The sequence below is a fragment of the Ruditapes philippinarum genome, unplaced genomic scaffold (assembly GCF_026571515.1).
Source record: "Ruditapes philippinarum isolate M1 unplaced genomic scaffold, ASM2657151v2 ctg2753_1_1_1_1, whole genome shotgun sequence".
Taxonomy (NCBI): Eukaryota; Metazoa; Mollusca; class Bivalvia; order Venerida; family Veneridae; genus Ruditapes; species Ruditapes philippinarum.
In genome coordinates this window covers 33833-178011 of record NW_026852516.1, presented here as the reverse complement: position 1 = coordinate 178011, position 144179 = coordinate 33833, and the positions used below count along the sequence as shown (strand labels likewise).

The window sequence follows — 144179 nt, the reverse complement described above, 5'->3', positions numbered from 1 at the left end:
AAGACATATACACTTATAGATAATTAACACATTAAAGGAATTCCATTTGGGTATAATTGTCTAAAATTATGAAATGAAACCCTTCATAATCATAAATCAACATGTGCACTTAATAAAAACTATACAATAGGTAATGTATAAATATACTCATTAATAAAATGATAATAATAGATTTTTATGCAGTTTTTTGGGTCGTTTTGAGTTTGACTTTTGGCTCAATTTGCATGAAATTGATTATTTCTGGGAACAGAGTGAGTGAATGATCTGAAATTTTGTACACAAGTTATTGGTTCAGACCTACACCAAGTTATACAAAAATATTTTGAAAAAAATATTTCTGTTCCCTTCATGTTAAAAAAGCCCCCAGTGAAGTCCCTTTAAAGTAGATAGTAATTGGACGAAGAGCTGCAATAGCTCATTGTGGTTCTCTCTTTTATGAACAAGTTGTAAACAAAAAATTGTGATTTCGTGATTAACTTACCAATGTTTGTATTTTTTAGGAGATGAGCCCCAGGCTAAAAAGGTGAAGGTAGACGGCGATTGAACAGAAAGTTGAAACAAAAGACTATTGCCTGATTTAAAGATAACAGATGGGTCATTCTAGAAAATCGGAAATTTTGAATGACAGTGTCGCACAGTGAAAACAACTCGCCATTCTGATGATGTTTATTTGAAAAAAAATGCTTTTGACTCATCACTGTATAGATTGGAGAAGGAGAATCCAACATTAAAATTAATCTCAACAATTGTTTTTCAATTGTATCATTACATGTATAGTTTCATTCTACTTGAAGTTACTTTCTGTAAATAATGCAATAGTTCTGATGTAAAATTATGAAATTTCACCAGCAAATTACGCCACAGACTTAAACTAACAGAATCAAATCTTTTATCAGATTGTGAAAAATAACAAATGTCTTTCAAGATCATCATATATTGACAGCTTAGTGTGAAAGGGTCGTAACTCCTTCCTAATTTGATATGAGTTACAACCCTTTTGCACCTAGCCCTCAGTTTATCACTTCTAACGTCAAAGTTAGCTTCAAATTGGACCATCTTTACACAAGTTTTTATCACATTACTCACAGCATTAATGAATTGTATGTTGATTTATGTGAGCAAATTAATATCGGTCTTAAATGTTTTTTTGACTTTCATTTTAATCATCCTTATCCCCTATGGGTAGGTGTTGACGTCATCGTAACACATTTGTTAAAAGTTTTGCTGGCAACTTATTGCACAACATCAGATTTCATCAACCACTAAAGATATTTGTTTGTAACTGCATACATGTCTTTGAAATCATATTTGTAGATCTATGTCTAAGGCTCATGACTAGCAAGGATTTTAAACTGAATTGTGGCCCTTTGTTAACTTTTAAAGTTTGGCATGTCGAAGCTATCTTTTAAAACTGAGTTTTTTAAGCTAAGAAAATGTAAATTTGAACCATTAATTTGTATGCTTTAATGAACACAGTAATGACCAACAGTATTTTGTGATAAAGCTTCAATTTTTACACTTAAATGAATAAAATCCAAGTTTGACCTTTGATAACTTTTAGTGTGACCAAGTGATCTATTTATGCATAAAAAAGGTAAAGATATATTTAAGTGATAAATCTAGGGTGAGAGATTAAGGGGTCCTTATGGTGGTTTTGTTTTGAGTTAAATTTTTTAAGTGTCAGACATGCAGATTTGTAGATTATACAGTGCCCTCCAAAAGTTCTTGGACAAACTATTTTTGGTAGTGTTTACACAATTAAAATGATGTAAAACATAAATCAAAAGTAAAATGATTATCAATTTAGTAGAAGTATTTATTTAGTTTTGTTAAATCCCCAAAAAATTTAACATCTCAGTAAAACACACAAACAGCAAGAAAATTTGAAAACTGTGGACATCAACATGATGTTAATTATGAAAGTAGTGATCTACTTCAGTACTTTGTGTGACCTCCTCTGGCCCTTATAACAGCTTGAATCCTTCGTGGCATGTTTCTAATAAGTCTTTCACATGATTCAGGACGTACTGAATCCCCAACAGTTTTCACAATTTGTTCCAGCTCACGGAGATTATGGCTGTGTTTATTTCTTAGTTCAATTTTCACAATCTGCCACAAGTTTTCAATGTGGTTAAGATCAAGTGGCTGAGGAGGCCATTTTAAACACTTAAATTCATTCTCCTCTTTCCATTGTTCAACAATTCTAGCTCTATGGCAGGTAGCGCCATCATCCTGGAATATGAAGTTGTTACCATACCCCAACAAATGCGCCGACGGTATAGTACAGTCTTCAAGAATCTTGATGTATCCTTGTGAATTAAGTTTGCAATCAACACGAGACAGAAACCCAGTGCCCATATAACTCATTGCTCCCCACACCATCACACTACCACCCCCAAATTTGACAGTTGGGGTAACACAGTCATCTCTTAATTGTTCACCTGAACGTCTGTGATCATAAACAAGCCTAGCACTTTGGAATAAATTAAATTTAGACTCATCTGAGAACATCACAGTTGACCAATCAACCCAAGACCAATAAGCATGCTCTCTGGCAAAGTTCAAACTGAGTTGCCTGTGTCTTGGTGAAAGCAAAGGCTTCTTTACAGCCAAATGACCAAAAAGTCCTGCCTCATGTAGACGACGTCTCACTGCTGTTGCAGAAGCAATCACATTTCAGGTTTGCCAATCTCTTCGCAGCTCTTTCACTGTTTCTTTCCTGTTTTGCAGTGAAGCTCGCAGTAATAGCCGGTCATCTCTTTTGTCTGATTCTTTTGGCCTCCCTGTCCTTTCGCGATCTTTGTTGGTACTAGTGGCCTCATACCGTTTCAAAAGGTGGTAGACTGTTGACCTGAAGTAAACAAAGACTGATTAGAAAAATAAATTAAAACAGAAAGATTAGTAACATATAGCAGTAAAAGAAAAACAAAATTTGGCTTAAAATTTTGAACAAGAAAACATTTTAAGAAAGCTAATCTCTTACCTTGGTCGGTCTTTCCGAATGGCGATATCGGCTACTGAGAATCCCTGCTCCCTCATAATCTGACATCGTAATCTTTCTTCTAATCTTAGCATTTTGAACTGGAGTTGACTTACAATTATCATATTTTCAATATAAAGCATATTTTTGATGCAAAACATGGTGGCAACCTTTCTTAGGAGAATCTTAATTTTATTATTTGAAACTTAATATCTTTACTAGAGAAAGTTAAATGTCAAATATCTAACTTATTAAAGCACTGTTATAGCTGAATTTTATGAAATGCTTTTTTTAATTACCCCCCTTAATTCTCCCAATAACAGAACCAAATTCTTTTATAAACTATTGACAAATGAAACAAAGTTAACCAGTAAATGATAAAGTTTAAATATGTCCAAGGACTTTTGGAGGGCACTGTATATGTATATATAATACAGCCATTTTATTATTTTGTTTAAAACCTTTATTTGCTTTATTTTATGAACATACAGGTGCAAGATTTTATAGGATGTATAGCAGTGTTGTTAGTGGATGGTTTACACTACATGTATAATGTTTGTACAATAATACATTTTCATTATAATATGTACACAAACAAAATGTTTCATCATCAAATAAATAGATGTCATTCTCTAAGTTGTTTCCCTTTTTTGCTCGACTGTACAAAGTATAGATGGAGCTTTCCTACTTGCTGAAAGAATTTGTACAGTAAAATACTTTACTATAACTTCTTTATTAGCTCACCTGTCACAAAGTGACAGGGTGAGCTTTTGTGTTCGCTTTTCGTCCGGCGTCAGTCCGTCCGTCGTCCGTCCGTCGTCCGTCCGTCCGTAAACTTTTGCTTTAAATGACATCTCCTCATAAACCACTGAGCCAATTTCATCCAAACTTCACAGGAATGTTCCTTTGGTGGTCACCTTTAAAAATTGTTCAAAGAATTTAATTCCATGCAGAACTCTGGTTGCCATGGCAACCAAAAGAAAAAACTTTAAATATCTTCTTTTAAAAAACCATAAGAGCTAGAGCTTAGATATTTGGCATGAAACATCTTCTAGTGAGTGTCTACCAAGTTTGTTCAAATAAAAGCCCTGGGGTCAAAATTGGCCCCGCCCCTGGGGGTCATTGATTTTCCCTATATGCATATAGTAAAAACTTAAAAAATCTTCTTTTAAAGAACCGTAAGAGCTAGAGCTTAGATATTTGGCATGAAACATCCTCTAGTGAATGTCTACCAAGTTTGTTCAAATAAAAGCCCTGGGGTCAAAATTGGCCCCGACCCAGGGGGTCATTGATTTTCCCAATATGCATATAGTAAAAACTTAAAAAATCTTCTTTTAAAGAACCCAAAGAGCTAGAGCTAAGATATTAAGCATGAAACATCTTCTAGTGAGTGTCTACCAAGTTTGTTCAAATTAAAGCCCTGGGGTCAAAATTGGCCCCGCCCCGGGGGTCATTGATTTTCCCTATATGCATATGGTAAAAACTTAAAAAATCTTCTTTTAAAGAACCATAAGAGCTAGAGCTTAGATATTTGGCATGAAACATCTTCTAGTGAATGTCTACCAAGTTTGTTCAAATAAAAGCCCTGGGGTCAAAATTGACCCTGCCCCAGGGGGTCATAGATTTTCCCTATATGCATATAGTAAAAACTTAAAAAATCTTCTTTTAAAGAACCCAAAGAGCTAGAGCTAAGATATTTAGCATGAAACATCTTCTAATGAGTGTCTACCAAGTTTGTTCAAATAAAAGCTCTGGGGTCAAAATTGGCCCCGCCCCAGGGGGTCATTGATTTTCCCTATATGCATATGGTAAAAACTTAAAAAATCTTCTTTTAAAGAACCATAAGAGCTAGAGCTTAGATATTTGGCATGAAACATCTTCTAGTGAATGTCTACCAAGTTTGTTCAAATAAAAGCCCTGGGGTCAAAATTGACCCTGCCCCAGGGGGTCATAGATTTTCCCTATATGCATATAGTAAAAACTTAAAAAATCTTCTTTTAAAGAACCCAAAGAGCTAGAGCTAAGATATTTAGCATGAAACATCTTCTAATGAGTGTCTACCAAGTTTGTTCAAATAAAAGCTCTGGGGTCAAAATTGGCCCCGCCCCAGGGGGTCATTGATTTTCCCTATATGCATATAGTAAAAACTTAAAAAATCTTTTTAAAGAACTCAAAGAGCTAGAGCTTAGATATTTAGCATGAAACATGTTCTAATGGGTGTCTACCAAGTATGTTCAAATAAAAGCCCTGGGGTCAAAACTGGCCCCGCCCGGGGGGGGGGGGGTCATTGATTTTCCTTATATGTGTATAGCAAAAACTTAAAAATCTTCTTTGGAAAAAACCCAAATAGCTAGAGTTTAGATATTAAGCATGAAACATCTTTTAGTAAATATCTACAAAGTTTGTTCAAATAAACACCCGGGGGTCAAAACTGGCCCTGCCCCAGGGGTGACATTGTTTTTAACTATATGTGTATAGTAAAAACTTTAAAAATCTTCTTTTAAAAAAGCCAATGAGCTAGAACTTAGATGTTTAGCATGAAACATCTTCTTATGGGTGTCTACCAAGTCTGTTCAAATAAACAAATAAAAGCCCTTGGGTAAAAATTGGCCCGGGGGTGGGGGGCCTATATACAGGTGAGCGACCTCAGGGCCATCATGGCCCTCTTGTTTGCTGGGGGATTTTATTCAAACTTCAAAAACTAAACATCTTATTATAATGTACTAGTAAACAAGCTTCTTAACTCTAGCACCCAGATGAGAATAAATTATCTGCCCTTTTAATTTTAATTTTTCATTGAAAATTGATTTAATTATTATTATATGGTTTTTGGTTATCATTTTACATAAAAGCAAAATTGGTTGTCTGAATAAAGTATCATTACGCTTCTTTAGCAGGCACACTTGATGTTGTTGGACAGTTCATTGACTATTTTTGTGCACCTTGCTCAGATGTAGCATTTAATCCTATTTTACGATTATTATGAATAAGTATTTCTAATTTGGTCAGTTATCAAGACAAATAAAAAATTCCAGTATTCTCTGTTAATCACAGAAGAATAAAGCTGTTCCTTTGCTTTTAATCACCAACGACAAATACATGGATAAATGTTGTAAGCATGGACAGACAGTCGTCTAATTAGATAATGCCCGGTTAAGTACTGCTCGTACGAAATCTCTTCCTTGACGTAAATGGCATTCTCGAGGGTAAGCTAAGCAATCTTTGTTAATGGATCATAGAGTAAGATATCATTATCCATTTGTGTATATTGACTAAACGTCAAGAACTACTAGCACTTCGACAAGTCTGTAAATCTGTCTGACATTTGTTCTCTATTACCATGAAAGAGCACTTGACAAAGTAAAGATTTAGTGCCAGATGTTCTCAGAAAATATTAAGACAGCTGTATTTTAAGAGACGCCTTTGTATATTTTGTATGATTTAAACAGAATGGCTTAAGTTTGTATTTTTCAGGTGGTAGACATGTAACATGCTCATTACCGAAATATTGCATTTTTACGTTTGTCCTTTTTTAAGAAGGACAATTTCTATTTCTTTCGGAGGAATGATATGCCTTTTAATTTTTTTATTCATCATTTACAAGTTCATTCGTTCAATCAATACCCCACACATATAGGCACGTTTGAGAAACTAAAATAATGTTATTCATGTGTAACAACATTAGTTCTGTCAATTCTTAAAATGTCATGCAATTATAATTAGTAAAGAATTTGAACAACAACAACAAAAAATATGGAAACATTCTAGGTTTGCTGTTGAATGAAAACCTTGGGCACAGACGGGGACATGAGTTGAACCACCGACGTTGAAGAGCTTCCTAGCAAGAAAGAATCCAAATTCCTGTAAAACACTTTTTTATGAAATCAGATAAGTGTGTTTATCTGTGTATCTTTTTCAATCAATACAAACTTGTCTTTATTGTTTTCATATGAATTATTGTGTCGCTAGCTAACATCAATTCATTATTAAAACTTCTCATTACAGTACTTGATGAAAACTCACGACATTTTTATCAGAAAACAGGAAAAAAGAACGAACTTTTAGAAAAGTACTTTATCAAACTAATTGCCATGAACACTAATATAGCTAACTTGGCACGATCACATCAATTGTAAATTAGATAAAGTTATCCTAATTGTGTTTTCAGAGGAAGCTAGTTCCTTTTCTAATATAATTTTGTGTCAATGGCCGCCAGATTGATAGATTGCTAACTATACTAGTGCCAATATTCTAGATTCGTGGTACATCTATATGTGATAACGAAATAACGCCAATGTCATGAATGTAAAAAAGTTGTTTAATTGCTTTTTGTTTAGGTTCTATAATATTTCAAATAAACACGAAACCCTTAAGGTTCTCTGATTACGGAAGCAAATGTCTATCAAGCATTAATTTGAATGTGTTGCAGCAACTAACAATGTCGAAGACCATGTTGAAATGACATTGCACTAACATAAAAAGTCAAATTATAATTTTCTATGCTACTTAGATTACTGATTTCGTTTTTGTAATTTATGCTTTTACACTATCTTATATAACTTGTAATTATATTAAGGCGCTGAAAGAATATTCAAACCAAACAATAAGATAATTACATGATTCACTTGCTAGTCAAAACAAAAATGTAGGTTACAAGGTTTTGCTCGCAATGTTTTAGCAAAAACGTCTTAGCATGGAATCTATTAAAGACATACCTGAAGAAAAACATCTTGATAAACAAGCATGCATGCTTATGACGTATATCAGTATAGAATGAGAGCTCAACACAAAGATGGTCTACTTGAGCTACTGCAAAATATGATAAGAGTTTTCCATCCAGATAATTATTGAACAGCTGTTTAGACATATTTCCGCTAGGTTACTTACAAAAATTATTACGTAATGTGACAATATATAAAAACAAAATAGATAAAACAAAAATGTATAAAGACTTTAGCACAGCACAATAACAAAATAGAAAAAAAAAACAGAATCCACAAAGAACGTCCAAACCGGCAAAATTGAAAATATCGCAGGCTTTGTTTGGTTTAGCATGTTCATGGATGGGTAGTGGTATTTGCAAACTACCGTCAACACCGTCAAGCAGCTGCTTGTAACAATGAACATGGTGGAACTTATTTAGAATTTAGAAACATTTTCATAAGACGGTTATCATGTGGACTGGGGTTGAAAAATGATAATTTATCAAAACTTTATACACAATGATAAAATTTCAACAGTCATTCAAAATTGTAACAATTTATATCAATTGTTATAATTCGGGAATTATCCCCATATCATTGCTATCTAATACAGACGACAGCCATATCAAATGTTCAAATAACAAAGTTAATGTTCCTGGTCGAAATTCAATAAAGTTTTCTTACCAACCTTAAGTTGAATTACACTGTTGATGAAAAAAATCTCTTGAAAATTTCGATTGTTTTATAAAGGATTCTGAAACTCCCTGTCTGAACTTGGAGCACAAAAAAGAGATCAGTTTAGTCTTTGATTAATTAGATTTCTAAAAATACCATCTTTGTGAATTTCCAGTACTAAATTATTTCGTTCAGGGAATTAGCAAAAATGCCATATACTTACTTCATCATATGTAAAAGCAGGAATAACTTTATTGAATTACATTTCTTTTAATACATGTTTACTTCATATGCTAAAGTTTTATTTATTAGGCTTGTCGAGCAATTTTTAAGGTTCTCACACATTATTTCAAGTTTCCTAAACATTTTTTAAAAATTAAATAATGTTAACGAAGTTGCACATTTTACCTGAATTATTATCTCAGTTATCTTAAATAATCTTTTTTAGCATTTTGATCACAATGATTCAATTTCAGCTTTTGATTTTCTTCCTAAAAAATGAGAATATGTATAACAAAGGGATTGTTTTGTTTGTTTCAAATTAAATATTCAGATACATATGCTCCTTGTTTCCAATATCCTTATACATCATTCACTAAAGACAAAAAAAGTAGACCTGTTTTTATATGTTTTGACAAACAGACATATAAAGTGTAAATAAATATAACGATATGTCAAAAGTGGTGACATTGTTTTTATAATCAAGTTTATTTCTATATGCATTTTTATTAGATAATAATATATGAAATATTGAGAACAATAGATGAAATAAGATGCATATTTTCATTTTTCGTTTTCGTATTTTTACTGTAAAAATATTTACTTACAGTGAAACATATATTTTGTATTTTCACTGGTGTCTTGTCGGACTATTTTTTTCTTAAGTCAATCAATGCACAAACTCAAAGAGAAGTCTTACGAATTTGAAGGTAAAGAAAATAATACAAAAAGTATATAATAAACAAAAAATATCTTTTTCTATAAATACGGAAATATTTTCATTTTGTGATATGAAAATTGTTATATTTTACTCGTGGCTTCCGCCACTTCATACTTCTCGATGAAAATAGATCCTGTATTTATTGACCAGACTTAAATATCCTCTATGCATTCACATAACTTTTAATCTATAAATTGCACAATAAGCGATAGCTGTAGAATAAAGTTATTTGATAACTATATACTCGTATCTCTAAAGAGATTATCTGTTTTAATTGACGTTTTATACTGTCAAATTGACGATTAATTCGTAGACTCAAACGTTAAATCAGAAGCAAATTTGTAGCTCCATTAGTTTGACAATATCCAGGGAAGAAATAACTTTAACGGTCATATCAAATTTGCCAGTTTCCTCATAAATGTCTATTACACGAGATCTGCTTTATTTTAAAGCAAATAAATATTCAATTACAAATGCTCTTTGTTAGCATTAACTACTTAGACATTATTTTTTATTAACGATCGTTTGATTCTAAATTTGACATACACAATTACATGTACTTAAAAGAAGAATTGTTCAAAGAAAATCAAACGTGGATTTATGGCAACAATCACGTATATATTTATCAACATCTATATAGGCAATACGGTTATGACTATTGAATACAAAGTGCAGTCATGTAATCTCTTTCCGGTTTGTTGAATTGTCTCTAAAATATTTTTTAAATTCTCAAGTTTTACCATTGTCCTGTTTAAATATGAATACTGCTGAAGCCAACGCTATGCGTTGTTGCGGGGAGCTCTTACTTACCACTTCCGTCCATGGACGTGCTCAATCAAACCGAGCCTCAAGATCGTTTAATTTCGCCATTTTGTGCGTTCTTAAAGGAATCCATTTTCTCTCTTTTATAATTTTGTTTTTATCAGAGTCCAGGCAGTTTCAGATTTTTTTTACTGTAATTTAGTTAATTCTACGGTATTTGATCTTTTTTTTCTTGTTGGGTGATTCGCCTAAGGATGTTTTTCCTTTTTGACGTAAGTAACTTAATTCTTGTCATTAACATATAAGAACAAAGATCCCATGAACCTTCATAAAAGTAAATAGCTTATTAAGCTTTAATTTGATACTACTTTGGTTTTTCCAACGTCGAGGACCATGCAGAAAATGAAAATATAAAAAGATAATTCTAAATGTTATTTGTCTGTGTCATTTGCCTTTTATATTTTCATATTTGCAACTATCGACAGAACAATCTTCAAAGTAAAGTGATATGTTATAATTCAGTATCATCTGAAAAATGAAATTCAACAAGTGTAAATAACCTGTAATCCTAGCAAGTTATGTTAGAGATAAACCTGTTAAAGTTAAAATCTAACTAAAACGTTCATATAACCAAGTAGGCAAGATTATGACGTTTATTACTATCGATAGAGATCTCAACAATAAGCTGATCTATCAAATACTAATGGAAAACACGATAAGATTGTGTCATCCATTCAGATAAACATTTAACGACTGTCAAGACATACTTCCGTTAGAACTTATCTGAAAATGATATCGTGATGTTATGAAAGCAAAATATTAAAAAAAAAAAATATCCAAAAAAATTCGTTTGGTGCCATGCTGTCCATTATAAAACAAATCTTATTCATGGTTAATTTCAAGATTATGCTGAGCTATAGTATATGTCTTTATTAGACTCATATAATATTTATACTTATATGTGTATACTTTTGCTATATATTTGATATCTCGCGTCGAACATGCAATCTGAACTAGTAATCTAAACATTTCTGAGCCCGTGGGTTCAAAATCCGTCAGGAACAAGCCGTTGTTGTCTTGAAGAAGAAACTTTACACTCATTGTAAGTATTGGTTGGTTCCAGAAACGGATTTGCGAATGCCCAAATAAGCTATCAGCTTCCAGTACAAGCGAAATAAAAAGCACATTGGTAGTTTTGTGTTTGCAATAAAAAAAGACAATATTTTGTCTTATTTTCTGATTTTCAAGAACTTTATTTGAAACCATTTCAATAACACGACGTCTTATTATTACGAAATTATTATTGTGTGATAAAAATGATGGATTATGAAAAAATGAAAACGTTCTTGAGAGTAAATAATATATAATTATCTAGTAACAAGTATCAGTCAATTGATAAAAATATATAAGCAACATTGGCTAGTTGATTGTCAAATCAAATTTCTTTTTTGACATATAGTTATTATTTAATGTAACAATTTAGGACAATTGAATCATAGACCGGATATCGTTTGGAAATTATTCAAATTTCATGAGATAATTTCAGTAGAATATGATGCCTGAGAGGGTAATTGTAAGATTATCTATGGAGCTCATTTTGTCCTATTTACGAAAATATTGATTTTTTTTTATTCTTGGCTCATTAATGTGCCTGTTTTACCAATTACTTGAATAACAGTAAACACAGAACTTGCGTAAGGTAATAATTAAATGTTTGCAAATCCTTAAAAACTGATGACATTTTAAAACTGAGGTCTACATTTGATTTCACAAGCTATAATATTATAATTTATAATGTATATTTATATAATTTTATAATTTATATATTTTTGAGTTATTATGTTGCAGTTATTTAAGTTTCACTTAATATCTAATTATATATCACTAGCATTTATGTGGAATATACCTTTCAATATTTAATAAATTAGTATACTATGATTATGAGAAGAGTAATTTAAAAAAAATCTTTTCTCACATTTTCTCCCTTCATATTTGTCTTTGTAGAGTAATTCAAATACTATTCACTATTACATTGAACAATTTATTGAACACATATAATGGATTGTTTGGTATTCACGTCAAAAGGTCTCAAACAGTTGAAGGTTTCTAAAATTGCAGTGACGTTATGGAAACAATTCTCAACTACAAAAAGAAGGGAAATAGTTTACCTCATATTTATTCTTGCATCACGAGTGAAGTTAATTGTACAAAGTCTAGACATCTTTAACAAAACATTTTGTCAGATCAAATGCTTCGCGGTTAGTTACATACATTTGTAGTTGCCAAGCATTTGGTTATGCTGAATCAAGATGTTTTCAATATGTAGCTAATGTTATCTTAAGTAGTTGAATTAGAACATTAAGAAACAGCCGCTTTCATCAAATCAGCTCCGACTGACAAAATATTTTACTATGAAGAAACTACCAGAGGATCTGACAATGTTCAGGCAATTGCACTACTACGTGCAGTATGTAGAATTCACTACATTCTATTTTTATACTTATACAAAGTGAATATGTCATTTGAAATTTTATCTACCGAGGGATCTCGCCAAACCGATAGGAAAGCGAAATGTTGAATTAAAAGTATTATTTCTACCCAATACATATATTGGGGAACAAAACAGTTTGGCAAACCTATCAGATTGTGTGTGGAATTTTTGGATGCAATTTTATTACTATTTGTTCTTTAATTCTTATGATTTTGCTTTTTGTAATGATAAAACCCGGAATAAATCAATTGAAATAAGAGAGCATGAACTTCATTATTCCAAAAAGGAGGTTATTTAAAATACAAAGTGAAAAATCGAAGAATTGATTTTATTTATATTACAGATAATGAAATTTGCAAACATTATAACATAAAAGATATATAACATTTACTTTGAATATAATTGTATTTATATGCCAAACATATTTTTAATTAATTGGGAACTAATTTTTTTAGTATATCCGAATTGATATAGTATATTAAAATCTGTATAGTATATCCGAAGATAATGATTCATCAGTTTCTATAAAACATCATTGTGAGTGACAGAGATTGTACAATGTCCAGACATGTCGATAAATCTTTGAGTCTAATCAATTACTTTATAATGTTTTGCCATTGTTTGTTGCCAAACTGCCAAAACGTACTCTTATTTGATTTTTGTCTGCAGAGAATTGTATTTAAATAATTAGATAAGCATAAATGCAATATTTCTGTTGTGCTAGTAGTTCTAAACCAAGGGATCACGGGTGCCAGCCATTTAACTTTTATTTCTCAATATTTATAACATTTGTCATACTTGTGCTAAATTCTCTAAGAAAATATGGGTTCGTATATGTTACACAAACACAAGACTTGGTAGAGAATGTTCGAATTCAGAATTAATTAGTCTTTATCATATTTGTAGATAAGAAACAAAAGGTCAAGGTATTTTCAGGTCAAACTATTTTATTCGTTGTAATGAAAACAAGTCTTAGGAGCAAAGCATTTATTTAATGTTATTAAAACTTGTCAAGTATGGGAATATCTTTATGAAATTAGCATTATTTCTTGTTTTCTTTCTTTTCTTGATTAACATTGATATGGACTAATGAATCTATCAATGTTGTAAACTAATGAAGTACTAATTTCAATTAGCATGAAATGAGCTCTAACAGTCTGCCTTATACATTGATGCCGATTTTTGTCCTTTTATTGTGTGCGAGCTAACCGAATAGGTCAATAGGAGGCACTCGATGATGTATATCTTTTTACTCCGATATTCTTAGTTTCAAATATAATGCTTATTTATGATGTGGAAATGGATAAAAAATATTGAAAACCCTTTAAAGATTTGTACATTGAAAATTGCAAATAATTAAATAATCAGAAATTTGCATTGTGTTTAACAAAACACATACAGTTACAAACTACTATTTTCTATGTCAATTGAAATACATACATGTAGTGAAAGAAATGAATACATCTTTGAAATTTTAACAAGACCACATAAGTGTTGTAAAATATTTGTAATGATGTAATGTTTAGAGAATGCTAGATCTTTATCACTGGAAGAAAGTTGTTATGCATCTAAAATAAAACTTGTCATAATCTAGCATTATAAGTGATTTTGTCTCTAAGAAGATTTCCTTTTTATAACATTTTTTTTCATTAAATTTACACACAAAATTGCAGTGAGCGGATTATGATTATGCGCCTCTGTAAATCCTTATTAAAATAATTCAGTAATATTGTGAATTCCAAAATTTAAAAGAGACAAAACATTCAGGTTTAAATTGATGGTCAACACTGACATGTTTAACAAAATTGTAAAATACAATAAAAATTAAAACTAAATTGTTTTTGAGAAATGTAGATAATATCATTTTAGGGCATTTGATATTTAATAAATTTCCCAATTCATCATCTCTAGGATGCTGCGGGATCACCTCTTTCAGACTTTTTGCATCCTATCATTTTTGTATTACAATGAACTCGTATATTCTAATTTTAGTATTCTTATCTGTAATTTGTCGTGTATAAAGCTATGAAATTCGGCATTCATCAGTTTATCTGCTATGCATCATATGTCTGTTTTACGAATCGTGTTCTGGAAACATATTTTCTTCTGCATTATACGAGTATTTGTCATACACAGACTGTTATTGAATTGGTAAAATTTCAAAAAGAAAGATCAATGTCTCAGGTTAAAACTTTTTATATTGATATCGCCGATCTTGTGCGCAATATTGCCGAACTGTGGTATGACTGTGTTAAAAAATGTCGTATCTTAACAGTTGTGTCTGCTATCTTCGATTATCAAACCCATCTTGTTGCATCAATGTTAATGTTATAAGAAAACTGATTAATAGCTCTAATTTCATTTTCTTTACTCAGAGAAAAAATAACTGAGGTCGACAAGCCGTCAAATAAATCAAACAGATTCTATGCTTGTGTTATTTAGGGATAACCATGTTTTATGTTAAATTTTCAAAGCAAAGATTACAAAAGATTTTTTTCTTTACATTTCATAATTACGCATATATTACCGTCGATAGATTATGATTTTGTATCTCTGTAAAACCTTAGCAAGTTGATTTAGGAATTTATAACTCAAAATAAATGCGCATTGTTATGAATGTGCACTAAGTGTGTTTTACACCAAAAAGAAGGATGTGAACATTTCTTTCATACTTCAAACCAGTCCTCCCTCACCGCTGTGGGTTATTGGACCTTGGATACTTTCATATTAGGATGCTACCCAGTTGGTTTATGGAACGTAGGCGGTTCTACTCAGGTGGTTCTACTCAGGGTTCTTATCGCAATTTCAACCCACGTTGATAACCTCAGGAAAAACAGTCAAGCTCACAAAACCCATGGTTTTATGTCATTATATACAATCCACGGTGATACGCGCACGGAACACAGTGAAGCTCAAACGACCCACGGTGATAGGCCTTTTAGGGGGGTTCATTTTATTGCAATTTCAACCCGCGTTGAAAGCCTCAGGAAATAAATCAAGCTCAGATAACCCACGGTGATATGCCTTTAATGAAGTCGTCATCGCAATACAAACCACGCAGATAGCCGTACGGAACACAATAAAGCTCACAGGACCCACGGTTATAGGCCTTTTTTGGGATCCTCATCGCGATACAATACACGGTAATAGGTTCAAGGAACACAACAAAGCTCAAACGACACACGGTGATAGGCCCTTGGAACACAGTAAGGGTCACACGACCCACGGTGATCGATAGGCCTTTTTGTTGGGTTTGTATCGCAGTTTCAACCCCTTTTGAAAGCCTCAGGAAATAAAGTCAAGCAACACCACACTTCCTATTTACAGCATAACCGATTGGAAAATGCATCGAACTTGTAATCTAAACTAAAATTTAAACATGTCTGAGCGTGTGGGTTCAAATCCTGTCAGGGACAAGCGTTTTTTTCTCGAACAAGAAACTTTACACTCATTGCAAGTACTGTTTGGTTCTAGAAATGGATTTGCAATTGAGCAAATAAGCGTTCATCGTCCCACACAAGCAGACTAAAAGGCATTTATAGTTTTGTGATTGCAATTAAAAGACAATTTGTTTTTATTATCTTATTTTCACGTTCTTAATTTGAAACCATTTCAATAACACGAAGTCGTATCATGCTTGCAAATGAGGCAATATCTGATGCATAAACAGCTTTTACTGATTGATATATCAATAGGGTAATGGGGATATTTAAGTGATTCTGTATATCAATGACAATATAAAGATATAAAGGAGGAGATACAAACCATATTTCCCTAATAAAACAGGTATGATGACCTTTTGCTGAGCAAACAACGTAATAGCAGCTTTATTAAAGTCACAGAGGCTTCAAATTATCGTATTGCGGAATTATTTCTTTCTGTTCATATGAAGGATAAACTATAAATGATAAAAACATTCTAAAGTGTAAATATATAATTCGCTATCAAAATATCATGTACATTGTAGAACAAACAAAGTCCTTGACAGCAGCTGGTATATGGAATTCATATTTATCAACTTCCATCCGGGCAACATCAGAAATTCTCAATATCAGTCAAATGATGAAAATTTATGTTTGAAAGATATCGTGTAGGAGAAGGAATTTAAATATCGTTGTTTATATATCGTTAATATCCGGTTAAAATCAGAAATACTGAATATTAATCAAGTGATGAAAATTTGAAAGCAGCATCGACTAGTGCCAGTTGATTGCCACAGCATTCATACAATACAAGTATTATGTTTGACATACAGTATGGTTATTATTTAATCTAACAATTTAGGACATTTAATCATAGACAGGATGTCGTTTGGAAGTAATTCAAATTTTATGCCTGTCGTTATGATCATTTCGACAGAAGAATCGATTCTACACTGTCCAAATAAGACAGCATTTCAAACGAGATATTTTTCTATAATCCATTTTACGTTTTAACAGACATTCATTGTTTATTAGATAATAGGAACAATCTGCTTTATTTTGATTAATTATTTCTTTTTGGGATATTGCAACTAGGCAAATTTCATAAAGTGAGAAAATAAAGTAAAACGTTCGTTGCAATATTTTTTTTTGCCGAAAAATTTCAATAATTTGCAAGAAAAGATTAAAGAGGTACACCCAAAACAACAAACGTATAAGAAGATTAATAAGATACTCATAGAGTAAGATATCATTATCCATTTATGTCTAAACGTCAAGAACTACTAGCACTTCGACAAGTCTGTAAATCTGTCTGACATTTGTTCTCTATTACCATGAAAGAACACTGGACAAAGTTAAGATTTAATGCCAGAGGTTCTCACAAATATTGAGATAGAGTGTTGTTGTAAGAGATGCCTCGGGATTTTTTATATATATGGTTTAAAAAGACTGTCATGAGTATATTTTTCAGGTGGTAAGCATGTAACATGCTGATTATCGAAATTCCATCATTAAATTTGTTCTTTCTAAAAAAGGTAACGTATGATTCGTTCTGAGGAATAATGTGCCTTATAAATCAATTACAAGTTTATTCATTCAATCAATATTCCACATAAATAGGCACGTTTGAGAAAAGTTTGACCTTGCAAAAATGTTAAAAAATTAATTAGTGTTACAACATTAGCTCTGTCAATTCTTAAAATGTGCAATTATAAATAGTAAAGTTTTGCACAAAAAAATCCATATTTTGATTTTTTGGTCGGGTTTACGTCGCATCAACTCAGAATTTGAGACTTTCTAGCTTTGTAGGAAGACCATAGGAACGGGCTGCGAACCTAAGTTAATCCGCCGTCGTTCTTCAAGATAGCCTGATAGCTTCGTCACATGAAAGAATCCAAAGCCATGTAGAACTTTTTTATGAAATCAGTTAGGTTTGTTTATCTGCATATCTTTTTCAATCAATACAAACATGTTATTATGCTTTTCATAAGAATTGTTTATCACTAGTTAACATCAATCATTAAGCCTCTCATTGCAGTACCTGATGAAAACTCATGACATTTTTATCAGAAAGCAGGGAAACGAACGAACTTAAAGAATAGTACTTTAACAAACTAATTGTCATGAACACCAATATGAACTTGAATTTGGCACGATGACATCATGTGTAAATTAGATAAATTGATCCTTGTGTTTTCAGAGGAAAGAGGAAGTTACTTCCTTTTCTAATATAATTTTGTGCCAATGGCCGCCAGATTGATAGATTGTTTACAATATTAGTGCCACTATTTCCGGGTCGGAATATCTGTGACGACAACGAAATAATGCCGATGTCATAAAATTTAAAAAAAAGTTGTTTAATTGCCTTTTGTTTGGTTTCTATATTATTGTCAAATAAACACGAAAGGTATCCTGATTACAAAGGCAAAGAATGTCTACTAACCACTTTTTAGAAAAATCACTGCATTTATTTAGAATGTCGAAGACAATATTGCAATGATATTGTACAAACATAAAAACGTTTCATCATTCTATTCCGTGCTACTTATATAATATCCTCTATGTCTTCACATTACTGTTAAACTATAAATTGCACAATACGCGATAGCAGCACAGTGTTACTTTAAAACTATATATATCTTATCTAAAACAATTAACTTTTTTTATTGACATTTCATACCGTTTCATTGACGTTGTATTCATGGATACAAACGTTAAATCAGAACCAAATTTGTAGCTTCATTACTTGTATAATATCCAGGGAAGAAATAACTTTAACGGGCATATCAAATTTGTCATTTTCCTCATAAATGTCTATTACAAGAGATCTGCTTTATTTTAAAACAAATAAATATTCAGTCACAAATGCTCTTTGTTTGCATTTACCCAAGACATCATTTTTCATTAACGATCGTTTAAAGATCTGTTTGATTCTTAAATTTGACATACACAATCACATAAAAAACGAATTGTTCAATGAAAATCAAATGTGAAAATACGGCTGCAACGATCGTGTTAAGATTTGCTTTTTCTTTTGACATAAACAATTACTGGGAAAAAAAAGAATTGTTCAATATAACTCAAATATGAAATTTTGGCGACATTCAAGTATATATTATCAACATCTATATAAACAATAAGGTTATGGCTATTGCATACACAGTTGTCGCTAAAATCTTTTCGACCGCATGTGTAGAAGTAGCGGAGTTTGCGAAAATTCCGGATTTGGAAACTAAATTTGAGAGCAGTTTACATGTATTTCAATTGGTCATTTTGATTTTTTTCTGAGAACTATTTACTTTCTTTTCTCGCTACTTTGTATTGAAAAGCTAAAGTTATCTGTACACTATTCATAAAAGGCTCTTTTCTATAAAAATAAAGGCGAAAAAATTCCCACTTCTTATGACAACTATTTATTTAATTTTCAGCCAATACAGACAAATAATTTCTTTAACCTTTTATCCAGAGAACAAATTTTATACGATATTCCATAAAACATCGCATTAATTTGATTTAAATGTAAAACAGTTGTAAACCAATCTCTAGTTTATATTGTAAACGAATAAGAGATTTTGACATTAATTCATATAAATGTTTATTCTCTAAAATACAGTCAAATTCTATTTTGTTTGGTTCCGCCAATTGTTTTCTAGTTTTGATCACAAACATATGTCGCTTTTCATGGAATGGCACGAATATGTTACATTAAAGGTTCCATGATCATCGCCGTGTGAACAAATAAGTTTGAGAATGCTTTCAAATTCTTAATTTCACTATTTTTCTGTTTAAGTAGTGGGTGCTTAAGGCGACATTAGGGATTGTTGACGGTAGCTCAACCTATCTTTTTTTTTTCATTATGTGGTTTTGGAATCTAATTTTTTCTCTTTTTTTTCTTGTGTTTTTATTTTGGGTGATTCACTCTAAGGATGTTTTGCCTGTTTTGTTTTTAAGTAGTAAGGAAAATGCTTCTGTCATTAACATGAAAGAATAAAGATCCCCTAAACCTTGTTAAAAGCAAACTAGTTTATCAAGCCCGAAGATCATATAATGTCAAAATAAGAACAAGTTAATACTAAATGAGCCGCGTCATGACAAAACCAACATAGTGCGTTTGCGACCAGCATGGATCCAGGCCAGCCTCCGCATCCGCGCAGTCTGATCAGGATCCATGCTGTTCGCTTACAAACAAGTAGAGAAACTGATAGCAAATGCGCAGGCTGGTCTGGATCCATGCTGGTCGCAAACGCACTATGTTGGTTTTGTCATGACGCTGCACATATGTTTTTTTCTCTGTGCCATTCGCCTTTTATATTTTCATATTAGCATTCCCGACAGAACAAATCAAAGTAAATTTTCTTTATCATCTGCAAAATGAAAACCTACCACTGGAAATATCATCTATCAATAATCCTAGAAAGTAATGTTAGAGATAAACCTATTAAAGTGAATATCTAACTAAATTGTTTATATAACCAAATAGGCAAGATTATTTGGCAAGTGTCGATTATTATAATCGATTGAGATCTCAACAATAAGCTGATCTATCAAATACTAATGGAAAACGTGATATGATTTTGTCATCCATTCAGATAAACATTTAACGACTGTCAAGTCATACTTCCGTTTGAAGTTATCTTTAAATAATATCGTGATGTTATGAAAGTAAAATATTGAAAAAAAGATAATGCCAACAAAATATTCGTTTGGTGGCATGCTGTCCATTACAACAGTTGCTGTTAAACAAATCTTATTCATGATAAATTCCTATATTATGCAGATTTATAGTATATGTCTTTATTAGACTCATGTAATTTTTACACTTCTATGTGTATAACTTTGCTATATATTGATATCTCGCGTCGAATATGCAATCTGAACTAATAAACAACATAGACTTGCCGTAGAGAAATGAAACTTTGTTTTTACAAGTAAAGTAGACACTTTAGAGAAAAATCCTGAAAAATCTCGAGGGTGACTTTTTTAGTTCACAAAATAGTTTAATTTTTATTCAACGTCGTTTTGATAATTCATACCAGGCAAATATTCATTTCCATTTTTAATGGGACAGGCTATAGTAATCTAAACATTTCTGAGCCCGTGGGTTTAAATCCCGTCAGGAACAAGCCGTTGTTGTCTTGAACAAGAAACTTTACACTCATTGTAAGTTTTGGTTGGTTTCAGATTTGAGAATCCGCAAATAAGCTTTCAGCTTCCAACACAAGCGAAATAAAAAAACACATTGGCAGTATTGTGTTTGCAATAAAAAAGGCAATATTTGTGTTATTTTCTCATTTTCAAGAACTTTATTTGAAACCATTTCAATATCACGACGTCTTATTTTGCCAGCAAATGAGGCAATATCTAATGCGAAAACAGCTTTTACTATGTTATATATCAATAGCGTAATGGGGATGTGTATATCAATGTCAACATAAAGATACAAAGGGGGTGATTAAAACATATTGCCCTAATAGAACAGGTATTATTATGACATTTCGTTGAGCACATAATATATCTTTATTAAAATCAAAGAGGCTTCAATTTTCCGTATTTCGAAATTATTATTGTGTGATAAAAATGATGGACTATGAACTAATGAAAACGTTCTTGAGATTAAATATATAATTATCTAGTAACAAGTATCAGTCAATTGATAAAAATCTATAAGCAACATTGTATAGTTGATTGTCACATCATTCATACAACTAAAATTTCTTGTTTGACATATAGTTATTATTTAATGAAACAATTTAGGACAATTTAATCATAGACAGGATATCGTTTGGAAATGATCCAAAATTCATGCCTGGTGAGAAAGGAGATAATTTCAGTAGAATATGATGCATGAGAAGGTAATTGTTAACTATGGAGCACATTTTCTTCTAGGAAAATATTTTATTGTTTATTCTTGACTCATTAATGTGCCTGTTTTACAAACTCCTTGAAAAACGGTAAACAAGGTAATAATAAAATGTTTGCAAATCCTTTAAAACTGATGACATTTTAAAACAGAGGTCTAAATTTGATTTCACAAGTTATAATATTATAATTTATAATGTATAATTTATATAATTTTATAATTTATATATTTTTGAGTTATTATGTTGCAGTTATTCAAGTTTCACTATATATCACTAGCATTTATGTGGAATATACTTTTCAATATTTGATAAATTAGTATAATATGATTATGAGAAGCGTACTTTAAAGAATCCTTATAGACATGTTTTCACTTCACATTTGCCTTTGTAGAGTATTTCAAACACTATTTTCACTGTTACATTGAACAATTTATTGGACACATATAATTGAGTGTTTAGTATTTACGTCAAAAGGTCTAAAAGAGTTGAAGGTTTCTAAAATTGCACTGACATTATGGAAACAATTCTCAACTACAAAAAGAAGGAAAATCTTTTTCCTCGTATCTCTTCTTGCATCATGAGTGAAGTTAATTGTAGAAAGTCTACACATCTTTAACAAAACATTTTGTCAGATCAAATGATGCGCGGTTAGCTACATACATATGTTACCAAACATTTGGTTATGCTGAAACAAGATGTTTTCAATCTGTAGCAGCTAATGTTATCTTTAGTAGTTAAATTAGAACATTAAGCAACAGTCGCTATCATTAAATCAGCTCTGATTGACAATTGTTTTACTTTTAAGAAACTACCAGAGGAACTGACAATGTTCAAGCTCTTGCACTACTACAAATATCATGTTAATTCATTGTATTGTTTAGTTATACCAACGCAAAACTAATATGTATTTTTAAATTTTGTCTTCGTTTTCATGACTGCCCAGATATCTCTTTGACCGAACCGATGGAAGTCGAAATGTTGTAGTGTAAGTATAACTTCTACGCAACTAACCCATCAGTAGACTGTATGTGGAATTTTTGCATGCATTTTCGTTTGTTGCTCTCTTTTCACAATGATTTTGTCATTAACTATTATCAACATTTTATTTATAAACATTTCATGTACATGAAAATTAACAATTGATGAATTGTACGTATTGAGTAGAAAGCTTGAAAAGTTTTTTTAGAAACTCCTTCTTGTATTTTGCTATTTGTTGTCATTTGTTATGATAATACCGAAATAAATCAATTAAAATACGAAAGCATAAATTTCATAATTCAAAACGAGATAATTAAAATAAACAGTAAAAAAATCGAAGAATTTATCTTAATATTAATATTACAGATAACCAAATTTGCAAACATTATAACATAAAAGATTATTTATATAAAATTTAATTTCATTATATTTGTATATATATAACTTATATTTCAAATCATATGGGAACTGAATCTGTACATTATATCAAAATCTGTTTAGCATATCTGAATCTGTAAAGGATATCAAAATCTGTATGGTATTTCGAAATCTATATAGTATATCAAAAATCTGTATAGTTTATTCGCAGTTCTATGAGATATTATCGTGAGTGACAGAGATAGTACAATGTCCAGACATTTCGATAAATCTTCGAGTCTAATCAATTACTTTATAATGTTCTGCATCGTATGTTGCCAAACTGCCAAACGTACTCTTATTTCATTTTTGTCTGCAGAAATCGTATTAAAATAACCAGATAAGCATAACTGCAATATTTCTGTTGTTAGTGATTTTAAACACCAGGATCACGGGTGCCAGCCATTTAACTTTTATTTCTTAAGTATTTATAACATTTGTCAAAACAACAACATCATCAACAACAAAATCCTTTTACTTAGTCAATCGTCACAATTACATGACAACAGACATTGCAAAAGAACTGTACTAGTTTAACACTGGTGGGTTAAACCAAAATAATAAGTACTATAAAAAAAATAAAGAATCCTCTTCATACTTGCTTAATTCTCTAAGAAAATACAAATTCGTATATATTACTTAAACTTAGCGCATGTCCCATTCTTATCACTGAAAAAGTAGCTAGCTATGAATGTGAAATAAGTTTCTATAAAATTAACAAAGTGTAAATCAAAGTGGGAAGTGATTTTGTTTCTAAGAATATTGCTTTTTTGAAAACATGTTTTTTATTAAATTTACACACACAAGTGCAGTAAGCGAATTATGATTATGCGCCACTGTAAATCGTTATTCTAGCAATTTAGTGAATTCCAAAATTCAAAAAAGCTAGACATTCAGATTCATTTTTATGGTCAATGAGTTACTTTTTGTACGGGGTTGTAAAATACACCAACATTTAAAACTTTGCAAAATACAGATAATATCATTTTTGAGCATTTAATATTTTCAGGAAACAATATACCAAGGTACATGTATTAACTAAGAATGCTGAGGGCTCACAACTTTTCCAGATTTTTTTCCAGCTTCGTATCAATTTTGTATTAAGTTTTATCTTACAATAAACTCGTATATTCTAATTAAGTATTCCAATCTGTAATCCGTCGTGTATAAAGCAATACAATACGACACCCATCGGTTTATCTTGCTATGCAGCGTCTGTCTGTGTTATGAATCGTGTTCTGAAAACATATTTTCTATAGCAATATATTTACCATGCACTGAGTGTTACTGGATTTGTAAAAAAGCCGAAATAAAAAATCAAATGTCAAAAGTTAGAACTTTTTATACTGATATCGCCGAAACTTCAGTATGTATGCAATTATTGCCGAACTTTGGTACTGTGGTGCAATAATGTCGTATTTCAAACAGTTGTGTCTGGTATTTTCGATTATCAAATAAATCTTCGTTGCAATCAATGTGCTGTTTGTAAGAAAGCTGATTCTACTTCATTTTCTTTACTCAGATAAAAAAATAACTGAGGGTTACAAGCCAAATGTCAAATTAAATCAACCAGATTACAGTAAGCTCTGGTGATTATTAAAAACTCAAATAATGGTTTTTATGTATAACCTTTTTGCCCCCAAGTTTTTTGATTACCCGAGTTTCCTTTGGGAAGCAACCTACGAAGATAGCGTGTTTGATTACGCTAGAGATTTTTCTTCAGTTTAAAAACTTAAAAAAATAAAATCAAAATAAATCCGTCACAAAAAATTATGATAAAAAAAATCACCCAAAAAATTTTTAAATTTTTTGATAGGGGAAAAGGTTTTTGAAGGTCCATTAAGAAAAGATATCATTTCTCTAATAAAATCAATTTCAATGTACTCCCAAATTTTTAAAAATTATACGTTTTACCAATACTCAAAAAAAATTTCATTTATCAACTGGGTCTAAAAAAACAAAAATCAAATTATTTTGCTATGGCTTGACAGTCCAAATATTGGCACCCTAGATTTATAACAACCAAAAAAGTAACATGGATATTTTTTGATTTTAATGAAAAAATTTTAAACTAGAAAAAGATTTTTTTTAAAAAGAGTTTGGTGCCTAGGAAAAAAGGTTTTTGTCTCTGGTTCGTTCCTTGTTCGGGTCACCGTCTTCATATACCTGTACCCTCGTAACCTCATAAAACACAAGTACATGTTACTTCAAAGAAGAGTGGGTTAACTAAGCTCACAATCGAGCTTAAACTATATGTTTGAAATAAATAATTTGACATTTGTGTAATACTTTTGATTTTATGAAATGTGGTTTTGCATTTTATTTTCTCGTCACGCCTGAACATTTTTGCTTTGATATTGTACATGCCTGTAATTTTGGGTTTAATAAATGCTCGAAATTTCAGCTTTGATTTAAAACGTTATGTTAATACTTTTGTATACAAAAATATTGTATAGTAAATATCTTTTTGAAAGTATGACTAAAATTTTTTTTTTAAATTTTAAAAACCTTTGAAAAAAGCAAAAAAATTTCCCCAAACAAAATTTTTAATTTTTTCAGAGACAAAATCTTTTAAATATGAAAACCCTCCAATAAGCCTTTACCTTTTTTCCAATTAAAATTTTTTAAAAGTTTTGGGGGTTTTTTTTTTAAAAACAAAATTCTCTTTTAAACCCCAATATCGAATCTTTTATTTTTTTAAGCTTTTTTATAAGGGGATAAAATTTTTTTTTTTTCTTAAAAATTTAAATCAAAACCAAAACTTGTTTTAAATTTTTTATGTTTTTTTTTCCCCCAAAAACAAAAAATTTTGGTTTTTTAGGATTAAATATGAAAGGTTTTGCTTTTATTTTCCAAAAAACAAAATTTGTTTTTAAAAAATAGGGAAAGATATTTTATTTTTTTAAATAAAAAATTAAAAGAATTAAAATTTTAAATATAACTCAAAAAAAAATTTTTTTTTTATGATTAAATTTCTTTTTCACTTTAATTTTTGGGGTTTGACAATTATAAAACGATTTATAAAAAAAAATTTTTAAACCCTTAGAAAGCTAAAGGCCCTTTTTAAAGGTTTGCCTTTTAGATAATAAAAGTTGATTTTTCTCTTAAGAAAAAATTAAAAGCAATCCCATCTTTTTAGTTTATTACGTTTGGTTTCATTTTGCCCTTGTTTTTGTCTTGCTTAAAACATTGTCTTTCAATAAAAACATAAAAAACTGCTTTAAATAAAAATGATCTTTTTCGCCAATTGTTTTTAATAAAAGAAATTTTTTTTCGGGCCCTTTTTTTGGCATTTTAAAATAACATTCCCGGGAAAACTTAAGACACTGGAAAAATTACTTAAATCTTATTTTGATTTGTTAAATTGGAGACGGGTTTTTTTCTTTAAAAATAAAAAATCTTTTTGAAATCATTTGGCTTTTTTTTTGGGCACGATTTGGTTTTTTTTCGAACATTTTTAAAACCGTGTATCCTAAGCAATCAGATAAAATGAACGAAAATGTTTCAAAAAAAAAATTTAAAACCCTTGATATCGGATGTTCAAGGGTTTCATCTTTTTTCTACACAATTAATTAATTTGGATAAATTTTTAAAGTCCGTATCCTGTAATTAAGTAACATCAAAATAAACTTATCCGGAAAAAAACTGTTTAAGAAAGGGGATATGTTAAGAACGTGAATTAAAATGATGTAAATTTTTCAAACCAGATCTTTTTTGCCTAGAATATTCTACATATTTAAACCGTTGTAGTCTGTTATTTTCAAAGGGTTGTCCCTGGTATAAACAAACAAAATACTGAAAGCAGTACAAAGCAATTAGTCTTTAAACACGGGATAAAATATGAAGTCAAAATTTTGGTCCAAGTTTGAAAATGACACGAAGATCGTTGTGTAGATTAGTTTGAAAATGACACGAAGATCGTTGTGTAGATTGAAAACAGTTCAGTATTTTGTCATTAATTAATCCATTTTCTATGATGCGTTGATGTATTTTCAAGGCCTGCTTCATCATTGTTTACACGTTTAGTGTTGAAGAGTTAAAAGTAGACTCTCCCTGTGCCGGCATTGTTTGCACATTAAAACTGTTGTAGTTCTCGAACGTAAAACATACGGACTGTAATATAAATTAAGAATAAATTAATAACCATGTCTTCTTTATTTATTATTACATTTTTAAAAAAAAAAGAAATCAGTTCATTTTTTTTCTTTACTTGTTTTTGATCATTTGGATGCATGGTGCTCTTTATAATCATTTTATTTGTCATTAATTGCTTACTTAACTAATGGAACCAAGGGGTTTCAAAATTATAAATTTTTATGTTTTTTACTTTTAAAAAAGTAAATTCAAAGTTTCAAACTTTTTTTTTTTTGGTGGTTAATTTTAATCAAATTTATTTATGATTTTTTTCCTGATTGAAAAAAAGTCGGTTTAAAGACTTCCCTACTAATTTATTTTTAAAAAAAGGAGATAATTATACCGCCCCCTGTACCCGTTCATTTTGTCATTGTTTTATCTTAGTCGATGTTAATCTCAATTACTCTTTAAACTTTCATTTGTAATCTTTCTTTAAAACTCTTACCTTTATGTAAAAGGATATGGCAAAATTTTGGGGAAAAAAATTCATTCATTTTTTTACAAAGACACAAAAAATTTTAAAACAAAATCTGTTTTTTTCGGTATTTAAAATAACCGACATCTTAAAGTCTAAGGCGACTTTCCAGCTTTACTGGTGAAGGAAAACTTTTGTGTGCCTTCTTATTATTTTTGCCGAGCGGGGGACCTTAGAAGAACCCCCGACTTTCCAAAAAAGCTGGAACTCCCCCCCTTGGGAAATTTTTCCGAATCCCTGACTGATTTGGGCCCATGCGGCTTGGTCGGGGTTGGGGCCCCATTTAAAACAAAACGTCTTTTAAAAAAGTTTTGGGTTTAAATTAAGTATGTAATATGTTTCATGTATAAAAAATACACAAAATTTTCAATTTTTCGAATTGCCAAAAAACCCGATTTTGAGTTGTCAATTTGACAAACTTGGCGTCTTTTTTAAAGCAAAGTATAATATTCTCTTCAATTTTTATTTTTCATCCCCGGTGACCTTTCTTTTGTTAACCCGTATCATTTTTAGTTATTTTTTTCGACATCTTGTTGAAAAAAAAAGTACTTCCAGATAAAATTTTGCATTAGAAAAATGTTACCAAAAAGGGAAAAGATGTTTGTATTTGTTTTCAAGCTGTCAAATTCTCTTTCACCACAATGAATGGGTTCTCAATTGCAGCAATTCAGCAAAATCAAAATTTGAAAAAGTTCAACATAGGGAGACAAACCTTGGTTTTTTCCTTTTTTTTTTATAAAATTTTTAAATAAAACATCAAAGTTTTAAAAAGTATTGAAATATTTTTATATTTCAGTGTCTTTTATTTTTTAAAGCCCTCTTAAAAATCATACCCTTTGGTTTTTGGTTTTTTACCCCCTTTATTGTAATGGCCCTTTTACCCTTAAAGCCCCAAAAATTTTCCCTTAAACTTCAGACCCCAAATTTTTAATGGTTTTTTTATAACCTTTCCCTTGGTTTTTCCCCACTTGCAAAAAGGGTAAAGTTGGGGAATTTAAAGGGGCCCCCCTTTGGGGTTTTAAAAAATAAGTGATAAAAATCAACCTTTGGGTTTCCTTTGTTCCCCGGGGGACCCAAACAGGGAAAAATTTTTTTTTTTTAATTTCATGTATAAATTTTTTAAAATTAAAAACACCGGAAAAGAAATTTTTTTTTTTCCCCCCTTTAGAAAAATAAATGGGGATTAAAAAACCAAAATTTTAAAATGAATGTAACCCGAAAAACCCCTTAAAGGGGTTTTTAACGTCCCAAAACTACAAGAAAAAGTTTTTTTTTTAATTAGAAAAATTTTTCTTTCCATTCGACGTGAATGAAGGGTAAAATGCCCCCCTGTAAAATTAGAAAATAACAAAACCCCCCAAAAAAATGAAAAATTTATTGTTTTTTGACCCCCAAGTGATTTTTGAAATTTTTTTGAACCTTCCATGTGAGCAGATATTGGGTTCCCCTAAAAAAAAAAGTTTTTTGGGAAATTTTTAGAAAATTTTTTTGAAAATAAAAAATAAATAAAAATTAAAAAAAATAAAAATATAAAATACAAAGAACGAAAAATTGTTTATTTTTATATTGAGAAAAAAATTTTTTTTATTTTGTTCGATTAAAATTTTTTTGCCAAAGTTCTGCAACCCCTGACCCTTACAGTCTATCAGATTGTTTTCTCTTATAATAAAAAAAAATTTTTATATCAGCAGGGAAATTTTACAAAAAAATTGTTTTGAATTGGTCTGATATTTGTAAAAAAATTTTTTTTCTTTTTGATTTTTTTCCCAAACATCGAAAACTCATGCTTGCATTGCTAAATAAATTAAAAAAACCCGTTTTTTTTAAAAAAAAAAATTAAATTTAAAATTTTATATTTAAAAAATCTTCTTACTGCCTTTAAACAAATTTTTAAGACTGTTTAAAATATCGGTTTCATTAAAAGTTGCCAACAAAATGTATGTCGATTCAGAAAAAATTATAACTTAATATCTTGACTTATTCATGAGACCAAACAATTCTTTTTTTTTTCCCCCGTTTTTGTATAAAATTTTTTAGTACTCATTAATTTTTTGTATTGATTGGAAAAAAAACTCCCCCTTTATTTATTAACCCGTGCAAAAACAAAAAAGATTTTATTCTCAATTTGGGGACCATCTTTGTCATTTGAGGAAAAATGATCTTTGACGCCAATAGGGCTTGAAAAAAAATTTTTTTGGATGTTTTTAAATTTTCAAAAAATTTCACTTTTTTTTTTTTTTTTTTAATGTTAAAATTTTGTTACCGGGGCTAGGGGGGAGGAATTTTCCGTACCCTCCAGAAACTCAAAAACCGGCCCCGAAACCCTTTAAATTTTTTGTTTGGGCTTTTTGGGGGTTTGTTTTTTTTTCACAAAATTTTTTTTTTTTTTTGAACCAAAAAAAAAAAATTTTTTTTTTTTTTTAAAAATTTAATTTAAAATTGAAAATTAAGCAATTTAAAACTTTTCAAAAAATTAAAATTTTGTCGGTTACGCCAAAAAATATTTTTTTGTTTACAAATAATTTTTAAGGGGGAAATTTTAAAATTTTTTTGTTAAGGTTTTTATAAATTTGGGCCCCCATTTGGAGGGAAATTTAAAACTCCCCCATCCCAATAATACATGTTTTTACTTTTTTAAAATTTAGAAATTTAAAATTTGTTTCATTAAAAAAAAAAATTTTTTAAAATTTGGAAAGCCCAAATTTAAGTTTTTTAAAAGGGTTTTCATTTTGCTAAGGCAAAATTCCAAAAATGGTTAAAAATGTGTTTTTTTTTTTCCTTTTCTTTTACTTTTATTACATGCCTAGAGCAGAGGTAAAGTATTTCAAGATCAATCAAGCATTCACCGTCCCAAAATAGTATCCATCCGAGTCGTCCAATGGTTTTACCAGTTTAGCTAAACGGGCGTTATCATTACGTACTAAGGAAAATTCAAATCTTTTCTTTCCAATACATTTTGATAACTGGGGACTTTTATAATTTCGTTTACAATATAACCATTGGAAAAAGATATTCTGATCGTATAGACAGAGGCCTAATATACAATGATAAATGATGCAATTATGACATAATATAGACATTATTTGCAAATTTATCATTATCAAGTGCCTTTACTTCAGATTTATGTACTGTACAGTCATTGTTTTTAGACCGAAAAGTGTGTTTTATATGATTAATGCGTTATCAAAGAATTAAATGAGGATGTTTATGCATTTGCAAATGAATTTTTTATGAAATCAAAACTGAAGAAGAGTAGTTAAAATAATGTTCTGCAACAAGGTTTAATTGGAAATGTTGCAATTGGGTAATGTACGGCAGTGTATGTTCGACTCCAATCGTCCCACATTGATCAAGTGAAAACACAGTCCAATAAACTATAATGGTTTATATTAGATCTGCAGATGTGTTCATGGACCTGACGTTATGACACTTTTGTGTGAATTCACGAAAATCAGCGTGTGATCCCAAGCCTTAAACAAATTCATTACCGGCGGAAGCAAATGAAATAGAATATTTCAAGAGGGGACCAAGGGATCTGAACTTGCGTATCGCAAACAGCTGTCGAAATCAGAAAACATATCTAAAGGGCGGGTATGTTATTCTTATATTGGAACCAGTAATATAAAATCACTTAATTGAAAGTTCTATGAGGTCCAGAAGTATAGAAATCTGAGTAATAACATCAAACGTTTGAAAAAAACCCAACAGAAATACATTAATAGACTTAGTTATTTTTTATTTGAGAGTATTAACTTTTTCAACACTTGAACCGAAACAATGGCAGGCTTATCCCAGATAATTCTATATTGCAAAGAATATCTGCCAGCGCCTACTGAATTAATGAATTAGTGTGATAACTCTTTTGGAATGTAATGGCATCAAACTAATTTTCATCGCTTAAGTAGCTTAATTACACTTACAAGTTATGTGTTTCAAACTTTTACCTGTAGGAAACGATGTTGAAATAGCTTATAATAAATGATGCACACTCTAAGACACAACTTATAAACTCAGATTGCATTGAAACGATGTGATATTGAAAACGGATTAATAAAGTTGTTTTATACAATAAATCATTGTAAGAGGATTTATCTTTTGGTGAGTATTCTGCTTTAGTTACATGCAGTGTACTTATATCTCCCGCAATTATAGGGAGTGTGTTTGCTAAAAGCTGAATAAGACCATAATCATTATTATTAAATAAATACTATGTACAGTGAGTGAGTAAAATTTATATTATGCAAATTTTTGGTTTAGACAATATTATGTTTCGAAATACCATCATATTCCTCGTGCAGATTTTAAAACATTTGAAGATATCAACTTGAGTACATTTATTCATCCAGAATATGATCAAAACTCTTGAAATTGTCATTTTCCCCATATTATTGGTCAATACCTTAATATAAATACTGTTTGTTAAATGATTCAAGAAATAAAATATTTCTTTTTCATTTGACCAGGCTTACATTCTTTAAAAAACTTTTGAAATGAAAGTTAATGTGAAACATAATTATGTAGACAATTACGGAATGCCGTTAGGGCCATTGCCTATGAATGTGTTGATCTGAAACGCGATAGTCGATAGTACGATGGTGAAAACGCGAAATCACGAAACTACGATGGTGAAAATGCGAAAGCACGATGATGAAAACGCGAAAGTACGATGATGAAAACGCGACAGTACGATACTACGATGATGAAAGCGCGATAAACTATCGTGTTTTCACCATCGTACTGTCGCGTTTTCACCATCGTAGTTTCGTGATTTCGCGTTTTCATCATCCTACTGTCGTGTTTTCATCATCGTACTATCGCGTTTTCATCATCGTACTATCGCGTTTTCACCATCGTACTATCGCGTTTTCATCATCGTACTGTCGTGTTTTCATCATCGTACTATCGCGTTTTCACCATCGTGCTGTCGTGATTTCATCATCGTACTATCGCGTTTTCATCATCGTACTATCGCGTTTTCACCATCGTAGTTTCGTGATTTCGTGTTTTCACCATCGTACTATCGACTATCGCGTTTCAGATTAACACATTCATAGGCGATGGCCCTAACGGCATCCCGGAATGCCGTTAGGGCCATCGCCTATGAATGGTTTGATCTGAAACGCGATACTCGACAGTACGATGATGAAAACGCGAAATCACGAAACTACGATGGTGAAAACGCGACAGTACGATGGTGAAAACACGATAGTTTATCGCGTTTTCACCATCGTACTATCGTACTGTCGCGATTTCATCATCGTACTATCGCGTTTTCATCATCGTGCTTTCGTGTTTTCACCATCGTAGTTTCGTGATTTCGCGTTTTCACCATCGTACTATCGACTATCGCGTTTTAGATCAACACATTCATAGGCGATGGCCCTAACGGCATTCCGTAGACAATAAGATGGTAAATACTCCAAACGGGTATAAGTGAAATGTCATTGTATTAAGTGCACCTGTTAGAGATAGAATAGCTTAATTGTTCCCTAAATACAAGGCTCTTAACATATAATTGTTTGTAAATAGTTTCTGCTAAGTAAATAGCATAGATGTTGCCATTTGAATGTTTTATAATGATGATTTTTGTCCGGTCATGCCTTAAAGTTAAGAATATAAAAAGGAATTAAAACTTTGTCATAGTTAGACGATAATTTCATATAAATCAAAGACATTATTGTTTTTTTTTCTTGATAAATAAATACATATAAACAAAAACACAAATACCTGTTTCCAAAAGATTATAATATTGTTTCACATTACATTTTAGAAAAAAATACACAAATACTTGAAATTCCAAACTAACAGATGAATTCTCAATTACTTTTACAAAACAATCCCTACATTGTTTAAAGGCATATCATGTAATGTGCAATTTGTATTGACGCGTTATCTTGCATATCCAAGACATTTGGCATCATACAGAAATGCATTTATCCGCGTACATTCTAATCCTAAGCAGTTAGTGTTTTGGAAATAAAATTTAAAAAAAATTGTTTCTTCCAAAATATAAAAATTTCCCGGAATTTTAGAAGTCACCATCACGATTATTTTTTTTATTAATATTACAACACCATTATTTAAAAATAAGTTGTCTCACAATAATTGGAATGATTTTAATGTATTTTTGAATATTTTTGATGTATTTTTAGAAGTGTTTGTAGAGGTTGTATATGACATTCATGTTTATAGGACATACATTCTGTTATTAAGAATAGCTTAAAAGGATATTTACCAACGTTTAACTTTTTAATCATTATTCGGGCATATGGTGCCGTTATATGTTATCATAATGGCTTTGATATCATTGTTTATTTATAAAGTATGGATTTGTATATGTTACATTTTATTTAACTTGATAAGTTATTCAACATAAGTCATCGTACAAACTGTTTATGTTTTATCATTACAGAGAACGTAGCACCAATTCACTAATCTGTTTCTATTTCTTATTGATAAAAAAGTCGATTTTAAGACTTACTTATTTACTAATTAACAGAGGAAAAGAAAATGGTAGTACTAGTTCATAATATATTGACTATATTTTGATCCATGTTATTCCGTTAATATATTATTAATAAATCAAATGACTTTCAATTTGTACATCTTATCAAAAGTTACCTATCTGGAAGCTTTATAACGAATAAGCGATTTGTCTTTAATTGATTTGAAAGATTTGTCGAAAGACATTGACATTAACTCATTAATTTTTATGCTTTGATCAGAGATTTAAATATTATCCTTGATAAGTCGATAAGGCATGCAGAAAGAGTATTAGGTACAAAATTAAAATCATTCTATACGTATATAAGTATACTTCGGCCGTAAAATAATATAATGTTTAGAATAACATTGCCTGTCCGATAAAAAAGAATTGAAGAATTGTGACCGCCTGACCGTTGGTTAAAGAAGAACAAGCCAAATAAGCGCAAAGTTGAAGCTAATTGTTGACAGTTTGCAGTACCAAGTATATTTATTTAAACAATATTAAGTTTTTGACAGTAGAAATTCATTATTTTGTTTTACTAAAGTGCAGAGTAGTATTAAATTTTTCACAGTACTTTGGAACGCCAAGCATAGCGTATCTACCAGCAATGTTTCTGTTGCATGAAATCTTACAAGCTCTACTTTTATTTAATGTTTTACAGAAATATAATCGGCAAGCTGTCAAATAAAACATTCATAAAGTTAACGAATGTTTTAAAAAGAAACGTCGTATTAATGTGAAGCTTTAAAAGAATTTTTTTTAAAAACAGTAGTTCTATTTTAAATAAACATATATAGTGCAGTTTGTCGATTATGATTTCAAGCCTCTGTGGAACCCATTCTTTCGCAATGATTTCATGGTGTGTAACTCCGAATTCATACAAGGTACACAACTTTGCGTTTTGTATTGTACAAGGTGATATCAACTTACAACATGTAACCAATAAACTTTTACTAAAAATTTTACATTACTTGTGCATTTATTTCAAATGTAAGCTAAAACAATAATAATAATAATGCTGTGAATATTTAAGGCCAAGTATGCAAACTACTCTTGCAATGTTGCTGAGCTTTTTCATTTCTAAAATTATAATTGTTTCACTCTATTAATGTATGCATAATGTGTTACGGTCATGACCTGAACTAGAAATCATTTGTCAGATCAAATGTTGTTTTTTTACAGTAGTAAGTAAAAGTTGACAGAAGTTTGAAAACTTTCCAAAGTATAGTATTTTGCCAGCAGGTTGATTTGCAGATTTTATATCATATATACAACTATGTTTTTAAATATATTATGTAATTAATGTGATCTGTTTAGATGCAATTCATCCTGTTGAATGTTGAGTCCTGCTTAAGCCGGTGCTAGGGGGCGTGCACGGTAATTTGCAGATTCAACTATCGTTCATGAACAGGTTCAATCAAACCGAGCCTGAAACATTTTCCATTTTGCAGTGTTGGAATTTCAGAAGGGATTCTGTTTTTCTCTATTTTAACTGTTTTATTTGAGAGAACTTACTAATTCAATACGTGGACTGTCACAACAGAACGCAAATTCAAGATATTTTTCCTATGCAAAGAAAATATGCCAGCGAGTGCGCCCGCTGAATTAATGAATTAGTATGATAACTCTTTGGAATGTAATGGCATCAAAACCCATTTTCATCGCTTAAGTAGCTAAAATACACTTACAAATTATGTGTTTCAAACTTACCTGTTGGATATTATGTTAAAACAGCTTATAATAAAAGATGCACACTCTAAGACACAACTTATAAACTCAGATTGCATTAAAATAATAAAAACGGATTAATAAATTTGTTTAGTACAATAAATCGATGTATTGAGGATTTATCTTGGTGAGTATACTGCTTTAGTCTGCTCATGTACTTAACATTACATTACATGCAGTGTACTTGTATATTCCGCCATTAAAGAAAGTGTTTTTGCTAAAGGTGAATAAGTATTGTCAATACTATTAAATAAATGCTATGTACAGTGAGTGAGTAAAATTAATATTATGCACATAAGATGTTTTCATTTATTTTTGTCAATATTTCTCCTTGGTGTTTGGTTTAGACAATATTATGTTTCGAAATGCGATCATTTTCCTCGTGCCGATATTAAAGCATTTGAAGATATCAAGTTGAAGTCATTTATGTATCTAGTTATTAAGACTGGAATATGATCTAAACTCATAAACTTGTCATTCCCCATATGGGTGCTCAAATAACTTAAATTAAATTAAATGATGTAAAATGTTTCCTTTTTATTTGATCACGCTTACAATCTTCAAAAAACTTTTGGAATGAAAGTAAATGTGAAACATATGTAGAAAATAAGATGTTACTTACTCCAAACTGATACAAGTGAAATTTTATTGAATTAAGTGCACCTGTTAGAGATAATATAGCTTAATTGTTCCCTAAGATATATAGAATTGTTTTCTAAATGGTGTCTGCTAAGTTAAGAGCATAGGATGTTGCCATTTGAATGTATAAAATTTTATGTTAGATTTTATGTTGTATAAGGATTTTCGTAGGGGTCATGCGTAAGTGATTAGAATGTAAAAATGTATATAAATGTACATGTAACCTTTGTCATATTATAACGACCATTTCAAATTAAATAAAGTCTTTTTTTCTTAACTGTGGAATTGAAAAAAAAACAATAAATAAATAATTAGATAAATAAATAGATAAATACTTAGATCAATCGGTGATCGAGCGATCCGAGGTAGAGCAATATATATTATTAAAGAATTTTGCCGGGATTGGTCGATGAGTTTGAGGGAGGTATTAGAACGATCCGAGTTCGAGCAAACGAAGTTTAACTGTAAATAAATGATAAAAAACACAACAAAAACATAATCAGTTTTGTTCCTTAAGATTCTTATATTGTTTCACATTACATTTTAGAAAAAATACCAAAATACTTGAAATTCCAAACTGAGTTATGAACTCTAAATAACTTTTTACAAAACAATCTCTTCCTTGTTTAAAGGTATATAAAGTGCAATTTGTATTGACGCGTTATCCGGTGTGTTTTTTAATAGCATAGCTTATTTACTAAAGAAAATCAGAAAAATTAGCAAAAAATGTTTTATGATGATAATATGTGTGATTGTAGAGGTTGTATATATTTTTCCGTAAATTTATTAAACGAAATCTATAAGACACATAGTCTGTAATTAAGAATATTATAGATTAAAAAGTTTTACTAAATACTTACATTTTTTAATCGATATCCTGGCATCTAGGACCATTATATGTAAACAAAATGCTTTTGATATGATTGTTTTATGTACCAATAAAATATGGAGTTGTAAATTTTACATTTTATTCAACTAAATAAGTCATGCTACTCACTCAAACTGTTGTTTTTTTTTATCACTAGAGGTTATTTTGTTTTATTTCTTATTGATTAAAAAGCCGATTTTATGACTTACTTATCCCTCATAAATCTCAATCAAATCAAACAGGGTCTTTAATTTTCATCTTATTGTTATTTTGATGTGATTAATGCTGCCGATGGTTCACACTTTTTCCAGTTTTTTTTTCTTCCTAACTAAGTGCTGACAAGAATTTTTTAAAACACTAGTTGTAGTACTAGTTCATAAGTCATTGATTATATCTTAATCCATGCTATTCATTAAACATATTATTAATAAATCAAATGACTTTCATTTTGTACATCTTCTCAAAAGTTACCTTTCTGGTAGCTTTATAACGAATAAGCAATTTATCCGATTTGACTTGAAAGATTTGTCGAAAGACTCTGCCATTAACTCATTAATTTTTATGCCTTGATCAGATATTTTAATAAGTCGATAAGGCATGCAGAAAGAGTATTAGGTACAAGTTAAAATCATTCTATACGTATAAAAGTATAATTGGGCCGTAAGATAATATAATGTTAAGAATAATAACATTGCCTGTCCGACAAAAGAGAATTGAAGACTTGTAACCGCTTGACCGTTAACTTTAGTTAAAGAAGAACAAGCAAACGTTGAAACTAACAACTGACAGTACAAAATAGTTTTGTTAAAGCAATATTGACCGTAGAACTTTCATCATTTGTTTTACTAAAGTACAGTATAGTATTATATGTTTCACAGTACATGTACTTTGAAACTCCTAGCATAGCGTATCTAGCAGCAATGTTTCTGCTGCAGGAAATCTTATAAGCTTTACTTTTATTTCATGTTTTACAGAAATATAATCGCCAAGTTCTCAAATAAAAACAATCATAGATTTAACGTATGTCTTAGAGGAAAAATCGTTTTATGTTAAACGTTAAAAAGAAGCTTAAAATTACTCTTTTTAAAAAGTATTTCTATTTCAAATAAACACATGAAGTGCAGTTTGTCGATTATGCTTTCAAACCTCTGTGGAACCCATTCTTTCAAATGATGTCATGGTGTGTAACTCCGAATTCATGCGAGGCCACAACTTATTCGTTTTGTACTGTAAGAGGTGATATAAATATGTTTTTTCACCGTACAAAAGGTAGCCAATAAATTTCCAGAGTTTTTACACACATATCAAATGTGTGCATCTTACAAGAGTAAGTTTAAACACTAATAAATTTGAACAGTGCTCACGTCTCTTGCAATGTTGCTAATTATTCATTTCCAAAAATTATAATTGTTTCACTGTATTAATGCATGCAATTGGTGAAGAAATTCGTACAAGATCATGACCTGAGCAAGAAATCATTTGTCAGATAAAACGTTGTTGTGTTTTTACAGTAATTAGTAAAGTCTGACAGAATTGTGTATACATTCCAAAGCAGGGTACTTTTGCCAGCAGTTTTTGTGCAACATAAATCCCAACCCAAAATAAATCCTGTATCAGAAGTGATTCTACAAAATATAAGTCAAATGGTTTTGTTCTTTCCTTAAGATTCCAACATTTCTGGTATCTATTGATTTTAATAAACATCGGTTTGTTGGTAACAGTTTTCTGAATACCAATACAAAAGTGATTTTCTTTTAAGAAAAATAACAAAGACATAATTTTGCTACGGTACAAGTTTTGATGACTATTAAAATGTCACATCGATTACGCAAATGAAAACGTATTGATTTCAAGACGATCTATATGAACTTAATATCTAATGACTTATTCATGAGACAAAATGCTTCAGAGTATGCAATCCACCACGAATACAACAATCTATCCTATTTCCCCGTCCAAGATTTGTAGAAAGATACTGACATAAACTCATTAATTTCCTGCATTGATCCTGGATCAAATATTTTATCCGTTCCGTTACGTGCATAAGACAAAATAATTATTTTAACCTTTGGATTTACCTAGTTGAGATACTTTGTCTTCAGCATGATCATGTTCCGATTCAAGATAAAAAGAAATTAATAATTGCAGCAAAGATTAAAAAGAATCTGTAAGTTGCCACTAGCGTTGCTTTAAAGAATTTGTTAACGCAATTGTGAACGTTGCATGTGTCAGGAATGTGGTTCACTAGATTAAGAATGCTTTAGATAACCTTTAAAACGACAGATATATACATTTTTTACATGCAAAGTGCATTTTGTTAAGAATAAAGTTTATTTAAAGTTCATTATTTCACAGCTCCTCACCAAGATCTTAAATTACAATGAGTCTTTGCCTTAACATAATCATAAACAGATATTGGACAATTAAAATGTTATGCAAAATGAAGGTCTCAGTCTAATCAAGTCTTATATTCTATAGTATTGAAGCTCGGTTATGGATTCGAAAATTCTTTCTACAACTTTTAACGTCAACATAATCCGAGCCAAAAGTGGTCCTATGTATATTAATATTAACTTCTTTTTACTATTGACGCGTATTACATCTCTTATCCCCCAAGTAATAAGGTCATGAAGAATACACACAAAACAATTCAGATGCAATTAATACAATTAGAATATCATCAAAACTACTTTGGGGAATACTTAAAACAGGTGTCATTGTTGTATATGTTAAAGAACTGCTTTCCAGATCAGCGTGCACCTGAACATTATTTTTGTTTTGAAGAATGCAAATATGTTTTAATCGATTTTGATCCCCCGGTACATCCGACACCGCCACGTTTGGCACTGGTGGGATTGTGTGGACATAAATTTCACATGACTCGTGGGTTTAAAGTTCAGAACGCAATTACAAATTTCTATTTCAGTCTAAGTAAGAAAATAATTAACAGTAAAAGAAAATAATGAGTTAATAACAAATAAAAAGGGTTTAAAAGTCATGTTTGTTGCATTAATTCCGAAGTAGTAACGATTGCTACAGTTATACTCATAACAAAGTGTAAGTGTCAATCTAGTTTACTATTAGGAAGAACTTTTAATAGCCGACATGACAATGATCAAAACAGCCACAGTTACTCCCTATACACAAGACAGTTATTATAACATTATTTGGTTCATGTCATCTTTTAAGATCATCACAATTGGTGTTTCCATTTGACTTGCTTGTACTCTTGGAATTGTTTCCGTCCAAACTTCAAACTTTGAATGCATGTAAGAAAATATATCAAAATAAGGCATGCTAGTATGGTCAATGAAAAATTTAAAATGCATCAAAGGCATGTTTGCTGCTCATTACTATTTAAATGAAAGAAAACATATTTTTGCCCAGGATGGTTTAGACATTCTTACACAGTTAAATTAATTCTCGTATTCTATGACATTAACATAGACTTTTGAAAGTCACTTAAATTGTAATTCATGTTATCTCAAAGATGGAAAGATGAAACCACAATTTTGATTTAGAAAATATTCGTCTGTTCGTTGCAAAACTGTTTTGTTTTGTTTGTTTGTTTTGTTTATCCGCTATTTGTTACCATCGTGTGTGTTCTTGTTGCCTTTTCCATTAAGAATAATGTCTTTTATCTTAATTAATCTTACGGGTTAGTAACTTTACTGTACAATATCTTTTTACCTCCGGGCATAACAATGAAGAAATCATCTCCTCACGGAAATATATCATTTCAAATCACTTGTCCCCTCAGTGATTGGCAAGACTTTGGTTTATTTTTGAACATCTAAGATGGTTTATCAAATCAGATATCACGAACGGAATATTTGTTCATGAAGATACTTGTTTAATGAGCCCTGCTATCATTGATGATTCTAGAGGATGTTATCTTTTTCACATTAGTAATTAGTAATTAAGTGGGATAAAAGCAAACACATCCTGAAATTAAGGACAGCTTGTCGAAATAAACTTTCTTCAGGAGAAAACAGACAATTTGATTTAGATTTGCTTGGGCAACTGGTACTTCGCTGCGCGTTTAAACTGGTGATGTGTGTGGTTTTAAAAAATACCGACTACTCACATGTAAAAATCAAATCACTAAAGGAACCACAAGATGTCAGTTTTTGAAATTCATACATTATTTAATGGCCAAAAGAGAACCAAACAAATAAAAACAAACAAACAACAAAAAGCAAAAAATATTGAAATATTAACAAAGAAAATAAACAACTAAAACTTAAATGGTAATATTAAAGCATCGTGTTAAAATGATCTTGAAAAATGTTTTTCTCTTTGTTTCAATCTACATACGATGAATTATATCACTTGAATTAAAACTATTGCGTTAGGTCAGTTGCTTGTTCTGATGGAGCTAATTAAACTTCAGCAGATCACATCATCAATAATAAAGTTGCAAAATTATAAAATCATCACACGTTTAAACATAACATTTGAATTAAATGCCTATCGCATACTATTCGCGATAAATATTAATATATGCATTGTATATCATTGTATGTATAGAATATCCCAATGCTTTGCTTTATCATTTCTTTTTTTCTGTTGCATATCACGTGATTTATATACATGTATATACATCATTCAGTTTGTTTGTAATAACAATGTAGCAACATGTGTACAAGTAAGTTTTGAAATGCCGGAAGGTTACGCGTGTAGCTGATTTGGATTTTGTTGAAAGAATAACGCTTTAGGTTGTCAAATTTTTAAGAGGAGTTAGCAAAATTACAGAACTGATGAATGGAAACAAAATGAAATTAGCTTTTTAGTTTAAGTAATATTTAAAATGTAGCCAAGATTATTTTACTATAGTAAGGAACTGTTTCATTTATGCTATCGTTTGTTTTAAAATCGAAATAAAATGAAAATGCATATACTTAAACTAATTATTGTACTTTCAGCATAGTATAAATAAAATGAAATGAAAGTTGAACCAATCATGTTACAAGCATACTTATCAATACATGGTATTTTGAGGATTGTTCACTTGTTTAAAGGCTGTTGATAATTTCTATGGCTTTATATTGATAGTTATTTGTTACATAATATTAGCTATGTTATACTACTTTACGGCTCTTTTTTCGATATCATATAAACATGCATATAGATAATATGCAACTTTCTTGATCAGAAAAACTATGTCTAAAATAATGGGAAAAATATAATGACCGATAATCGTTGTTTTGATATTAACATAATTATAATAAGAGCGTAAGTCAATTATTTGTTATGATTTTAAGAATTTGAGGATTCAAAAAATTGAAAATGCCATTCATATTATTATAATAGCTTTATTCAAAGTGGAATATTTAAATATTTAATTAGAAATATGAGTTTAAAGTATATTTACCTTTCTTATGACATTCTTGTCTTAAAAGGACTTCGAGTTGTTGAATATAAGGGTTTTGTAATATAATAGCTTTATTTGATTTTTACACATATCACATGAAGCCTATTTAATTACCGATTATTGATCGACCTTCTATTTTGGTAAATAAATACTATAAACATTGCAAATCTTAAAAGCGAAGAATAGTAAAATTATCAAGGTTAAGTTTAAAATAATTATTTAAAAATGTTTGTTAGAAAAGGAAGGATTGAAAGGAATTTAGTGATTTGTTGTTAAATATATGATAACTTTTGGGTATGTATGCAATAACATCTTATAGCAAATTTTAACATAAATAATAAACATCACTCACATAATATTTTAGGTTTAATTTGCAATCCATTGTCATCAGTGATCTGGATATACTCGTTTACAGTTACCATAAATTGGTCAGCAGACAATTGAATTAAATGGAAAAAGAGGGTTGAAGAGTTCTACGTTAGTATAATAATGATTCTTTAAGAAGCAACTTCTTGAATATACATGATTATACCTTTTTATATCGAGATTTTTCTTATAAACATAATCCATTGTAAAACAGGAGACTGTACATACCTTGAATACATTGAATGTGAATGCGACAGTTTGACAAATACATTGTTCAGATTTGTAAACATTATTGGATATGTTACGTCAATTGCCTAGTTTACTGTATTGTATCAATACATAATACACTCTATTGAGGAACGGATACTATACCATTTAATGTATAAGTGGATTTATACTTTAAGGGTTGTCGATATTACATCAAAGTGCTCAGCACAAAAAGTGGTATTTTACTAGACTTGGGTTAAAGCGAAAAACATTTCGTTCTGGTATTGGAGAAAATATAAGAGAGATTTAGAGGATATATTTAAATCTACTAGAATAGTTAAACACGGGTGAGTAAAAATATTATCTTTCTTATAAAGTTTTCAACATTTCAAATAGCAAACGTTTACGTATATTATTCTTTATAATACTGCACGTTTGTTGCGTTGTTTTTTTTTATTGGATAATCTTAACTTTTATGTAATTTTTTGATACACATCTGCTGTCAATTTATGAAGAAATTTCAATTTTTGTCTCTAAAAAGGAAGTTTGCGGTATTATATACATTCGTTATAACAATTCTTTGCAGGTTATATGACCATATATAAACGGTTGTTGGAAATTTGATTTATCAGAACAAAACACGAAACCTTTGTTCAGCCAATGGTACCTTTAAAGAAATATCAAACTATTAACAAAACAAATCCTTTTGTACGATACCAATTTTAGACACTGATGTAAAATCAACTTAAATTACATGTAATTACATGTTAATTTCGATATCATTGTAGAAATATTTTTTCTGTTTAAGTTTCGAGACCAGATAACCGAATCTTAAATATATCTTATGAGTTAATTATAATTATTTCATTTTTAAACTAAAAACAATATGCAACGTGAAGATGTTCAATGTTCAAAAAACTTGTTTTTCTGACATAATCAACTGGCAATGACAAGTTTGGCAACTCTAAAGTAAAGAAATATATTCTGTAGGTTTAGTATTTCCGATAACATGAACACAAATCCTGCTAATAAAGACTAATTGGCAAACGTTGTCTTACACGATGATTAGGGAGATAACAACATGTACTTGAGATCAATTCATTGATTTAATATATTGTGTACAGTTTGCAATGTATAAATAGTTGAGCAGACTACTTATCGTTTTATCGTTTCCTATCGTTTTAATTGGCACATAGTAAATCTATAACACAAGTCCAAGTATATGTATATTATGTTTGTGCTATTTATTGAATAAACAACAATTTAGTGAATGTGTGGCCGAGTAGTTGACGCATCGGACTAGTGATCTAAGGATTGCTGGCTACATGGGTTCAAACTTCGTCAAGGGCAAGCCGTTGTTTCCATGAGCAAGAAACTTTACACTTATTGCTCAGTACTAGTTGGCTTCAGGAACGGATTCTAGTGAGTTTCAATAAGCTTATAGTTTCAAACACAATCGAACTAAAATAAATGTGTATAAATTAACTAAACAACAATTCCTGTTTGAAAACTATCTGGTTAAGATTTTTGTAATGTATTGAACAATTGTGTAATTAAAATTTGGCAGATTCCCATCAAATGGGGAATCTCATATGATTACTATGGAATAAAACTGGGAGAACAGGTAAAAACAAGGGAAGAAAAAACGTATCAATAGTTTACAGCTTTGATTCTGGAAGACAGTGATATATTGTTAACACCTACTGTTTCCATCTTAATGAAAATTTATGTGCGATAGATACCCTCTCAATTATAGTCGATGGCTTTGTTTCTAAAGCTATAACAAATTCTACGATAAACATGCTTTGCAACTTGCTAAATTTATATCATTTCGTTTCTTTATATATTGTGTTACTAGGCAAATATATAGGTATTACTTTGAATTCTCATTAAGCCAGTTTTAGTACCAAAATATTTTAATATTATAGTTAAGATCTATCAGCTTTTAATAGTATGCAATTATAAGCTTGGTCTTAGTCATTATCCGTCAATTAATTGAATTCATAGACGTCTCAACCTTGCATCGGAAATACTCTAGTAAATAGAATGAGACAGATAAAATCTATAGACTCGGTGCCCAGCTGGTACCTATGCGATGGTCCTATTTAGTTTGATTATATCTTTGACAGCATTCCTTGAACGTTGCACTTCCTTGTTCGTAATATTTGATGATTACTTTGATTTGATAAGTAATATTCTACATAAAAATATGAAATTGATTTACATAGACATGTTAATGATGTATTGCAAAACTGTTCAAGTCAAATTCACCAAAATTGATAAAACTAATTTTCAAGTTTGACAAAGTCATATGATATTTTAAGCTGGTAAAAATAGGGGTAAAAATGCTGATATATAAAACAATTTGTGGTAAGCTTACCAACAAGATTCAAAGATTTTAATAATGTATATTTGCTGACTTGAAAGTTTTTTAACAACAACTACACCAACAATAACAACAATAATAATAATGAAGGGTAGATCAAAACTTTAAAAAAAATTTGATATTGATTAATATTAATTCCCAAAGAAAGTTTAAAAAGTCGAAAACTAATGGTTGTTTAAAAATAGAATGATTTATGTTTTGTGGAGGTTTTATCTTGATACATAATGGTTGATACAATGGTGATAAGGTCAAATGAATGTAAACAAATTGAGGACATTTCTTATTTGATTTTAAGATATACTTTTTATACTAAAACCTTTTTTGAAGTGCCAGTTATTTAAGATTGTATTTGCATAAAAAGTAGAAGTTCGGTTCATTGTTAAATAAAATAAAGGTAACAGTAAATATGAAGGCACATTTAAGGGTATATTCATTATGCTTTTGCAGAAAACGCTTATTATGCATAGCTTAAATCAAATCTGTTGAAATAAAATGTAATCGAAATGAAAGGTACTTAATCGATTGAGCATTTTGTAAAGTGTTACTCCTAATTTAGCAAAAAAGAGAATGAAATTATAGTCCTTCTCATATTTGGTAGGCAGACGATATAATATGTTAATACTGTAGATAAACTTGATAACAAGTTTATGTGAAATCTAATACATGTACTTTATAAAAATGGAAAAATACTGAAGTTATTATCACTTTGTTCATCGAGTTATAGATAAAGGTAATCTATTTATTGAAGAAGAACTGTTTTGGATATATATCGTATAATATGCCTTGTCACGATTTTAAAAACGAATTAAACGATAAGATAAAACGTCCAGTTTTGCGACAGTTTGCTTATTGCATTTTGCACACACACACACACACACACACGCACACACACACACACACACACACACACACACACACACACATATATATATATATATACAATACCGAATACTTGAGTATTGTAACACATCTATCAATACATTAAACTCAAATGAATGAAGGGGTTTATATTGTCCGACACAGCGGCTTTATTATTTCAAAAGAAGTCGATATAGCTTTCGAGAAGTGCTTTTCTTTCGAACAATATCTTTTACTGAAACTGTATGATATGTCTTGTATGATTTTTTATTCATGACGGGATAAGTATGTAGAAAACATGTTGTTAAGTTGTGGCAAACGTCTACGAGATTGTCAAAGACAAGTAACAAGCAAAACAGAACATGAATAATTCAGAGTTTATACAACCTTGTGCAATCAATTTCATTTTATTTTTCATTCGGATATTACCATTGTGTTGTTTTCTAAGTAGGCACATTTATTTTAATATCACTTGAAGAAAAAAATGTTTAACCAATCAACCAATGATAATTGTTAGTAAAACATTATTTATCAGTTACTTTGTCTTTCCTTCATATTATAAAGACAAGATATTAAAATATACATAAATGTCAGATTTCAGAAGAAAATCTGATTTTTGTCATGTCTAAAACAGCTGGGCTTGAAAAGCGACTGATTTGCATTTTGATTCAGATGAATGTTTGTAATTCAAAAACAAATCATCGCAGTGTTACTTATAACATTTAATTTTTCAGTCAAACAGAATCATGGTAAATATCATGTTGCTTGAAGATTTTCAAAAGTCAAATTATGTAAGCATATTTTTATTATACATGCACTGCCTCATAAATATGTTCAATCAAAACTAAATACTATTAATAATAATCAAAATAATGCTTTTAACCTTTTTTCTTTGTATTTTGGGGTACATTCCAAATAAATAAACGTAATGCAAGTTCAACAAGACACTATGTTACCGTTAGTTATTAATTTTACATCTTTCATACATGTATAAAGAAATTAAAATTAACTTATATTTAATTACCTCTCTAACATTATAATTGCAAACAAGCATTGGTAATTTATTTGTTAACCAATCATTTGGGTAGGTTTTGAAACATTTCAGTTTACTAAACGTAACTTTAATTGAAGAATTTCAATAGAATGACTGTCTATAACAATAAAATGAAACGTAAAGACTGCAGCTAGGCAGACATACATAATAGATGTAAGGAAATCTTTATGATTTGATATGCATTTGATATATATATTAAGTACTTTAGTAAAACTATCATTTTCTTTGAAGATATTGGACACTCAAACGAATATGCTTGACTTTGAATTAGCCAATTGGATGTAAGTGGGATGATTATACAGTGGTATTTTGCTTTATCTTTAATTCTATGTGCAGGTTAAAATATTTTGAACTTGAGAAGAAAGCAACATATAGTAATAAAACAATTTAAAAATATTTTCGATTTCTTCTATGAAGCTTCAAAACTACATTTTGTAAAGAATAATGTTTTACTTAAATCCAGATGCATATATGCATAAACACGATAACGTGCAAAATACACGCGAGCACGCGCACAAACACAACAGAGTCATGTATTAACATATACATAAACGTATCTATTACATACATCTTTCTTTGCAAGCCATAGATTCGTTGTTTAAAACCAAGGCAAAAAATGATACAGAACAATTTTGAATGAAAACAAAACGTATTTAAAATTAATTTTAACGTATGTATGTTCATTTAATCGACATTATGTCTTCGAGTATCAAATCCCTTTTACAACTGACCTGTCGAATACGTCATTGAATAACAGATCCAAATGATTGAGATTCTTTGGTCAAGACAGATAATTTAAGAAAACTGTTGTATAGTTTCTTTCGTCAGTTTCCAGACACTATTATCTGTCAATCGCTCTCGATCATTTCACATTACAACGTTTAGAAAATAAAGTATGTAGTAGATATAATACCGTGAGTCGCAATTCAATTATTTGACTGCACATCTTCTCTATTTTACTTTTATGCCAGGATCATTTTTTTCTCCATTTTGGAAATATCAATGTACCTCTAGAGAGTTGTGCTGTTATAAAGGAGAGACACGCGATGTTCACAATATTGTAACAAATGGTTATTTGCAGGCTATCCTATGAGACATATTTCTTTCTTCCTTTTTAACTTTCTAAAAGCATAAGTTTCCTTTAAAAACAGTGTTCAAAAACAGAATAAATTTTTATTAAAAATAAGGAATTGAACTAACCTTCCTCTTCTATATGTGAATACAATTAAGGTTTTTATCGTTTAAAAGCATATATGTATGTCGGTTTTATCTATATTTGGAGTCGTTAAACAAAATTCATCTTTTTTGTTTAAAATGTAACGAAATGAAAAACCTAAAATATCTATAACTGACGTCATATATGACGTGTAAGCATTTTATTTTATGCTGTGCATATATAGAATAGTCCTATCTGTTTGATATGGGAAACATGTGAAGACTGTTTGAAACATGCATATGCATATTAATCACTTTCTTTGTTAACTTCACAATATTTTAACTTTAAATACATTTTCAGAATTTTTATGAAAATTAGCATGAATCTTGAGGCATGCTGCTGTAAACTAATAAACAAGTAATGTGATCACTATTTTTATAGTGATTTATTTCAAATTACTATTGCAATATTCGATGTATATCAAATTATTCAATATAATCATCTTATTGTATCTTATTTTTAACCATATATTATCTTATCTGCTGGCCAAAAAACAATAACTGAATTTTCAATATAAATCTTATTTGTCGATGCTTATTTTCCAAATAAATACATTTATGAACATTTTTTCCTGTCGCCAAGATCTTCTTTAGCTTAATTGATATTTTTTTCATATTTATTCATGAAATTGAATATGTTAATGATTTATCAATATTATGTCTATAGAGGTACGTAAACATAGATTAAATGCAAGGTTCATTCACCAGATACACGTTCAGTCTATAACAAATACGAAAGCTAAACTAACACTTGTACCTTTACTGCTAATTAAATGTTATTCTTTTTCGAAAATTTATTAATACTGAACCACGTAAGATTCATTAAGCACTAATATTTTTATAGACAATTTAATTTAATGTAATAATACGTATTAAGATTGTTGGAAATGCACACGTCAAGTTTTCCCGCTGAATTTGTCTATTGTTCATAAGTAATATACATGATAAGTCGGGTTTAAATTTCAAATTATGATAAAAATTTCACGCTTACTGTGTTCAAATTAAGTGTAAAAAGTGATACGCATATATACACTGTAGTTTTGTTTAATTTAGTATCATATATACTATAGAAAAGTATTTTTGTAAATGGACCTTTACTTGTGTGTACTCACGACATATCTGTGTCTCTATAAAACAAGTGACATTCTAAAGTAAAGCTTTTAGATTTGACAGTTACAGTTTTAAGTAAAGTGTCTTTTATTTGATCACCTTGAACGACAGGATATAGTTGGCATTTCCTAAAATGATATCAACAATCTTGGATTACGTTTAGTTCCATATGCGTTCAATGACAGAGTAAGCGTTTTCTTTTATTCACTTAATGTTAAGTGTTTTCTTTTTATTCGGGTACTTTAGTGAATTGTTTATTTCAATTTGCGTCATGAATATTTTGTCGGAATGTTTTTTTAAACCGCGTGGGTTATTTATTGATGTATCTTTCTCATGAATTATTAAGAATAATATGTCTCATTTACTTGGTTCAAATGTCATACATATATATATTTCTGTGTAAAATGGTATTCTATGTGCGCCTGAATTTGATATGTATTTAGTACGAGTATTAAGTAACTTTATCATATCATTTTGTATGCCTCAATGTTATACAATCATTAGTCAAACTAGTACAAGTTATATCAAAGGAATTAATATCATAACAGTATCAAGTATCTGGATATTCTAATGTAACGCTTTGAATATTACACGGCTTAGCATGTTTGGAGAAACAATATCTGAATATTATATATTTGACATGAAGAAACTTAATACAATAAAGTTTTCGATTTTCACTTCTCATGTTTTTATAAACATATTGATATGGGTCCGTCTGGCTTCTTATCCATTCGTCAATGGACTGTGTCTGTAAACTCTTAATCTTATAAATAGATAAAACCCATACAGAGAGAATGAGGCTTTTAAGGAATGGGTTTTTGAATGAATTATTGGATGAAAAGCACTGTCAAACGTTACAAATCTTCAAGTTTTTTGGTTTTTTCTGTTATTACGCCGAGTTTAACACAAGTCTTTGGTCATATATTGGTGGTCTATCCACCTGGATAGCTAACCAGAAATTACCAAGTAAACGGCTTCTAATCCCACATGGTTTCAGAATCAGCTGGGATAGACATATCAGCATTAGACTAAATGTCCGCGATCTATTGTCACGGAGAAAATACGCCTTGCCTGAGGATCGAACAACCGACCCCTAAATTACTAATGTAATGCTCTCCCTATTGTGCTAAGCGGGCGGACACATCTACGTATTAATCATACATTAACGTGTCATATATTTTCAAATTTTATATAAAATGTCGATTAAGATTAATTGGCAAACGTTGTCTTACAAGATGGTTAGAAAGATAACAAAATATACTTGATATCAATTTATCTATTGATCGATATTAACAGTGTACATATGCAAATGTGTAATCTTTTGAGTGGGTTATCTTGCTGATTGCGCTTTACAAGAATTTTAAAGTGAAATTATTAAATCTTTAACACGTTTTGAATAGGTGTACGTTGTATGTTATTTATTGGTTAACAGTTGTTCCTGTTTTAAAATACATGTTTGGTACATCTATAGATTTTTCTCATTATGCTTAAAAACCCGGATAAGTATTACTTTTTCAGAAAGGGAAAACTTGTATATTATGACGTTACGTAATGATTGTAGAGCATGTAAGCTGTTTTTTATTTGAAGAAAGTGAAATTGTGAAAAAAGTAAAATAAATGAAATAAATTGTTAGCTTGAGAAGGTTATGATATAATAAGATAAAAAGCAATAGTTAGTGTAATTTTAAACATACCTGGCCCGTCTAACAAGTGAAACAAGTATAGAAAAATACATTTATAATTAACGCTTAAGATTCGAGGAAACAGTAATTGTAAAACCATAATATTTTTATCTAAAACTATATTTTGTGCAATAGATGTCCTTTCAATTATCATTGACGGCTTTGTATATATCAAATTGGCACCTGGTCCCTTTTTACTTTGCAAATATATAGAAATAACTTTTAATATCTTTAATCGAATCATAATACCTCGTGTTTGCTATTGTAATATCATCAATATAATTGTAGTATTCTATCAGCGTTTAATGGTGTTACTTTTTAGTGCTTTAAGGGACTGCATTTCGTGAGCGTTGAACTCCCTTGTTGATATTCTCATTCATTTTCAGATGATATGTGATCAACTCAGTCACTTCTACTTCCTCTCAATACATTAAAATGTTCCTGAATGCTAAACATGGTCCAGGCATGTGTAATTTTTTCGAAGTACGACACTTAATTCATTGCCCAACAGTCAGTCTGTTTGCATGCATATTGCCTTTGTGGAATAAATCTGCTGAGTATGTGGATTTACCTAGCAACAATCATTCAAATTTAAGGACTTTTAATATCAAAACGTTTGTTTTGAGACTGGACAGGTACCATTAATATGGTCCAAGAATATTATAAATCCCATTCCTAAATCTGGTTCTAAAGATCCAAAAGATCCTATGTCTTAACGTGGTATAGCTTTAGCTCCTACTATGTACAAGATGTATAGTAACATTTTAAATGAACGTATTGTAAAGTGGACAGAAAGTAATGATTTAATTGTTGAAGAGCAAAACGGTTTCCGGAAAAAACGTAGTACTGTTGACCATATTTCAAGTCTTACAAATATAATTGAAACAAGAAAGAAAAACAAACAGTCGACATTCTGCGCATTTATTGATTTTAGAAAAGCATTCGATTTAGTCAACAGGTCAATTTTATGGCGTAAACTTAATGAATGCGGAATGTCAACCAAGATGCTCTCAGCAGTTAGGTCTCTTTATAAGGATATGTCAGCATGTGTTATAGTAAATGGCATGTGTACCGATTGGTTTAATGTAAACACTGGTGTAAGGCAAGGTTGCTCTCTGTCTACTATACTTTTCAATATTTTTATCAATGACTTAGCTATTATGTTGAAAAATATGAACAAAGGCATAGCTATTGATGGCGAAAATATTTGTATATTGTTATATGCCGATGACATTGTATTGATTGCTAAAAATGAAAATGATTTACAAGATTCATTATCAATGTTAAACAAATTGTGTGAAGGAAACGGAATGGGTATCAATGTTAGTAAAAGTAAAGTTGTACTCTTTAGACCAAATTCAATTCCTAAGTCATGTTTTGTTTTTAACTGTGGAAACTGTAAAATTGAATATGCTTCTAGATATATGTACCTTGTTTTAGCTTTAACCGAGCACCTAGATTATAACATAACAGCTAAAATAGTTGCTCAATGTGCTGAACGTGCCCTCGGGCTCCTCATTGCTAAGTACAAATCGTTTGGTGGACTACCTTATGATGTTTATACAAAGTTGTACTATTCTTGTGTGGTACCAGTCATCACGTATGCTTCAGCAGTATGGGGTACTAAATCTTTTTCTTGTGTCAATGCCGTTCATCACAGAGCAATGAGGTTCTTTCTTGGTACTGGTAAATACACACCTATTGTTGCAGTCCAAGGTGACATGGGTTGGAAACCAATTATTATTGACCAGTGGAAATCTGTATGTAACCATTGGCATAGATGTTTATTATATAATGATTGTAGGATTAATAAGAAAAATTTTAATTGGTCAGTTAATAAAGGTAATAATAGATGTAAAAATTGGCCATTCATTGTAAGAGATAAATTGTGTTCAATAGATTTAGATATGTATACTATGCTTCCTTTTGATAAAAATAAGATGTTGAATGATGTATATACTGCATTGATGAATAGTCATATTGTTCAATGGCAAACTGATTTGAATAGATATACAGGCGTAAATGGCACTAACCACAATAAGCTAAGGGCATACAGATTGTTTAAGAGTAGCTATGATACTGAGCTATATTGTAAACTGCAATTACCATATTGTCATAGGTCTGCGCTATCCAAATTCAGGTGTGGTGTTGCGCCGCTAAGAATTGAAACTGGGCGTTATACTAACATGCCAGTAGCTGAAAGAGTATGTCCATTTTGTGAAGAGTTTATTGAGACAGAAATGCATGTTTTATTACAGTGCCCACTATATAATCAAATACGTGATGTCATTTATGAAAAAGCTCAATCTGTAGACAATAGTTTTTATGATATGTCTGATAATGATAAATTTGTATTCATGTTCTCTCACCCAGACATGGTTAGAATCCTCGCAAAATCCTGCTGTGATATATTAAAAATTAGAAATAATATTTTATATAGTAAAAATTTTAAACTGTAATAATATTTAGTAATTGCAACAATTTTATTATATGACATACAATTTAAAATGTACAGATGAAATATTTCCAGTGTTTGACGTTTTAATGTTAGCTAGCATGTTATTTGGAGTCACTCAAAAGTACTATGTTACCATTTGGCTATCATTTATACAAACATGATTTTAATATTTTAGGCTGTCTAACACTGGTAATGTTTAATCTTAATATTGGTTTTACCATGTATGATAGTAATAATATTTAGTAATTGCAACAATTTTATTACATGACATACAATTTAAAATTGTACAGATGAAATATTTCCAGTGTTTGACGTTTTAATGTTAGCTAGCATGTTATTTAGTGTCACTCAAAAGTACTATGCTACCATTTGGCTATCATTTGTACAAACATGATTTTAATATTTTAAGCTGTCTAACACTGGTAATGTTTAATCTTAATATTGGTTTTACCATGTATGATATAGTGTTTTAGATGTTTAGTCTCTTATAATTCTTATAGAATGGCTATATACATGTATTTTATATCATATTGTATATAGATGAGACTGGAATAAATAAATAAATATAAATATAAAAAATACAAAATAATGAGTTTCAGGAACAATAAAACCTGGTCAGACTGCATAGATGTACAGGCTGGTCTGGCACCAGTGTTGGCATAGGTTATTCACTTTCGGTACACACCAGGTAAAGAGTAAAGAAAAGTTTAAATTAAATTTCATAATGTTGGTTTTGTCAAAATTGTGTATCTCGTTCATAATAACGATTTCTTTTTCGTGTTTACCTTATCGACAGACATTTTTCATCTAAAAAGTTGATGGTTAGTGATAACCCTTGTTTGATTTAAAATAATTCTATATAGATATATTTTAAATTGCTTTTTTTATTAAACGACCTTCACAACCATGTAAATGATATTGCAACACTATTCAAACCCAATTTACCATGAATGATACGACTACCTTTTCAAGTTTGACAAGGTCATTTGACATGTAAGCTAGTAAAATAAGCGTAAAAATGCTGATATAAAAATTGCTAATATATACAAATTTGTGGAAACTTCTGGATTGAATACGCGCTATGGAAAACAAAATAAAAAAAAATATTTTTTGTTTCAATGTATAACGTATATATGCAGTTTCTGAAGCACATGACAGATTACGTCTTTATTAACCAGATATTAAAATATATATCGACACTATTTCGCGATGATAATAATAATAATAATAATAATAATAATAATAATAATAAAATTGATAAAATAATAATAATTATAATAGAAATAATACAATTGATTATGATAATAATTATAAATGAAAAACAAATAATCAAATAAATAGATGTCATAACTTTGACATTTAGTTTAGTTTTTATAGTTTAACCACAACCAAAATAAAAGGAAGGACAAAAGAAAGTTACAAAAAAGTTTAAAGGTTGTTTTGATGTTACATGTATCATTACATGTAAACCTTAGTTTTATCTATCTTAACACAGCACTTTTTAAATTTTATTATAAATGATATGTAATTTGACACGACAGTCAATGATAAGGTTACATGAATGTAGACAGATTGACAGCAGTTTTGGTTATATTGAGATATGCTTTCTAAACTAAAACTTTTATTTGAAGTGTAAGTTTTTTTTATTATCTGCGTGAAAGGTGAAATTTCGGTTCATGATTTGTCAGTGTTATTCAATGTAATTAAGGTTACAATAAGTATAGGGACAGTAATAATAATAATTATAATAATAATAATAGATATTAATACAAATGATTATGATGATAATTATAAAAGAAAAAAAGGAACAAAAAATATCACTATTTTGATATTTTGTTTGATTTTTATAGTTTAACCCCAAAAGAGAAAAAAAACAAATATAAATGGTTGTATTTTATGTTACACTCCCTCGTAGTTTAACTTATGTTAACACAGCAGTATTCAAATTTTATTATAAATGATTTGTATTGTAATTTGACACGACAGTTAATGATAAGGTTAAAAAATGTAAACAAGTGTCGGCAGTTTTGTTTACATTGAGATATACTATACTTTTGTTTGAAGTGTAAGTTTTTTATATTATCTGCGTGAAAGGTGAAGTTTTGGTTCATGATTTGTCAGTGTTATTCAATACAATTAAGGTTACAATAAGTATAGATCGAACAGTGTTGAAGTTTTTATTAAATTGCATTTGCAATACACTATCTATTGACTTAAAATGTAATGACAGGTTTATAATCGACTGTTCATTTTTTTTGAAGTATAACATCTATTTAAAAGAATGAATTTATAGCTTATCATATTCAATAGATATGACATCAATACTCTAGATAACCTAGTGACATCTGATATTTTTATATAAGTGTAGATTTGGTGTATACGACAGTTATTTTTTTACAATTTTATTGGGATATTATTAAAGGTGTTCTTTTTATTGGAGAGGAATCGTTTATAGGATATTTCGTGTAAAATACCCGCTGTGCCTACGAGTAAACGATAATTTTGGGACATTTTGCTCATCGCATTTTTCACATATATCAACAATATTGAATACTTGCGTACATAATTATGATCCGCGTTTTCTGACTGCTATCAGTGCATTTAACTCAAATGAATGAAGGGTTTTATATCGTCCGATACAGTGGATTTATTCTTCTTTACGGAAGTCGATATAGCTTTTATCGCAGTGCTTTCCTTATGAACAATAGCTATTACTGTATGATATTTTATTCATGACGGAATAACTATGTAGAAAGCATGTTGTAAAGTTGTGTCAAACGTCTACGAGAATTGTCAAAGACAAGTTACAAGCAAAATAGGACTTTAATACGTGGTGTAGATTAAATTTCATTTAGAGAGAATATCGTGTTGTGAGATTAGTAAGTACATTTACTTTAAATACTCTTATACAAAAATCAGTAAATACAGTTAGAAGACAGTAAAACTAAAAAGCACAGGTTTTTCACAATGATTTACTGTGATGCTGGAAGTATTTCTTCGTGAAACATTTTCTTTCTTTTTTTATTAATTTTGCTTTTATTTCATGTTATTAACGCCAGATATTTATTACTTATATATCATTAAAAATAATTAACTAATGATAAAATCATTAAAAAATAGAAATAAACTGAAAGAATGGGCTTGACAATAGACAAATCTGCGTTTCATGTTACAATCATAACGAGTAGAATGTTATTTTTTTAAAATAGACAGATAGCACTGATATTGATAACGTTTTATTTTCTGATGAAAAGGAATCATGTCAAATATCTTGATGTTTAAAAAAATATTGCTGGATAAATACACTCAATGAAAAAGGAATAATTACAATACTGTTCAGATAAATGCTTATTCTATTACAGTTTTTCTTTGCCACTCTTTCAAATATACCAATTGAATAAATATATTTTCAATTCAACAAAAAAAATTTATGACCGTTTAAAATTGATTGTTCGTCTTTTAAGTACAAAATTCTAAATGGCCTTCTATTGAATTACCGTCTCTAACTCTAAAATGAAACGTAAACAAATAAATACAATCATGGGTGATTTATTTATTAACCAATAATTTGGTCGAGTAATCAATATTTAAAAAAGGAAGTATATATTGAGCAAAAATTAGAGTCGGGGTCTTATATGGAGTAAAAAGTTAGCTTTATGTTAATCTTCATTTTAATTTTCGGACATAATTTTGTAAACAAACAACTAAAGATATCATTTATATTTAAGCTTTTAATAGTTATAATGACCTTATTTGAACGACTGCAAGACTTTATATCCATATTTACATACAAACCAAACACTTTATAAATGATCAAATCTGTCAAAGGTCACCATGTTTAACAAATTTATAATACTGAGCAATTACTTTTTTGTGTGTAAATAAATGAATAAATAAATAAAATAAGTAAACAATAATATTAAGCAGCAGTCATGTATAAATATCACGATTAACCAATCAAAATCTACTTGGAAAAAGCGCTGTATTATAAATATAATAATGACTGCATTCTATTAGTAATAATAAGTAAAGAACAAAATATATTTTTCTTTTTAAACATGTTTTTGTCTTTCTATATAGATAAAGTAATAATAATTATGATAAACGAAATTGATAATGATGATGATGTTGATGATGATAAAAATAATAATCATCATCATCATTGATGATGATGATGATGATGATGATGATGATGATGATGATAATGATGATGATGATGACATCAAACCAAGAAATACATGTAGCTACTTATTATTCCATGTGACTATAAGTATTGATTAGAACAAAGGATTGTTTCACGTTGACATGCAACTATAATAATTAATGCTTGATCAGAAAGTTCATGTGTTTATTTTAACACTAAATACAGTTTACGTTTGTAACCATTACAAGTATCTAATTTATATACAAATATTTATGTACAGAAAATAGATATTTTGATAAGACGAAAACATTTATAATAAGAGAAATCTTCCGATTATAATCTTATAAAAACGGATGCCAAAAAAATTTGAATTTGGCAAAAAAATATTGTGTACATTTTCTTTTGCAAATACATGTGGTATAGGCTTTGTGATTGATGAATGCTTTTCCTCCTTAGATATTGTCTTAAGATTTTATTGAAGAATGTTTATTCTGTTAAATTGTCGTATACAACACTAATTCTGTGTATATTCGATATAAAGTACTCAAGTTATAGATCATCGAGATTTAGTGCGTCAGTTTAGCAACTGCAATAGAAGTATTGGAAGCATATAGCGTGACTTTGTCCTACTTTTCTCTGACTGGTATCAATAGATATTGGACAAATGTTAGGGAGGTATTTAATTCCGTTAAATGTAGAGGAATATTTCTTTTTTCAGATGTCGATATTGCTAGATAGATAGATATATATAACAGTTTTTTTACAATAGCAAATCTTTTAAGGAAACAGCTGATCTATTATGATTAGATATATCTTTATCTAAACGTGTCAAATTGGAGCTAGTGTTAAAAAAGGAATACAATGTCAAAAAGTTATCATTTAGTATTTTATTTTTTCTGGAAAGGTGATTATGGGATGAAAGTTAGTGTAATAAATTTCATAAATGTGAGTACATGTATACGATTTTGAATGTCATAGACATTTTTTAGAAAGTGTCTTGTTTGTTTTTGTTTTTGTTTGTTTGTTGTTGTTTTTTTCTGGTGTCGATTCATTTAATTCTATTCGAAATGTTGACGAATACAATTTGTTTTTTTTCTTATCACACATACCGTATTAACACAACACCATTTTAATCGGCAACAAATTTGAAAATTATGTTGACAAGTAATGGGATGACGGGAAGGTGATAAAAAGTGATGTTTGTCTTTTACATCACACGTTAAGGCTTATATAAGAACTGAACTTTATAATGAGACAAGAACATTGTTAAGTACTCGTCTGTATGAGAGTTTTGATTCATTTGACTGATTGGATGTGAACACTATTTTAACAAGATTTTAAGTTTAGAGTAGTACATAAAAATGTTGCATAAATCTGCGATCCTTATACATCATATGTAAAGCAAAGGAAAAATAAAAATTATAAAAATATACTAATCTACCAAACCAAGAAATGATACCGGACAATTTGGAATGAAAAACATCTATTTGATTTCGATTCAGTCTTGTTTCCCAAATATCTATTCGACATCATATTATTCAAATGGCTGGATGAAATACGTCATGGGATTACAGATCAAATTGATTGGGTCTTTTTCGTCCAGACAGGCAATTCAAGTAAACTATTGTAGAAGTTACCACATTTGTAAATTGACAATATTATCAGTTTATATATCTTTAATGTACAAAGTACAGAAATTAAGTATGCTATAAGTCCGCAAGACTCTCAATATTTTGACTGAAAGATCATTTTCCCATACTTCTCTTTATGTCAAGTTCATCATTTCCATTTTTGGTAATATCATGTTACCTCTAGAGAGATCTGTTCTTATAAAGGATAGAGCATCCTCACGCAATTTCCATAATAATTATCGAAACAAATGTTTTCTTGCTGACTACCGTGTGAGACAATTTCTGTCTCCATTCCCGACTCTAATAGCACATGTTTTGTTTCCAAATTCTAAACAATGTCGTTTTGTTGTTGTTTTCTTTTTCAAAGAAGAAAACACACTGATTTACAATACAAACATTAACCTTTTAATTTCCATATATTTAGAACAATTTAAGATCGTCTTTGAAAAAAAACATTGCCGAATGAAAAGTAATTATGTCAACCAAATCCTTCTTGCTTAATATATTAAGTATTACAAAATGAAAAAAATGCAAGCAAAATTAGGGGTCCGAACGTTGAGTGTCGATGAGAAATTTCTCGTTGTTGTACATTTTAGTAATTGTGAAATGCTTAACACATTAATTTGCTCAACACGTCGGAAAATACTGCAGGATTGATTTTAGTTAGCAGGTTAAAAAAACGAACAAAATGTCTTTTTAATTCGAAACTTTGTATAATCACTTAATATCTATATTAAAACCAGGACGGTAAATTGAATTTTCCCTGATTAAAAGCTAGAAAAACTAGTCATTTGTTTATTCATACGCGCTGTTAATTCCACTTGGATTTAAAAATGTATACAAAAGACTTTATCAGTATTTTTATCAATCTATAAATGTGCTTTTACAAGGATAAGACTATAGATTGTCTCAGGTTGGTGTATACATGCAATATTAAAATACCCAGGAACAATAAATTTACATAAATAAATGTTACAATTACATTGTGAAACAAAAGGCTACAAAATGTCATTGCAAATTGGATATAGATATATGCCGTTCAAGTTTAGGGCAAGATAACATTGAGAGGGGACACAAACCGGTATTTTGAGATAACAGTTTATGCTAATTGATTGATTTTTTGTCTAGCATATCAGATAACTTAATCTTTTGTCATTTATAGATGTTTTAAGCGATTCTACGATAATACGATCACAAAATTAAGTTAAATTAATCGTCATTTAGCAGATACACTTTTTTATTGTTCTATAACTGCCGCGATGCTTGACTTCCTTTCTTTCGAAAATAAGATATTATTGAAGTGTTTAATAAAATAAATACATATTCTAATTTAATATATCAATGTAATAATAAACAGACTCGAAGCAGACGACATGGTTCAACCATTCAAATGTATCCATTAAATTTATCTATCGTTTGTTTGTGATATATATGACAAGACAAGTTTATTTAGAAATAATAATAAAATTTTACCCCAATCGTGTACAGTATAGGCAAATATCTAGATTGTAGTTTTGTTGATACTTAATATACCACATATCGTTTATTTTTTATAACTGGACATTTACTTTGTGTACTCAACCTTTATATGGATAGTGAATTGGACGTTTAAACTAACATGTTTTTTTTTGTTTGAACAACATGAATAACGCGATTGTTAGCATTTATTCCTTGAATGACATTAACAATCGTAGATGAGTTATTAGGTGTACGTTCTATATGAGAGTAAGAGAGTTCAGTATTCTCTATTGAATAGTGTTGTTTTCTATTGTGACAATTTTGGAGGCTCATGAATCTTAAATTCTGTTGTTGGAATACTCTATGGAACCTCAGTGAGGTATGTTCCTTTTATATCTTTCTGCGGCAATTCCTTCAGAATTAATGTGTCTAATAAAGCTGGTATCAAGTGTCACAATGATCTTTCTATATATGTCAAACGGTATTGAATGTGTGCCTACATTTTAATACATTTTATTACTACGTGACTGCTTACAATAATTTGTTTACAATTCATATACCTCATTGTAATATATTTAATACGGTCAAAGCTGTATATAATAAAGGTTAGGGTTGTATTATTTATATATATCGATAAGGTATTAATATCGCAACAGTGAAACACTTTCAGATATTTCATTATAACTCAGTAGAAAGTTATAGTGAGTAACAAATGATGACTATCATATTTTTTAAATTAACAGACTAAACATGTAAATTCTTGATTTTAACTTTTTATTCATTTTATACACATCATTATAGGATTGTGATTTTACTCTTTACATTATTCGATTCTGCTAAACCTTTATTAAAATGAAACGATAGTATTAATTTTTGGAATGAAATATAAAATAAAAGGAATGCTCAAATTCGATTTTGGTTTCAACCGTCATATGTATCATTTGATATAGTGCCGTACAATGGCAAATATATGTTTCTGCTCAATAAATAACAAATAATTATGAATTTGGTTTGCTAGTTATAAATATCAATATGCAAGAAATTTCGATTGCAATAAAATAGTTCAATACTCGTATAGACATTTGGTTGCGAAGTTAATGAATTTGAGAAATAACTTTAGGCACGCTTCATCAATTGTACGAGCGTACATATGATTTTTATCTGTGCAATCCATTATTTATAGTTGAGTTTTGTTTCCTTTTTGTTTTGTGTTTTGTTTCTGAAATCAAAGTGTCTAGATCTGTTAAGGAAATTTTGGGGGAAAATATTTATATGTGTATATTGATATTAAACCGTTTTCGCAAGTGTTTTTCTTTAATTTGTTTGACATAACGTTCAAGATAGCACCCACATTTCAGAAACTTGATTCCAGCCAGTTTACCGTAAATTCTTGTACTAGCGACAATGCTAAATTAAGAAAGTTTGTATAAACGCCCAGATATTGACTAAGATATGATAAAAGATAAAATAATGATTTAAAAAAGTAAAAATTGAAATAATCTATTTATCAGCGTTTTATGTTGCAATCATATCGAGTAGAATGTTATTTCTTTTAAAAAGAAGGATAGCAATGTTATTGATAATATTTTATTTTCCGATCAAACAGGATTATGTCAAATATATCGATGTATAAAAAATTATTGTGAAATTGGTGAATAAATACACTCAATCAAAATGGAATAACAACACTATACAGATGGATGCTTATTTTTTAATTTTTGTTTGCACCCTTTAAAATATCCCAAAAAAATAAAATAAATTTTAAAATAAAAAAGGAAAAATTTTGGACCTTTAAAATTTTATGTTTGTTTTCGGGTACAAAAATTTAAAGGCCTTTTTTTATTAATTACCCCTCTCTAACACTACAAAAACGAAAAAAAATAAAATACAAACATGGTGATTTATTTTATTAACCCAAAAATTTGGTGAGTAATCAATATTTAAAAAAGGGAAGTAATTTTTTGGGAAAATATTTTGAGTCGGGGTCTAATATGGAGAAAAAAAATGTTGTTTGCTTTATGTTTTAATTCTTTTTTAAATTTTCCCTTTTAATATTTTTAATAAACTATAAAAATTCATTAAAAACTTTAAGCTTTTAATAGTTATAATACCTTATTTGAACGGTGGAAAACTATATATCCATATTTACATAGAAACCCAAAAACTTTTTAAAACATCAAAATGTCAAGGGGTCACCATTTTAAAAATTTAATACTGTTCTGAGTAATTTTTTTTTTTGTGTTAAAAAAAATGAATAAAAATAAATAAAAAATGATTTAAAAGCAGTCATGTATAAATTTTACGATTCCAATCAAAATTACTTGGAAAAAGAGCTGTATTATAAATAAAATAATGACTGCATTCTATTAGTAATAATAAGTAATAAAAAAAAGATATTTTTCTTTTTAAACATGTTTTTGTCTTTCTATATAGATAAAGTAATAATAATTATAATAAACGAAATTGATAATGATGATGTTGATGATGATGATGATAAAAGTAATAATAACATCATCATTGGAATGATGATGTTGATGGTAATAATTATCATGATGATAAAATCAAACCATGGCATACATGTAACTACTTATTATTTCACGTGACTGTAAATATTGACATGAACAAAGGATTATTTCACATTGACATGAACAAAGGTTTATTTCACATTGACATGAACAAAGGATTATTTCACATTGACATGAACAAAGGATTATTTCACATTGACTAGAACAAAGGATTATTTCACATTGACTAGAACAAAGGATTATTTCACATTGACATGCAACTATAATGATTAATGCTTGATCAGATAGTTCATTTGTTTATTTTAATACTAAAAACAGTTTACGTTTGTAATTGTTACAAGTATCTAATTTACATACACATATTTATGTACTTAAAACGGATATTTTGATTAACATTTCTAATAAAAGGGATCTTACGATTATAATCCGAACAAAAACGGATGTCAAAGAAAATTAAATTTTGTCAAAATATACCGTGTACATTATTTGAAAATAGTATAGGCTTTGAGACTGATGAATGCTTTTCCTCTTTAGATAATTCTATTTTCTTACGAGTTTATTAAAGAGTTTTTATTCCGTTTATTGTAATTTACAACATAAATATTGTGTATATTCGATATAAAGTACTCAAATTATAGATAATCGAGATTTAGTGCGTTAGTTTATCAACTGCAATAGAAGTATTGGAAGCATATAGCGTGACTTTGTCCTATTTTTCTGAATGGTATCAATAGATATTGGACAAATGTTAGGGAGATATTTGATTCCGTTAAATGTAGAGAAATATTTCTTTTTTCAGGAGTCGATATTGCTTTGCACAAGAGCTGTTCTTTTACGTACAATAACACAGATAGTTTATTCATAACAGTTTTTTACAATATCAAATCTTTGTACGAAACAGATGGACTATGATTATTAGAAATATCTCTTATTAGATACATCTTTATCTAAACGTGTCAAATTGGAGCTAGTATTTAAAAGGAATGTAATGTCAAAAACTCCATCATTTAATATTTTATTTTTTTCTGGAGGGATAACTATAGGACTATTGTAAGTGTAATCAATTTCATAAATGTGAGTAAATGATTTTGAATGTTATAGATATTTTTTTAGAAAGTTTTTGACAGCTTTTTCTTATGTCTTTATTAAAAATTTCGTGTTAACACCACACAATTTTGATCGGCAACAAATTTGATAATTATGTTAACTAGTAATGGTATGACAGCAAGATGATAAAATATGGTGTTTTGTTTTTTTACATCACATGTTTAGGCTTATATTAGAACTGAACTTTCTGATGGGACTAGAGTCTTTAAGAGTGTTTTGATTAATGTAATAAAATGAAAGTCAATACACTTTAAAAAAAGATATCAAGTCTAGAGAAATGCATACATCTGTGATCCTTATACATCATATGTTAAGCAAAGATAAATTGGAAAAATGTCATATATATAATTCTACTGCTCTTCCAAATCAGGAAAATGATACCAGGTAATTTCGAATGAAAGCAAACTGTCTTTAACATCTATTTGATTTCGATTCAGTCTCTTTTTCCCAAATATCTATTCGACATCAAATTACAACTGGCGGAATAAAATACGTCATGGGATTACAGATCAAATTGATTGGGTCTTTTTCGTCCAGACAGACAATTTTAGTAAACTATTGTTTTTATTTTTTTAAAATATATAAATGGGTGTGAAGGTCACTATTATCATTTATATACTTTTAATGTCAAAGACAGAAATTTAACTATGCTATTGTTTTCCGTAAGCTCTCAATATTTTGACTGCAAGATCATCTTCCCATATTTCTCTTTATGTCAAGTTCAACATTTCCATCTTTGGTGATATCGTGTTACTTCTAGAGAGATCTGTTCTTATAAAGGATAGAGTATCCTCACGCAATTTCCATAATAATTATCGTAACAAATGTTTTCTTGCTGCCTACCCTGTGGGACAATTTCTGTCTCCATTCCCGACTCTGATAACACATGTTTTGTTTTCAAATTCTAAACAATGTTGTTTTGTTGTTGTTTTCTTTTTCACTGATTTACTATACGAAAATTGGCCTTACGATTTCCATATGTTTAGTAAAATTTAAAGTCGTCTATAAAACAATATTATTTAACATTCCGAATGTATTATGACAGCAATTCCGTCGACCAAATCCTTATTTAAAAAAATGAGAAAATACAAGTAAAGTTAGGGGTCCTGACTTTGTATGTCAAAAAGGAGTTCTCATTTTAAACAAAGTCTTAATGATTGTGAAATGCTTAACGCATAGATTTGCTCAATATGTCCAAAAAATTATTACAGGTTTCATTTGATTTAACAAGTTTAAAAACAAATTTTCCTTTTTATTCGAATTGAATTTTCCCTGATTAAACGCTAGGAAAACTAATTATTAGATTATTCATATACGCTGTTAATTTAATTTCATTTGGATTTTTAAAAAGTATTCAAAAGCCAAAAACAGTCTTTTATCAATTTATAATGATAATACTTTATATTGTCTCAGGTTTGTGTATACATGCAATATTAAAATACCCAAGAACAATAAATTTACATAAACAAATACTACAATTAAATTGTGAAACAAAAGGCTACACAATGTCATTGAAAATTGGATATATAGATATATGCCGTTCAAAGCAAGGGCAAGATAACATTAAGAGGGGACACAAACTGGTATTTTGAGATAACAGTTTATGCTAATTGATTGATTTTTTGTCTAGCATATCAGATAACTTAATATTTTGTCATTCATAGATGTTTTAAGTGATTTTATCACACACCCGTGCCGACTTTGCGACTCCCTAAATATGGTATTGCACGGCCGTGCATATATTTTGACGTGACGTCATTAGCGTTATACAAACATAGTGTAAAGACGCGCTAAATGTTAGCGTTATACTGTAGGCGCGTCAATGAAAAATGACTCTTATTTCACTTTAAACGGTCTTTATTTTGTGTATGTGATAAATAGAATATTAAATTCGTGTAAGTTCATTACTGAATCTATTGCACTCGTTGAATGAAATAATATAATGCTCGCCTCTCATTCAATATCCTCTATATATTTGTACGATTATACAATCACAAAATTTAATTAGATTAATCGTCATTAAGCAGATACACTTTTAGTTCATATTTTATTGAAGGCCTTGTTGAAAATAAGATTTTGCATTATATGTGTTGTATCTAATGCTTTGATGTATTGTCTTAATAAGTTAGCTTCGTTAAATAAAGAGTTTATCATTATTATTATTATAATTATTATTATTATTATTATTATTATTATTATTATTATTATTAATTGTTCTATAATTGTCGCGATGCTTGACTTCCTCTCGTTCGAAAATATGATAATATTGAAGTGTTTAATAATAAATGCATATTCTAGTTTTATCAATGTGTTAATAAACGACGATATAGTTCAACCATTCAAATCCCCCACTAAATTTATCTATCGTTTGTATGTGATATATATGACAAGTTTATTTTAAAATGATAACAAATTTTTTACCCCAATCGTGAACAGTATAGGCAAATATCTAGATTGTAATTTTGTTGATACTTAATATACCATATATAGTTTATTTTTATATTTGGACAATTACTTTGTGTACTCAAGCTTTATATGGATAGTGAATAACGTGTTTTTTGTTTGAACAACATGAATAACCCGATTGTTAGCATTTATTCCTTGAATGGCATCAACAATCGTAGATGAGTTATTAGGTTTGCGTTCTATATGATAGTAAGAGAGTTCAGTATTCTCTATTGAATAGTGTTTGTTTTCTATTGTGACAATTTTGGGGGCTCATGAATCTTAAATTCTGTTATTTTGTTGTTGGAATACTCTATGGAACCTCAATGGGGTATGTCTCTTTTATATTTTTTTCTGCGGCAATTCCTTACAGAATTAATGTGTCTTATTAAACTGGTCTCGAGTGTCACAATGATCTTTCTAAATATGTAAAACGATATTGAATGTGTGCCTACATTTTATACACTACGCGACTGTTTACAATAATTTTGTTTACAATTTGTATACCTCATTGTAATATATTTAATACGGTCTATGCTGTATATAATGAAGGTTAGGGTTTCATTATTTAAATAGAGTAAGGTAATAATATCGCAACAGTAACAAACTATCAGATATTTATTGTAAGGCAGTAATAATAAACATATTGTGAGACAAATAAATATACTAAAATGTCAAGTTCTTGATTTTCACTTTTTATACCTTTTACTTTTTTTACTTTTGTACACATCATTATATGATTGTGATTTTTTTTGTTTTACAATATTCGTTTCTGCTAAATCTTTATTATTTATTTTTGGAATGAAATGTAGAATAAAAGAAGAATTCAAATTCGATTTTGGTTTCAACTTTCTTATGTATAATTTGATAACCTGTCGTACAATGGCAAATGCATGTAAAATGTAAGTTTTTGCTCTTTCTTTTTAAGATAAATAACAAATACTTATAGATTTGGTTTGCAATTGATAATATCAATATGCAAGTAATTTCGATTGCAATGAAATATTTCAATAATCATATAGACACTCGGTTACGAACTTTGAGAAATAATTATTGGCAAGCTTCATCAATTGTTCATATGATTTTATAATCAAAGTGTCTAGATCTGTTAAGGAAATTTTGGAGAGAAAAAATATTTACATGTGTATATTGATATTTAACCGTCTTCGAAATTGTTCTTCTTTGATTTGACTTATCGTTAAAGATAACACCCACATTTCAAAAGTTTGATTCCAGACAGTTTACCACATTATTATACTGGCGACAGTGCTGAACACATAGATCGTTCTTTATTTCTTTTTATTTTTTTTGTTAGAATATGTGACATTAATTTGTAGGTTACACAAATCCTTTTCTTTAGTTTCAAAGTGAAAACTGAACTCTTTTCGAGTTGCAATCATTCAGCGATTGCATTCCCTGTTGATCTGTACTTTTGATAGCACGTACACCTTTTGTTTTAGTGGAATATTTGATATTTGATTGCATTGGAGAATGAAGAATTTATTTAATATTCATTTCAGGTCCCTTCCAGCTGACTCTACAGTACAAACAAAATAGAGTGATAGATATCAATAGAGTTAAAATAAAAGAAACATTTTAGAAAACAGTTCGGTCAAATCACCAAGAAACTATGATTAAACCAGCTTGAGTGAGGAAGGCGGAACAAAATGAGAGGTTTTGTAGACGCACAGTTTCGAGCGGGGCTATTACTATTCCTTGTTCAGAGTTTAACCTGCTTGGAAGATATGGAATTTAAAGTACATAGACAGTGTACTCAAACGGTAAGTGAAACTCAATATGACTTGTGATTATGATAATTAAAATTATTTAAATTAAAAATGGTTGTTAGATATATTTTTAATCAGAATTGTACCGACAGAATTTGTTTTATTTTGAATGTCAAATATATACATTCGTTTTACATTACCGAAGACTACACTCTCTGTTTCTGTTTACATCTGAAACCACGTGGTAGAATACTTTCAATCAGTTTCAATTCCGAGGTTATGATGAATAATAGCCGAGGACGTTCCGATTGCTGGAAAAGGTTGCATGGAGGCGTTGAAATGGTATTATATTCAGTGCGTCTGCAAATGTCATCGCATGATATAAGTAATTTCATATATGGCTGTTTTTCTTCAGTACTCATGAAATATTCATGCCAAATAAATTGCAAGCGTAAACAATTTATAATATCATGGCGGTGTCACTAATGTAGATTTTTTACTGCATTTTATAATATACTGTCAAATAATATTTAGGAATGTGTAGTCATGTTGTACTTGTACGCACATTTTAAATAAAAAAAAGAATAAAAATATTCTTCCTATTCTGTTCATATTTTCTTTACGAATTTTATGTTTATATATCAAATAAATAGAAAGTAGTGTGAGTATGCTATTCTGTCGGATTGTATCACTCTCGCTGATTGTGTTAAGTTGTATTCTGACCTGTGGGAATACAACTTTATACAACCATCACGAGAAATACAACCCACCAGAATTGAACGCTCATGAACTATCTTCTAATTATATCGTTTGTTCATTCATTATTTACAAATTGAATGCTTAGCTTTCAATATATTAAATTATAAAACTGTGCATGGCAATATTTCTCGACAAAAATTCTCCAATACTTGCCAAGTTATTTATTTTGATGTCTTTTCATTTAGATGTATATTTTGTTTTGAATATTAACACTCCAGAGGGCAGATGTATCAATTATTTAGTCATTTTATAGTGACTGGCGCCGTTTTTGACGAGATACAATGTTTAAGGCCGACCTTGTATTTTCAAAATGCATTAATTTAACATGCATAATATTCACTTAACATTATACATAAAATTGTTGATTAAATTTCGTTTCAACTTCCATTAGAAGTCTAGAAAAAAAGGAGTTTAAGGAAGATTTTTCGATAACAATGGAAACAAAAGTGAAAAAAGGATAAAATTTTATGATTACGTTAGACTGTTTCATTTATCAAAATAGAGAAACACGGAATCCCTAAAGAACGTCTTAAATGACAAAATTGCAAATGTTGCCGGCCCGGTTTGATTGAGCCCGTTCATGGACGGTAATGGAATGTGTAAGTTACCGTCCACGCCCCCTAACATAGTTATACCTAAATCACGTAATCATCATTCTATGACATTTTAATCTAACAATCATATTTGAAATATCTGACTCCTTATGCCCAAAGGACAAGGACAGGGTGAGGATCAACTTTGATCATTCAAAATTTCTCCACAGTTTCTTCTTTATGTTAAATAGTGTTTCGTATCTTAAAAGTGGACTTGAAATGACAAACATAATAAGTTTTAGAAAAGAAACATTTGCATAAGAGAGATGGGCTTTTAGATTTTGATCAAAATATCAATCCTGGTCTTAAATTTATCATTTCTATGATAAGAAGCTTTTAATATTGCGAATAAGTACTGAAGCATTTTAGACAGTCATAAACAATTTAAGTTTCTCACAGCAACAAAATAAGGTTAACTTGAGTCTCTTCTAGTTGTGGCACGGGGTCGGGGTGGTTAACTGTTACTAAATACTACAATTAATATTACCCAATTTTGAAGATTTTACGAATTTTTGTTTACATGATTTGACTCGTTTGCTCCATTATTTACAATATTCCGCATAAGAATGGTAGTTTATTACAGAATATGAAAAAAAACATGGGAGATTTGTTAGGAGTACTTCCCGCATCCTTATGCTCGCCTATATATGGTCATCATGTAAGGTAATTGTAACAGAAATATAAAGAACTGTATACGAAACTAATAACAAAGGTTTACGCACTGTTTGTAGAGCATTTGAAGCGAAACATCATTCAATCAAATATAATCCATCCAAAGACAACGTGGCGCTTTTTTCGTTCTGGAACAATTGAAGCATCTGGAGCATTCGAAATAACATGGACCGATACAAAAAGACAAATCAATATAATTTCTTGAATAATTAAATGCAATGCAACAAAACTAGTTTTTGCAAATACGCATCACGTATTACATTTGAAGTGTTAACAATTATATCGATTCCATACCTGATTGATATCCATATAAATTATATAATCATAAGAAGAAAATAATAAATGTGCCATTATTTTCTCATCGAGAAAATTTAAGATTTATGATTGAAAACGTTAGTAATGCATTTTTGCCATGGCAAAATACAGAAAATCTATTTGCCAAGGCAAATGCAGACTTTGCATGCACTTTGCAAAAATATAAGTTGTAGAAAGAAAAACGAATCATACCGTAAAATATCCTTTTTCATAATATAACATTTTAGGAATTTTACATTTTTCTTTAGTACGCAGACATGGGGGTTAGTTTGCCTTACACTGGTGTGGCAAAACGAAACCGGCAGCTTTTATATGAAAATAATAGTGTTATAATATTTTTTTTCAGGGCAGAAATTCATTGTATTCAACACCAAAAGTCACAGTTCCTATTGTAGTTGACGGTATGTCTGCTTTTACCTTAGCTTCCCGGACTTTTTTATGTTAATATCGTAAGCTGTTTCCATGTGCTCTACGCCACAGCAATTGAAAATAGATTTTCAGTTCTAAACTTTATGAGACTAATGAAATAAATCTGTAACAGATTTTCTTAGCGTGCGCGCGCGCGCGCGCGTGTGTGTGTGTGTTTGCTCGCGTGTTTTTTTTTTCTTAAAAACAGTGAACATTTCGAAACGAGGCATTTATATTAAAACAGATTACGGTGCTAGTCAGCCGAGTCACGTGCATATCAAATTTCAAATCATCCAAAAGAAATAGTTTATTTCTGTCTAGTCTTATAATAGTCATTGCAATTATCTTAAGTGGTATGTTTTGAAAAATATATGATATTATTATGGATACTTTGATGTTTAACGTTTATATCAGATAAATAGTAGTTTTGTTGGCAGCAGGTGATGTATATTTCAAAACGAGGCAATATTTCAGTTGATATCAGAACTGCTTGGTTTGTATAAATCACTAAAATATTGCAATTAAGTTTATCTGACTATACAGTGGTGACATCACTGTTCATGCCAAATGACAACGCATGCATTTCTTTCATAACATCCATGTTACTGAAGATAAAATTTGTAGAATAAAGTTAGTTAAAGAAATTTGCATTTTTTCAATATCTTTAATTTAGTTGACTTTAGGGTGTCATTTTTCCATCTGTAATGATTCGTTGAAATCTAGTATTTCTATTGTTTTGATACATATTTTATTTATATTTTCAGCTATAGGAGTTGTCGAGTCTTTGTCCGAATTTCAACGTCTAAAAATAGATTTATGTCCGGACAGTAGATTCCTGAAAATTAGTTGGATCATTAACAGAACAGATGGTATGGTTAGACATTTAACCGTTTAAAAACACAATGTTAACGTATATAGCTTTAATAAAGTCAAATATGACAGTTACAGTTATTTTAAGTTATACATATAAATAACACTATTACAGCAAAAAATCATTTGGTAGTTCATGACCTTTATTAGAGCATTTTTAAACAAAATAATATAAAAAATTAAAACAAACGAAAATGTTTTGAAATTAGTAAATTTCTAGATCGGTTTACTGTAAACACTCATTTTATTCAAATGTTTTCCTGTATAACACATACATAAGCTATTGGATTTAGGCACAATGTTACTGAATATTTTCACAATCGTATTGTCGCATAGAAAATTTCTTCAAGGTAAAGGACAAACGTATACAATGGAAAGTTATATACCACTGAATCGGCAAAAAAATATTTGCCTGGAACATGCATATGTTTATTATTTAAATATTAAAAGGTTAATGAAAAATTAACAAATGCCTTTTAAGTCATGGTCACGGCCATGAGTGCTGACCCAATATTACCGCAAAAATAGTATCTCAAGATCATCCATCCTGATCAAAAACCATTTTCTCTGTTATTGAGGAAATCTTTCTAAATAAATATTTAGGAATAAACTGAAGTCTCAACGTCAGCAATGATTTCTTTATCTCTCCATCAATCATATAGACGACAAACTATTTTATTTATTCTTAGAATAAATAATACTTACTGTTTTGTGTGCACTGTTGTTTACTGGGCTTGCTCAGAATATTGTCTACAATTTAACAATCATTTTTCCAGACTGTGACTTGATGGTTTGCTATAGAATGGAGAACAATAAAGCTGAGAATCTTTTGGATACAGTCTGTTACAACCTGCATCTACATCAATCAAACTTCTCGTCTGCTATGGTAATAGCATTTTGTCGTACAATAAATTCTTTTTTATGTTTTTTTAAGGTTCTGAAATATTAATCAAATATTTTTTCTCGAGTTCTCGTTTATATAAAATGCAATATATAAGTAAATTTATGCTTTTAATACTAAAGTAACGTTTGTCATATTTGTTTTAATATCAAAAGCCCATTATACCTCAGAAATGGCGCCCTGATATGTTTTGTTTATTTTTCAAAACCTTTTTATTTATTTATTTTTTATTTTATTTACTTATTTATTTATTTATTTATTTCATTTTATTTTATTTTATTTTTTGTATCTTGTTACTTTTTCCAAAGAAAAAATACTCAGGATTTATGCTATATAGCATGCGACATAAATTTTTTATGTTTTTTTGCTAATGATAGCATATTGGTGTAATTAAAAGAATACGTAAATTGTAAGGAAGTCAAAATACCATTTAATTTAAAGTTTTGTACTTTTTCAACATTCTGTTTATTTATTCTGTTACTTTTTCAGTTAATATGGAACATCTACAATGTATTAATAACCACCCGTAGAATTTAAAATATTTATAGTGTAAATGTATTTCGACTCTAAGTCTTCTGCAGTACAAACAATACTTAAAATTTTAGGTTTTATATAGTGACTATTATTTTTTGAAAAAAAAAAAAAAAAAATCAAATATGAAAGCTTATAAACCTGCTTTTATGGCGGAGGAAAACATCAGATGCCCTTCGTGCAAAGCAGACGGGTCCCTAAATTGAACCACCTACCTTACTAAACTAACTGATCAGATTCCTAAAAACGACAGAGAAATTCTTTTTTTCGGACTTGAACACCCAGTTTTGAGAGGCAAACAACGATTTAAAGTCGAGAATTTAACCAACAGCAGGCGCAACAGTTTTATATGTACAGTTGATGTTTCCTGAATGATTCTATAATACCTTCTGTAATACAGTTACACTGCAGTTAATCTTCATACTAATATCTAGGTCGAGCTGAACAAATTGTTCATGCGCCTCATCCTGAAACTGCATGATAATGGATATTGTTGATAAATAAATTTCAGAATTGCTGGTTCCCGATGAGATTTATTGACAGGAAACCAACCATTACAGCATGGACATTACCCACGAGGCCATCAACACAAGGGATATTTTATGGAAGTCTTGACACAGGTGCCTTAGGTCATACGAAGTTTTGTTCTTGCAAGTGAGAATAAACTCTGTGCTTAGACTTAAAACAATGTTATAATGGGTCAGAAATTGAAGACTTTGTCTTTTAAGTCATATCCTTTTGTCAAACAAACGCAATTTATACATATTATTTGTTTACTTATGTTTGAGTCACTGACAGTATACGTTCCTTTGAGATTCCGTGTCCTCTCCTTTTTTGTAATTTGTCTTGTTTACAAGTAAATTTGCGTATGTGCTTCGGACATATATTTCGAAATCAAAGACTCAGTATTTACTAAGCATTTTGTAAGTCGACAAAAGCTTAGATCAATAAACCAAGATTGGTATATGTAATGGAACATTAATTTAAAGGTTGCCAACCAAGATTAAAAGAATATTAAAGTCATAGAATACCATAGTTTGCTTACTCTGCTGGATTCAAAATTATAATTCTTTGTCGCCAGTGTAGAGCCAGGTCAGTCTGTACTTCCGTACAGCTTGTCAGCTCAAAATTTTTTATCGTGATTTTAAAGTAATTGATCCTGGACAGGTTCAAAATTGGAGGCTGGACAAGACCATCTAACGAGTTCAGCATATTAATGATTAACATTGTAAAGGGAAAATTTAAAGACACTGATCTGACAAATATGATTAGTAAACTTGTCTCACTCTCTTTGTGTTACTATACGAAGAGAGTGATCACGAACATGTTGTCTCATATTTCACAAGCACTAGTTACTCGGCGCTTTGAGTGTGAAAATCATGTTTAAACTAAGGGTAACTATATTTTAGCTAGAAAACATTTATGAAATAATTTCCTTTCATTTAACAGATCCTGACAATACATGTTCGGATATATGTGAGGTTGTGGAAATGAAGGTGGGATCACAAGTTAATTGTCAGCATACTTCTGTTGTCATGTACGACTCCACGTCATATATAGAACACCTGTCTTTTCATACAAAGAATAAATCTTACTGCAACAATGGTATCAAAGTCCTAAACAAAGTAAGTGATTTAGTTTATACGAATTTACTTAAGTTCGATTGTGTCGGAAACAATAAGCTTATTGAAACACTCTCGAATCGGTTCCTGGATCCAACCAGTTGTATGCAATGAATGTTAAGTTTCTTCCTAGGGAAACAACGGCTAGCCCCTAAGAAATTTCATTTACGTAATAAACGTGATTGTTTGTAAATTACTAAATGCAAACTTGTTTAAACTCTTATTAATAGTACTTATTATACATTCTGATGGATCTGTTACATAATGAACAGTTTGTTTTGGAAATTTGGAGTCGCACGGGGAAAGTCGATTTTCACAAGAACTTTTTTTATTGTATTTTGGAAAAACACTTCGACGACTTTTCTTTCTTTATGAAGTCTTATGGAAAAGTACTTGCATGCCATAAATAATATAAGACGATTTCTTGTCTGCAAGTTTGCTTCCTATAATCCATAAAAGTTGCGTGTTGCCTGCAATGAAATTAGTCTTATTTTCACTTTCCGTGACAAAAGTTGTGAAATTGAGAAATTTACATAAATTCAAATATTTCCTCCTGTCAAACATTGTGCGTGAAAAATCACAGTTTGACACCATCTTGATTTGTTACAAACGAATCCTGAGGGATGTTTTTTTTTCTTTGAATTATTCTTGGGAATACAGAGACCATGCGGGAGGGTGATTGCATATTCTCTCAATATCAATAAATATCAACACGAAATCTTGAGAAATGTAGCAACGACTTGATGGTACAAAAAAAACCCATAATTTTCTTAAAGAAGAAAAAAAAATCGAATGGTTAAGAAACTGCGGGTTATGTTATTTTATTTTTAACGATACATGTATAATGCATACCATACGAATTTAGTGATCTTAACGAGTTTATTGCTCATGATTTGGTTTCCCGTTTAACTATTTTAGAAATGTTCTCAAATAATGTCTTTGTGTAAATACGTTGAAGTATTTGATTTTTATATGATTATTGACATTGTGGCATCACTTGATGAATTAAAAAGGTAAAGACCAACTATATTATTATTGAAATTGGGGCATCACTGGATGAATTAAAAAGGCAAAGACCAATTATGTAATTATTGACATTGTGGCATCACTGGATGAATTAAAAAGGCAAAGACCAATTATGTAATTATTGACATTGTGGCATCACTGGATGAATTAAAAAGGCAAAGACCAATTATGTAATTATTGACATTGTGGCATCACTGGATGAATTAAAAAGGCAAAGACCAATTATATTATTATTGAAATTATGGCATCACTGGATGAATTAAAAAGGCAAAGACCAATTATATAAATATTGACATTGTGGCATCTTACTATTTATAGAGTGTGGTAAAAGTATGATCGTCAATGCAACATTATTTATGAACTTTCCTGTAGCTCATGTATAGCTTTTCTTTGATATTATGTACATGTAATGTTTTTGTTTTAGACTGATGGTCAACTTGAGTATAAAATAAACTGCAGCTTTAACGGAGCAGGATTTATAAAGGTGAGCAAAGGTTTCAACTTAACTATAAGAATATGAAAATTTAAAGGTTGACACAATCAAGTTTGTTTTAGACACCTTTTACCAAATTATTACATACGCATTAACTACGCAATAACTGTTCCGGCTTTAAATCTAATTTGGAAAACTTTCCTGAACTGAAGGGGGTTTAATTTCCTGATTCTGTCTTGCATCTATTTTAAAATATAACTACATGTATATTTTTAATTTAACGAATAAATAAAGTTTCAACAAAAGAAATAAAAAATAATGACTACATACAATTTTCAAAGTTTACTGTATGCAAATATTAATCGTTTAGACATTTTTAAAACATAATCACTGACATCTTGTTTTTTTTTTATGACCTGGACCTTTGCAGAAATGTCGACCTTAAATAACAGTTCATCGAATAAACAAGCCTAATTATTCATTTCGGCAAAGCAACACGCTTTGGCCATATAATTATATTATTGTTAAACACTCGCATTCTTGATGAAATACTGGTCATGATAATTATATACGTTATATATGTATTTTTGTTGTTGTTGTTGTTGTTGTTTTGTTGGGTTTTTCTTTTCAATAGAAACTTTATCCTTTTTGCAGATATTATACCGTACGAAAGGAAAATATTGTTTAAAATACCAGATGGTCAATGTTGTTTGTAACCAAGGTAAGCAGCTTTTTCATATATTTTAAAAAACAGGAATAAATTTTTTATATGCTGATAACCAGTGATGGGTTTATATGGGTTTTAAAGTTTAGGGCAGGGAAAATATGAAATGCCAAAATTCCCAAATTTTTCCGGGCCTTTAACTTTTTAAAACATTTTTTTTTTATAACAAAAATATAAATGAAAATATCTAAGGGTTAAAAGATAAATTATTTTTATTTTTTTAAAACAAATCGGTAAAAAAATTTAAATTTTGATTGTTTCAATTGTTTTGAAAAAAAAACAAAGAAGCTTTTTTGGCCCATTTTCTTTCAGAACATTTTAGTCATAGTTTTTGGGTTTTTAAGTTTAAATTAAAACGACACACATTGAATTTAAACACTAGATATTTATGATTACTATATGAATATCATTTTCATATATCGCTGTTTTATTTCCGTGCAGTGAAGTCAGCATTGGAAATCATGTTTATAATAACAGAACTTTTCTTTGTTTAATTATGACTACATATTTCCATTTCATATACCATTTGTCCTGTCTTTAGAGTCTTTCATGTGCCGTTACTTTTCGTATATCTCACATAGCATTAACTTCGGTCTTTGGTTTGTTGAATATTTATGGATTGATAGGTTACTGTGATACTAACAGGCGATCCTCTGCGCCGTACATCATTTTCTTAAATAATTAGTATTTAAATATTTCTTAAATATTTGTTATCATTATTGTTTTATTTTCAGAGAGAACTTCGAAAATTACAGATGAACGTGGAATAAATGATGCACATTCATTTGGAACATTTATGATATTCGGACTTGTGTGTTTACTTGTTATAGCTGCTACATTTTTCACGGTTATTTATGGTAATATGTCATTTTATATATATAATTATGCAGTCGAACAGTTCTTTGAAAAGTGATTGGTGAAAAGGAAAGCATGTTCGTTCGATAACAATAATAATAATAATAATAATAATAATAGTAATATGATGATGATGATAAAAATAATAATGATGATAATAGTAATTATAATGATAAAAATGATGATGGTGACGATGGTGATGATGATGATGATGATGATGATGATGATGACGATGATACACAGACTGTCGGCAATTTCTTTTCATTCAAAAATGCTTTCAATAGTTTCAACTTTAATTTTCTATGTATGTTTTTGTCAGAATTCGGTTTTAAGTAAATGCAAAAGATTCATTTCAATTCGGATTTAAGCGATTTAATTCAACATCCAAAATTAAATTCCAAGTTTCTTATAGGGTCAAATGGGGAGTATCTAGTCCAAATATTTAAAAGAAAAGAATCATTATTTGAAATGACCATTACTACAAATGAAATTAGACAGGAAATAGTATTCCATGTCAGAAGCTTTTCATTTCATAAGTTAACACTTATTAACCTTCATTAACACTCGCGCATTCTTAGAAAAGGGATCTACATATATATATATATATATATATATATATATATATATATATATATATATATATATATATATATATATATATATATATATATATATATAAAACATCGTTTAAAAATTCTTATACATAAAGCATCTTTTAACAATTGTTACAGAATTACATTTAGATGCACGATGCATTCGTTTAGGAGAGGAAAATCTTACTTTAGCAAAATTTGTTTATCGTTCTTATTATCATAAACTTTATTGTTACTCGCATGGTTCCACTCTATGATTTTATCATGAAATAAGAAAACAGACAATGGTATTCAAAATGTCTTTGCTCTGAGTAATGTGGAAAAAATCTGCTATTCTACTTTTATGATTTTTGTTGTTCTTTTTTTTAGTTGTGCAGTGGGTATATGGTAGAACTCATACCCTTAAGTCTAATCACCACAGACGGCACTCGGCTGCAGCAGGTACTGTAACTTTAGTTAATCTTTTAGAGTGTGTTTATCATGACACATGTTATGCCACTAAAGACGAATACACAGTTCATGTCAAATGTTGAATGTTGAGGGGACATGGACGGTAACTTGCACTTTCCAGTGCCGTCCATGAACAGGCTCAATCAAACTGAGCCTGCAACATTTTCAATTTTGCCGTGTTGGGCTCTGCTTTTCTCTATTTTATCATGTAATAATTAACAAGACGGGCGTTTATTTAAAAAGAAAAAACCCTTATTAGCCAGCTGTAAATAGTTCAATGCCATTGCACTGGTTAATGTTGACAGGACTTTATTTATTTTCTTACACCGAACTTTGAACTTAATGTTAGTGGTGTTTTTGTAACTACATTGTACTTCATAATTTGATAGTAATGATAAAATAAAAAACAAATTGTGACCAGAAGTTGTACCTTCTTATTTTTATTTCTGAGCTATTTTATTACAATATGAGAATATGAATTTGCAAATACAATATGTAGAACATATGATGAAGAATTAACAGTATTGTTTTCTATGACAGGAGCGCACCACCATGTCACTATAAAAACAGAAGAAAAGTTTCCACTCGCCATGTTTAGTCCTCAGCCATCAGGTAATTAAGTTTTCCTTCTAAAATATCCTTTTTCAAAAGAGAGCACAAGTAAGTAGGTAGTCTATGCTCAATGAAGGTCCATCCGCTCTTTCAGGCACTGAGAGTACGTACCTCACAAAAGAAAGCATATTATGTCCTATTAAACAAATGTATCAATATTCTTATAACCAGAAACTCAGTAAAATAACTGTTTCTTAAATTCAAATCATACTCTCCACAAAGCATGCAAATTTGTTTTTCATTTCTTTGTTTAACACATTTTCATTTTTCTTCATCTTTGTCTTTTACAGGTAGCAGACAAAATGCTTATTCCATAAATACAGACTCTATGGAAATGAAAAATATAACACCAAGAAAACGTTCGGCCTCCGTGTCCTCTACAAAAATGCCGGAAGAAGAAGATCTTAAACGAGGCTTACTTGTTTTGCCCATGCGCAAAAGCATTACAATGGCGTTACTAGAAGATACTGATCCATTTTATAAAAAGAGAATACTATTTCTTCCAATACCTTTCGATCACTTTACCAACGAGGTTACTAAAATTCTGAAATCTGTTTTCATGGATGAGGCTGGTATACCGAGCCAATGTTGTTTTGATAGGAGGATATTTCAAGAATACATGACAGGCGATAAGTTCAAATGGTTAGACAATGTTCTTAGCGACCATGATAAAATTCTAATTTTTATATGTTTTACTTCAATAAATCCAGATAAGGTAGATGTTAAAAGAGATTCAATGGCTGAGGAAGTTTTAGACAATCTACTATCAACCAAAGTAAAGTCACATAGACTGTGTAAAGTTGTACTTCTTTACCTAACGGACAGTCCCAACAGTGTTCAAAACGTCGGAGATATTGTAACAGATTCCTTTCATATAAATAGTGCAACTTGTTATGCCAATTTTGTAGGTAATGTGATGAATTTTTGTGGGAGAAATCCTGAAGCTAACACAGCTCTCATCAAAAGAATTACAAACTCTCAGGCGTCCAAACATTTCCTATCGTTCATTGGTAAAAAGGGAAACTCATAATTTTTCTCATATGTTCGTATAAGATTACAGGGTAATTGAAAATGCGTAAAGTATAGAAAAAAACAACAACCAACCAACAATGTTATTAAGCACATCGATTGAAAACATGCAAAGTGTACTGGCAAAAAAGTGAGATGTGAAAATCTTGAATGTCGTCCAATACGTCGGACAGCAAGTTACTGCCAATGTCTAAGCACAGTCAAACATGAAAATATAACAATGCCGAAATAAAGAAGTCAGTAAATACATTGAATATTTTTTGTGACAATGACTGATAAAAAAATATTTGAAACAAATGTACATTACTTCATTGCAGCCCAATATGTTTAAGATAACACACTGACATTATATTAATTTTGAATATAGCTTTAAAGGGCTCTTACAAAACATTCAGATACCTGGATTGTCTTTCATTCTTTAAACAAAACTTCATTTATTTATTTTTTAAACAAATTCGAACTTTTGAAAGCAAATATCTAAAATGGTCTCTTGAGAATAAATCTACACAAATCTGAATTTCGGAGAGTTTCGAATTTCAGTAACAGCCAAGTTTGCTTGAAGGGATATGCTGACGTTATATCTTAGTAAGGGGAATAACTCTGCTTTACCATTCACAAATATGAACATTGTTTACGTCCCTTAATTCGAATAAAAAAATTTGTTACCGTGTGGGGTATGTAAAGTAAAATTGAATAGTAGAGTAAACAAAAGTTTGATTTAAAAGTCACATAGACATCAATCTAAATTTACAACACTAAATTAATTCGATTGTACTCTAACTTGCTCTTATTAATAAAGTGACAAACGCTTAAAGTGCTACTTTTCTCCCCAGATGGCAAATCATTTATTAACTTATTGTATTTATTTGTTTTTCGCTTCATATGTTTTATGTACTTATACTGAACACGTGTAATACTATTTTGAAAATAAAGAAGGTAAATTGAATGCGTGTCATATTTATGAAAACATACAATGTATTTAACATTTGATTGAATACGATTAACTGAAACATCAATTGGAATCAACTCTGTCTCCAACATCACGCCCCCCACACACAATGATCCTGATAAACGGCTCTCTATTCCAACTAACAATCATGATGGTGCTGTAAATACTACGTCATATTTAACTTTGTGCATATTAAAGGAACTCCACTGAGGTCCAAAAGCCTAAATATATATATATATATAAATAATAAAATGTCTTGCAAAGATCAGCCGAGGCATTTAAAAAACAGATAAACAAAAAGATAATCAAGCAATATACTCAGTAATAAATAAAGGAAATGGAATTGGTGTGCTATTATTAGCTCGATTTGAGTGAAAAGCTTTTCAATTATCCAAAGAAATGCGATGGTACACAAATAAAGTATTATAAATATACTTGGGGACTCTGGACTTGTGCACAACGGCATTATTTCTTTAATAGCAAGTCATAATTGTTCAATGAGATTGCCATGGTATTCTTCTGTAATTTAAGTATCAACAGTCTTATTATCTATCAACAGAATTCCTTTAGAGTCCCAAAAAGCGTGCTCATTACCTTGCAGGCTGATGGTTGGGCTCGGAATTTCTTAGGTAGGGTGAACCAGTGCGCTTCCACTGCATGAACTCTTTTTTTTTCGTATCCATATATAGGTCTCATTGTGAAGCCGAGTTCTATTTCGAGAGTGAAAGTCTTTTGGACCGACATTGCACACTTCTAGAAGCTCTTGGCTAGACTACCCTTTGCTGACAATCTTGATTGTTTAGGTTTTCGGTTTCCTACTTGGCAGATACTTTTGATATGCCTTAATGTTCAAGGATAATAGTGTCAACTCTTCTATTAGAAATACCATATTCTTAAGCAAGTTAGGCAACTTTGATTGCACAAGGCTCTCACACAAGGCCGACGGTCCCATATATATATATATAAGTTATGGTAAAAATGATAAAACATTTCAGTGTAAAACCAAATCGAAAGCTATACATGTTTCCATTTATAATCTTAAGGATTACGGCCCTTCAACTGCTGCCAAAATAACAAAATAAACTGAATTAAATTAGTTAACAAGAAGTACATTGATATACATATATGTGATACTTCAAACAAGTGTTGGTGCGACGTCAAATCAACTAAAAAACTCATTCAAACTCGCATAGGCTGGCAAAGGATGAACCACAATACGAATCGCGCCATCCAATTTTCATATCACGATTTGATATGGTAACACAATGGTCATTCTGTACTTCATCCGGCTCATTTTCTGCCCAGTTAGTGTAGTAATCGGCCAATTTAGATCCATCCGTCCATAGAAAGATGTCTTCATTTTCTAAATCTGTTGATCCGATCCATATTTCTTCCCGATCGCCTGGAATCCAAATAAACTACAATATAATTATGTGAATTGTAAAACAAATCAATGTTTATTAAGGTTAAACATTAAAAATCGAAATAGAAGGGACCTTCGAGAACATGAAAACAAATCGTCACCTTAGTGCAAGAACTCAATATCTGCTTCTTTATCTATATGCAGTTATTGAGTTTTTGCACTAAGGTGACGAAATAAAAGAATGAAAACTGCACGCCCACTTTGAGCTAGTCTGTTCATAAGAGATAAATGAAATATGCAGCATTTTCCATCCTGGCACCGTTGTAAGCATCTCCCACGCCGCCTGCCTTCGTAGTAAACAGTATTTCAATTTTCAATACAATAAGTATTGGAATCAATGATTTCTATTGATCGGAAACAAATAACAATACTAAATGTATGAAATATTGAGCAGCAATTTAAAGCTGCCACAAAGCAATTAACATCTGCTCTTGTAAGGAGAATGAGATCCCTTGATAAAAGTGAAAACAAATTAAAAGGTGGGATCTAATGAAAACGTGCAACAACTTAGACGCCAGCTAGTACCTACAGAATACCGTAATGGCCATCGTGATTATACTTTATAATCCAGAGGGCGACAATTCGACAGTGCTATTGTGCGATGACGACAATACGACAGTGCGATGACGACAATTCGATAGTGCGATTGCGACAGTACCATAATGCAATGACGACAGTACTATAATGCGACAATGCGACAGTGCGATGGTGTCAATTCGATTATGCGATGACGACAGTACAAGAATGCGATAGTGCGATGACGACAATACGATAGTGCGATGACGACAATGCGACAATGCGATGGCGAAAAATAAAATAATATCGCATTGTCGCCATCGCACTGTCGCATTGTCGTCATCGCACTGTCGTATTGTCGTCAACACACTGTCGCATTATCGCATTGTCGCCCTCTGTATTTTAACGTATAACCTCGATGACCCTATCAGTATTCCATATGTACCGGCTATGAAGGGTCTATTATGTTATCTTAAATCTTAAAACTGTTCTTCTTATCGCATAAGATACAGGAAGTAACCCTGTATTAATGAAAATGAAAATACATGTATTATCATAAATTCGTTGAGTATTTCCATGGTTACGAGACGGCACCATAATGATCGTTCAAAAACAGAGCGTTTATCGATCACATTTATTAAAAATATATTTGATACAATTACTGATTGTTTGATGATTACCGACAAAAGTGTCAGGTTATGTGGAAAGTTTTAGCTGTGGTGTCAATCCATTTTATAAGTTTACGAACCCGCTAATGGAAGAAGCACTGACCTTCGGTATATATGTTTTTTGCTCAAAAACTAAAAGTCCTTTCAAAGTTTGAAGTACGTTAAAGCACGGAATTCAATAATAGAAACAATAATAGAAACTTGCTATTTAAGCCTGTAAGAACTTGTCACTTTCAAACATTTTGATTAGATTAAAAATAATAGTCACATTAGAAACTTCAACAAAGTTTACGTACTTGGTGGAAAGTGGTCAACTATATACATCTCCTCCTCCATTGATTTTATATCTGCCAAATATCCACCAAGGCCTTCACAATGTCTCTAAAAATAGATATGTACAGAAAGACCACCATTTGAAAGTTCCACGCCTACAAATGAGCCAAAATAATTCAAGAAATTCAATCAAAGATTCAATATTTAGTTAATTATTCACATGCTATGTGCGATTAATGATTGGCAATACCAGATCACCAATATTAATCATACTGTAATTTACTAACTGCAGGAAGGCGTTATATATGCCCATTTTAAATAGATCCTCTTATTTTTGGTAATTTACGCCTGTGATGTGTAGGTAGCCGGTGTGCGCACTTGTTGTCAATATTTTCTTTTCGGTTAATTTTTGCAGTATTTTACTTTCAAATACATTTTCAAAATTTTCGTGAACAATAACATAAATCTGGAGGCATGCTGCTTTAAAGGCAATATAATTAATTATATAAACATTACATAAGTACAACTCATAATCTTGTTAAAGAAATTATTTGGTAACCAATTGTTCTCCAAAACTTTTTAATTTCATTTATTGCGTTATCTAGGTTAACAAAAACAAAAGAAAACGATATCACGGAAGAAAAACGACAAGCTAAATGACTGCCATATGATTCCTTTTTGGCCTATGCCCCACGTTCGCCGGTTTGGACAAATATAAATTTGTATTTAGTTGATTTACTGTGTAGAATACAAGTTTATTTACCAATGCTTTTACAGTTTTCTATTTTTTTCTATTTTGTCACAAATTATGTTAAGTTCAAGACAAATTACTTCAGGCAATAAGCATGTAACTTGTTTTTAATCCATTATTATATCATTATAAAAACAATTTTTGTACCTGCTATAAAAAAGGGCAAAACGTATTCATTTTATGATGATTCTAATTAACTTAGCGCTACAAGATTTTCAGATAACTTCCTGTTATTCATTTTTCTTTATATATCTGTGGGATTTCTACTTATTATCGTATTTTTGATGACTTATGCCCAAGAAATTTTTGTTTTAGATTTGTTTCTCGGCCGTAACTTAGCTTGAGCTCTCCCTTTAACACTGTAAATTTTACAAAGTCTTAGCAAAGGACTGTGTTTCCCGTTTTGGTTGTTTATTCGCCCAACCATAAATATTCCCTGTATGCTTTTCTATTTTTTTTTTTTTTTGTATTGACAGATTTCGATTTGTAACCCAGGCCGAAACATTCCTTTTTTATTACCAAGCTGGTTTAAGAGGAGATGTCGTATAAAGAAAAGTGACGCCGGACAAACAGTGAATAATCACACAAAAGCTCATCTTGAGTAGAAACTTACCTTCGATTCGTCCCAATCCATTCTTTCTTCTACTTTAATATACGCTGAAATAGAGTATGTATTATATAAATAAAGTTGAACAAAAGAGTACATACTTTTAATCAACTTGACGGGCGTTAAGGCATGTTTCATATAAAAAATACCTTCCTGACTAAGAGAAACATTTGTAAAAGGGTGTACATGGCACCATCCCTGACAACACAGAAACGTTTCACTTTTGTAGTAGCATTAATGTTGGTACAGAGCCTTAAACGGACAAGAAAACAAACATGGGTTCACCATGATGAAAAAAAAAATGTGAATAGTACTAAAATGTAATTGACATACATATATTTTATTTTCAGACAAAATCTTATTTCTTGTTTCATTCATATAATTCTTTAAAACAATAATAAAATCGGAGACACTTACTTTGACGCCTGAAATACAAATTGAAAAATCCAGGAAAACTATAGTTATCTTTTGCGATAAATCGTTCACTGCAACCAACGCAGAGCCCAAGCTCAATAAATACACCATAACACAATGGAGTATTTGAACACTTGAGCATACACTTGCTATTGCTTCCGAAGAAATCTATGAATAATGTGGAATCCCCGGGACACGTTGAATCTGAATATTCTCCATGAAAAATATATTTAGCAAAGTTGGTGATACATAGAACAGCCAACATGTTTGAAGAACTGAAATAAGCAAATACGCCAAAAATTAACGATATCTCTTTAAGCGGCATGGTGTTAATGTTAATGTAAATGATATATTTCTTCTCCGCGTGTCTTGAGTGTTTCAACAGGCGAACTGACACGTCGTATGGAGCTCATAATCAGTCAATTAATGTAAAGCTTTTAAATTTATCTTCAATATGGCTATCAGCTTTCATTTATGAGGAACGCCAATAATAGATCAAATAACACTTAGGAAGTGCAAGTTTTATCTGATCATTTTAACATTCTTTTTCATGAGCACGATTCAAGAAGATATATTTTCTTATCTGTCACAGATATAAAGTATTATTCATTAGTAATTGATAAATGCCAAAGTGGTTCTTACTGAAAATTATAATCCTGGACAATTATCCCCCGATCCCAACCCCTCCGGATCGGACACGTGCCCCTAGTCCAAAAAATGCATGATTGGACATCAGGTGGGGATGTATAGGTGAACATTTGCCGCCAGCCCCCACCCCCAATTTGGAAAGTTAATATATTTATATCAAATGCAGTCTTCAATTTATGTTACAATAAAAATGCAACAATAAATGCATTATTTTTTATGTTAATTTGTTTGGAGTAAGTGCAATTTTTAATATTATTTAAACATTATGCTTATGAATACATTTGATATTCATGTAGCAATGAGATCATTCCATCAGCAATAACTTTTTGCTTTGATGAAGGTACGTTTGGGATTTTCAGGATGTTTTATAACATGGTAAAATATATGTAAATTGACACACAGAAAGAGATTGCGTAACACTTTTTACATCAAACATAATGTAATGTCTAAAAGATAAAAACTTTTAAAATGAAGCATTAAACATTTATAAAACAAAAATACAAATACCAATGTTAATCACCTTCGGGATGTGATACCTGCTTTTTGAATTATCTTTTGGAATTAAGGCCTCAAAGTTCGCATGCTTCATCTTTTTGATTGTTTGATTCTGCTAATTATATTTCGTTTGGCGCGTGCGCGTTTTTTTCCTTGAGGACCAAAACAACGCTTTTTTCCTGAGATAGCATAAAAGTATACCATTGAAGATTTTCAGATCGCAATAATTATTCTATGGAGGTATTTTTTTCCAACTAAAGTACATATGTGACTTAATTATCTTAGAAACAACCACTTGTGTTTATTCTCTTTGATTAACGGCAGATTAACAGTTTGTTTAAAAAGAAACCACTAGTCTGGGACAACTTTCTAACACTTCAGATTTCACATCTTTTGTTAAAATTTTATTCATAATGTCGTATATCTTAAAACATTTTAAAATTTTCAAAAACATACTTAAAAACACTCAATATTAATTATGAAACAAAACCATTTTTATCACTATAACACTTTCAAATATTGATAGGTTTAAATGAAATTATGTAACCATTAAATGTTAGGGTGTTTCATCTTTAAGTGCTCATTTTACGACTTTACATTATACTTGTGATATTCATATTTTAGATAACCGGGGCAAAATTATAATTGTATTCCCAATCATAACAAAATAAGTTAGTACAGAGAGAAACAGAAACAGATTAAAGGGAGAGACTATTTCTAATAAAAAAGTCATAGCGCGTGAAAAATACTATGTCTTAGTACATTGAAACTCGCAAAAAGCTGCCAAATTCCAATTTGATGACATGAACTAATTAACATTGTTTATATTACTAAATACATGTATTATTATCAAATAATCAAGATAATTATGTTATCATTAAGACAAATTAAGAATTAAGTAAGAATTAATTTGATTATTTCATTTGCTGGAAAAAAGAAGGAGGTTTTTTGCTTCGTTTGTCAGAACATTCTGTTAGTCAAAGCTAAATTTTGCTTTGGATTATAAGTTACTGACGAACACATTAATTATTAAACTATACATTTATTAGCATTATAATTATGATGATCATTTTCATATACTGCTGGTTTATTATCGTGCAGTGAAGTTAGCATGCGAAGTCATATTTACATTTACAGAAATTGTCTTTGTTTAATTATGACTAGATATGTCCATTTCATATATCATTTGTCCTGTCTTTATAATCTTGCATGTGCCGTTACTTTCCGTATATCTCACATAACATTTTAGGTTCCTCCAAGCAAGCCCAAAATATGAAGTAAACATCAACTTCTGCGGATGTTTCTTAATTCAACATTTTACCGTTTTCATGTTAAAATGTTGAATTCTGCTTAAGCTAGGGGGGACATGGACATTAGTTTGCATTTGACAGTAACATCCATCAAACCGAGCCTACAACCTTTTCAATTTTGCCGTTTTTGACTTTCTAAGGCGATTCTTATTGTCTCTATTCAGCTTCAGATGGGCCGATTGATAGATTACTGTGATACTAAAAGGCGATCCACTGCGCCGTGTGTTATTTCTTAAATATTTGTTATCATTATTGTTTTATTTTCAGAGATAACATCGAAAATTACAGATGAGCGTGGAATAAATGATGCGCATTCTTTTGGAACATTTATGATATTCGGACTTGTGTGTCTCGTAGCTGCTACATTTTTCACGGTTATTTATGGTATGACATTTTATATATAATTATACAGTAGAAACTGTACGTTAAGTGAAAAAGGGTGAAGCACGTAATGCATGCCCCTTCTTTAATTATGATGATAATAATAATAATAATAATAATAATGAATAATGATGATAATAAAATATAATAATAATAATGATGATGATGACGATGAAGATGATGATTATGATGATGATGGTGTTGGTGATGTGGGCATTTTTATGCAATAATGTTTTCAATAATTTCAAATACAATCTGTTTTGTTTGATTTTTGGTTTTGATCATAATTTGATTTTACGTATATGCAATAGTTTATTTTAATTCCGATTTAAGATTTTTTAAATTAAATTTCAAGTTTCTTAAAGATTCTAAATGGAGAAGTTTCAGTCCAAATATTGAAAAAAATGAATCATGATTTGAAATGTTCAATGAATGAAATTGACAGTGTATTATTCCATGCCATAAGTTAAACTTGTTATTTCTTAAGGTGACCTCCATTAACACTAGCGCACTCTTCGAAAGGGGATCGACATGTATATATTTAGCATCATTTAAAAATATTACACAATTACCTTGACATGCACGACGCGCGCAATCGTTAATGAGCGGAAAATCCTACTTTAGCAAAATTTGTTCATCTTTATTAACTTTATTTTTACTCGCAGCATGGTTCCACTCTATAATTTTATCATGAAATAAGCACACAGACAATGGTATTCACAATGTCTTTGGTCTGAGTAATGCGAAATAATTCTGCTATCCTACGTTTATGTTTTTTCTGCTGTGCAGTGGGTATATGGTAGAACTCATACCTCATTCGGCTGCAGCAGGTACTGTAACTTTAGTTGATCTTTTAGAGTGTGTTTATCATGACACATGTTATGCCACTGAAGACGAATACCAGTTTTCATGTCAAATGTTGAATTCTGCTTGAGCCGGTGCTAGGGGACGTGGACGGTAACTTTCACTTTCCAGTACCGTCCATGAACAGGCTCAATCAAATCGAGCATGCAACATTTTCAATTTTGCCGTCTTGGGTTTTCTTTAGGGATTCTGATTTTCTCTATTTTATCATGTAATAATTAACATGACAGGCGTTTATTTAAAAAAATCCTTATTAGCCAGCTGTAAATAATTCGATGCCATTGCACTGGTCAATGTTGACAGGACTTTATTCATTTTCTAAAACCGAACTTTGAACTTAATGTTAGTGCTGTTTTATAACTACTTCATAATTTGATAATAATGATTAAATAAAAAACAAATTGTGACCAGAAGTTGTACCTTGTTATTTTTATTTCTGAGCTATTTTATTACAATATGAGAATATGAATTTGCAAATACAATATGTAGAACATATGATGAAGAATTAACAGTATTGTTTTCTATGACAGGAGCGCACCACCATGTCACTATAAAAACGGAAGAAAAGTTTCCACTCGCCATGTTTAGTCCTCAGCCATCAGGTAATTAAGTTTTCCTTTGTAAATATCATATTTCAAAAGAGAGCATAGGTAGGAAGGTAGTATATGCTTCATGAGGGTTCATCCGCCCTTTCAGGCACTGAGAGTACTGACCTGTCTAAAGAATGTCCTATTAAACAAATGTATCAATATTCTTATAACCAGAAACTCAGTAAAATAACTGTTTCTTCAATTCAAATCATACCCTGCACAAAGAATACAAATTTGTTTTTCATTTCTTTGTTTAACACATTTTCATTTTTCTTCATCTTTGTCTTTTACAGGTAGCAGACAAAATGCTTATTCCATAAATACAGACTCTATGGAAATGAAAAATATAACACCAAGAAAACGTTCGGCCTCCGTGTCCTCTACAAAAATGCCGGAAGAAGAAGATCTAAAACGAGGCTTACTTGTTTTGCCCATGCGCAAAAGCATTACAATGGCGTTACTAGAAGATACTGATCCATTTTATAAAAAGAGAATACTATTTCTTCCAATACCTTTTGATCACTTTACCAACGAGGTTACTAAAATTCTGAAATCTGTTTTCATGGATGAGGCTGGTATACCGAGCCAATGTTGTTTTGATCGGAAGATATTTCAAGAATACATGACAGGTGATAAGTTCAAATGGTTAGACAATGTTCTAAGCGACCATGATAAAATTCTAATTTTTATATGTTTTACTTCAATAAATCCAGATAAGGTAGATGTTAAAAGAGATTCAATGGCTGAGGAAGTTTTAGACAATCTACTATCAACCAAAGTAAAGTCACATAGACTGTGTAAAGTTGTATTGCTTTACCTAACGGACAGTCCAAACAGTGTTCAAAACGTCGGAGATATTGTAACGGATTCCTTTCATATAAATAGTGCAACTTGTTATGCCAATTTTGTAGGTAATGTGATGAATTTTTGTGGGAGAAATCCTGAAGCTAACTCTGCACTTATCAAAAGAATTACAAACTCTCAGGCGTCCAAACATTTCCTGTCGTTCATTGGTAAAAAGGGAAACTCGTAATTCTCCTCATATGTTCGTATAAGATTTACAGGGTAGTTTAAATATAAATATAGGAATACAAAAAACAAAAGACCAACAATATCATTAAGCACATCAATTGAAAACATGCAAAAGTGTACTGGTAAAATAGTGAAATATGGATATATTGAATGTCGTATTATACGTCGGACACCAGTGCTTATAGCAAGCTAATGCCATTGCCTCAACCACTAACTTAAACACAATTAAACATTAAAGTATGAAAATGTCGAAAGTAAGAAGTTGGTAAATTCATTGAATATTTTTGTGACCCATGACTGATTAAAATATTTGAAACAACTGTAAATTTGAAATACAAATCATCAAACACTTGATACACTATATAGTTATTATAACACACTGACATTTTATGAATTTTGAAAATAATTGTTAATGGCACTTACACAGTATTAGCATACCTTTGCAAAACTTGTCTTTCATTTTATGAACAAAACTTAATTTATTTAATTTTATTTTTTACATTTTTAAACCAATTCGAACTGTTTAAAAGATATTTCTAAAGTCATCTCTTGAGAATAAATTTACACAAATCTGAATTTCGGAGAATTTCGAATTTCAATACAGCTAATTTTGCTGACATAAATAGATATACTGTTTAAATCTAAGTAAGGTGAATAACTCTGCTTCACAATTCACAAAAAAAAAGAAAATTGTTTAGTGTCCCTGTAAATCGAACATAAATCTTTGCTACCTTGTGGGGTAAATAAAGTAAAGTTGATTAATAAAGTAATAAATGGTAGATTTACAATTCACATAAACATCAATTGAAATTTTAAACACTATCTTAATTCTATTGTATAAGACTCTTATGTAACTTGCACTTATAAATAAGGTGACAAACGCTAACTTAAAGTGCTACTTTTCTCCCCAGGCAAATCATTCATTAACTTATTGTATTTATTTGTTTTTCTCTTCATATGTTGTATGTACTTATACTGAATACATTGTACATGTAATTCTATTTTGAAAATAAATAAGGTAAATTTGAATTCGTGACATATTTGTGAAACCATACAGTGTATTTAACATTTGATTTAATAATCTATCAACAGAATCCCTTTGGAGTCCCAAAAACCGTATCATTAACTTATAGGCTTGATGGTTGGACTCGGAATTTCTTAGATAGGGTGAACCAGTGCGCTTCCATTACATGAACTCTTTTTACATATCTATATACAGGTCCCATTGTGAAGCGGAGTTCTATTTCCTGTTACAAGACGAGAGAGAAATTCTTCTGTACTGACATTGCACACTTCTAGAAGCTCTTGGCTAGACTACCCTTTGCTGACAATCTTGAATGTTTAGGTTTCTGGTTCCCTACTTGGCAGATACTTTTGATATGCCTAAATGTTCATGGATTATAGTGTCAACTCTTATATAAGAAATACCACATTCTGAAGCAAGTTAGGCAACTTTGATTGCACAAGGCTCTCAAACAAGGCCAATGGCCCCAAATATATAAAACATTTCAGTGTAAAACAACCTATCAGCATCCGACTATGTATAAATCGGAAGCTATACATGTTTCCATTAATAATTTAAAGATTACGGCCATTCAACTGCTGCCAAAATAACAAAATAAACTGATATTTAATTAGTTAACAAGAAATACAGTGATATACATATATGTGATACTTCAAACAAGTGTTGGTGCGACGTCAAATCAACTAAAAAAAAATCTCAATCAAACTCGCATAGGCTGGCAAAGGATGAACCACAATACGAATCGCGCCATCCAATTTTCATATCACGATTTGATATGGTAACACAATGGTCATTCTGTACTTTACTCGGCTCATGTTCTGCCCAGTTAGTGTAGTAATCGGCCATTTTAGATCCATCCGTCCATAGAAAGATGTCCTCATTTTCTAAATCTGTTGATCCGATCCATATTTCTTCCCAATCGCCTGGAATCCGAATAAACTACACTATATAGCGAATTGTAAAACAAGTCAGTGTTTATTAAGGATAAACATTAAAAATCGAAAATAGAAGTGACCTTCGAGAACATGAAAACAAATTAAAGAATGAAAACTGCACGCCCACTTTGAGCTAGTCTGTTCGTAAGAGATAAATGAAATATGCAGCATTTTCCATCCTGGCACCGTTGTAAGCATCTCCCACGCCGCCTGGCACCGTTGTAAACAGTATTTCAATTTTCAATACAATAAGTATTGGAATCAATGATTTCTACTGATCGGAAACAAATAACAATACTAAATGTATGAAATATTGAGCAGCAATTTAAAGCTGCCACAAAGCAATTAACATCTGCTCTTGTAAGGAGACTGAGATCCCTTGATAACTGTGAAAATAAATGAAAAGTTGGAAGCAAATGAAGCCGTGCAACATCTTACACGCCAGCTTGTACCTACGGAATACCATTAGGGCCATCGTGGTTATACTAAATAATCCAGAGGGCGACAATGCGACAGTACTATAGTGCGATGACTATAATACGACAGTGCGATAACGACAATGCGATAGTGCGATGGCGACAGTGCGATAATGCGATGAAAACAGTACGATAATGCACAAGTGCGATGGTGACAATGCGATAATGCGATGGCGACAGTGCGATGACGACAGTGCGACAATGCGATAGTGCGACAGTGCGATAACGACAATGCGACAATGCGTTGGCGACAGTGCGATAACACTATCGCACTGTCGTCATCGTACTATCGCGTTATCGCATTGTCGCCATCGCGCTGTCGCATTGTCGCCATCGCACTGTCGTATTATTGTCATCGCACTGTCGCATTATCGCATTGTCGCCTCTGTATTTTAATGTATAACCACGATGGCCCTGACGGTATTCCATAAGTACCGGCTATGAAGAGTCTATTATGTTATCTTAAATCTTAAAAATGTTCTTCTTATCACATAAGATACATGTAGTAACGCTGTATTAATGAAAATGATAATAATATCATGGGTTTTTGAGGAACAGTGTGATTTTTGTGTTTCACGAGACGGTACCATAATAATCGTTCAAAACAGAGCGTTTATCGGTCACATTTATTAAAAATATATTTGATATAGTTACTGATTGTTTGATGATTACCGACAAAATTGTCAGGTTATGTGGAAGTTCTAGCTGTGTTGTCAATCCATTTTATAAGTTTACGAGCACGCGCCTTCGAAGAAGCACTGAATTTTAGTCCTTCGGTATATTCCGTATATATATATTTGCTCAAAAACTAAAAGTCCTTAATTCGCAGAAAGTATGAACTACGTTAAAGCATGGAATTCAATAATAGAAACTAGCTATTTGAGCCTGTAATCACTTGTCATTTTCAAACATTTAGATTACATTAAAAATAAAAGGCACAGTAGAAACTTCAATAAGGTTTACGTACTTGGTCGAAAGTGATCCACTATATACATCTCCTCTTCCTCCGACTTTATATCTGCCAAATATCCGCCAAGGTCTTCACAATGTCTCTGTAAGAAAGACCACCATTTTAAAGGAATTGTAATTAATTATATAAACGCAACATAATCATAATCTTGTTAAAAAAATTTATTTGGTAACCAAATGTTCTTCAAAACTTACACTTATTTCATTTATTCCGTATTTTATGTTAAAAAAAGCAAAAAACAAAAGAAAACGATATCACGAAAGAAAAACGACCAAAGCGGGATTTCTAAAAGGACTGAATAATCTTTTGCTTCGTTCGCGGTTTTGGCAATATAATATATGTATAGTGATTTAGGTTTTAGAATGAAAGTTTATTTACCAATGTCTTTACATTTTTCTATTTTGTAACAAATCATGTCAAGTTCAAGACAAATCACTTCAGGCAATAAGCATGTTACTTGTTTTTAATCCATTATTATTATTATTATTATTATTATTATCCATTATTATATCATTATTAAGAGGTTAATACACGGCAGGAGAGGGCCAGAAGGTGATAATCGGCCCGCAAAATGAATAATGGACCCGAGGGCTTTAGCCCGAGGGCCATTATTCATTCAGGGCCGATTATCACCTTCCGGCCCTACTCTGACGTGTATTAATGTCTTTAATACACTTGGTAGATCTAATAGTAGCATTTTTTTAAAAAACAAAAAACAAAAAAAGAACAACAAATAGATCTAGATCTAGTTTGAAGTTCTTTCGTTGAAATTCTTGTCTACTCTTCTACTGTTCTGTACAGAGACGTTTAGAATCTACTGTTTGTGTGTTCAAAGCAGTAGAATCTAGAAGCAAGTTTTATTTTCATTTTTTTCGGAATGAATTTGTCGTATTATTTCTTCAAATTTCAATAGTAACAAAATTGCGTTTGTACTAAATACGCTTAAGCTGTCATAATAGAAATAAAGCGATTCGTGCTGACAACCTACTTACACTTTTACAGTTAACTGTTTGATGACGTAAAATATGACGTCATTGTTTCAGTTTGTGCACGTGCACATGTTCTGCGGGCTGATAACTAGTTCTCGGCCCCGGGCCGCTAACTCATAATAGGTCACGTGACACTCATAATCAGTTGAAATCATAGCCGATTTTGTTACTATATATAGTAACAAGTGTATTAAAAAACAATTGTTTGCCCCTGCTATAAACAGAGAAAAAAATATTCATTTGTAAGATCTAATAACTTATGTGCAAGATTTCAGATACTTCCTGTTCTTAGTATTTTTCTTATTTTATTATCTTTTGGGGATTTCTCTATTTCTGTTTTAAATGCTTTACTTGATCTATGCAAGAATTTTATGTTTTTAGGTTGTTGTTTTTTTTTACCTCAGTCGAGCTCTTTTTAATACTGCATTTTACAAATTTCTTAGCAAAGACGTTTTTCTCGTTGGTTGGTTTGGCAACCAATACATTCCCTGAATGTTTGTTTGACAGATTCGAATGTGTCACCCAAGGAACATTCCTATGAAATTTGTTTTACCCAGTGGTTAAGGAGGAGATGTCGTATATAGAAAAGTGACGAACAGTGAATGATCACATAAAAAGCACATCTTGAGTGAGTACTTTTTACTCTGTAAGTTAATAGAAATATACCTTCGATTCGTCCCAATCCATTCTTTCTTCTACTTTAATATACGCTGAAATAGAGTATGTATTATATAAATAAAGTTGAACAAAAGAGTACATACTTTTAATCAACTTGACGGGCGTTAAGGCATGTTTGAAAGTATGTTTCATATAACAAATACCTTCCTGACTAAGAGAAACATTTGTAAAATGGTGAACATATGGCACCATCACTGGCAACATAGAAACGTATCAGTTTTGTAGTAACAGTAATGTTGGTATAGAGCCTTAAAGGGACAAGGAAACAAACATGGGTTCACCATGATTAATAGAAAAGTGAATAGTAACAAAATGTAATTGACATACATATATTTATTTTCGGACAAAACCTTTTATCTCACTAATTTCTTGTGTAATTCATATAATTCTTTTAAAACAGTAAAGAATCGGAGACACTTACTTCGACGCCTGAAATACAAATTGAAAATTCCAGAAAAACTATAGTTATCTTTTGTGATAAATCGTTCACTGCAACCAACGCAGAACCCAGGCTCAATAAATACACCATAACACAATGGAGTATTTGAACACATGAGCATACACTTGCTATTGCTTCCGAAGAAATCTATGAATAGTGAGGAATCCCCGGGACACGTTGAATCTGAATATTCTCCATGAAAAATATATTTAGTAAAGTTGGTGTTACACAGAACAGCGAATATGTTTGAACAACTGAAATAAGCAAATATGCCAAAAATTAACGATATCTCTTTTAGCGGCATGGTGTTAATTAGTTAATGATATATTTCGTCTTCGTGTCTCTTTATAGTGTTTCAACAGGTAAACTGACACGTCGAATGGAGCTCATTATCATGCAGTCAATTAATGTTAAGCTTTTAAATTTAACTTCAAAATGGCTATCAGCTTTCATTGATGAGGAAAACCAATAATAGACCAAATAACACTTAGGAAGTGCAAGTTTTATCTGATCATTTTTAACATTCTTTTTCATGAGCATGATTCAAGAAGATATTTTTTTTTATCTGTCACAGATATAAAGCACTAATCATTAGTAATTGATAAATGCCAAAGTGGTTCTTACAGAAAATTATAATCCTGGACAATTACCCCCACCCCCACCTCTCCAGATCGGACCCTAGTCCAAAAATGCATGATTGCACATTGTGTCCCCAGGTGGGGATGTATAGGTGGACATTTGCCGCTAGCCCCCACCCCCAATTTGGAAAGTTAATATATTTATATCAAATGCAGTCTTCAAATTATGTTACAATAAAAATGCAACGATAAATGCATTATTTTTTATGTTTATTTGTTTGGAGTACATGCAGTAAGTGCAATTTTTAATATTATTTAAATTTTTATGCTTAAGAATACATTTGATATACGTTTAGCAATTTCCAAAACTGGGGGTGGGAGTAAATGTCCTCCTTTACATTTCAATTGGATGGGTGTGGAGGGCAAGAGTTCAGTAATTCCTGTTTAGTGTGTGTGTGGGGGGGGGGGCATGTCCTGGGAGCAAATGTTCATATACCAAAATTTAAATTCTGTTTATCTTGCCATGCATCAGCAATGAGATCATTCAATCAGCAATATATAACTTTTTGCTATGATGAAGTTACGTTTGGGATTTTCAGGGTGTTTTATAAAATATATGGAAATTGACACGCAGAAAGAGATTGCGTAACACTTTTTACATCAAACATAATGTAATGTCTAAAAGATAAAAACTTTTAAAATGAAGCATTAAACATTTATAAAAACAAAGATACATCTACCAATCTTAATAACCTTCGGGATGTGATACCTGCTGTTGGAGTTCGAGTTCGCATGCTTCATCTTTTTGATTGTTTGATTCTGCTTATTATGTTTCGTTTGGCGCGTGCGCGTTTTTTTCCTTGAGGAACAAAACAACGTTTTTCCCTGAGATAGCATAAAAGTATACCATTGAATTGTTTTCAGATCGCAATAATTATTCTATGGAGGTTTTTTTCCAACTAAAGTACATATGTAACTTAATTATCTTAGAAACAACCACTTGTGCTTATTCTCTTTGGACTTCTTCGTCTGATACAAAGGCAGATTAACAGTTTGTTTAAAAAGAAACCACCAGTCTGGGACAACTTTCTAACATTTTAGATTTCACATCTTTTGTTCTAATTTTGTTCATACTGTTTATAACTAAACATTTTAAAAATCTTAAAATCATTCAAAAACATACTTAAAAACCACTCAATATTAATTATGCAACAAAATCACTATAACACTTTCAAATATTGATAGGTTTAAATGAATTTATGTAACCATAAAAGGTTAGGGTGTTTCATCTTAAAGTGCCCATTTTACGACTTCAGATAGTACTTGACCCAAACTTTTCTTCAGGGACAAAATTATAATTGTATCCCCAATCAGAACATTCTTGGCCACTTTACAATTATAGAGTTTTTTCTTTTAGTCGTAACGTCGGGTGCCCTAGATTCGTCCTTGTTCTAGAGTCAATACCCTTCCTGTGTATGACAAAAAGTCTCAACAAATTGGCGTGAAGAGAGAAAACAGTTGGATATTTAAAAACATCATAGTAAATTTAATGTATCCGCCAAATTTCTTCAACATCACATGCTTGGAAAATAGAATTAGAAAAAGAAGCACTGTTAAGCTGCGGTCTCAGTTACTTCCGGCAGAGCCCAGGACCATCCCGGTAAGTTACCATCCCGGGACGATCCAGGTGAAATTATTGTTGCGGTCACACTTACCCCGGCAGCACTACGGTAGTTCCCAACTAACCACCCAGGATGCGCTCCGGATCATCCGGCCGGAGCCCAGGTGAAGCTACGGTTCATGCCGGTGCTTCCCCGGTCGTTCCCGGATGACGCCGGAAGAGCCCCGGTTGACCCAGGCAGAGCCCCGGTCGATCCAGTCAGAGCCCCGGCAGAGCCCAGGACGATCCAGGCAGAGCCCCGGTAGAACCCCTGTGGATTGAAAACGCCCGAAAATGATAACATTGATACATATTGTTTATTTAATATAATATCTATTGTTCCAGAATAAGTAATTCATGATGATTTTCTGAAAAATCCTTATGCCATACTGGATAGAAAGGAAATGGGAAGGGTTTAAATACAAACAAGTGCAATCATCGCAAATTGTCGTTATTCTTTTGAAATGATCCGGGCTTTGCCGGGGCTCTACCGGGATCAACCGTAGCTCTACCTTTATCCTCCGGGGCTCTGCCTGTAGTTACCGGGGCTCTGTCGGCATATACCGGGGCTCTACCGTAGCTCTACCGGCTATATCATACCCCGGATCATCCCCGGTTTGTGCCGGCAGAGCTACGGTGCTTCCCCGGTATAACCCCGGTCGTTCCCGGCGGAGCTAAGGATGGAGCCGGCAAAGCTATATCTTCCCGGATCATCCCGACCACCCCGGTGATATTAAATATTTAATTCCATCCGGGGTCGAATGCCGGATGTTCCCGGATCATCCCGGAAGTTGCCGCAGAGTTACGGATGTACTCCGGTTGTTCCCGGTCGTACCCCGGTCGTTCCCGGATCACCCCGGACGTCTACCGGGGCTCTGCGGGGCTCTGCCGGGATGTAAGTGAGACTGTAGCTTAAAATGCTTAGGATGACGAATCTTTAAAACAATAATAAATATTATATATTATATCCCAATGACTTAAATCCATACAAGTTTGTATCAATATTTTTGTCTCGATGAGAAATACATATATATGTAGCTTGTTTTGAAATGTATGGGTCTTATCAAGTAAAGTCACGTGCTTTCTTTCAGTGAACCACAGATTTCTGTAAGAAAACTTTTTGTGTTTATTTTTGTTATTTTTGCATCTCAGATAAGTTATTGCTATGAAAATTATTGTAATGTAATTCACTAAACGTGTAACCTGGGAACAAAACTATACTATATTATATTATTTTTGTCCCAGGTGTACATAACGTCATTCACACCTACTAAATATTCTGTTTTATTTTAGATAACGGTTTGTTTGATAAATGCTGAGCGGCAATATAAGTACAGAGAGAAGCAGATACAGATTAAAGGAATAAAAAAAGTCACAGCGCGTGAAAAATACTGTGTGTTAGTACAAGGAAACTCGCAAAAAGCTGGTAAAAGATACAAATGTCTCTTCAGAACGAAAGAATTGCCATGAAATCAGTTATCATGCAGTAAATTGTTGAAATATAACTACTTCCCTGTCAAACGTAGACATTCAACTGTTCAAATTAGTTGGGGAATGACCCTGCTAATAAAGAATTAATTTTCAAGTTCCCATTAATAACAGACATCGAAATGTGAATACAAAATTTCTTGACGCAAACAAGGAAATCATGAAAAAAGTTGTTGATCTTCAAAGAAGGAATTATAAACTTAGAAAAAGGGTCAAAAAGCTTAAGAAGAAACGCACTGTTTGTCCAAAGTGTGCACCCTTTTTATACTAGCCTATATTGCTTAATTTGTGTTATTTGCATATATCCTCATGTTGTATTTGTAATACATTAACGTTTTCTGTCTATCTGTCTGTCTGTCAGTCTATAAATGTGTCATTGTATATAGTGAAATCCGCCAGATTGTAAAGGGAATGTAAATTTTAGAAAGAGAAACGTACATATAATTCAAAACTAGCTAAACGAACTTAACACGTCACCTAATTGTTTTAATTCGATTTAAAACATACTTGTTCAAAAAACATCATATCCTTACACAATGTGAAATAGGATATAACGGCTATTGTTTAATATTTAAACCGACTTAGGACAGGCTTTTGGTATTTCTTGTATAGGATATTGTCAATTCATTCATCTTATTGATTTTAGGTTGAATTATTTGTTTAGATAGCTGATTATTCGATGTACTTATGTACTTTATATAGGTCTACATTAATTTATTAGATGTACATTATTAGATAAAGATAAATACGGATACGAGTGTATATAAATTTTCCATGTACGTACAGTTTAACATGAAACATTGAAGTGAATGATGTGTCAGTAATTGTGTTAAATTATGGTTTCCGATAATTGTAACTATTTGTTAAAACGTGAAAAACAAGTGTCAATGTACGTATAGCGCTGTATACATACATACTTTTACACGAGGTAGTAGGAATTTACACGTATGTAGATGTTTATGATTACTTAATTTCATTTTTTTTTTAATTTTTATTTTTATAAAAGTGTCAGTACCTACATTTTCTAGATTGCTTTTTATTTCTACGTCATTGAAAGGGAGGGATTGTATGTCAATCTTATTGAGGGTACATAAGCCCACAGTAATGCACAAAGAATTTTATTCATTTCTTTGCATTTTCCAGTGTTTGCAAATGGAGTAAACTATGCACTCAAAATCTGTCGTGCCACTCGTCACTTTTTAGTGTAGTTCCATATAAAGTTATAGTACTTAACAGAAACCAGGGACATACCGTACGATGGTGGGTCAATATGTAATGCAATATATTTTTAATTTAGCACGTGATTCTTGTGTTTGTGTAAACTATGCTAGGCTTTTCGAATCATGTATGTAGCCAACCGATTAAGAATTTTATTCACATTAAAACTACCTTACACGCATAACTTCTTGTAAAATATAGCTGCCAAATACTTAAATTTATACGGGCTCGAGCAAAACTAGGAAAATCTTCTATATATAAATGTTTTTAAGGATATTTGTAATATTTAAGACAACATCTTGCATGTAATCCATTCAAGACAAGAGAAGAAACGAACTTGGGTTTGTAATTTTTCAGTTATTGAAAAGTATACCATAGGACTGGGACATAAGATAACAATATTGGACACCAACATTGGCACTGATAAGAAAGCGCGAGTTGCTTGTCCCGTTATCTTATGTCCCAGCAAAGGAGGACTGTGAGTCTGAAGCTTAAGTTGTATTTCTGTAGAATATATTAATTAACAAATATTTGCTCTTTTGTTAAATTAATTGACCGTCACCATATTGCATTACATGTTTATTCACCCTCGTATTTGTATAATTTCAATAATGTTAGATCTACATTATGATTCGCAAAGAGATTATCTGATTGAAACAAGATGTCACATCAATCTGAGCCTCGGGTATTTAAGACGTTGCCCGAACTCTCACTGTGATTTGAACAGGCTTACTTTAGGGCTACAGATTATAATCTTTCGTCTAGATCTAATATTCTTCCCACCGAATAGATTTTATGATAAGGAAAATTATCAGTCAAATAATCAAACATTTAGTGTGGATGATTTAATAATTGATAACCCAACTATTAATTTAATTACTTGATTTGCCAGTTCTTGGGAACAATGTAGGCCCGTCTTTGATGGTGTGCATAAATTTATGAATTCTTACAAAAAATTTATGGCATGGAATAACTTAAATGTATGTTATTTTAATTTACATGCATCTTCCACAGATTGTATATAAGCTCTAGACGAATGCTGAATCATAGCAATTTTGTATTAAGGTTGAATGTTCCATGATAACCGTCGTATGAAAACATCTGCGAATGTTTCTTAAGCCGGTGCAATGGGCCGTGGACGGTAACTTGAACTTTAGAGTACCGTGCATGAACAGGCTCAATCAAGCCGTGCCTGCAATATTTTTAATTTTGCCGTTTTGGGCGTTCTTTAGGGGTTCCGTTTTTTTTTCGATTTTAACAAAAGTAACACTATTAAGTGGATCTGAATACATTAAGAGTGTGACAAAAGTTGTTCCCCTTTTATTTAACTTCGGTCAACTTACCTTTTGTAACTTTACACATTCCGACAACCAGGATGTTAATAATATCATGGTAAAATTTGAACAAACATGGGAGAATGCTCATTTCAGTTTTAAAAGGTTTGATTTAATTTAGCGAAAAATAGTGTTATTTGTTGAGAAATTCTGATTATTTTTCCACTTCCTGGATTTGCTTCACTGCATCTGTGACTGTGAGGGATGTACGACTAATCTGAACACTGTTGAATGTTCACAAAATATGTGTGTGATAGCCGAATTTTTTCTATCCAAAGTCAGAGATTAATTTCAAGTTCATTCCCATAACACTATACAGTAAGCTAATATACAAGAATTAATGTCTAAAAGTCTAACCAGTGTAATAGAATTATTTTCTGACTTTGGATAAACTGACTGTCAAACATATATTTCATGAACATTAAATAAGCCATACTCCTGTGAGTGTGAATGTCACAAAATTGTGTTCCTTTCATCAAAACATGGTTGACATGACATTGGTCAGTAGCTACATCTACATGATGCTGTTTAGCAATCGAGTATAATTATGAACAAAATCACTGTACCCTGTCTTGCGAGTAAAAGCTCATTTTATTTCCAATCTCTGTACCCTACTTGGGAGTCTATATATTTTAACTTGTACCTGACTTGCGATAACTGGAGGTTAAATTGTTTATATACTGTGATTATGACTAGCAGGCATGTAATGTTGTCAGGGAACAGTTGATAAAAGGCATTAATTATACTGGCATGCGAGCAGTTCCCGTACAGAAGCAGTACCCGTATTTTTCATTTAAACGCTTGATTTTTACTTGCAATCTTCAAAAATTCATTTCAAATCAAGCAGATGCATAAAAGAGACAAAATCTAAGTGTCAGTTCGGCAGTACGTATAAAAGTCTCATTTTAAATCACTTTCACCTGTGCGTTGTCAAAACGTCACCTTGTTTTCTCTGGGGGATTCCGTCCTTGCGCGCATGCGCTAAAATACTTACACGTGAGGCCTGTTAAAGGGTTTTCCACTAATACCACCTGTTTACAGATAAGTAGGCAATGTGGTGAAAACTTGTTTAATTATCAGAATTTTGATCAATATTACTATATTAAATAATTTTATGGCTTTGATGCGTAAAATATCATGCATACAAGCATGCCATTGCATGAGAATGCGTTGGGGTAACGGTACCGGGTAATTGATACCAGCGTTTAGTCTACGCTCTATTTCCTGAATTACATCTATTTATCTCTTAGAAAATGGTCTGTTCAACAATTATAATTGAAAAATAGGTCCGATATAACAAAATTGTATAATTATAATGGGTTAAATTTTATGTACGGGAACTACTTCTCTTCATACAAAATAATGGATAATTTCGGTACCCCATATGAGGCCTCATAACTAAGGGTTATTCTATGTTTAGAACATGATGGAATTTCCATGATTTGTGTGACGAGCTGAATAGTGATGTGTAACATTAAAATTTTGGTGAGTGAGCGTAATAAAAAATAATGTTTAAGTAACTACGATTTTTGTACGGGAACTGCTCGCATGCCAGTATGCAAATTTAAAAAGATAATTGTATAAGTAGTGTGCAAATTAGAATTTATAGATAGGGTCAAGCCTCTCCGTAAAGATGTTTAAATTTGGGCTAGACTGAACAGTTAGAGCCGATCTGGATATCAAACTATATGTTATATATTATGTAAAAAAACTTAACCTAATTTCCTTATTTCTCATTATTTGTTCACATTTCAGTGATTAAGGCAGATGTTTGGAGAAAATGAGAACAATTCCCACACTGTCAAGATGGATTCTATTGTGCCGTATACTTGCCTATTTATTGGTAAGCTAAAGATGTGTATTTTGACTGATAATAAAGTATCTACTCCTTTTCTTTGAGAAAAAATTCCATGTTTTGATAGAGAGGCCTCGGGTCTTAGAAAAGCAGAAAAAGGGGGTGACCTTACTATTCACAGCCAAGGTCATTTAATTACAGAAACATAATATACTGCCACCACGTAATTCAAAATATGAACATTTTTTTTCGTGTTGGTATTGCTCCTAGGCAATTCTTTAATATGCAATTATTTTAATCAGTGATCAACCTAAAGGTAAAATGATTACTTATGGTTTATGGAATGGAATTTTTTTGAAAATGAACAAAGAGCTTTCAAAGTTGGATTGTAAAAGTAAGCTGGTTTTGGATTATTTGTTGAATGTATGTGAAAAAACTATTGTTTTACTCATCAATTTTGTTTTAAACTAGATATGATTCTATTTTTAGATGCTGACTGGCGAGACTATGTTGAAGCAACATCCAGCTGTGTAAGATGTGGGACAAATCGGACCAAGGTCATTGACGATATCAATTCACTATGGGTCAATGAAAACAATAGAAACAGTGTTTTGCCATGTCTTTCTGTGAGAAGTGGTCTTGACCTATATCTTAAGGTCATGAATTTTCCACCAGGGTCAGAGGTCATTATGTCAGCTATAAATATACCTGACATGGTGACAGTGGTAAAACATCACAATCTTAAGGTATGTCATGTTGGGGGTTAACCCCTGTGGGTTAAATCACTAGTAATTACAGAAGTTACTGCCTGGTACAATTTGCTAAACAATGTTATGTAAGAATGCTTTGACACCTGACTGACAGCGCCTCCTGGATAAAAATTAGCTAAGTTTACTTTAAAATTCATGGATGGCTCTGCTTTAACAAGTTTGGTCGGTAGACATGTTTCAAAAAACAACATTTATGTGCATTTGCCATGAACATCAACTCTGATAATCTTTAATAGAAGTATAGCTTGACATTAGCTTACCTTTATGTAAACAGCGGTCTTAACGTTTTTTGTGGTTTTTTTTAACCATACAGACTTTGTTAAATTTTTCATTGCAGGTTGTACCATTAGATATCAACATTGAAACTACGGGACCGAAAGTGGAACTCTTGCCAAGTCTAGTCACTGATAAATCTGTTGCTATCCTAGTCGCTCACGTGTTCGGGAAATGGTGTGATATGGACCCCGTAATCGCAGCCGCTCAGCAATATGGTCTAGTTGTGATAGAAGACTGTGCCGAGGCATTCTGTGGGTTCGAGCGTCTAGGCGATCCTAGATCAGACATTGCATTATTTAGTTTTGGCGTCATAAAATATCTCACGGCATTCGGAGGTGCAATAGCGAAAGTTAAAAATGATTCCGTGTTCTCAAAAATGGCAAAGTTGTACGAGACTAGAGATGTTCAGTCTAGATGGGAGTATTTTAAAAAGACGTGTAAATGTTTAACGGTGTTTCTGGCTCTAGCATGTCCTTGCGTTAGTCAGACAATAATGTACCTATGCAGATGTTGTAATTTGGATCATAAGCAGGTGTTCGTCAAGATGCTCCGGGGTTTTCCTGATCAAATGTTGAAGAAGATTAAACTTCAGCCGAGTACTCAGCTACTTATGATGGTGAGAAAAAGGTTCAGAGATTTCCGTGAAGCTGATTATAATATAGGTTTGTATGATATTTTCTCACTATTAAATTTTTATGTTAAATGTACAGTAAACTCCACTTATAATGATATTGCTTCTAATAATATACTGCTTATAACGATGCGGTCAGTCCTGAAAATATCCTTTTAAGCGGAGTTCACTGTATTGAATTGTCAAAAAATGATTTATTTAAAGAAACTAAATAGGGTATTCTTATTTTAATAGCACTGTAAACCATCATACATTTTATATCAGAGAATTTGGTTTTTTGTTTTACTGGAAGAAATATCTTTAAATTTCTAGATAATTCATGACTATTCATAATATAATAATTCATGAATTTCTTTCTGATATAGTGTGAAGATCACATTTTACATGTTCTTTTCAATCAATTGAAGGTCTATGGCCGAGTGGTTAGGGTTGTTGACTTCAGATCTTATGCCCCGCACTTCTGTGAGTTTGAATCCCACCAGGGACTTCAGATTCCTTCATAAAAAGCTATTCTGCTAGCTTAAGGTGGATCTACTCGGGTTCTGTTCATACCTGAAAGTCCCAAAATGACATTTCCAGTGTTATTCCGACGTTATGTTGAACGATGTTCCCCGGTGCATGATTTCATGTGAACAGGCACCTGAGTAAAAACTTCCGTAATGTATGTATGAAATGGAAGAATGACATGGTGATTGGTCCTCATACAATAGAATAACAGAATATACACAAGTTTACATTATATATAATAATATGTAAATAACTCGTGGCTGCCGGGAGGATATTGTCAACCCGAGAACTGGTATATTACCCAGAGGCGCAGCTCAAGAATGATTTGATACATTTCTGCATAAAAAGTTTGCTGAATATGGAGTTTTGCAAGAGTTATGTGCCCCAGGGAGGTATAAGAAATATTTCCAGGGGAATATATCCTAAGAGGGTGATATTCGATCAGAACAAATAATAGGCCTATGGGAGATTTACATTGAAAGAAATATTGTGGTATAATAAATAGAAATATATTTCAGGTACTGTAAAAGGAGAATATGTTCGGATGAGATTACCGGAGGATGTACAGCTGGTAGGTATGAAGGCCAAGGTCAATAATTACTGGCTGTTTCCTATACTTGTAGTAAGTACAGTTTCTCATTTTGTTTTGGTTTGATGTTGAATTTACATCGTCACTGTTATAATAACTTAAGGTTACTTAACAGCTCAGGGTGGCTAAAGCAGTGATACAGAATTTATGTTACAGGGGCATAATGTCAACCAAGGTTCCAATCGGGTCTTTAGTCAAGGAATCTAAAGCCTAGACACACTTTTCCTTATTGATTTTTCTTTACATGATGCCCAGTGACATTCAGTATTAGCTATTGCACGTTTAAAGCTTTTGTAATGTTGAGGTTATATTATGAGTTATGAGCTTTATTGATGAAAGATGACCTTAGGTTCCCAGCAACATATTTCCTTCACTCACAGATGTGTATTTGTATAGACATCTTACTTTATTTGCCTACAAGTTTACAGCTAGCAGTTTCAGCCTAACTATCTCTCCTGCGCTAAAACATAAACAGAAAAGGTTCCATTTGCTGAATACAAAGATTTTGTGTTTTTATACGCCCGTTTGAAAAACGGGACGTATTATGGGAACGCCCCTGGCGGGCGGGCGGTCGGGCGGGCGGCGTCAAATTTTGTCCGGAGCATATCTCCTACATGTATGGAGGGATTTTAATGAAACTTCATATAAATGTTCACCACTATGAAGAGCAGTGTCGCGCACATGAACCAGGTCTCTAGGTCAAAGGTCAAGGTCACACTTAGAGCTCATTGAAAAATGCTTGTCCGGAGCAAAACTTCCACATGTATAGAGGGATTTCAATATTACTTGGCACAAATGTTCACCATTGTGAGGCGGAGTGTCGCGTGCAAGATTCAGGTCCTTGCGGCCAAGGTCAAGGTCACACATAGAGGTCAAAGTTCAGATAAAAATATGAAGATGTGTATATGGACCATTTAGTCATCATTTATTGAGGGATTGTAACACAAATGGTCATTATCAAGACTATGGCTGTGATACATATAATTTAGGTCAATATATACAAGGTCAAGGTCACTAAAGATGATGAAATATCCAGATTTTGTAAATAGAATTTAATCAAAGGGAGACAACAAAGTTATTACAGTGGAGCCTTGCTAATCCGAACCCTTCTAATCCGGAATCCTTTCTTATCCGAACGAAGTGTCCGGTCCCGATTTTATTTGTTCTATTTTCAATAGTAAAAAACCTTTCGGATCCGGAACCTGTCTACTCCGAATTCCGGACGATTTTTTCAATTTTTGTTCTTATTTTACTCTAAAATTTACCTCTCGGATCCGAACAGATTTTGCCAAATGTCACACCTTCGTTCAAGATAACAAATAATCGCACATCTTGCAGGTGTAAACATACACCAAACTGATGTGTTATTTCACTTGATTAATGGGTGAAACGTATGATCTGCGAAGGTGTGAAAATTACACTTAGCTTGCCTTCATATCTTCTATAATTGCTTAATTGATTGTTTTTCGTCACCTTCAATAAATATTTTGATATAATGCAATAAAAATATCTTTTAATCCTTTGTAAAGGATTCAATGATACGTGTTTAAGCAATGATAATTAATAGAAACTGTCAGTGAATTTGGATAGTCGTTGAATCGGATAAGAGTAAACAACAATTGACAAACGCTGGTACGAATATTAAATTATGTCTCCGCCTCCTGTTTTACATCGTTATTCCTTGAGGACATAATATTTTTTTGCTTATTTATTTATTTTCATTTCTTTATTTTTGTATTCACATGTATTGGAATGAACGATAAGAGACTGCAAAAATAAAATATCTAAATTGCAATTTCAAATGCATTCCCGTTTTCTTTCCCTAAACTATTTGGCAAATACATGTAACATGAAAAAACATGTAAAAGAACCTTCTAATTCGGAAACCTTTCTAATCCGGAAACCTTTCGAATCCGAACTTTTCTTCTGGTCCGGACGAGTTCGGATTAGACAGGTTCCACTGTACTTTGTTCATAAATGACTTACACAATTACTCCCCTTGATCTATTTTCACTTTCAATTCTAAAAATAGAATTTAATCAAAGGGCATGAAATATTCCTCTTTCTTGGACTTGAGTATGTTCTAAAGAATGTAACATTTATCATTTATCAAAGATCATACAGTAATTACCTTATCAAATGTAAATACTTTCTCATAGAAATTTAATTATATTTTAATTTTCAAGTAAATATCAGTTCAGCTCATTCAAAGATTAAGAATTGTAATGAAATGTATTTCCCTAGAATAAAATCTTAAATCAGAATTTTTTAGTTATTAAATTACATGTACTTTTTATACGCCCGTTTAAAAAAAGATAAAAATATGAAGATGTGTATAGGGACGATTTAATCATCATTTATTGAGGGATTGTAACACAAATGGTCATTATAATGACTACGGCTGTGACACATGTACTTTAGGTCAATATATGCAAGGTCAAGGTCACTAAAGATGGTGAAAAATCCAGATTTTGTCTGGAGCATATCTCCTACATGTATGGAAGAATTTTTATAATACTTTATGGAAATGTTCACCACCATGATATGTATTGCTCCATGCATGATCCAGGTCAAAGGTCAAGGTCACACTTAGAGCTCATTGAAAAACGCTTGTCCGGAGCAAAACTTCTACATTCAAAGGGGGTTTTCAATATAACTTGGCACAAATGTTCACCATTGTGAGGCTGAGTGTCGCATGCAAAATTCAGATCCCTGCGACCAAAGTCAAGGTTACACATAGAGGTCAAAGTTCAGATAAAAATTTGAAGATGGTTATAGGGACCATTTAGTCATCATTTATTGATGGATTGTAGCACAAATGGTAACTATCATGACTACAGGTGTTACACATTTAATTTAGGTTAATATTTGCAAGGTCACTGGAGATGATTAAATATCCAGATGTTGTCCGGAGCATATTTTCTACATGCATGGAGGAATTTTAATGTTACTTTTATAGAATTGTTCACCACCATGAGACGTAGTGCCCTGCACATAAACCAAGTCTCTAGGTCAAAGGTGAAGGTCACAGTTAGAGCTCATAGAAAAACACTTGTCTGGAGCAAAACTTCTACATGCATAGAGGGATTTCAATATAATTTGGCACAAATGTTCATCATTGTGAGGCTGAGTGCCGTGCATAAAATTCAGGTCCCTGCGACCAAGGTCAAGGTCACACATTCTGTGCATATCTTCCCTATTGATTTGTTTTAAGGTTCATTTAACAACACAGTGCCAAGAATAAAAACTTGCTTGCTAGATAACACTTATCCATAATGCCCCCATCTCCATCTAAAGCTTTTTCGTAAACGGGCGTATTTTGTGACTATGGCACCCTTGTTTGAATTTAGGCAAATTCACCACTATGAGCTTTCAGTGTGCAAAGTGCAATGGCCAGGTTTTACCTGCATGGTCAAGGTTAGTCAAATGTTGCATAAAAATACACTGCAGTCGGGGTTATAGTTGTCTTTTAGACTTTCTTGTTTTATTTACTAGCAATTACTCACTTTGATCATGATTTACCATGTTCATTTTTACTAAATAAAAAAGACTGCTCATCTTTTTCAGTACTAACAAGAAGTTTGAAAATAATGTTAAGGTTTTTATTGGAAATTTCAGGAAAACCCAGATACCATTCTCAGCTACTTGAACGCCTTTGGAGTAGATGCGTACCGTGGTGCTACACAGCTGAACATCATTGAACCGGAACAAGAGTCCGGTAAAAATCCGGAAACTCAACTGGATCCTCGGTACCCCACGGAGGCTCGATACCTTATTGATCATGTGATATACCTACCAGTACACAAGAAAGTACCATTCCATGCCTTAAACAAGATCTGTAAAGCTGTCAGTCAAGCCATCCAAATGAGTAAAGATTCTCCAAAAGTTAGACTCCAGTCAAAGCTTTAACCCCACCAATGTTTTTGTAATGAGCTTTCCCTGCTGTGAATTAAGAAAAGTCCATTTATAATTATGGGAATGATGATAGCATTGTTCTGAAGTTTAGCAGAGGACAATGTAGGATCTAGTCGAGTTATATACAAGTGCTAAAAGATGGGTTGTCTCAGTTTTTCCTGGCATGACAGTAGGTCTGCCTTTATCCATCTTCGGTTACCTACAATACACTTTCCGTACATATTACGTTATCGTATGTAGTATATACAGAATATATTTAAACCGTGGTTAACCGATGATGGCCTTTATCATAAAATATCATAATCAAAGTTACATCCTTGAATGGGAGCAAAATATTCAGATAATTTTATAACATTTTGTTAAAATTCAATTTATATAAGATTGTGTATTTATGTATATGTGTTGAAACCATTGTCTGATCAATTATTTATTCACTTTTCACTCATGCAAATTAGCAACAATAACAAATATTGTTGATGAAATCAATGTCCAGTGTGATTGTTGCAAAAAATAAGTGCCTTATTTTAGTTAAGGGCTCTTAAAATTAAGGGATAATGTCCAAATACTGATTTTGAAGTCAAAAGGTCAGAGGTCAAGGTCACCTTAAGTAGGTAATAGGTGAAGTCAATTTTTTTTCAGCAGCTACCATAGCTTTTTTACATTAAAATTGGTTTACTTGTTCACTATCATCATGTTATGCAATATCAAAAGGGCAGATAATCCTAAAGTTATATTTTGCAGACTTGTGCCCCTTTTTTGACTTACATTTTATGCCCTGATTAACCGAATTATTTAAAAAGAAAACTATCAGACATTCACTCTAAATGTAGAATACATTTTCTCTGTAAAAATTGGAATGCATTTCTAAAGGACAGATAACCCTTTCAAAAAAACAAGCAAAAACATCACAGACATCACTTCAAACTGAAATACTTGTTGAATATCACAGCAACTTTTTTTTGTAAAGCAGTTTATCAGAATAATGCCTCCTTTTCTACTTTGCTTTCATCATGTTCATCATACTTTTAAGTATTGAGAAAAGTGACGGGTGCTGCTCTTCGAACAGCTCTTGTTTAAATCTCACTTTGTTTTTAATATGGATGTTATACTGTTTAACTATTGTTGTTGTGAAACGGTACTCGGAGATTTTGTTTCCTACTGTAACAGCTAAGATTTTAAAGATATCGTCATCTTGGTATGATAACTGGTTAACTCCTATTAAATTTAGAAGGACATACTCCTTACTGTTCTTGGGAGACAATATATTAATATACATATTTAACCAGAATTAAGTCATGTTTTCTGATGCTATTGAATTTTCAAAGTTGATGTCTATGGGTTCTTCTTGCATATCAGACTGGTGTTTCCCTTGGTTTTACTCATGCTGGAAATTTCATCTTGCATGGGGGGTGCCAGACGAGTCACATGCTATAAAATGGCATGCTTAGGATGACGTAATTTTACAGTTGTGAGAAAATAGTTATGGGTGTAAATTAATGACATACATTTCCATGGAAAATTGTTTTATTAAGGTAAAGAGTCTAAAATATGATTGAATTTGGTTGAATATGCAAGAAAAAATATCTGACATATGTTTGTGTCACACTGATATTCCGATCTGGACCGCAACATATGTCAGATATTATTAAGCTTTAAATTTAGCAATTTAAATGTTTTCAGTTTATGAACAAAAGGAGTACATAACCTTCATGTACAAGTTATCTATTAAAATTCTTGTTTTTCAATTTTTCTTAAATTTGCATGAATTGTGAGTGTCTTGTCAAAATGGCAACTTGAATTATATGAGAGATTCATGGATTCATGGAAATTGTTTTATTTTATTTCGAACTTCATTCCATTCCATGGTTGATCAATCTTTCATTTAATCTATAATATGTTTGAATAATTGTGCTGTAATTTTTTTGTATTTCTTTATTATACAATTTTATACAATTTAAAAGGCAAATTGAACAAAAATGTATTTTTGTTATTGCAGTTTCAATATTTTGAATAATACACAGATCTTCTCCTGTACTTAATATACATGTATACAAACCAATTTACAGTAATAAAAACTGAAAAATGGTTCTCCCTATGAATTTTTTTAAATTCACTGGAAATAGAAATTTTCATCATAGCTTTAACTATCATTCTACTAAACATTTTATACAAGAAGAGAATTTTCATAATTACTAGTAGATTGTTGGAACAAAAAACTGTCCTAAAATATTTTAATTTTAATATTTAGAATGATGTGTATTCAGTCATAAAGGGAGATTATTTTTGACAAAAAAAAGGTGTTAACTTTCGCTGTTGTACTTGATTTCTCAAATTTTGTCAGACTTAGAGTACAATTGTGTTAATTTGAATTTGTAAAATCTTAAAAGAATTATGTTGGAAAAACAGAGAAATACAAATTATTTTGGTCAAATTATTATCTTACTGAGTCATTATAGCCTGACTGCAACCAAAGGCGGCATTTAACATATATTGTTCCTATATTATATTACTAACGTTTTGGTATTTGTGGCTTTGTATCCTGCCTGACACATTATGTCACTTTATTTCATTGGTTTATTTGACACATTTTTTGTTACAACTAATATTCACAGCCAATCAAATACAAGTTTACATACACTGTTGTTAAAAACTAATATTAACAGCTAATCAAATACAAGTTTACATACAATATTGTTAAAAGCTGATAATTTACAGCCAATCAAATACAAGTTTACATACACTTTTGTTAAAAACTAATTTTTACAGCCAATCATATACAAGTTAACATTTTTCCTTTGAATCATTTAAAAATATTGCAATATTTATTTCCACAGCTGCTCTAGTTTGAATCTCAGAAAAATATTAACTAGTCACAGAATTAACATCAAAGATGCATTTATTTGCTGTATATAATATTGTGTTCTTCTATTGCTAATCAAATATATTCATCCATTTTTAGCTCGACTTTTCTATGAAAAGGGGAGCTATCCTACTCGCCCCGGCGTCGGCGTCGGCGTTAGCGTTGGCGTCACACCTTGGTTAAGTTTTTCGTACCACCCCACTTTATTTCAGAAGTATTACAAGTATGGCTTTGAAACTTACCATACTTGTTCACCATCATAACCTCCCTCTACAGACAAGAGTACATAACTCTGTCAAGGTTTTTGACAGAATTATGGCCCTTTTTTGACTTAGAAAGTGTATTGAGCTTGGTTAAGTTTTTTGTACCACCTCACTTTATTTCAAAACCATTGGAGGTATTGCTTTGAAACTGACCATACTTGTTTACCATCACGACCTTCATCAACAGACAAGAGGACATAACTCTGTCAAGGTTTTTGACAGAATTATGCCCCTTTTTGACTTAGAAAATACATTGAATATGGGTAAAATCCACTTATTGCCTTAACCCTTTGAGATATTGCTTTGAAACTTTTAATGCTATTTCACATCATTACCCCCATCTGTACGCAAGAGAAGGTAACTCTGTCAAGGATTTGTTTTAAAAATTAAGGCCTTTTATCGACTTAGAATCTTGGTTAAGTTTTTTGTACCACCTCACTTTATTTCAAAACCATTGGAGGTATTGCTTTGAAACTGACCATACTTGTTTACCATCACGACCTTCATCAACAGACAAGAGGACATAACTCTGTCAAGGTTTTTGACAGAATTATGCCCCTTTTTGACTTAGAAAATACATTGAATATGGGTAAAATCCACTTATTGCCTTAACCCTTTGAGATATTGCTTTGAAACTTTTAATGCTATTTCACATCATTACCCCCATCTGTACGCAAGAGAAGGTAACTCTGTCAAGGATTTGTTTTAAAAATTAAGGCCTTTTATCGACTTAGAATCTTGGTTAAGTTTTTTGTACCACCTCACTTTATTTCAAAACCATTGGAGGTATTGCTTTGAAACTGACCATACTTGTTTACCATCACGACCTTCATCAACAGACAAGAGGACATAACTCTGTCAAGGTTTTTGACAGAATTATGCCCCTTTTTGACTTAGAAAATACATTGAATATGGGTAAAATCCACTTATTGCCTTAACCCTTTGAGATATTGCTTTGAAACTTTTAATGCTATTTCACATCATTACCCCCATCTGTACGCAAGAGAAGGTAACTCTGTCAAGGATTTGTTTTAAAAATTAAGGCCTTTTATCGACTTAGAATCTTGGTTAAGTTTTTAGTACCAGTCCACTTTTTGACTGAACTGTTTGAGATATTAATTTGAAAGTTGGAATACTTGTTTACAATCATGATTCCCAAACATGTCCAGGAGAAGGTAATTCTGTCAAAGATTTTATTTGAATTATGGCCCTTAACTGTCAATGTTTTGTATTATAGGCAAGCACTAAAAAAGTCGAGCGCGCTGTCTTACGGACAGCTCTTGTTCTCATTATTTTAAATGCAATTTTTCATACTCAAACAGATTTTTTGCATTTATAAGTTTTTACCTCCAATTATCTTTTAGGCACTACTTATCCTTGTGTGATCGTAAGAGGCGACTGAATGGAGTCTATGCATCTATTAGCTCCAGTGGGAGAGGTCACGGTATTGACACTTTACTTAGTGTTGCTTGAATTTTGTAACACCTGAGGTTAGCAGTACCTTGACTATCTTTTTTTGGTCAGGTCTGATAATTCCTATTGGATTTAATTCAGAGGTCTTTCTATTGAACATTTGTCATTCTTTTCTGCAATTCTTTTTATATGAAACTAATCAAAATGTGATATTTTTGTTATTGCATTTTTATAATATTTATATATATATATAATTTTCACATATCGCAATATAATTATGTTCAAAGTATTTATTTGCATTTCATTTTTGTTGAAATCTTGAACAGTTATTTATCTTGAACAGATATTAAAATTAGTTTAGTTTATACAGAATTTATTAGTTTAGTTTGATTGTGTTGGAAGCTATAAGCTTATTGAACTGTTCCAGGAACCAACCAGTTCTGAGCAACAAGTGCTCAAGAAAAGAAAGGCTTGCCCCTGACAGGGTTTGATTAGTATTGTTATGTTTTCTTAGTTTTGTACTTGTACAAATGTAGTTAGGAAGATGTTGATGAGCTTATATTTGTTTTGCTTAAAAATTTATATTTGATTATATCTCGTTCTATATAAATAACAACACAAACCACCAATAGTTTATATAGTATATATTGTTAATTCACTTATTTTCGTGGGCATGAAATTTTGTGGTTTTGTTGAAAATACATTTCCGTGGGTTCTTCATTTCACGGAATGTTTATTTTTACAAAAGATAAAATATAATAATATTTAGCAAAATAATCTTACAGCAGATGAAATGAAAATTCGTCCTGGATTGACCTATCCATGAAAACCATGAAAATTAATGCCAAACGAATAATAATGATTTTGCACTAATATGTATTTTATTATACAACTAAATCTATCTTGCCAGTCTTTTAAAACCTGCCATCTTTTTATTTTTTTGCTCCCTTAAAAGTTTATTTATTTTTTGCTCCCTAAAGATCAGCATAGTTGAAGTTTGTCCTTCTGCACTGATAAATGAAGTTAAGTTTTGCTCAGGGAACAATCGTTTAAAGTACAGATCGTTAAATCTACCGTTTGTAGAAACATTTTGAGAATAACGAATTTTGAAAACGTTGATAAAACTTTGTTTGTTTATTTTATTTCACTCTATAATTTTTGAAGTGAAATACAAATTATTAAAAGTGAAATGAATGTAAAACTTAACTCGTTTGCGACATTAAAATAGCGTACTTGATTTGATTGTTTTGCACATGCTGTTTGGCGCTACATTGTGATGTCACATAAACAACACTTTAAACGTCTGTACAGCATTAACGGCTGAATAAAAGATATTGCTGTTCGGATTCATTTTCTTAGTTAGACCATTTTCTTTCATTCTAGATAGTTTTCACATGAAAATGCGACAAAAAATTGTTTTTATTTATCAGATTTTTCAAACAAAATGGCGCCCTCAATGTGAAAATACACAGGGAGATAATAAGAACTTTTCCCACCTCATTGTAAAACCATATGTTGTTTTGTTAATTAAGTTGATATGGAGCAAACATTTATTGGTGCTACCAATATTATTTCTTTCTATACCTGCTTGTATATTTCATTTATAATGTTTGTTTGTTGAGATTGAGACTGCAGTTGTAATACACAATGTATATTTTTTGTAAATTTGTCAAAAACTTGAATAAATTCTGCCAGCTTTCAGACACTTGACATTTTGTAACAATGATTTGAACAAGTGATGACATGCCATGAATATTTGTTTCTGGTTATATCGACATATGTTGTATATGGTTATATTAACAAGATTGTTTTTGGTTATACAGTCAATCCTGTGTTAAGGACCATCTCTGAATACAGATCACCCTGTAAATAAAGGCCACTCCTCAACAGCCCTTCATTGTTTAAAAAAAGAAAAAAACTAACCTCTAAATAAAGCCCACTTCTTTATAAAGGCCATGTTTGGTCTCTGTCTTGGATGACCTTTGTTAACAGGTTTGACAAGTTTGTTACTGGTTATATGGACATATTGTTACTGGTTATATGGACATATTGTTACTAGTTATATGGACATATTGTTACTGGTTATATGGACACAAATCTGATAATTATAAGTCATGGAAAATGTCTGATGTTATTTTGTAACAAGTTTGTGACAGATATTATACATTTAATGTAGTATGTATGATAAATATTTCGTCACCTTACCGCAGTAACGGGTTAACACCTTATATAATTAAATAGGAGTTAACCGTTACTGCACTAAGGTGACAATGTTATGATTGTATGTTTCTAAAAGATATTTGATTAACCCTTCAACCTTCTTAATTACTGGAATAGATTTGGCCTGCTTTGAATTTGATAAAGTCTCGTAGAAGTTTATAGGATTTTATTACGAAAATACAAAAATTAAGCTACCATCATTATAGAGCCTGGTCAGACTGCACAGATCTGTGTGAAGCTGGCTTTGCTTTATTTTGATGGGAAAGGCTAATTATAGCAGGTAATGGGTTAATCAAGAAATAAAAGTTATTTATTCAGAGAATGATACAGAATTATGAAATAAAAGAGTTAAAGATCACAATTGTATGTTGTTTTTTTTCTAATTCTCTATGTTGATGTGTGAACTGTTTAAAACAAAAAAAAACACCAAAATAACCTGCCATGTTATAACATTTGGCAGTCTGCAAAGAAATTAATACAAGTTTTATCTCATTCTAACACAAGATATATATAATTATATATATATATATATATATATATATATATATACAAACTTTTAGTTAAAGTACTGGTAAGTTTCATGTAGTCTATATAACTAGTCATAGACATTTTTATCATGTATATATGATTATTATTGTATATATCTCGAGCCACTAGGTGACCACGAGTGTCATATAGCAAAACAGCATTGCATAGCCAAATAACCTAAGCTTATATGAAGCTCGAGGCCACATCCAAGAATGGGTTTCATATATCACGTGAGGTTCACACTAAAATAATCCTGATTGAGAGGCAGCCAACTTTACCACTTTGCCATCGCTGCCCTCCTTAAAGACTGCAAACCTAAGTTCAAGTAAGCCTCCTTAGGTAAGCCTGTTTAGGAACACAAGGTCATAGGTCTCCTTGTTAACAAAAACAACTATAACCAATGTCAAGCATATCAAACCATTTTACAAGAAAAAGACGAAGACTTTGATAGTGTATGATGAAGATTTTATTTTGATAGGTACACATTTTTCTGTATAATATTTTATACAGCTTTTTACCAATAAAATAATTCTAACACATTCAGCCAAATAATAATCAATAACGTTCAAAATCATTCAGCACTTGAGTTGAGAGATAAAATAATTCAGGTAAACTATTAAAGTAATTCTATATCTTGCTGTCGTTTATTTTCATTCTATATTAGGAAAACTATTTTTTTTGTCTTCTCTTTGATCACATGACCCACATTTCATCACCTTAGTGCAGTAACCGGTTAACTCCTTATATAAATAAATAGGAGTTAACCTGTTGCTGCACCGAGGTGACAATTTCTCAGATTTTACAATTCAAATACAAATGGAAGAGATTTCATTTTTCTAATACAAATAAGTTTCCAAAATTTGAGTAACGAAATGATATAACATATAATTATCACATTTAGTCATATCTATTAAACTTTAAATTGATTCTTTTCTGCTTTTTTTTTTAAATCTTTCTTTTGTATTTGTACCACTTCAAAGCTGCCAAGTAAATATTAATGTCCCTAAAGCAGTAAAAATCCTTTTTTCCCTAAAAAAAAAGAACAACACTTTTAATTATTCATTCAAATGCAATTTTCTTGTAGATAACTGTATTTAGAGACCATTCATGTGTATTCACATATCACGATGAACAATAAATAAAAGATACTACAAGGAAAAACAAAAGTCTAAGGGCTCAGACAAAAATCTATACCCATCTTAATTTTCCCCTTCCTCCTCCATACAACCCTGTCCCCTCCCCAAAATTATTTTAAGGTTATTGCCATTTTTCACAATAACCCAAGTTTGTGGAGTCTTTAAATTTCTTTGAGAGAGACAATAAATGGGAATGTATCTTCTTTGCTTTAAACTTAAATTTCCTTCTTTTACATTTTCACAATATATCTTCCAAAATATTACTTATTAAAACACTATATTATTGTTAAGTACTTGACGTAATTACTTATGTCATATTCCTAGAAACCTCCCATCTCTATTATTATCAAGCGCAGCTGTACTATAAAAAGCATTCAAACTGAAAGTAGTAACTGTATATACACGTATATAGCAACAACTTAAAAAAAACAAACAAACAAAATAACAACAATAACATAAATCTCTCATACATTCATTCAAAATGCAGGTACACAATTATGTATATATATATTAACAAAAAAAATCTTCTCTATTTAATTGAGTACTGCACTATACACAAACAAAATTATGGGGGTGTGATGTACAAATATACAATAAATACAATGCATATTCTTGACCTACAATGCTTTAAAAATGGGATTGTATCCATTAATATCCCAAGTCATCAATCTTAACTTCATACTAAAACGTTTCACTTCAACCTGAAATCAGAACTTCAGTCTAAAATCTAAACTTATCAGTCTGAAATCTTAACTTCAGTCTAAAATCTAAACTTCAGTCTAAAATCTAAACTTAAGCCTAAAATCTTAACTTCAGTCTGAAATCTTAACATTAGCCTTAAATTTAAGCATCAACCTGAAATTTCAATGTCAGACTTAAAATGTTATTGGATATATTCACCATTTTATAAACTGACTGAATTTATTTTTACAACCTAGAATAGTTGTTTTATGACCTCCAGTGACATACTTCACAAGGATTTAGCGTCGCAATTAACTGGTCAAAATAATTATGACAACACTTCTTTAAAATGTGTGAGAACAAATATTTAATGAAAGCAATAACAAGTTTTCAATAACCATCAAAACAATTTAATCAAATGAGCTGCAAAAACAAATTTGATAGCACAATTAAGTTTCAATTATGGGAAAAAATCGTTCAATATATTCATAAATATAAAACTATCTATACACCACATTGAAACAATTTCTTTAGCAAGATCATATATATATCCATCTTTTTACACGCAAGTCCTGTTTCTAAACTCTTCAGTGCTTCAGTGGAAGCCATAAAGATATTTCATTTGTTGTTTTTAATTTGTTATCATTTTATTTTTGATTACTTTACATATTTATATATACATATATATTTTTATAGAGTATTACGAGTACATAATTTACATAATTAATTATTAATCTTGGGTCTTTTACATGTGTCTTATTTATTTTTTAAATTATTTGAATATCGATCTACATATGTTTAAGTTTACTTATTATTATAACTCAAGTAGCCGATGTATAACAATATTGAGTTTTAGAAAAATCAGGCAATGCCCTACTTACACCTCCTATAAGATCTATCAGGAATTACTCAAAGCGTTCACACAGTCATGAAGTAAAAATTCAAACAAAATTGTTGAACACAAAGTCTTCTATAACTCTACCATATCTTTAAATAATAGTTTGAAACAATCTGCATTAATTTATCCATGATTTTAGATTGATAAAATATAAAAATTTTAAAAATACACAATCTTTAGGTAAAAAAACCTAGCCATTTGACAAGTTAGACCTAAACAGCAATTAAATGGGTAGGTAGGTATACAACTGCTCAATTTATAAGAGCTTATTATTTTCAGAAAATCACAAGAAATAAAGATAACAAAAGAAAAGATAGGCTAAATCTTTTAACATGAACTGATGGATAAACTGCTTCCATCATTTTCTTTATAAAGAACCAAGTCTTCGTTAGTGTCTAGGATATATATATCTTTATACACATAAATATAAAATATGCATTAAAAATTCACTTTTTTATATAAGAGGTAGAAGCTTTTTAACTTTATAAATTTCTTTTCTTTTTTTTCAAACAAATAATTATACCATGAGAACATAATAACAGAATTTTGTCTTGAGCATGACATTCTTAATATCTTTCAGAGCTTACAGAACAAAAGACATATTCCAAACTGTTTACTGCTGTCACATTCAAAAAGTTTAAACACTCAATACCTTATGTCCACTTTCCTGCAGAACAAAAGAAAAGTCTTCTTATCAACTCTTTAACAAATGAAGAAAGTTTGTATATTTATCAATGTGGAAATCCAATGGTTATTAATTTTTATATAACTGGCAATGAAGAACGAAATGAAACAGACGAAATGGTCAAAATATCAATGCAATCAGATACAAAGTTTTGCTGTTTCTTGTATATATACAATATATGCGTTATTTATCACACAATAGCTTGTTTCATCTCTAACCAGGCTAAATATCTTTATTGTACCTGTGCTTTTTCAACATAATAAATGAGCCGCGTCATGACAAAACTAACATAGTGTGTTTGCGACCAGCATGGATCCAGACCAGCCTGCCCATCTGCGCAGTCTGATCAGGATCCATGCTGTTTCTCTACTTGTAATAGGGTTGGTAAGCGAACAGCATGGATCCTGATCAGACTGTGCGGATGCGCAGGCTGGTCTGGATCCATGCTGGTCACAAACCCATTATGTTGGTTTTGTCATGACGCGGCTCAAATGCTTTATAGAGGATGTGCTACAGTCTGGTATAATCTACAAACATTCTCTCAGAATGAAACAATAAGACATTACCCTGCTGAAGTTCTGCTATGGATTTGCCCTGCTTTCAGTTTCAAACTGTCTATAGCTTTCAATTTCAAAATGGAAAAGCATAGGTAACCTATTTTTTTTCCATTTTGATATTGAAAGCTTAAGCTAAGAGACAGCATGGTGCCTGTTCAGGCTAGCCTGGTTCTGTACTGGTGGCAAAGGCTTATCATTTTCAGCTGCAGCAGGGTCAAAATGCCATGACAAAAAAAGACAGTTTAACAAATGAAATGCCCTTAATAAACTATTATTTTCACAGAGCAGGTTAAAAATTAAGAATATTCATCCAATAATGTTATACATAACAGAATTGCAGTATTTAACAAATCTATGGGACAGCATACAGTAATTTTCTACAGTAAATATAAAGACTGCAAAATACATGTGATCGAAAAAAAATATGGTGTGCTACAATATTAAAGAGTCATTGATGAAACACTTAGTAAACCTTTACTTATATCTACACAGTGTTCGGAATATTGCAAATTGAAATGATCTCAGATATGTTTCATTAGACTGATTTAAAGACTATCCTCACACAAAAAATGAGCCGCGTCATGACAAAACCAACGTAATGTGTTTGCAACCAGCATGGATCTAGACCAGCATGCGCATCCGCGCAGTCTGATTAGGATCCATGCTGTTCGCTATCAGTTTCTCTTCTTTAATAGGGTTTGAAATTTAACAGCATGGATCCTCTACACTAAGCTACTCGGACAAATAAACGATAGTCCTGACTTCATACACCTATTGATTAGCAAGCAACTCATCGGAAAAATGAGAAATACTTCTTTTTTTTATAAAATATTCTCAAGTCATTGTTAAAACAGTCTAAATAAATCTTAACTTTACATAAGCCACTTTATGCAAAACGTTTTTGTTCTTTATTGTTAAAATACACACAGACTAAGTGAGTGATTACAGCCGTGGTGCGGCAAATGTTGATCATCTTATTAAAATGTCATTTATATATATATCATTGAAGAATATATATCAAAATATTGAATCACTTCAATTTTCTTTTTTTCTGTTATAAGATCATATGAGCTTTATCGGTAGAGGAAAACCTCAGGTGACCCTCCGTGCATTATTTCAGGCACCAGCAGGCACCTAAGAAGAAACCAAGGTATGCTATCTGAATAGCTTCCTCACATGAAAGAATTTAAAGTCCCTGGCAGGGTTCCAACCCCCAGACTTGAGGGGCAAGCAGTTTGAATTCAACAACCGTAACCACTCTGCCATGGACGTCTTTTTTTTACACAGAATGTAATTATTAAGAGAAATGAAACTGTATGAAAACAATCAAGCTTAGCTAAAAAAACATGATATACACATTTACACTGCAAGTTACACTGACAAGAATCCTTTTTTTTGAAAAGTTACATATGTTCAAAGCTCCAATGTCTAGCAAAGTATATAAATTATATATATAAACTTATCCTTCCATCCTCATTTATTTGATTTTTGACAGCATGAAAACTTGTAAAAACAAATTCTACCAGACAAAACTAATTGTGCATAAGCGCCTACTGTTTTTCTTAATTCTATCGTGAAAAAATAATTTAAAATTGTAATTTTACAAGATCATTGGATCCAAATTCCAATTAGTCGACCTTTTTTTCTTAATCCAATAAAAATCCATAAAATGATATAAAAAAAAGTCATCAGTAATATGCTTAACAAATTGATGAGTAAAATATAAGAAGAATAAGGAAAAAAATATTATCACTTGACAAAGAGATTTAACATCTACCATGTTTCTTCATATAACACTAGGAACACTGCAGTATGAATCCTTTAAATGAATGAAAACATCAGTAAAATTCTTCTTCTCCAACTGGTGGAGCACTCTGTCACTTGGTTAATGTTTTTTATTTTATTTCTAATTCCATTACAGAGAAAAAAGAATATACTTCTCTGAAACTTCACATCATTCTGCAAGTTATTTTTATTTTATTATCCAATGGAAAATTGTTTCTTTCTCCTTAAATGTCAGAAGAAGTTTTGCAGAAACACTTTCCCTTTTTCACTGTCTCTGTGTGTTGTTTTATTTTTTTCTTCAAAAATGTTACAGTGTTTATGATTGGACCAAAATATGATCACATGACCCACAGTTCAGCCAATCAGATCACAGATTACTTACAACAGCCACCTTCTGAGGGCTGATTCTGTTCATTTAATCTCACACCAGCCTGTGGTCTCTGGCCAGGCTGACCACCACTATCACTTTTTGGCAACTTTTTAGCTACAAAAATAAACAAGAAAATGTGAATTTCAGTTTGTTCATAATTGATTAAAGTCACAATAGGCATGTAAAGTTCATATGGTGGCTTTCAGGGAGGATTTCATTAGAGATACTTCTGACACCTATTTCAGACATATTATGCATGCTTTCTGTAGTTCAAAATCTTCCGAGCAAGAAATAATTCTATTTCAAGGGCAAGCATAGCATATTTAGTAATGCATGGTGAAAAGTCTCAGAAATTGATCTACATAATCTATAATTTACACAAGATTTTAAACAACTTCGGGTTATATATTTTACTTTCCCATTCACTTTTATGAATGAATTCCTTTCTGAGGATGAGATCATTATGTCTTCATGAAATATCTTGTAAATCTATACGCTACTACTAAGAGTAAAGATGTAAATGAAAATATAATTTCAGTTATTTCATTTCCGAAATATGATTTATGTGTAATATGCAAAAAAAAATCAAACACTGGCTATATCACAAAGTCTCATTTCCTTCCCAAGCTAGATATTCCTGCATGTATCAACAGCCAGTGTAAGATTCTTATAATCTTAAATCTTGAACCATACCGGTATATGGAAGAGATGTTTAAGATAAATAAACCATTAATTCAATGTGCAATCCACGTCCACTTAAACCATCATCATTTAGCAAAGTTTAAAAAGAAAACAACTGAAAATCTATTCGAAGGCTTGCCACATTTGTGGATGCTTAGGAAATTACAAAAGAAAACCATACCTATTGCCAAAAATATATCATTTACATTCATGGCAGTTTTTGCTGAAGTTTCCATAAATAACAAACTATTTTCCTCTGCATAAGCCTGAGCTTCCTATAAAATAAAAGAATAAACTATTAGTTTCTTATTTTACAATTCCTTAACCATACCTCATGCTCACATTTCATACATAAAACTGGATCAAACAATGGAAACATAAAACAACATTAAACATACAAAATGTACTGAATAAGAAATGATTTTTTCTTTTGTTGTTGTACAAGTTGGTGTTACAAGTAAGTAAGTAAAGTTTATTTATGTAACATAGGCCTCCGGCCCAAAATACAACATAATACAGCAAACATGAAATAGCAATGGTAAAATACAATGAGATGATCATAGATATACATGTACATAGTAAATTGTAATATAAACATTGGTAGACATCATATCAATTTTTCTTTGAAGATATATAGAGATATTAAGAGAATTTCGTAGATCAGTTGTAGAATACACTTTATAATTACCTTTATAATGTTTTATGTATGTAATTTTTTAAGTACTAAATTGGCGTCTATATTTAAGTGCATGCTCGAGAAAACGTGCGATAGTCTAATATAATGTCACATCTGCGTTTCTTTGAACAGATATAATTTTTTCACGTGAATGATTTTCACCAATATATCTGGTAGAATATTTTTACGTATAGTATTAAAGTGAATACAAATCAAGAGAATGTGATATTCATCGTCTAAGCCCGTAAAACAGAGAGGACATATCCGTTGATCAATTGGTATATTATTGAAGAATCCAGTGTTATAACCCAAGGGCAGTAAACCGCCTCTTAATTTTACAATGAGCGACCTGTAATATGAATTTTCAATTTGATCTAGGTACGATTCTCTTATAAAGTCAATTTTAATACTTTTATAAAACAACAGTCTACTAGATGAATCAAGAGCCTCCCCCCATGTTTGAACATCAATATCGCGCAATCTTTGAGATAATTCGCGACAGAACAAGTCAATATTTCCTACTCCCTGGTTAATCCATACATGACCAAATCCATTTATGAAAAGAACACGTCTAATTTGAAATGCCCAGCAATCAATGTTATTTTCTGCATACCGGTATTGGACTTTATAGCATAATAAACTATAAAGGTAATCTATTTTCATTCATGTTTAGAATCCTAAACCAGTATTTGATTGCTTTAAGGACTCTGTTACAATATAGTGAAAAACGGCCCAACTCTCCATATACATACTTATTAGGAGTTGACCAGTTTAATTTCAATGCAAATTTACAAAACTTGTTATGTACGATATCAATATCTTTAGCTTCATAAGAAAACCAAATTTCAGAGCCATATGTCAATATAGGTTGTATTTTTGTGTCAAAAATTTTGAACAATAGAGATACAGGAAGTTGTCGGAATCTGTATAAATTAGTTTTAAGTGAAAAAATAGCTTTATTTGCTTGTTCAGATAATGTTTTTTGACACATATACCATGATAATCTAGACGAAAACACTATTCCTAAATATTTATAGTAAGACGTTACTTGTATATTTTCTACGCCATAGAACCATTTTTCATAAGCACGCAGGTAACCACCATTCCTGAAGACAATGACCTTTGTTTTATCGAGATTAATTTTTAGATTCCAATTATCACAGTACGACTTTAACCGATTAATCATTCTCTGAAGCTCTATTTTTGTTTCGGCAATTAGAACTAAATCGTCGGCGTAAAGTAAAGTGAATATTTGTTTAAGCTCTAATGAGACACCATGGCAACCATCACTAACATAATTATTAAGGTCATTTAAGAATAGAGAAAATAGTAACGGTGATAGCGTACACCCCTGCCTGACACCAAACGGGCATTCAAAACTTCTGTTAGTCCAGATGGGGATTTAACTCTTGCTTTAATATCATGATATAACGATTTGATCATTTTTAAAAACTTTGAACTAACATTATTTGAACATAGTTTATTGTATAGAGCCTGTCTATTAATTCGGTCAAATGCTTTTTTCAAAATCAACGAATAACAGTATAAAAACGGCCTTGAGGTTTTTGTAGATACTTGGTTATAAAAGTGCACAGGCAAAATATATTATCTATAGTGTTATAACCACTCCTAAACCCACCTTGTTTCTTCACCTAATACAGAGTTTGCATCACACCATTTCTCAAGCCTTCTATTTAAAATGGATGTAAATATTTTACTCAGTACAGGTAGTAAGCTGATTCCACGATAATTGCTTGGATCGTTTTGGTTACCCTTTTTAAAGTACAGGTGTGATAAGTGAAATTGACCAATTGTTGGGAAATTCACCATTATCGTATAGCTTATTATATAACAAACATAAAATCTGGATAAGTCTGTCAGAGGCTGCTTTAATAAACTCAGCTGTAATGCCATCAATACCAGCTGATTTGCCTAATTTGAGTTGACCCTATTGCCCAGCTGACCTCAGAGGAGAGATTGCGGAATCAAGGATATCATTAAATATATTACACTGTCGTTTGTGGTATCATCAAACTCACTGTTAACAACGGGATTAAATAAACTATTAAAATAATTATACCACTCTTCAGTTGTTATATTAACACGATTAGGCCCTGTGTTTGTCTTTAAAATAATTCCAAAAATATTTCGGGTTATTACAATTGGCAGCAGCGACAAGTTTTGATCGTTCATTAGCTTCATATCTTAGTTTAAACTTACGACATGTTTCTCGATATTCGGATTTAGCTAATTTGTAGTTGTTTAAAGCGTTATCAGTGCGTGATCTACGAAATTCTCTTAACCTCTGAAGAACATTGGTACGAAGTCGTTTACAAGTAGAATTATACCATTTTTGACATTTTTATTTGTATTAAGATTATTAACACGATTATTTCTATTTATGTTTGATCCAGCATTGTAAAAGCAATCTGTTAGTCTCTGTATAGCTAGATGTATATCATTATTATCTAAAGCAGTATTAAAATAGTCATACATAGAGTCAATACCTATAATTAACTTTTCAATGTATTGTTGTTTATTATTTTCATCCCATTTCAGTTTAGTATATAGGTTTTCAGATACATTACTAAATACTTGTTCAGAAAGACTATCTTCTAATTGTGTTGAGCTCTTAATTTTAATGTAGACGGGCATGTGTATAGATTCAATTCGGTTTTCAACATCAAAATCTAAGACATAATCAGATAATGACATATCAGACAAAATATAATCAATAAGACTAGGAGAATAATCAGTATAACAAGTACAACAACCTTTGCCAGCATCGTTACCGATTCTGCCATTACATATACGAAGCCCAGTAGCAATACAAAGCTGAAGCAATTTTTGGCCGTAATTATTTATAGATTACCATCAGAATTAGCTCTAGGTGGCGGAATAGTATCTTCAATATAAAAAGTATCACTTAACAATGGAAATTCACCATCCATAGCAATATAATCAGGGTTTGTGGATGTATATGCATTAAGATCACCTAAAACAAAAATGGAATGACCCGGATAGTCACTTTTGAAAATAGCAAGCTCGTTTTCAATGATATCAAACAATGCCTCATTCGAATGTATGGACGAATTTTCTGGAGAAATATTAACAAAACCTAATAGCATATTATGAAAAATATTAACTTTAGATTTAACAAGTAGCCATAAAATATTGTGACTAGAGGATCTTAATTGTCTAATTTCTGCATACTGAAATATAATATTTTTTACAAAAACAGATATTCCACCTGAATTTCGTTTTGCATTTTTAGTTAATGGTCTAATAACATCAAAACATGTATACCCAGTTAATGAAAACTCACCATAATTCTTAGCCCAAGTTTCTACAAAACCAATAATGCTAAATGACTTAATATAATCAACAAAATCTATTGAATCACAAATATCGTTTCTTCCAGACAATTTTGATGATAAACCAGAAATATTCCACACACCTAATGTTACATTAACATAGTGAAGCTTTCTTGAGAGAAGAATGAAGCTTCCTTTTTTTCTTTTTCATTCAGATAAGAATAGGTATCCATATTAGCAATATTCTGCCTGTTTTTTAAGTATGAGACCTACTGTTAAGTAGAGAACAGTGCACCATGAATGGTCGGTATGCTCAGGAATTTGAGTATTTGAGTCCCAAGCCCCAAGGAACGTTCTTTCAAAATCATGCAGCTTTCCCCCTTAAATTCAGTTTACATTATGTTTTTTCTCCCCCTTTTAGCAAAAAAGCGTGTTATTTTCTCCCAAATTTATTTTAAGGGCACCTTCCCCAACCTGTGAAAAATGCCATGATGCATGTTGCTGCTTCCTCATTAAGAAGAATCTAAACATCCCCTTCCTGCAAAATAAATCCTGCAAAGGTGTTAGGCAATTAACCCAAACTGTAACATAAGACAATATTACAATCATCCACTTCCATCTACACCTGGTGGAGGGCCCACCATGAACCATTGTGCATTGCTTTCGACTTTCAACAATTTTGCTGATAGCACAAGATAACCTTCTATAAGTTAGCGACAAAGCTTTCTCAAATAAAATTTACTTAGTATACAAAGCAAAGATTCAAACTCAGAGCTGATGGGCATGTAATTTCATGCTACTCATTTTAATCAATCAAATCTTACAAAGGCCGGACATCCACAAGTATAGAGCCAAGTCAGCCTGCACATCTATGCAGTCAGACCAAACTCTATACTGATGACAAGCTTAATTTTTAAAAATTTTCATCCTGAAATCCCTTCAAACTGAAATGGACTATTCCAAATTTAATGCAGGGAAAATCCATTACACAAATTCAGCAGGTTAAGTTATAATTACTAACAAATCAACACTTACATCAAACTCAACCATTCGTTTGTTCGCCAAATCTGCCTTGTTGCCTGCCAGTGCTATCACTATATTTGGACTGGCCTGTCTTTGTAATTCTTTTACCCACGTTTTTGCTCTTCCAAATGTGTCCTGAAGAAAATATAAAGAATGAAATGTGGAAAATATAACACACAAAAGGACATATAAAAATCAAACAGATAAATACTTGTTGGTTGTGTCCTCTACAAACAACAGAAACCAGTTTTTCAACAGTGTTTTACCAGAAATTTTGTTTTTAATAGGCCAGTGATTAATCTATTAGGCATGTAAAAAATTTCTGTGCAAAAAATATAAGTTAGCAGAAACAAATTAGACCAAAATTAGGCCCAGTTTCTTTTAGATTTAAACCAAAGTTGCCTTTTTTTATTTTGATTAAGACTTCGACTGTCACATGATTGAAAGAAATATTTATAAATAGATGTATACATTAAAATGGTACATTCATACTCTAATGTCCTGTTTCACAGCTACACAGCATGAAACCCCATTGTAGAATGTTATGTGCTAATCGTCAAAACAGAACTTAAGAGTTGTGGGTTTAGTTTAAAATCAAACCAATATGAAACCTTTATTGAGTTTAATGGAGTACATGCCTATTTTCTTCTTCTTACGTCATTTTCTTCTTGATAATTTTTTCTTTTGAAGTACATCACACTTAAACTAGGAACACTTTTAAATCTAACTTCAACTAGATTATAAAGATGCCCATTCCAACAAAACTCAACAACTTACTTGATTTGTGATGTCATACACAACTATTGCAGCTTGTGCCCCTCTGTAATACATTGGTGCAAGACTGTGGTATCTTTCTTGACCTGAAGTTAAAGCAAAACTGATCTATCCATCTTTACTGTAAGCATTTACTAAATCACTTGTTTGCTTTTTTTGCCTTAGACTTGGAAGTCTGCCCTTATAAAAATGATCATATCTAATTGTTTAATCAAACAATTTAACTTCGCTATATTTTTCCCTCCTAAGGATTATTACCTAACAAATATCTCTACAATTTAAACTAACACAAGAACTATGGAAATTCAGTACCTTTGCCAAAACTTTAAATTTTGAACAATTACCGTAACACTTCATGTTGGGGATGCTCCTTTTCTTAAAAGTGAACATCAATTTTATCTTATCAAGGAAATGGCAACCCCTTCTTAGATAAAAAATCTACCACACTAACAATTGATTTTCATACTTAAGTGTAATAGAAACCACTTGATAATTAAAGTAAAACATCAATCAAACACTTAAAGAGAATCTGTACTGACTTAGTAAAGGTCATTAATTTAGCTTTTACTCTTATACAATGTTACATATCACTAAAAATATTGACTATTTTAAGCCCATGAATCATAAAAATAGTGACATCATTTTCAACATAAGACTCCTATAATTAATACCCTTCATTATGTGATAAGCAACCAAATGAAAAATTAATCAACTAAAAACTTTTACACCAAAACTTAAGATGTCATGTACTTTTCACATAACATGATTCCACCACCTTTATGTACATGTTTCGTGGCTAGTATGATTTTATTTTGCTTTTATGTGAAGATTTAAATGCATACCCTACTTTTAGAAATAGGGCGTATTTGGCCAAGTGGTTAAGGTTGTTGACTTCTAACCACATGCCCTACTCCCCTGTTGGTTTGAATCCTGCCAGAGATTTTGGATTCTTGTGTGCTTGCGGAACATCTGTGGTTCTTATAATTAAAAATAATGCACAGACGGGCACTGGAGGTCATCCCCCAACAATAATAGAGAAGTTTATGCTGTCAGATGTCAGATGTTTAAAGGCCTACCTGCTGTATCCCAGATTTCAAATTTGACTGTAGTGTCATCTAAACACACTGTTTGCGTTAAAAATGCAGCTGAAAATGAGAGAAATAAAGTAAAATACGCAATAACATGTCCGTATTTAAATCAAGTCAAATGTGTTTATTTTGAATATTATATACATATCTATTACATAGCAACAATGGGCATTTTAATATATTTTTTGTACATCATTCTACATGCCAACAATAGGCTTTTTATTATAAATTTTGTACATGTATGCAAACTCGTAATAATTATATCCTTGAATACATAATCCACAGCTTTAGCTGTACTTAATTACTTCCTCAATGGATGCTTTTATGATTACAATACTGTATACAATGCTTGGTGAGTTGACCTAGTTAGAAACTTTAAGTGAATTCTAGTTAAAAACTCTTCATATATCAGACGCAAGTCATAAAATTCTTGCTTTTAATTGCTTGAAAATGTTATAAAATAGTAGGCCAGACTGGATTTCCATCAATCAAATCTACAGTCATTAAAGTTGAAACAATGTGCAGAGTAGAGCACTTAATTGCTTCAGAACATTAATTTAATTGGCGCTCAGATACATAATTGCATAATATATTATTATCTTAAGTGTTACCTAGAATTCCTTTAATTTAGTTTTTTCAAAAGCTTTCAAAAATACTTTCCAAAGAGTTTTGGAATTAAACAAGAGGGCCATGATGGCCCTGAGGTCGCTCACCTGTATATAGGCCCCCCAACCCCCACCCCCCCCAACGTTGCAGGGCCAATTTAACCCAAGGGCTTTTATTTGCACAAACTTGGTAGACATCCATAAGAAGATGTTTCATGCTAAACATCTAAGCTCTAGCTCATTGGGCTTTTTTAAAAGAAAGATTTTTTTTAAGTTTTTACTATACACATATAGTTAAAACAATGACACCCCTGGGCCGGGCCAGGGCTTTTATTTGAACAAACTTTGTAGACACTTACTAGAAGATTGTTTCATGCTTAATATCTAAACTCTAGCTATTTGGGTTTTTTCAAAGAAGATTTTAAGTTTTTGCTATACACATTTAAAGAAAATTAATGACCCCAGGCGGGGCCAATTTTTGACCCCCAGGTCTTTTATTTGAACAAACTTTGTAGACACTCACTAAAAGATGTTTCATGCTTAATATCTTAACTCTAGCTATTTGGGTTTTTTCAAAAAGATTTTTTAAGTTTTTGCTATAAACATATAAGGAAAATCAATGACCCCCAGGGAGGTGCCAATTTTGACCCAGAGCTTTCATTTGAACAAACTTGGTAGACACCTATTAGAACATGTTTTGATGCTCAATATCTTAGCCATAGCTCTCTGAGTTCTTTAAAAGAAGATTTTTAAGTTTTTACTATAATGCATATAGGGAAAATCAATGACCCCCGGGGCGGGGCCAATTTTGACCCCAGGGCTTTTATTTGAACAAACTTGGTAGACACTTATTAGAACATGTTTTTATGCTAAATATCTTAGCTCTAACTGTTTTGGTTCTTTAAAAAGAGGATTTTGTAAGTTTTTACTATATGCATATAGGGAAAATCAATGACCCCACTGGGGCGGGCCAATTTTGACCCCAGGGCTTTTATTTGAAACAAACTTGGTTAGACACCTATTAGACATGTTTTGATGCTCAATATCTTAGCCATAGCTCTTTCAGTTCTTTAAAAGAAGATTTTTTAAGTTTTTAACTATATGCATATAGGGAAAATCAATGACCCCCCGGGACGGGGCCAATTTTAACCCAGGGCTTTTATTTTGAACAAACTTGGTAGACACCCATTAGAACATGTTTCATGCTTAATATCTTAGCTCTAGCTCTTTGGGTTCTTTTAAAAGAAGATTTTTTAAGTTTTTACTATATGCATATAGGGAAAATCAATGACCCCCGGGACGGGGCCAATTTTACCCCAGGGCTTTTATTTGAAAAAAACTTGGTAGACACCCATTAGAAACATATTTCATGCTAAATATCTTAGCTCTAGCTCTTTGGGTTTTTCAAAAGAAGATTTTTTAAAGTTTTTTACTATATGCATATAGGGAAAATCACAATGACCCCCTGGGGCGGGGCCAATTTTGACCCCAGGGCTTTTATTTGAACAAACTTGGTAGACACTCACTAGAAAGATGTTTCATGCCAAATATCTAAGCTCTAGCTCTTATGAATGTTTAAAAGAAGATATTTAAAGTTTTTTCCTTCGGTTGCCATGGCAACCAGAGTTCTGCATGGAATTAAATTCTTTGAACAATTTTTAAAGGTGACCACCAAAGGAACATTCCTGTGAAGTTTGGATGAAATTGGCTTAGTGGTTTATGAGGAGATGTCATTTAAAGTAAAAGTTTACGGACGGACGACGGACGGACGACGGACGAAAAGCGATCACAAAAGCTCACCCTGTCACTTTGTGACAGGTGAGCTAAAAAAGTAATGCAGTTTTTACACTGGAATCAAACTATGTTTTTTTTTTTTGTGAAAAAATTGAGATTTTCAGAATTTTACGTAAATAATGTATCAGAGCTTTTTTTTTCCTTTACTGAAGATTTTCATATGATACTCTAAAAGCAGACCAAAAACTGTACTAGAAACTGTATGTGAAAGAACACTTCAAATTATTTACGTAATTATACATTTGTACTAACTACTACTGCAAGTTGTTGTGGCTCACAACAAATGGTAATAATTAGAAATTATTAAAAGAACATGCTACTAAAAATATGGTAAAAGGCCTCCAATTATGACCCTGAAGAAGTTATTATCAAATTGTCAATTTTCAAGTGAATAGCTTGAATGGTTATAGAGATAAAACTTGCATGCAAAACCTTGATAAGATTTTTTTAACAAGTATAATTCATTTAAACAAGAGTGCTGTGATGTCCCTTGTATCTCATAAACCAGTGGAAAATTGTGACAACTTTTATCTAGGACTTAAGAGAGTGCCAGATTTAAACTTGCCAGAATTAAGCTATCATGAAAAAGATAAAAAGTCTGATTAAGACTTCCTGTCACCTCTGTCATTTTATAAAGTTTTAAACTCAATACAATGCATATTCTAACTTGATTAAGAAGTATTAAGCATATATAAACAAGGTTTTCTTTGAATTTGACCTGGTGACCCAGCTTTTGATCAAATACAAGTAATCAACAAACTTGTCTAAGTTTTTATTAAGATAAATATTCTTGTTAACAATACATTCTAGAATATTACCAAGTTTTGACTGTGTTTTGACAAAGCAATCTATTTATAAATGACCTTGGGTGACCTATATTTGAATTTGACCTCAAAATTAATATAGCACACTCGAAATAAGGTCTCTCAAATGTTAAAAGGGTCTCTTTTTTTATTTGAACTAACCTGGTAACCTATGCTTTTACTCCAGATGACCCATATTCAAACTTATATATCATTTAACTGAGACAAACATTCTTAAAAGTTTAAAAATATGCCATCTACAGTGTAAATAAGTTAAAAACAACATAGTGTTGATGACTGATTTAATCTATACAGCTCTTCCTGAGAAGGGGATCTAAATGTAAATATCAATGCTAACAGTTTGTTCTGCCAGTCCAGTTTAAATGCCCATTTTTACACAATGACATGCCTTTGGTAATATCTCCACGATTAATGCATCCTATTGGTTTTACTGGATAAATAACCAGTAACTAACAATTTCTCTGAAAGTGACCGTCTACCAAGTCCGCAAATTTCGGAATCAGAGAGTGGAAAGAAATAAATGACTAAATGTCTAGAATAATTGTCACTGACAGACTACACCTCCGAGGCCAAGGATCGAACCATTGATCTCTGGATTACTAATCAAATGCTCTACATTCTAAGCTAAGCAGGCAGTTATTGACCTTGAAAAGTGACCTGAAATCATGGTCCTAATCATATGAAATTTCAAAGACATTCTTAGGTGCATACATACGATGTTAATGAAATATTATGCCAGCAACAGGATAGCACCTGCCTTCGTTGAAACTAAAATTACGGAACAGATCTTATATTGTTGAAGTGATATTAAGTGAAAGAGAAAGAGCTCTTTGGACAAGCCTTATATAAATTAGCTCAATTTAATTATTGAAGTAACATTAAATCTAAACAACTTTTGATAATAAATTTATAAGTTATCAAGCCCACTTACCCCCAATTGTGCTCTCTTGATATTCATGAAATTGTCCTTTTACAAATCTTAGGACGAGACTTGACTTTCCTACGGCAGATTCTCCTAGAAGTACAAGCTTAAATTGACAGATCTTTCCTTGTGCTGCACCATTAGGCCTCTGTGCTCCCCCTCGTTGTGACATCTTACTTTTGAGACTTTGTTCACAAACTCTTATCAATGGTTTGTTAGAAAAGTAGAATTGTCAGCTAAAATGGTAAAAGATTTTTATTGATATTACACCACAACTTAACACTTTACAAAAACTTGCAAACTGAACTTATCCAAAAAACAAAACAAATGCAAATCATGTTAAAACAGACACCTTAGGCCAAGTTAAGGTAGATATTAAGAAAAAAATCATGAGAATATGACTGTATTATCAAAAACAGCATGTGATTCCATTCATCTTAAATCTGTTACACAAAGACAAACACAAAATTCTTCTTCCTATGCATTCAGACAAATTTACACCAGTTATGTCTTCCAAAACTTTTTATGATTTTATTATTTCATTTGATGCAGCATAAAAGTTTTACATAAGACGGTTGAGACCAAAGTAAAGTTAAACCATAACACATTCCATTAACTTTGCTTGAATTTGTAAACATCCTTACCAAAATTAAACTGATTAAAACAATTCAACACCATTTTAATGAATCTATTCCATTTTATATATCAAAATATTATATACAGCTGTTTTTATCGCCTATTTCACTGTGAGACATTAATTTCACTGGCTTGTGTCTGCCATGACGCAAAACCTAGTTTGACGTAATTTGTGTGAACCACTTAGAAAATACAGACATACCTATTACTATTAGACATGATTTCAATACACATTATCCAAGATTAATTACATTTTTTTTTCTTAAATTTTCAGTACATTAATAGAATAATATTGAACATAAATCAGTAAATGACCTTTTATTAACAAAAAAGTATCTTGGAAATAGTTAAACCACATGGTATTGTTTTCATAAATTAATTGTCTGTGCTGTTGAAACCATAAATGTCAATCCCACTATTATGGTTAAAAATTCTAGAAAGATGGCAGCGAAGATCTGTAGTTTTAAAAAAAAAAAAAAACATAAATCATTAGGTAGCAGCTAAGTTCATATTCGATTGTAGCATTAATGTTGGCTTCAGGATTTAAAACATTTTCAATTTTCAGGGGTCCAGTCAATGCAGGGTCTAACCAGTTACATGTCACATCTGGGATCCAATCCCATAATTTATGATGTCCAATAACAATTTTCAGAAGTCCAACCCCTTACTAAACCAAACTGTTTATTATACCTTCAGTACAATAAATATATTTTGTACAGCAAGGGTTTTGAATATTTAATTATGTTAGATTTTTGATACTGGCATTATAATATTTTGTATGCATTTGGATGCAAGAGCATGAGAATTGAGCATGCATTCCAGGGATTTTTTCCAGGATTTTGGGAACATGACCCATACCCATGGTATTGGGAATTTTAGCGGTGTTTTGTTAAAAATTTGGAAAAAATTTAATGGATGCAAACAATTACTGTCTATGATGGCAGCTTCAGACATTTAAGCACTATTACAGTGATGAAGCCTTTTTTTGCAAAGATTTTAGAATTTTTATTCAATATTTTTATTTTGTAACTTTCAACTATTTTCAATTGGGAATATGACCCAATAACGGCTATAAAATTAGCCAAAAAAATCCCTGCATTCTAAGTAAGCTTTTTAGGGGTATATTGATGCAGTATCATGCATCTGGTATATCCCTGGGTTTCTTTGAGGATCATTATTCATATAAATTTTTATCAGGATACGCATCACTTTACTCCATGATATGCATGCTTGATGAAAGATAATGATGATTACTGGCATGATTTTTCATACTGGGCTGATGTATGCCAGCTTGAATATATATCTCAAGTTCAACTCAAACAGTCTGACTGTTTTTAAACTTTAAATTCTTACTTTTAACACCCATATAGATCATGCTTATTAGTAGTGCACAAAGTTTCACAAAGGTTCTTAGAAGCGGCTTGACTTTTAGATAATAGACAAGATACTTCTACACAACATTGATGCACAAGTTGTAGAAATACAACCATATTATATGAACATTAAAATATTTTAAACATTTATTTGAAACTTGAATGTGTAAACAATTGACACAAGTTTCCAAAGGGAAATCTTCTGTATTTGACCCAGGTAGAAATGTTTCAATGATTTGTTAGCCTACTAGGCATTTTGACTGTGATAGTTTAATACACTTTATAAAGTTTACTTTCAATACTCTAAGCATTTTAACTTCAATATTGAAGAAATTTGACAGATGCATTAAAATACATTTGATGTCAAAGTATATACAATTGTTTTCTTTCTTAACAAACACCTGATAAGACTATGCTACATAAACAAGAATGGTACTGACTAGCTCTAGGACAGGGACCAATTAAGAACACCCGATGACACAATGAAATTTTAACATCTCCTTCATGTCACATTACTGACTAGCAATGAAATGATTTTGTATTAAATCTGATCATCCTATAGGTGTTTTCAAATAGCAGATAATACAGCAGCATTTAAACTTACATAACACAGAGTATTTTATATAGTGTCAATATTTTAAATATGATCATGAGACATGACTCACCTAAATTAACTGTCAAAATAAAAACAAATACATACAAAAATATTGCCATGATATAGAAGAATTCTGCATATATTGACTGGGCACATCCAATGATATAACAAGTGATCCCCAGAACTGTGAAATCAAGGGTCACCATTGGCCTATATAGGCACATATTTATGTATGTTTATGTTATACTCAGCTGACAGTTATAGACAGCCATTTTTCACTATTGATTTTTTTAAGAAAAATATATTTATCTCTGAATAACATCAATTCATATCATGTACATAGTTGGAAACAAACCTTATAGCAATACTTCACCGCAGAAAACGGTCTATAGTGTTACGAAAAAGCTAAATAATCGTGTGTTTTGTATTATTTTGACACTTCAATGCGTAGAACCACCCTCTGCTTTTGAACAGCCATAAGTCTATACCGGAAGTTCATACGCGTGAAAATGTAGTGCAAATAAAATAACATTGCGTAAGATTTAAAGGTTACTTATTTGAGCTGTACTTCATCAATTTGATACTGCTTTCACACTCATACCAATGCCCTTCAAATTGACACAAATTAATTTAATATCTAAAATTTACATTTATACGGAAATCGTACGAGTCCTTGCTGTAAATATGAAACCCCCGGATACTGACGTCACTTAAAATTTACATGACAGTGGGAAACAGGGGTATGATACAGGTGCATTCTTTTTACAATCAAACACATTTTATTTTAAACATCTGGGACAGTTGTGTGTCTGAATCACTTGCGGCTCAGAAACAATCAATCGTGTCGCGCGAATTAAATTTATTAAAGCTGTTAAATTGAATAATTATTAATGGGCTTACGAACATTCTATATTATTTTCATTTTCAAAAGTCTTTTTTATAAGAAAATAATCTAAAAAAGTCATAAGCCTTATAACTCGGACATCCTTTGCTTCTTGCATTTTCACTGGGACATAAGATAACTTAGAGCCGACTTTAGATGTTGTGCTGATGCAAGATTTTACAATACTAGATCAAGCAATTTTAATTTTATTGTCCCCCAGTGTAATTCTGTGATGAAACAGACCTTTTATTATAATGGAATTAAAGACTGGAATGATCTGCCAGAATATATAAAATCCATTAATAATTTTGTGCAATACAAAAAATCTGTTAAAAAGTACCTACTAGAAAGCTATAAAAGTCTTTCAGAAGATATATATATGTGTACAACTATAATGTGTTAGGCACTGTGATCAAATATTTCTGTGATAGTAATACTAGGCTTATTTTAAAAAGGGCATACTTTTATAAATATTATTTCCTTTTTCAACCTAAATTTTGACCCAAAGTTAGTTAGTTTATATTTTTATTTTTTTATCTTGTTTGTTTTTTAGGGGGGGGAAAGGGTTAAAATTATGTTAGTTTTTTTTTTTATTTCTATGGACCCCATTGGAAAAAAGCATTTGGCTTAATGGGCTATCCATAGGTGCATAGTACCTTCTTATTTTTTATGACAAAAGTGTGCTCTTTGTATGCTGTTTTATGATCTCATTTTTATATATATGACTTATTTATGTTATCTCTTAACTGTATGATTTTATATTATGTATCTTGTGCTATGTTCCTAAAATGTATAAATAAAATAAAAAAAAATACTATGTCCCAGGTTTTCACGATAAGTTCCCCGTTAGTGATTCAAATAAAAGTGAATAAAATCCACTTTGTAAAAACTGGTTCCACTGCTAAACGTACGTAACCCGACACGTTATATATTAAAACATTATATAAATTCCATCGTTGGATACCCACGGCCGAACCATTAACATTTATCATATTTATTATTATGTTAAAAATAATATGTTACATGTTAACCCAATACTTCATGAGCATTTTGTGAAAAATGGCTGTTTTCATTGAAAATTAAGTCTCCCGTTACAAGTTCAAATTGCTATTTATAAAACTAGAAAAAACTGCTTCAATACTAATCAAACTTGGCACAAATGTTGACTGGAACATTGCCACACCGTGTATATCCAGTAACGCCGGAATGTGAAAATAACGCACGATTTGTGCAATAAGTAACGCAGAATTGTGCAATAAATGGCGGATACCTGACAGAATATCCAACGCGGTAAGAAAACTGGCCAATATACAAGTATATTTTCCGAACCGAAAAAACCAATAGCCGGCTGCAAAGACATAACTCTTCATCCCTCATTAAGATTATTTCCACGAAATTGTTTACTTTTCAAGATCATTCGTGAAAATGATGGTTTGACCACCGTTTTGAGCGACATTTTTTGTCGGCTCTTATAAGTACAACAATGCATATTATTCAGTATAATTTAGATTTTCAGAAGGCAAGTGACATTAACTTCACTTCTTGTGATATAGAAAATTGAAAATAAACGGATAAAATGTGATTCAAGCCGTTTTATGAGGAAACGCCGATGTACGGTTGAATTGTGGCTTCGCGGTAACGCCGGAAAATGTGATTTTTTTTTCTTATATGGTACAGAATTATTACACAGGTTTAAACGCATTTTTTCGGCGAATATAATCAAGTTATTTGCCGACTTATAGTCAATGTAATTTTCTTCTTATCTTATTAAGAAATATATGATAATTAGATCTTGACAAACTTTCCAGATTTTGATTGCCTTTTGTAACTTAGTAGATCTACAATTTGATAATTGTTTCCTGAAATAAAAATATTATTTGTGAACATGCTGCCCACGTCTGATCTTGTTAGAAAATAAGAACAATAAACTTAGTTTGCAAATAAATTGATTGCCTGTGTAACAACATGCTCAAGCTTAAAGCTTAAATTTCCTGTTACCATGGCAACGAGGGGACATCTCAAAATTGCAGAAACTCACTATTTTGCGTTGATTTTTACATCGAAATTGATTTCAAAGTGCTGCAACTTCTCAATGGATTGAGATAGAGTCAAATGCTTTTCAGCGATGGTTACACGTGACCTTAAGATCGATCTGGGATCATTTTTAGCCTCTCACAAGTCCAAAATTTTCTTGGCGATGAGGGGGACTACCGACCCTTTCAACCCCCAAAACAGAAGGGGGCACATCCCCCTTCTGGCAACCCCATGATGTATCTTTTGGCTAGGGGGTCGCGCCGAAAAAGTGGTCACTTTTTTAAACAACATTTCTCAAAGAAACAGGTGTTGGGGGCCTAAATAAGGCATTTTTTCACCATTTGAGACAACAAAAAAAGGGGGGGGGGTGAAAAAGGCGTTAAAAGGCGTGTATATCGGGTAATGGGTTAACAGAAAATGATGAAAATACCCAAAATCGCGTTTTTCCATGTTATTGTAAATAAATCGATCCACCGCCGTAGACCTGTACGTCGTGTTCACCATAGCCGTCCTTTGTGAACCAAGACAAACTAATTGATAGTCCAAATTTTTTTTTCTTCCATATAAATTTAAATTTTCTTTTATTAATTTCAATTCGATAAAGTGCAGAACCCTCTCATTTTAGTTTGTAACACAGACATGTATTTAAAAGAATATTTAAGGGTGGG

General features: G+C 31.2%; 5 protein-coding genes across 10 annotated transcripts in view; 3 read left to right on the top strand and 2 right to left on the bottom strand.

Annotated features, from left to right (window-relative positions):
• The window catches only part of LOC132715492 (lupus La protein homolog), a 12204-nt gene extending 11622 nt beyond the window's left edge, over positions 1 to 582 (top strand). Inside the window, exon 13 of the mRNA XM_060698500.1 lies at positions 501 to 582. Within this exon, the coding sequence (XP_060554483.1) occupies positions 501 to 544 (44 nt within the window). The 3' untranslated portion in view covers positions 545 to 582. The remainder of the gene's footprint in view (positions 1 to 500) is intronic.
• Positions 583 to 43430: 42848 nt separating this feature from the next.
• Positions 43431 to 93073, top strand: LOC132715475 (uncharacterized). Of its 2 annotated transcripts, none has more exons than XM_060698484.1 (13): positions 43431 to 43854; positions 69101 to 69361; positions 71993 to 72047; positions 72819 to 72923; positions 73701 to 73810; positions 74868 to 74985; positions 75806 to 75981; positions 77429 to 77488; positions 78092 to 78158; positions 78896 to 79018; positions 79979 to 80050; positions 80600 to 80671; positions 80962 to 82646. In XM_060698484.1, the coding sequence occupies exons 2-13, from the start codon at positions 69248 to 69250 to the stop codon at positions 81699 to 81701; spliced, it is 1812 nt and encodes a 603-aa protein (XP_060554467.1). In that variant the 5' UTR covers positions 43431 to 43854; positions 69101 to 69247; the 3' UTR covers positions 81702 to 82646. The 2 variants fall into 2 exon arrangements, with proteins under 2 accessions (XP_060554467.1, XP_060554475.1); XM_060698492.1 differs by lacking the exons at positions 80600 to 80671; positions 80962 to 82646 and adding exons at positions 91530 to 91601; positions 91883 to 93073 and having other exon boundaries at positions 43453 to 43854.
• LOC132715402 (C-type lectin lectoxin-Phi2-like) lies at positions 83821 to 87610 on the bottom strand. The gene is made up of 4 exons (XM_060698401.1): positions 87305 to 87610; positions 86894 to 86937; positions 85553 to 85637; positions 83821 to 84051 (listed from the first exon to the last, which is right to left on the bottom strand). The coding sequence occupies exons 1-4, from the start codon at positions 87564 to 87566 to the stop codon at positions 83825 to 83827; spliced, it is 618 nt and encodes a 205-aa protein (XP_060554384.1). The 5' UTR covers positions 87567 to 87610; the 3' UTR covers positions 83821 to 83824.
• Positions 93074 to 102624: 9551 nt separating the features above from the next.
• LOC132715452 (uncharacterized) lies at positions 102625 to 113489 on the top strand. Of its 3 annotated transcripts, none has more exons than XM_060698465.1 (6): positions 102625 to 102803; positions 106166 to 106253; positions 106695 to 106951; positions 107313 to 107913; positions 108908 to 109011; positions 112597 to 113489. In XM_060698465.1, the coding sequence occupies exons 2-6, from the start codon at positions 106178 to 106180 to the stop codon at positions 112885 to 112887; spliced, it is 1329 nt and encodes a 442-aa protein (XP_060554448.1). In that variant the 5' UTR covers positions 102625 to 102803; positions 106166 to 106177; the 3' UTR covers positions 112888 to 113489. The 3 variants fall into 3 exon arrangements, with proteins under 3 accessions (XP_060554448.1, XP_060554442.1, XP_060554456.1); XM_060698459.1 differs by lacking the exon at positions 102625 to 102803 and adding an exon at positions 104394 to 104515; XM_060698473.1 differs by lacking the exon at positions 102625 to 102803 and adding an exon at positions 104435 to 104468.
• A 12298-nt stretch (positions 113490 to 125787) lies between these two features.
• On the bottom strand, positions 125788 to 141303 carry LOC132715541 (ras-related protein Rab-5C-like). Of its 3 annotated transcripts, none has more exons than XM_060698568.1 (7): positions 141243 to 141303; positions 138000 to 138226; positions 133834 to 133902; positions 132761 to 132843; positions 131996 to 132118; positions 127152 to 127245; positions 125788 to 126403 (listed from the first exon to the last, which is right to left on the bottom strand). In XM_060698568.1, the coding sequence occupies exons 2-7, from the start codon at positions 138160 to 138162 to the stop codon at positions 126294 to 126296; spliced, it is 642 nt and encodes a 213-aa protein (XP_060554551.1). In that variant the 5' UTR covers positions 138163 to 138226; positions 141243 to 141303; the 3' UTR covers positions 125788 to 126293. The 3 variants fall into 3 exon arrangements, with proteins under 3 accessions (XP_060554551.1, XP_060554546.1, XP_060554539.1); XM_060698563.1 differs by having other exon boundaries at positions 141148 to 141254; XM_060698556.1 differs by lacking the exon at positions 141243 to 141303 and adding an exon at positions 140950 to 141108.
• Positions 141304 to 144179: the final 2876 nt, after the last annotated feature.

What these genes read in the sequence shown, in the direction of transcription:
- LOC132715475 (XM_060698492.1), top strand. Translation starts at nt 69,248, where the DNA reads ATGAGAGGTTTTGTAGACGCACAGTTTCGAGCGGGGCTATTACTATTC. An exon ending in ACGGCACTCGGCTGCAGCAG is followed by an intron (nt 80,051 to 91,529) that starts GTACTGTAACTT and finishes TTTCTATGACAG; the next exon opens with GAGCGCACCACCATGTCACT. An exon ending in GTTTAGTCCTCAGCCATCAG is followed by an intron (nt 91,602 to 91,882) that starts GTAATTAAGTTT and finishes TGTCTTTTACAG; the next exon opens with GTAGCAGACAAAATGCTTAT.
- LOC132715402 (XM_060698401.1), bottom strand. Translation starts at nt 87,566, where the DNA reads ATGTTGGCTGTTCTATGTATCACCAACTTTGCTAAATATATTTTTCAT. An exon ending in TGGATTGGGACGAATCGAAG is followed by an intron (nt 85,638 to 86,893) that starts GTAAGTTTCTAC and finishes ATCTATTTTTAG; the next exon opens with AGACATTGTGAAGGCCTTGG. An exon ending in AGTTGACCACTTTCCACCAA is followed by an intron (nt 84,052 to 85,552) that starts GTACGTAAACTT and finishes TTTGGATTCCAG; the next exon opens with GCGATCGGGAAGAAATATGG.
- LOC132715452 (XM_060698465.1), top strand. Translation starts at nt 106,178, where the DNA reads ATGTTTGGAGAAAATGAGAACAATTCCCACACTGTCAAGATGGATTCT. An exon ending in GTATACTTGCCTATTTATTG is followed by an intron (nt 106,254 to 106,694) that starts GTAAGCTAAAGA and finishes TTCTATTTTTAG; the next exon opens with ATGCTGACTGGCGAGACTAT. An exon ending in GGCTGTTTCCTATACTTGTA is followed by an intron (nt 109,012 to 112,596) that starts GTAAGTACAGTT and finishes TGGAAATTTCAG; the next exon opens with GAAAACCCAGATACCATTCT.
- LOC132715541 (XM_060698568.1), bottom strand. Translation starts at nt 138,162, where the DNA reads ATGTCACAACGAGGGGGAGCACAGAGGCCTAATGGTGCAGCACAAGGA. An exon ending in AACGAATGGTTGAGTTTGAT is followed by an intron (nt 127,246 to 131,995) that starts GTAAGTGTTGAT and finishes TTTATTTTATAG; the next exon opens with GAAGCTCAGGCTTATGCAGA. An exon ending in TGATATATTTTTGGCAATAG is followed by an intron (nt 126,404 to 127,151) that starts GTATGGTTTTCT and finishes TTATTTTTGTAG; the next exon opens with CTAAAAAGTTGCCAAAAAGT.